Raw genomic sequence first — 111604 nt, 5'->3', positions numbered from 1 at the left:
ACAAATAAGTATATACGTACCAAAGATATTTAAATAATCTGATTTTAATATAAATATTATATTCATTGGCTTTGTATTGAAAGTTACGGATCAATACGAAAATTTGGATAAGACCAATAAATAAAAAAACTCTTTGTAATAAAGAAAAAAAATTTCTCCTATCAACGACTACTAAAATACCTACTTATAATCGTTTTGTCAGTTTTATCATGGTGTAAAGATATTTATTTATACAATGGCCTCAACCTTACCGATAAGTGTACCAACTAACCCAGGGCCGGTCTTGGTTTCACATTGGAGAGCCAAAAGTTATAATAATCGAAAATATATTTGAGCACAAAATAATATAGAAATGTTAAAACTGAGCTCATTGTGGAGTTAAATATATTTATATTACTACTGGTACTAATTTAACAAAATGATTTTATTCACAAGTCTGTTATAGGTAAATCAAGCATGAGTCATATATTTTTGAAATTATAACCAATTAAAGTGCAATACAAAAAATATACACCATTAAAAAATATATCCAAGGAGTCATATTTAATATAGTTATAACGTTACAAAAAAGACACCAACTACTACAGTTGAAAATATAAATTGCTCTTGTCCAGGATTTTTTATACGTATTTTTGAAACTAAAATTCATTTTTATTGAAAGCATTCATTAATCGTAAGATAGTATATGGCATTACTATATTCTTACCGTTAATAGATACGAGGACAAAAACGAACAATTGACAAAAATGGTGATTATATTATGGAGGGACATTACATTGGTTTAAAAAGTTCTTTTTTATATCGAAAACACCAGGTAATGTTTAAAGTAAAGTCTCAGTACATTTTTTGACAAAATCAAAACAAGTATATACGACAGAAAGGTATTTAAGAATAATCATTAGTGATGTTAGTTATTCGAGATAAAAGTGTGCTATATCGCTTAAATTGACTAATAACTATAATAAATAAGCATATCCTCATTAAAAACCCATATATTTGCCTCATGAAGGCACGAAACGTCGTATTAAAGATTTTGTTGGAACATGTCTATAGTAAATTTGTATTCAAATAAAACTAGTATTACACAGCTTAAGGGTTGAATATAATATTTTAAATAATTTTGGCGCCATCTGTTATTGGGGTAATTCAGCAACCAAAGCTAAGAAAACAGGTAATTCAAGCTACGACGCACATTAGGAAAGACGTGCTGTGGACGCCAACTCTCCACTGCCATCTATCGGTGGCGTCCACCTCGTCAAATGATATCCTCATAAGGTTAACCTACTATCCTATTCTTTATACAATGCTTTTACTCAGTGTAGGCAAGCGGTAAAGATAATTTAAATCAAAAGAATAATGGAAACTTGTGGAAAATGACGGGGATTCTGGCTAAAGCTCTTTTCATCTAATGAAATGGACTTAACTCTACCCAGGGTATGTTCTGTGGCTCCAACTTTCTCATGTTTGCTAAGCTTGAACGCAAATGTAGAAATTAATATCTAGAAAACTCCCGGAATTTGAGCACAAAATAAATATAATATAAATCTTTTTTAAATTAATTTTACCCTATGGCCGCCAGTTTCAAGTAGATCGGCTTTTTTCTTATGGCCACTTGCCCTGTTTCGCTTAAGCTACTGTTAAAAATGAACAGCAGTTTAAAATTAACTAACCGATTAATTTCCTTATCCTTGCACCATACGATTTCAATCCATAGTTAAAATTCAACTTTGGTTAAAAATAGACATCTTGGTACTAGAATCTAACTTCAGGGAACAAGTTACCGGCGTTGCTTTTGTTTCGTTTTTTAGCGTATTGCCAAAACGAATAGTGATAGTCTGTTGCGTATTTACTTTTTTCTATTCAATGCTTCATAGCTTGGATCAAGGACCAAGGTTGTTAGTTCCTTGAATGTGGAAGGACGCTTTCTCGACTGCCCCTAAAGTAAAGTGAACAGTTTTTAAACAAGAATTTCTATATGAGATAAATTAACCTCACCTCACAGTCAGTTAATACATGTTCAGAACTGAAATGTGCATAGGGATAGGTGACTCCAAAATGCTTTATGTTACCTAGTAACAATAATGGTAGTTTGACGTGCAGCAGGCACTACAAGTCATTAGGAAACTCTAAATTCTGTTTAATATGCAGAACCCAAGGTTCTAAAAGGCGAAATCACTTTAAATTGTCAAGTTGTCCATGGTCTGGAAGTAATTTGCTCTATTGTATACTCTTATTGGAAATCTCATATCAATAACAATCCAAGATGTCGAGGTCATCCTCTAGCAATATTTCATCAAATATGTCAATTGTAAAACCTTGAAAAAAAACTAACTCTCCACAAAAACACAAAGATAATTAGAAGAAAATCAAATTCCTATTTTTTGAGGTTAGGATTTATGCGGAAACTATTAAAATATAAATCCTTCGATTTCGGTGGTTTAAATAGACTTGAACTGGGTCCAAATAAATAAAAAATATATAACTATGGTTCATGATATAAATCACTGTTAAACCTATGACTAGCACACTCACAACTATTGAGAGAATTAACGCAATTTTCTAAACTCAAAGAAACAAATATGGCAATCGTAAAAATTTCATTATTTAATACGTTAAGGGATATTCTATTAGATAAACAATAATTATTATAATTCACTGATATAAACTTAACCTATCCTCTTCAAGGTTTCACTTCATTTGTTCTGCCTCAGCATTGGTTAATATTCATCTCAATGCTTAGAAGGCAACATAATCCATTCTACTTCCAGTTTACAATTGTCTCGCTCGAAATTAAGTGGAACGAGAAATATCTTGGTCGTGAGTGCCTAGTGAAATATACTAACTGTCGAAAAGATCGAACCAAAAATTAAATGAATACAACTAACTCTCAGTGTGCAGTCACATGGGAGGCATAAAGGCTTCGGAATAGACCATGTGAAATGAAAACAGCCAATCAGTTCTCTAAAACTTTCATGTATGATACTGGAGATTAAAAGTGGAATTCGTAACAAGACTATTATAAATACCCATTATATTACTATTGTAGGTGTCCATGTTCAGTACCATGAATTAAGCTTAAAAATTTTGAACTATATCCATGGTACAATATATGTTAAACAATTATTTATATCATAGATGCGATTTGTTCATACAGTTTCAATATTCCGGTAGCATAGAGTTTTAGAGAATGGCGTTCTAAAGATAAATTTGATTGCCTGTTTCTACTATGCTTGGTCTATTCCATATCCTATATCCTACCCACTATTCATATGACTGCACCATTATTTCTTTTCAAAATGGATCGACTTACATGTTGAAAATATTTTGTTTTTCTTTAATAACGCGTCACCTTGAACGGTAGAAAAATATTGCTGTTATAGTCTTTCCAAATTCAATATAAATATATAATTTTAACAGTAGATAATAATTCGCGCCCAACTCCTACTGATATGAATATATACATTGGTCTTATTATTTCTAATAGTTAGAGTAGCTTAGATAATTTTTGAATAAAATGTTACTAAGAGCCATATCTTATGATCGCCTTCGTGAAACCTTCTAAGAGGAAATGGTCCACCATTTTTGTTTCCTATTAACATAATAAGAGCCTTGTATAAAGAAGACTAATATTACCTAATTTAATAGAAACTCAGCCAAAATTTACATTCAGCAACTTCGCTTCCATACGCCAAATTTAAAGTTTTAAACGTTTGAGAAGAATTGAATTTGTCATGGATCGACGATATAAAACATCAATGGTAAATGGTTAAACACTGGGTTCCAATGAAGCGTTACATAAAAATACATATAGGTGGTATTTAGTCCTTATCCTTACCAACAATGATCCAGAGAGAAATCCTTGTTTTTATTCACTATTTATGTCGAGAAATATTCTATTTATAAATTACCTTGAAAGACTTGATTTTTTTTAAAGTATATCGCAGGTTCATACATGTTTTTAGCTTCAATCACCTAGTTAATAGACAATTGAGGTGAATTTCAACGTAGAAATGCAATTCGAGTAAATTCAAATTATTGCAGGGTGGAAGGACCTTTTGTTGTATATACTATAATTTTCTGACACCCAATTTAAGATACAAATTGCATCTTTTTCTTCACAGCTGAACACAAGTAATGAAATTATTAGAGTACATTCGCTATATTTACAATCACTTTACCCAATAAACAGACATTTTAAGTACATTTTGGATCAAGAAAAAATCAACACACAGATGAATAAATACATAATTACATCATATCTTTATGTTTTATTGGGGATCCACATCTTTTCTTATATAACATGCATATAAACATTTATTTAAAATAGTTTCATATATTAAACAAACTTACATTCTACATTATTGTCAAAATTACCCTTAATGATATTATTGTCACAATTACCCTCAATGATTATTATATATTATTGTCATAAATTCATTAAAAATTGAAGTTAAGGGTTAGTCATAAGAATTTAGTGTATTAGTGCAAAATAATACTGTGAATTTAACTTCATATTGAGATTATTATATAACATATTAATAAAATATAATTAAAAATCACAGGTATCTCATTAAAGCGGATATCTAACAGTATCCAATTGTCTCATTAAATTACTAAATTAATTTTGTCATGTTAATAAAACTTAAATTTTACAATGTAAATAAATTTTCACAAACTTCATTTCTTAGTATCTTAACAAGAGACTAAAATATATAAAATGGGCGGACATCAAAAACACACACATTTCTATATTCTGTCAAAAAGAACATATGAGATCACCTATTTTCTATTAAATAGCTTAAAACGAGAATAAAATCAATGAAACAAAAAATCACATCATGCAACAGCCACTGTCCTTAAAGTTTCAAAATCAATATAGAAATTCCGGCCAATGCTATAACCAAGAAACAAATACTACCCCTAACCAACAAACACCAGGAGATTAAAGATTCCACTTTAGAATGAACCATAGAACAAAGCTCAAGAAACTAGAATCACATAGAAATCTTTTTAGAAGTCTGAAAATCTGGAAAACGGCCGATATAACTGAAAATGACTACACCATACAGTAATTGGTTTGTTGATATTTTGTTTTGACTACTTATAAATATGATAAAAGAAAGGAGATTGAGACATTACATTTAGAATTATCCTTTATGGAGATAAACCTGAACTTTCATTTTAATACCAACATTTTCTAGTTTTGCATTATGCAAATTGCTTTATTTTTATAAAACAAAATATTACTTTTCTCTAATCTCGATTAAAGTGTTATCAAGGATTGGCTTATACTTTAACAATTTGGTGTACTTTTTGATTAATTTTTTCCAATAGCATCGTACATCTGATAATTTAAGGTGATTCCAAATAAAGTTGTAACCATTCTCAGCTATTTCTTTAGCAACTTCATCATTGTTAACAGCAAAGGCTAGTAGTTCCTGAATTTCTTCTTTGTTTGCATTTGCTCTTATAGGGATGTAATGAAACCACGGTTTGAGAGACTGATAGAAGAATTCTTGCCATTCTTCTCCTACATGGAACACTAGAGATTTACATAAAAACATGTGCTTGAAACGAAAACTAGCTGCAACTCCTCGAAAGTTGAAGAGATACTTGTACTGGCAATGCTCTTCAAATGATACCTCCTTAGCAGGTGGGGCGTGAAGAGTATCCTTCAAAAAAATGTTACAATATTAATATGTACTTTATAAAAAATAAGATAGTCTATTATACAACTATTTAAAAAAAGATGAATATTATTTTTTTGATTAATTTAAATTTTAAATTTAACATTTACAGTCATTCGTCTAGAGCCTTTGTGTTTGACCAGAAAAAGGAATATTGTTAGTTAATAAGTAGGTCAATACACCTATCCACTATAATTACATTCGATTTTTTTAAAGCACTTCATTTTGTCAGTTCATCTAGTATGTTTTATTATTTTTACAATGCATATACATATAATGAATTTTGCATTATGAACTGAATTGGGACTGTAGTTTCAGCATGTGTTTTTGCACATCTAATATATAGAATTTGAGCTAACTTCTGAAGTGTGCTAGGAAATCTAAATCATAAGTATAAAAATTTTTATTAAGTAGATTTTGTTTTGATGTTGGATTGCCTAAATTTCATGCAAATGTTTTCATATGGATACTCAATTTGTATTCCTATGGTACTTTGAATTATTATCATTTAATTTATTTGCAAAAGAATGTTTGTAATAGAATCCACTAATGAATATCTACATTCTATGTTTAAGATCATAATTATTATAATAGCTTACTTCAATATAAACTAATATAACAACTTATACATTAAATTGAAGATTACTGGATAAGTAGGATTATGATATATACACAATTACATGCTCATACACTCACTGCATCTGATTTCCACGCTTGATTTTTAGTGTAAGAAGCATCAACAATATCTGGTTTTTCTCTAGATAAAAGTACTAGCGGATCTCTTTCTGAGCTCGTCCTTGAACCCCTGAAAAATGCTTTTGGTATCTTATCTGACCATTTAGTGCTATTACCAATTTTCCCCAATTTTTTTCTGTGCAGATCCCATCTTCCTAAAAATACAGACATAATGTTAATTTCTTTCACTATACAGAGTTTTATCAAGAACATCAAATTTGTATACTAATTCATTCCAATATACCTCACAAAATTTAAATTATATTATTAAATTTGGAAATAATTTTTCAAATTAAAGTTTAACTAATAGACCTATTTTTTCTAATAACTTATATAAAAAAAGAAAAGAAGAATAATCTGTTTCAATCATACTTTATTCAAATAATTTTATATATAACATTATTACCTATTCCTCTTGGATATAAACTAATCGCTGGTCCTCCTTCCCAGAATGACCATGCTGGATACATTATATCATAATAATCAGATGTCTTGCTGAATGACAATATAGGAGCTATTAATCCCAAACGTTTGTGTAACTGAGGCCAATCTCTCGTATTCACTATAAACTCAACATCTTCTAGTTTAGGAAGAAGTTCAAGTAAAAAATGTTCAATGCCATGGCATCTTGCAGGAAACATACATGATTCATCACGGTATAGTTGATGGTTAATTATTTGATACTTGGTACCTCTGAAAATATATAGTGAAGCTTTAAATTGATTTTAGTTTCTCTAACTGTTAGAGTAATAAATAAAGATATTAAAGAGGGAGCAAATGTAACTTAAAATAAGGACACAATGATATCCACACATGGCTACAGGAATTGAGAATAAAAATAAACAAAGCAAAATTTCCTAAATGTCAGAAAACTCCTATAAGTAGTAAATATAAAAAAAATTTATATGGACTAGAAACTTAGTAAAATGAACACATGTTTTCACACACAAATGGACTTAGGACTGAGAACTTACAGTGCTAGGCTACAAGGAGAAAAATCAAAACCACCACTAAAATCAAACTCCTACTTAATCAAACAATTTGTATGGAAAGAGCTTTAGAACTGTGCCAACATATACACTAAAATATGTGAAATCAAATACTACAAAGTGATTTGAAAGTTTCATACATATAAAAGAATCCTACATCCCATCCCATATTTATGATTTACTTCATCCACCTGTAGATACAAAGATACAATAAAAGTTCTTACTACACCAGAAAAAAATGAAGCTGCTCTTAAGTCATCAAGAAATTTGAATCTTTGAACAGAAATAAATGTCAACTCCAATTCAGATACACCACACACTGTAGGTAAAACTATAAAATCATAAATTAATCCTTATTCTGTTCAAAGTAGCGAACCAACTTTCTTCTTAATAAAAGAATTGGATTAATTGAATATATTAGATAATAAAGTTTGAAAAATATTTATGAAAATGAAATATGGATTTTATAGATCAATATCTTCTTTAATAATTCAACTTAAACATCAGTAAAATCTAAACAGTACTTTGAAAACTATCTTAAACAAAAAAGCCTCTTTACAAATATATACAAAAAGTTTTCCTCTATATTATGGATATTCAAAGATCTTAGATAAAAAGACTTATCAAACAAATCAAAAATTGACATAATTGAAAACATACTTTGTTTTTATTTCCTGTAGCATTGATTTTGTTATTCCATTCTTAAATGGTTCTAGGTCTTCAGAAATTACAGAAGTAAAACAGGAGCATTTAGTAGGTTCACATGATTTATATTTTCCTTTAGCTTCATCAACTAATGTTAAATATTTATGGTATTTTAAGTATGCATCTGAAACAAATTTCATTTTTATGCAAAATCTAATAATTTCTGAAACTTGATGAAGTACAAAATAATTATAAACTATACACTTATAACTGACCCCTTCATTTTTCAATGGAATAGAAACATAACACCTACTCAATAATTACAGTTTTATTGTCATAAACAAATTATAGTGCAAAAATTTTTCAATTAAATAAAAATAACTATGGAATCAATTTTATGTACTTATACATACTCTGAGAATATTTATTGATTTTAACAAAATTACAGTCATTTTCTCTGTTGCTGGCACAAGTATTATTGGAATTGCTGCAACTAATTACTTCAAAAATCATCAATAATATACTGCATATTCTGGCTAATCCTCTCATTCCTTACTTATTATCCGTACATATAATATTTGCTTATTATATGCTAATATTTTATATAGGTTATGGTTCAAATTTCCTGTCAACCATAGAATTGTTCTGCAACGTATGCTGAAAATTTTTTGCCAAGTATAAAGTGAAAACGTCCTTGATATAAACGTCATTTTTCGTGACAGATCCCTGAGATATCATGTCATGTTGGGTCAAATTTGTTAGGGACGTATTATTAACAGTTTTGTTTGGTTCAAAATTTTTTGTGTCGATATTCAAATTGTAACTACTTGTGAGAAAGATTTTGATGATAGATTTTCAGCATACATTTAGTTTCAAAGATGAAACTCTATAGGCAAAAACTGTTATCAGAAGTACAGTTGAAAAAACTGGGAGAACATGAGTATTCTTGCCAAAGTCATAGTTTGTTAGATAAAATTTTACAACCGTATTGGAGTTGGCTAGTATTAAAAGTACCCATTTGGTTGGCTCCAAATCTGATTACTATCGTAGGCCTTTGTATTAATATTTTTACATCTTTACTTTTAACATGGTAAGTAGAAATTAGTAGGACATAAATTCATACTTTCTCTATTAAATATAATTCTTTTTTTAAAATACTATTGATTAGCTATATGTATACTATACTATACCTAAGTTACATAATTATTTCTTTACCGATTATTATTAACACAATTTTTAAATTAGGTATTCACCAGATGCCAAAATTGAAGCTCCCAGATGGGCTTGTGCATTGTGTGCTTTGGGGTTATTTATTTACCAAAGCTTGGATGCGATTGATGGCAAACAAGCTAGGAGAACAAATTCTTCAAATCCACTTGGGGAACTTTTTGACCATGGATGTGACTCAATATCCACTGTTTTTGTAGCTCTTTCTGCATGTACAGCTGTACAATTAGGTTATTATCCAGGATGGATGTTCTTTCAGGTAAACATTTTAGTAATCTGATTTTTATCCAATTCATTCAAATTGAAATTTTAGAATTAGCAAAAATTGTACTAAATGCAAAATGTTTTCAAATATATGTGCAAATTAATTACTTAAAAATGTTGATTCATTGGTATAGACCCATTATTGCATATTTTTTAATACAATTTGTTGATTTATTTTATACAGTGAGGGTTACTAATTTCATCATGGCATAATGTGACAGGAATATAAAAAAGCCCATTTTTAGTCCTTTGCGAGTGCATGAAAATTACAAAATTACAATTTTCTAGCTTAACTGAAATTACAGAAAAAAATAAGAACTCAATTTTAGTCACCACCTTTTAAGGGTTAATGGGAAATTTTGTTTTAGAACTATATAGTGAATTGATATTGGACATTTTTATGTTTTAAATTTTTCTACTTTGCTGTTTTTTTGGTCGACCTTTTTGATAAAGTTTAAAACAAGATCATTCTATTTGATATTTAAATTATACATGTATAGAATATATGATTCTATACATGTAATAAGGAATTTGTAATTCTTAATCAATTGTAAATGACCTAATTTATAAAATTATTTTGAACTGCTCGACCTTCACAGTTTGTGATAATTGAAATTTTATTTACTAAACTTTTAATACACAGTGTGGTCTGATGTTTTTTACCAGTTATATTATCATAAGCTATCTGAAAAATTTGCACAGTTTACTTTTATGTGATAAGTAAATTATTTGTTGAAGGAATTTAAATTGTTATTGTAATGTACTAAATAGCCAACAGCTTTAATTTTGATTTACTACCATACATACAAATCACAATAAAAAATAAAATAAAACAACACTGAATATTTAAAAAAAGCGAAAAAGTTCAAACGTAGTTTTTTTATTAAAAATGTGAATGTTCATTGTTTTCTTAAAAGCTAAATTCTTCAGTTTTTTCATATTCTCACTTTATGGGGTATAAATAATATACAATACTTTTTTTTTATAATAATCCGAAAAGTAAAAAATTTCTGTTGTTTTATCAGAATTTATGTTCATCTTCATGCTAACTTTTAGTAAGTAAATAACTATAATGAAAGTTAGATAAGCAACTCCATACCGTGTGGATGGTGTAAAGTGGAAAATTTCAAAAACATAGTAATATAAAAGCTAAGCGAATGAAATGACACGCCTTGTCAACTTCCCAGGTAAACATGTAAAAGAAATAAGTAGAATAAACGAAATTACTTATATTGCATTTTATAATATAAAATCTTTACTTAAATGTTGAATAACCGTAAAGTATGTATTTTATTTTTTTAAAATTGGTTATTTATTTTAAAGTCTGTTTATATAATTACTAAGAAAATGTAATTGAATGAAAATACAGAAGTGTAATTAAAAGTTTATTCAAGCCTGTTTTGAATTGTGTTAACTTTTAAATAGGATAAAATATGTTTTTCATATTTAATTTCATTTAGACATATTACCATTTTTTACCTTAATTATTTTTTTATTAATTTTTTCATTTGGCATTATGTCTGCTATAATGTCCTGTTTTTTTCTAAATTTGCTGATTTCTGGTATGATTAACTATTGATGATTGAATACAGTGGTTTTCATAATAAAGTTTGTCAAGTGACTAATACCAGCCAATTTTTTCTTGGCATTTGCATTAATATGTACCTTGCTTAACTTAGATCGATTAGGCGCCTTGAAAGAGACTTACTCAAGAATATTCTAGCTGAAAAAAGTTTATTTCGCATATAAGAAAGAAAATCTATGTATGAAACAAAATGAAAAATGGATTAACAAAACTAGTATGAAAAGCAAACTCCAAAAAACAATTTCCTAGCAAAATAAGATTCGTAGCTTGGTTTGCTTATTATATTTTTAGATTTAAATTTGAACAACAAATAAATTGCTTGTATTTTTTGTTAAACCTTAAATCCCTACTCAATAGTTTTCACCAAAATTTACGTATTTTCTAATACTAACTGAAAAATAGTATAATTCTTTTTAGCCAAAAATGAACTTCAAGAATTATAAAAATTCAACTCAAAAGTTTTCAGGGTGTGAACTATGAGAATAGAGTTGTTGAATAATATTTCTTAATTTATTTTGCAAAATATATTTTTGTTTCAGTGCTTTTGTGCAATGACTCTATTTTATTGCGCTCATTGGCAGACTTACGTCTCAGGCACATTGCGGTTTGGAAAGATAGATGTCACTGAAGCACAATGTACCATAATTGTTATACTGATGATTTCTGCAGTATTTGGCCCTAATGTGTGGTCAACAAAAGTAAGTAGATTTTAGTTATATTCATTCAATTTCAACTTCAATTAAAACACTGAATGATTCAAGAACCGATGTCAATTTTCCATTTATTATGTTTCTTGTTTTTTTTGTCATAATTTGAAAAAGTTGAATGTTATCTTTACGGGATTAAAGGTGTCACCAAAATATTATGTTAATAGTAGTTTGAAATCTATATACATGGAAAATTGTAATGGTATATAAAACAAAAATTAACAAAAACAGGTTTCTTCAATATTTTTTAATACCTTATATAAACACAAACACCACGAATTTCACAGCTAATCAAAAAAATATTTTTATTGTAAATTGTTTCTGATTATACTTATTAATAAAACAAATATTCAAATTATACATAAAAATAGTTTATTCCTTAATGGCATTTCCTAATAGGAAGAAAAATTAGTTGAAGATTTTATTGATATTTTAAATTATTAAAAATTAGAGGTATGACTTTCATATCTATACCACATTGTTGAAACATCAACTTGAAAAGATCAGGAAAATAGGGCTTGAGTTGATTAAAATTAAAAAAGCTTGATTAAAACAAATATTTTGTTTCCACATTGCATCTCAGCTCTTCTGAAGTACATATAGAATAAATAGTGATGCAATATAGTATTTTTGATAACATTAAAAATATGTTGGTAAAGATAATGTTTGTTAATTTTGTTTCATCGAATTTGATGCATGTTTTGACAATATACATGTTTCATTAGTAAAAATCGCAATTTTAATATTATCTTGCCATAAGTAGTGAATAATGTACTGGTCTTTATATTTTATATTAAATTTCTTCAAAAAAGACATTTCTGTATGTTCTTTCTCAACAAATTCTTTTTTCTTCTAGTACCTTCTCAGTCTTTTCACAAATTTCAGATATGCACTTGTTAGATTATGGCATGTTTATTTTCAAATCCAAATTATAGATTTCTGCTTTTTAATTATATTTTTCATATAATTTTGGTATAACTGGGAATAGAAATATGAATCTGTAAGATAAAAGGTGTGCAAGGATCTTGAGATGATTATTATATTGCCTATATTATGACACATCAAGTGCAATTGAAAAACTACTTGATCTCAATTAAAATCTTTATCGGTAATTTTTTAAGATTTCTGTACGTCTTTATTCTGGCCTTTCATTTTGGATTGATGTTTAATTGCATTTCAGTTTTTGGTTTAATTGGTCATTATTTATAAGGTTTATGATTGGAAGGTAAGATGATCAGCAAACAGGCCTGCTATTTCTCAGATATACGACCCACATGTTTTTAGCTTAATCTGTGGAGCATTTTAGAACCCTGTTTTTCTCATTTTTAAACATTCAGGTAATGGGTAATTATAATCTTTCTTATACATCAGCTTTTTTTTAAATGTATTTATAGTTCAATTTTTCATTGGTTTTGATATTGAGGTGTTATAAGTTTTGACAACCATAAATATCTTTAACTGAACTTGAAATTGTTGAATCAATTCACCAATAAAATAAAAAAAAATGTTTTTCTAAGTGAATATACACCTATTAAAGATAACATTCAACTATGGAGAATGTAACGCCACACAAATATTTTATTACAGTTTCTAATTTTCATTATGCCTAGATTTTTAGTGATTCTTTTGAAATGTGGTATGCAATTCCTATAAGTACAATATCAGTTGGTACAGTGACAATGTACCACCATGTTATAACTGTTTTTACTGGTGGAATTGGCAAGAATGGATCCACAGTTGCTGTAAGTCAGAGTATCTCAAAGACATGGCATGTCTTAAGTTTTACTACTTATATCTTTTAAACTAATATTGGGTTTGATGCGTATGTTGCGTACTTTTAATATTGCCATGGGCTTTTTGGGATACCTGATATAAGAATTTAGACTGTTTGAAAATCAACAAGGTATAGAATAATATCATTCAGCATCTATGTTTTTAATCCATTTTCCATGCCTTATTCAAAATAACTTTCACGGATAGATTTGATATTGCAATATATATATATATATATATATATATATATATATATATATATATATATATATATATATATATATATATATATATATATATATATAAGTTTGAAACTTAAGTGCTTTGTTTAGTTTCAGTAGTTTCCATTATTCTAATATTTTTCTATATTAATTTTATAATGCTTAAGCAAAACAAATTCAGTTTTTCAACTATTAAGTAACTATATTTGAAAATTACAACACTTAAACTTCATTGATTCAAGTTTATTTTGCAATAATGAATAATTTTAAAGGTTAATATATAAACTACTCTGGAACGTTGCAAAGAAAAAAATGATTTTAATGCAGAGAATTTTGCTATTTCTCAAATCCATTAGTTTCACAATTAGAAAAACTTGCATAAACATTGAAAAAGATTTTTTTTAATGTGTCCGCATCTAATATGTTTTATCCACCTTCTAATGGGTTCTGGGACACACTGGAGTAGACCTTAGGTTTAGCTGAGAATGCAACATGAACTTTCTGAAAGGGGGTGGGAGTAATATTTCAGCTTTAAGACTGAGCATCTTTTGGGTCGCCGTGTATATGACATCCTGAATCACAACATACATATATATGTTTTTTCACTAGTTTTTTTGGTAAGCTGGTATGTCTAAATATTTACTGTATTCATTGATGTAGTATTTAGTATTGGTTTTGATATTTAACTACAAAGTGATGGTTTTTTATGTATGATTTTAAAAGGAAGGAAAAAAATTTCTGATTATCTAGAGTATATACGCATAAAAACTATCAAAAGCTTGACTTTTCCAACTTACATCATTTTGTTGGAAATTTTTAAAATATTTTTAGAATTCCTCTATTCCTACGTTAAAAATAGAAACTAGAATAAAACGAAAATTAAAAGATTGCAGACACGCTGTTATAAGGTATTTAATATTGTGAAGTTTGAAATTATGTTTGTACACATCTTAATAGTGTCATTTCTATTGCTTTAGCTATTGGCTTTTTATTGTAAAAAGTTGTAAATACTAATTTTTGCCAAATACTGATACTGTTTATATTGAAAATGCAATGGAAATCTATTCGTGAAAATTAAATTCATCCTGTCAATAAGACTTATGTAAGCGACACATAAAAATGTACAGATCACTGTGTAATTAACTACCCGCATTCATTTTCACATTATTTGGTGATGTTTATAAAACTATTGATATTGTTTTGTTATGCATACATAAAATATCTTTCTCAAAAATCAATGTTTTATCTGAAGTTCTAATATTTTCTATCTCTTGTATGGTTATATTATGGATAATTTACCCTGAAAACTAAAAAGTTTTCCAATTAATTGAAATTGTACCATTGTTATATTGTGTTACAAAGAACACAGATGCAAATTATGAGAAACGTTTTAAGTTTTCAAAATTACATTATATTCTATTTTTTAACGCTAATAATGAAAAAAATAGATGTTGATATTAAAGTAGATATGTATCGAAACATTTAAATTTTTGGTTTGCTATTATATTATAATTGTTCTACTCTTAATTATTCTCTGAAATGCTCAATTACTTTTCAACTATAAGTTATATTTCTGGCGAGTAGGCTGTCCTCTACGGACTTTCTTTGAGAAAGTGTAATTTTCGCCTTATTGCAAGTTTGCTTGACTTATTGACATAAATATGCATCTCTTGTTACCATAGATATATATTTGAATGATTACTGCATTGTACTCTAGATCTTTTATATATTCATTTGTTTCTGTTTTGCTCATCTTTTCTCTGTTAACTCTTACTTCTGTTTGAATTTTTTAACACTTAGATGTAATACTCCAATTAATTAAAACCCTATTGAATATGTTATATTATGACAAGTTTAGATCACCAACATAGCTAACGAAAATCACAAAGGTAAAGATGATTAAGTAAAACTGTTGAAAAGATTTTCGTCGCAAAAAAATTTATATGATTCGATGCATAATTCAATCAGAAAACATCTATTTTCTATTGAGGATATTATAAAATGGAATAATGGAATCGATTTGGATGGTTGAAGAATCTTCGGTTTATTTTTGTTGCTTAAATGTTTTTAGTTGACGTTGTTTTCTAGGTATCACTTTTTGGATTTGAAATATATATGGCCCACGTGATGTGTAGTGCATTCTATTTAGGCTATTTCCAAGTATTTTTATCTTTTATCGAAAGTTTAAAAATCGGAGGGATTGGAAAAAATGGATCCACGATCGCTGTAAGCACCGTAGTGTGGATTTTTAAGAGTACCTTTAAATATAGAAAACTTCAGTTATTCGCTTTTTATATCTTTTGAATAATTGCTGGTATTGTCTATTTAAAAAGTTCTCCATGAATTAATATTATGTCAATTGTTTTAATTTGTGCACATGCTACACAATCAATGCAGTAAATGTCAAATGATAGGTTGATTGAAATCAAAATTTCTAGCCATGTCTGTATATTTCAATCAATAATTATTGGGTTTACTTGAAAAATTTCCATATTCATGTGTCCATTTACCATGTTTTCACCATTCTTTAAAATAAAAACAACTACTTTCCTGATGTATTGAAATTCAAAAATTCTTTTAAAAACGGGGTGTGAATCGACGGTTATACCATTTTCTATTCATCACAGAAAATAGTTGTTTTTTTTTCTTTCGCCAAACAGTGAAAATGTCCACTTTCAAACAGATTAGGGGGTTTATAGTGTATATAAATTGCATATACAAAGGTTGAATATCCTTTACTAACGTTCCATATCATTTTATTGATTATAAAAAGTATTGAAAAATCTATGAATTATTTTTTTAATTATGCATTAACACAATTAAACATTAAATAATATTTTTATTCAGAAACAACAATATATTACATTAAATATCTTACACTTGTAAAATAAAAACGGTATCATTGTAGACATATCATAGTAAATATATGCGTGTGCACAAAAAGTGAAGTTATTTAAAATTTCATTATCTACTTTATTACATTTTTTCGGTAGTTTGGCTCTCTCTTTGCATCATTAATTTGTTTTTAACATATAAAATAACTGAACGTGCTTTGTTGTGCTTGGCGATGAATCTGTATTAAATTGTTTAAAATTAAACCTGATGATGATATACAGGGTGTCTCGCATGAGAACCGACATATAGCAAAGGTGTATAGGGGAGCTCAAAATATGACGATTGAATGCAATATACCTCTATATCAAGTTGCATCCCTGAGGATTTATAGGGCACAAAATATCGAGAATAATTTTCTTTACAACACTTTGAAAATATTTAAAATCAAATTAAGTACACAGTATGAGACTGTTTGTTAATCAAACTATGACAATTTGATTACTAGAAGAACCGAATTGCAAATTATCAAATTTGATGTAAATTCATAGCCAAGGACCATGGTTGATGGTCCTTGGAAATGACAGTTTTATGGAAAATTATCCACGGTATGAAAATAAAACTTTTTAAATCAACTGACAAATAAATTTTTGTGAAAATTTAGTCACCCCAGAATGGTTCGATAGCCTTCTACTTACCATTACTAATTGCTTCAAGAGTCTTATACAATGTTGGTATTTTTAAATTGAAGAGTTCCAAAAAATATTTTTTCCTAAGTTTTAGATTCTACTTTAAGGCCGTATAACTTCTCAGCGATGCAATTTGGTAAGTGATAAATCGTCACCAATTGTCATATTTTGGGCTCCCTATACATACTTTGTCAGTTCTTATGCGAGATCCCCTGTAAATATAGGTACATACACTTTAACCTGCCTATAGTCACAGTATTTACCGGTTATGATTTTTTCTATTGCCAGAACTAAGAAGCCCCATGTAAGAACAATGTTTTGCCACAATTGAGGATATACATATCACATGTCGCATTTAAAAAGAGCCCAATCTATTTTTTGAGAAGTATCAAAAAGCCTCTTAGTTTATCGAATGCACTTCTTATTCTTCCAAGTAAATATTTACTAGTGTAGATATTTATTCTACAGAGAATTAATGAATATTGAAAAAAATGTTGAGCTAATCATTTGTTCATTTATTAAAGATATTTACTGCATTGAATTTGTCATTATCACTTTATTAATGTCGCTGAAAGCTGAAATTTTACCTATTTTGATATCTGTCATATTTGCCAACGACTATGGTATGCGGTAATGAAACTCGAGCATGTGTTATTTTTTAGTGTTTAACACAGGTATTCCAAAGCCTAAATAGAGTAAAAGATACTAGGCTTGCTATTTATGTTTCTAGTCTATTAATGAAAACATTGAATTGGTTTCATTGTTTTTCAAAGCAATAGATTGATGTAATCCCAAAATGTGTCAAATCTGGTTGTGCATGAGGTAGAACGATCAGTTCGATATATGGCTGATTTGAAAACCGTTTTCTGAACTAATTTCAAATATTCACTTTGTCATGATATTGATAAGCTTTTTCTTCTGCTTTTTTTGAATTTTCCAATGATTTCTGACAATCCAATGATAGATCTGCGTTGGTTCAACACCACTAATAGTCCAACACCTGGCGACGATTTTTGGAGAGGTCCTTTCAGCAAAATGAAAATGCGAAACGATATTATTCCGTGGTCACTTGGCGAATCCACGCTCGCAAGTCTGGAAGAAAGTTCGCGTATTTTTTCTCTACTGAGTAGCATTTAAAATTTTAATTTTAAAATTAAAGAATATACAGAAATACCTCAAAACGAATTTATAAAAGCTATAGATCTTACACTTACAACAACATATTTCAAATATGAAAATGAAATATACAAACAAATTGATGGTTATGCTATGGGGGCTTCTATTTCAAGTGTTGTAGCACAATTGGTAATGGAAGATCTACATTAAAGTTGTGAAACATACGAGGGCTGCCGCCTCTGACCCATTTAAAATTCGATACAGTTCATCAGATTCTACCCTATTATGTACAGACTAGACCTCCTAGCGCTGTAATTGGTTATTGAGAAACCACGTGTTTCTTGAGTAGTCCCAGTTCTGTGTTTACATTAGACTATTTTGGAATATTTTTTTTTTTCTAAAAAAAGGAAAATAAACTCAAATTGAAAAAAATAACGATGATTATTCTTAATACACATTTTATAAAATTCACTAAATAACTTTTTTGTTTTAAATTTCACGTTAAATTAATAAATTATATTAACAGTTATTATGAAAATAATATATTGAAATAATTATTATATCATTGACAAGTTATGAATGTTATCAATAAAATCTCATTAATAATATAATTTTCAATCTTCTATTTTAGGGGGGCAGTTTCTGATCTTAACTGTAGTACAGTTTGACCCGGCAATGCAAAAGAAACTTTATATGTATTTTAACGTTATTTCTAATGAAATTTATGCTTCCTTGAATTGAAAATTCAACTAAAATTGTTAACATTCACATGAGAAAATAAAAGGGGTCAACACTTGCAACAAGTCTAAAAGCGAATTTTTATTTTAGTATTCAATTAATTATACAGAGAATATGGTAATTAATGTTGTTGATTAATTTCATATTGCCAAATATATATTTTTGTTGGAAATATTAATAACACATGTTTTAGGTTTTGGAGGGGTCTTTATAACCGACAAAAAAATCTGGAATGTTTTTTTATTCTATTAGAATTATATTTAAAGATAAAAAATGTTGTCATGAATATATTGTTGGAGTTTCTTTGCAAAAGTTATATCCTGGGAAATAACGAAATAACCACAAACGCTGTCCTAGACTTGCGAGCCTGGATTACCAGTTACGATATTATATGTTTTTCAATCTCAGTTTTCCCAAGGGGACATCTTTAGCCTTCCGACTATAAACTATTGTTGCCACGTGTCCAGCTCCATTTCTTCCACGAACTTTTTTGGTTTGAATTGAATAATCTTGTTAGATCTAGTTCTTTGCACCAGTCGACATGAGCTTTCTTTGGACGTTTGTATAATTCTTCGGGATCCAACGTTCATTGAATGTCTTATTGATGTAATGTTTTCGATTGAAACGAGAGACGAAACCTGCTTACGTCAGAAACATAATTAGCAATCTTCGTATTACTGTTAAAATGTAAAAATTCAAACTATTTGTACAGTGTAAGAATGTTTATTAGGGTCCTAAGTATATATAATTAATCTTTGGTTGGTATATTCCTCGCTTGGTCTAATTGATGGTTATTTCATTTACCTTGATCGGATTGTACATTTTGTCTAATTTATTGCGCGTATAAAACTAACAGATCAATAATTAAAAAAATATGAACCAAACAAAATCATTTTCACCATGTGATTTTATCGATTACCTATTCTTGGTTCTATGTATCTTGCTTTTTCATTTAGTTTTTTACCTCTCCATTTTAATTTTATTAACGTCGAGTACATAGCACAAAATTTCAAAATATTGCTTACACCGGAAAATAAATTATTATTTGAAGCTACTGTTTACTGGCTTTTTGAATTCATTTCTAGATCATTATCTAAAAAACTGGTCAAAAATACTTGAAAATATTTCTTTCTTTATAGAGTTGATACATTTTTCTACGAGATGTTACTTAAGGAAGATTAGAAAAATGTATCAATATTATTAAGTCGAGATATGTACCTAAAACTCAAAATCATTTTTTTTATATCATCTTTGAGTGATAGGAGAAAGCATCTCATACCTAAACTTACTGAAAGACTAAAAGGTATATTTTTGAAATATACTAATAACAACATAATCAATTAGCGACTAGAAGGTTATATATATATATATATATATATATATATATATATATATATATATATATATATATATATATATATATATATATATATTGTAATAAATTGACCTTTATAAGCTTCATACATAAGAACTGTTAATGATTAAGATTCTATTGATTCTTAATTAAAGTTACCGGCTCTGGATTTGGAAATGAGGTCAATACCTTTGTGGTTGGCATGCGTGGTTGCTCTTCGCCTAGTCCGAGCTGATCTTTCAATAATTTTTACGGGAGGAATAGGCAAAAATGGATCAACAATAGCCGTAAGCTTTACATTACCATTGTTTTGGCCCTTAGGGTTCTAGGTAAAAAATAAATTGATAGATTCAGTATTCAGTTGCCACAGCCATATATCTAAACTTTAAATGGAATATTTCCATTTATACACATCAATATATGATACACTTAAACTTATATAAACTTCCGTATTTCGAGTACAATTTAACAATGGAAATCTGAACTGTTATAAACTATTAAAGGAATACACCTCGCTGTTCTCCTACAGTTGGTGTTTGCAATGAACTTGGGTCCAAACAGCCAGAACTAAATGCTAAATCTTTTTCTTTTCTCAAGCTCCCATCACAAACTGTTAACAGTATCTGGAATACGCATTTCCAACTTTTGACGAATTTTCTTACAATAGCCATTGAACTTCTTGAAAATATTATGAATGAATCGTTTTAGGTTTTTCCCTGCTGCCCAAAAACAGCCTTTGCAATACACCTAAACGCTTATTGAAAAAAATATTCTGTCATGCAAATCACGAGTAGAAACCCTCAGTGATTAGTAGTAAGTTGGATATTATTGAAAAAATTATTTTGTTTGCTGACTATATTTCTATAAACGTCTTCCAATGAAATTAGAGGAACTACCACTGTACTACTGTTTTCTTCGTAATGGTTTATAATTTTGTAATCTCTGCAATCTACATTTTTTTACTCCAAATTAAAAAAAAACTAATTCTGTGGTTATGTCATCTATTAAAGTAATTGTGCGTATTTCGATACTCACTACTTCAAAATTCTGCTTTCTTTATAAGTCTCTTTCTAAAGTATTCATTTTTGTATGTTTTTTCTTGAATGGATATATACACGAATTAAAATTGGTGGGGGTATTTATATGTTTATAAACTGAAGATAGTTATACAATGGTATTCAATAGTCAAAACTCCTCTTTCCATCTTTTATCTTTGGAACTATTATAAATAAACTAGTGAAATTTGCAAACTAAATATATACAATGATAAATAGTTTTGTCAACTAGATTAAAAAAAAACAAAGTTGTGATAAATCATTTAATACTGAAATTTAAAATTCTAGCTCCACCTCTAAAGTTTTTGTTTTCTATGACGTTTTTGTAAATGTCAAAATTTTGCATATTCAATAATAATAGTTAATCGAATGTATTTTAGACACTTTTAGTAATTTAAAAATTTTTTAGATTTAATATAATTTGTTGAACAGCTGTGTGCTAAAAGTTTGTCAACTAGTTTATAAACGTTTTTAGTGTGGCAACCAAATCCAAAGTGTACACTTTTTTTATATGTATTCCAAGCTTTTGAATAATCACGTATTCATCAGGTATACATTTGGTGGTATACTTTCCTTTAAAGGGTGTGATGTTCATCGACCTTTTTGATAGTACCATCAAAATGGAATCTGCATTATCGGCGATTACCCACCATTTTTACCTGACTTGTAGTTCGCAGTTGAAAGTAAGGGTGACTCCATATATCGTCTACAGCAGTGCTGGCTGATGTGGTCTTCAGTTCGGATTAAACACTCCGAACGAGAGGTTGTTACGCTACTCTGATTGTATACAACATCGTCGTAACTAGTCAGCAGTTACAACCCCCTTATTGCAATTGCGAATCATTAGGAATGTTGCTATCGACAAAATATGAATATCACGCTCGGAGGAGATGTAATTCAATATTCGTCGAGACATTAGCCAGGAAAGTATTTATACTGTCAAGGAATATAGACGCTTGTAGAAGAACAGTTCTTATAGAGGACTCTTTAAGCTACTGGGAACCCGTGGCTATTTACCGGTGACCCAGCCGCCAGTTGTCGCTGCTGGTTGCTTGATATTCACGCAGCCAAGACGTTAGTGCGAACTGGGAATCTCGAGTGCCTTAAGAGCGCGTATACGTACAGAAATCAGATAGCCTGTTATCGATTCCAGTTATCCTGCTCGCGCCAGATATTCTATAAGCGTCTATATTTGGTGGTAGGCATTGTATTTATAACAAAACATATTTCGCCCATATATATTAAAAATATTTCATCAACTCTAGGACGAACACTCAAATTTTAAGAAAATATGCCAACAGCGATTATTAATGTATTGTTCCATAATGTAGAGCTATTTTTACAGCTACATAAAATAGGATATTCCACTATAAGTAAATGAAGCTCACTTCGAGCAAAGATTACAGTGGATTCTACAATTTTACAATCCTTAATATCCAGTTTCGACATTGCATTGGTTTATGTATGATTCCAAAAAAAGAGGAGCTTTGACACTTTTGAATAGCTCGGTATTTTTGGTTTTGGTTTCATTAGCTGTTGTCAGTTAGGTCCATGAAATTATATAACGAAACAATAACTTGTCCTCATACAATTTTGCTTATCTCACTGCAATTTGATATTTACATAATTTATTAATTCTTTATGGTCATTATTTGCTTTGCTTGTTCTAAATTAACCTTATGAAATTATATCGACCAATATAATTCAGTATATTAATAAAGAATCCACATCTTTACCTAGAACCTTACTATATTTCTGTCATATAATTTTTTTCATCATTTTTGTTATTAGAATAGCCGGGAAAAATGCTTTATTATCAGAAACTGTGTCAACATTTGATCATAAACAGTGGTTTTGTGATTATACTGTTTCCTTTGTTCGATTCTCAAATCCATGTTATGATTCTTCACAGGTTATTTACGGAAAAGTAAGATATTATTTTAAACACCGAAAGTGTTTGGTTGGTTCAATACTTTTTTATAATATCATTAAGTAAAGTATTATATATTCTGAACCTAACCGATTCCATCTATTTTTTACGACAGCAAACGTCCCGTGGTCCGCGAGTTTGACAACCTTGGTATAGTAGATAGAGCATTAAGCGTAAAGACTTCGATTATGGGCCAGAACAATAAGAAATTTTGCATGATTGGTTTGTGACAGATTTAAAGATGTATTTGGGTCTGCTTTGAAATTTTTTTGCTTTTAAAAAAATATGCGTGAGCGGCATTTAGTGAATACACTTTGAGTAAACAAATGTTTGTGAATGGCTCAAATTTTCATAAAACTATACTATTTCAAGTTATAATACATTTATTTTTCTTTCAAATTATACCAAAGATATCAAAATGAGGTTTTTGCGGTATTGTTACGAGATTAATTATAGTTAATTTCAGAAAGGTATAGAGCAATAAAAGCTCATTAGGTATGCAAAAGTACCATAGAGTGACCCAACGAATATTTAAGCCACTTTAATAGTTTGGCATTGATTTCATTTTTTTCTTTTTATCAAGTGCAGGTGGTACCGCCCCGGTTTGGGGCAATATATGGGTTTAGCCTATTGTTATCCATTCACAAACATTGAAAATACTGTGCCAAAGGCGTGCCGGTAGGATACTTGTAAAAAGGAAAAAAATTTTAATTTAACAGAATAAAAATTAGGCATTATGTACATAGTATTAGATACACTTATTTTTTATAGAATATTATACAAAAAATACATTATAGTTCAATTTTCAACAAAATTTTTATCCCTCTAGCTACGATAATTAAAACAACAGAAGTAACTTGCAAGTACGCACTCTTCAAATATATTGGTATTTATTCAAAGTTCTCGCTCTCACTATTTTTTTATTAAAGAAAAACTAAAAAAAAAAACGAATTTGACCAAAATTTTGTTTATTATTTATCTAGTATGGGGAACGCTTTGACGGAAAAAAGTTACTTTACTATAAAAAATTAGCTCCTTTCAACTCGACAGGCTTAACCCAATTTTCGCAACCAATCCAAAAAGTAATCTTTAATTTTGGAAATAGAAAGTGATCGCTGAGAAATAGAAAGGGGAATTAGGTTTATGAGGCAATTAATCATAACTAATTTTTCTGTCACAATAGCGGGCAAGCGCATTATCGTGTTGGAACAAAACTTTTTGTACAAATACTGTTGTTAGATAGGTAGATAAAGAGACAATAACATATAGTAAAATATATTATTATTATCGTTTTCCCTTTTTATAAACGGTAATAAAGATTACACCTGTAAAATCCTGGAACATTGTGAGTATTATTTTATTGGCCGAAAACACGGACCATTTACAATTCATTTCTTTGTTTTTCCACAAAAAAAATTTGTTCAATTAACACTCATATTTACTTTACAACGAAAATAGTTTTTATAACAGTATTAAAAGTAATCTATCTTTCAGATTTATGTAAAATTTTGGGAAGTACCATCAGAAACATGACAAAAACTAAAAATATAATCACCTTAACGAAGATTTACTTTTCCGTTAAATCGCCCTCGTGTGATTGATTAATCATATTTTTAATTTTTCTTCACAGAGCATTCTCTCTAACAGTCAAGCTAGGAAATGGAAGATTACATTTGACCCATTCTACTGAGGATGCTTTTATCCTTAGTATGACTAATTTATGACAGAAAGCCTCACCCAATAAATAACATTCAGTTCACTTAAACAAATGTAAAAACACCAATCCATAAAATGTCTAATATCATTTTCGTCATGCATTAGAATCACGTAAAAGTCGTTTACACAAGAAAAATTGGAAGAAGGTATTTAGAACCACATCACACAGCAGTGTCATATTTTGAAGGAATTCTATCGTTGCATGGGTTTTAAATTGTGGATAAAGAGTGAATGTTGACGAAGTTCTAATAATAGCTTTATTTAGTGTTCTTCCGGCATTCCTTAAATGTATTTATTTTACAAATAGACTACTCAAACAACTTGTGCTAACATAAACAAAAGAATTGAAGAAGGATGCTTTTGTACTTATGTCATATTAAATACTATGATAATGATATCGAGTTAGCAAATATTTTAGCTTAAAAAAAATTGGAAACTCATTTGAAAATGTCGTCCAGAATGCTTCAAAAAGTAAATATCATATAAATGTGCTATGATCTTTTTCAATGCGACGATTTTCGTCGCTGAACAGTACCTCAATAATTTTATACAGTTTTCATGTTTCGGTATTGCTTGAATTTTGATATGTTGAATGCATTTTCCAATTCTTCAATGTAAATCGTTACAACGGTTATTTAGCTAAAGAGCTTCAACTTTTGCCAATATTAGAAAGGCTGGAGAACAACCTCCATATTTCCTACTCTGAACAATTTCTTTATTTTCATATTTTTTATATTTGATCTTGAATTCTGTGTTGTTTTGACAATAGGTCCAAATTCTACTTTTAATATATTTTTCTCATTTAGTATTTATGTTTCTCAATCAAATTTAAACATATATTAGTTACAAGGATTTACGTCATTATTTATTCATAGTAAAATATATTATCTAATGTAATAACTACATTATTCTAAATAAGGTAATAAGGAGTAGAACACAGTGATTCTCCCTTCATTTCCGGGTGATAATATCCTATTTTCTTGAATTTGAAGTACGATATTTCATCATCAATTCATCATTTTCATTTCATTGTAACAAATGATCAATAGTTTGGCTTTACCTACTTCACTCGAAAGAACGATTGTTCAACCTCTGCAAACCGCACATGTGATATCATTAGAAGAAAATTGTTTACCACACAGCCTGTAATCGCCGAAAAACATGATGTTTAACTAATTCAAAGACTGCGTGAGCCATTAAGGACTTCTGACTAACCATTTTGCAAATAATATACTAATAAAACTAAAAATATGGTTCGTTTTTACACAACACCACCTTTGTTAATACATGTGTGTAGTAACTCCATCATGTCGACACGGTCCATGTTGATACTGGAATGCGGCTCCTAGGAATTCAGCCTTCTACTGTTGGCACCCTTCAACAGGTTCAGTTTGTAGTGTGAGTCTACACATAATATGTTACAATGTAACGTAATGGTAAACGATTGTTTTGTCAGATAAATGGGTCAGAGATGGGGTAAAGGGAAATTCAGGATGATTTAAATTTATATCTTCCTCAAGAACCCGTTACGTAGGTTTGTTTAACTTTCCAAGTAGGCTTTTCTGTAAGCATAATGATTGGTTGAATAACTCTCAATGTTGTCGTCTATTTAACTGAGATATTTGCTATTACGCATGAAATTGTGGATAGGTTCCTTAAAGTAATAATCGAGGTAAATCATGCGAATACTTATACTCTCATTTGACATTTATGTTTGAAAAAAAAATTAATGAAAAATGAGCACCGTACAAAATTTTATTATCAATTTTCACAATAATCTTGGTAATCGTCTGAAGTTAGAACCACGGTTACAGATTCATAGGAAATGAAAAAAAAATCGTACGGGACTATAGTGAGCTTGACATCTTTGAAATGCTTTTTTGCCAAATCTATGGCATGGAATTGATGGGTATGCTATCTAGCATGCCAAGCCGTTCCAGGACGCAAGTATAGAATTGTTCAATTATCGTGGATATTCACTAAATATCAACATTTCCTTCATTGGTGACTTGGACCTTTGTTGCACGTTCTCCTCACCCACCTAATGATACCCACTGTTCACTTTCATATGGTCTCTGTGCCATATTCAAATACCTCACAGTGTTACCAGTCTCCGAGCTATGTCTAAATTGCCGGATTTTAATAAGCACACCTTGTATTATAAGCGTGCAAAGTAATTCCCCTAGAGGTCATGTATTTTAACTAAAACTTTCAGTTGTAAACATTGCTCTGGTCCCTTTCTAACCTTGCACCTCTAGGTTCGTGCTTTACTGATAATCAACGTACAATATTTAAAGAATTACATTTAAATTTAATATCAGTTACTCAGTTATTGAATTCAATACTTTCGTGCACCCTTTTTCCAATGGCTTATATATCCGAATATTGAAATAATTTCGTAGGTTGGTATTTTTTTAGTCAGATAATGAATTTTTTATACTCCACTTTGTTTATCTCGATACTAAAATATATCTTTTTCTACCATCAACTAACAGGACTTGAATTTGCAGCTATTGTGTCTGTATCCGATGTTTATAATATAACTATACTTTTGCTCAATAATAATCTAGAAATTGATAAAATCAGTCACATATACAAAAGCAATCTACGGACTGAATTCGTCAACCGACAACATATAGTGCAGGGCAAAGTGGCGCATTCGTTTGCAAAATTGTTTTGAGTCGAAATTTGTTTTTAAAATGTCCGGGAGGTGTTCATGATTATAAAAGTGTAAGATGACACTTGATATTTTTTGATGTTATTGTTTAAACAACGAAAAACTGAAAAAATGTATATTTGCAAGGCATTAATTTTTTATATACAATACTTCGAATGAAAAAAGTCCGTACACTTATTATAGTATCTCCAACCCATTAATTGTTATGAATTTTTTAAAATTTAAAATCGCAGAAAATCCTAATTTTCTTGAATTAAATAATATACCTAAAAAATTGAAATGTTATAATTTTTAAATTTTTATCAAATATTTCAACTATCTTAAACAAATTAACCCAAATAGATTTGAAAAATTTTTTATATGTTTTATTTATGTTGTAACAATATGCTCCCTACGCGCAGACACTTTCGAGAGAGCAGTATTTCTGTCTCACTCCCATCTCAATGTATAAGATGAGTGAGAGAAAGGCCGACGACGCGCTTAAAAAAGTTTGCTATTTTTCAGCAGTAGTACGTTAAAAAAATATTTTTACTGCTTCTAATATTAATCTATTAAATTTCCCAACTTATTGTTATGTGTAATGAGATTATAATTTATTATTAAACTATTCTATATAACTTTTTTTGGTGTGAAACATTTTGCCTTATGTAAAATAATGAAAGTAGACAGGTATTTTGGAAATCATATAATTTTATGACCCCAGTAAACCAACAATGTTCATTGAAACAGGTAGAAATTTTTCACGGATCATATTTGCCCTATTTTATCTTACTGGAAAATAGGGTTCAAAAAAGGTTACTTCTTAGACGGGATCTGACAATGATTTTTTCATAAATAAAAAGAAGTGATGAAAATAAATGTTTCTGTTAACTTCAATCACCAAAAAAAGTTAGGTATATGAAATATATTAATAATAAAAATCTCATTACAAATAACAATAAGTTGGAAAATTTAATAGATTAATATTAGAAGCAGTAAGAATATTTTTTTAAGTATTACTGCTGAAAAATAGCAAACAATTTTTTAAGCGCGTCGTCGGCCTTTCTCTCATCTTATATATTGAGATGGGAGTGTCTGCGCGTAGGGAGCATATTGTTATAACATAAAAAAACAAAATTCTTCAAATCTATTTATGTTAATTTGTTTAAGATAGTCGAAATGTTTGATAAAAAATTAAAAATTGATAACTTTTCAATTTTTTAGATATATTATTTAATTCAGGAAAATTAGGATTTTCGGCGATTTTGAATTGTAAAAAATTCATAACAATTAATGGGTTGGAGATACGATAATAGGTGTAAGGACTTTTTTCATTCGAAATATTGTATATAAAAAGATTAATTCATTGCAAAAAATGCATTTTTTCTGGCTTATTCAGTTTTTCATTGTTAAAACAATAACATCAAAAGATATCAAGGGTCATCTTACACTTTTATAATCAGGAATACCTCCCGGACATTTTAAAAAAAATTACGAATTTTGCTAACATATGCGACACTATGCTCTGGTCTAATAAGCTTCCTTCTTCTTTGCACTATACATTGAATACTTACTAATAGATGTTTAAGTCTATCTATAAAATAAATACACTATATTTTTCCATCTGCTTGTAGGCTTTGGAGTATAGCATGCTTATTCACTAACAAGCTTTTACTTATTTTTTATTAGTTTCTAATAAAAGGTAAAGTGAAATATTTTACATCAATGAGATATCGAAAGACAGAAACGCCTGTATATAAATATATTTATTTTTACGTTTTTTTACATTACAACTTGTGTATCTATATAAGCATTTTATTAAGACGCTACGCTAGTCATCCTAAGATGTCTTTCATTATAATGCCTTAATAATTATTTTGGGTTCACGTCTGAAGACAATGTCATGATTTTCAACGTTACTTTTATTCTTCTTCTCCCGTTCATATACTAATCTGGCCATATGAGTTAAAAATGTTTGGCTAAATTCTCAAATTAAAAGGTATCTTAATTGCTCGATTTCCTTATAGTATTTCTGTTAGCTTTTAATCGAACAAACTGGTTTCTCTTGTGACGAGATTAGATTAAAAACAATTCTTTACAATAATTTGAAAGATGTAAAATGTTTCATCTTATTAAGAATTTAATTTTTATAATTTCATAGTGCTTTGTTGGCTGTAACAATTTCTGCTAATTTTGTCACTGTTTAATTAATTTTAATAACATATATAGTTGAATAAAGTGATACTTTTCTTTCCTATTTACATTAAAAATATAAGATTATCGCTACATAAATGTTGTCATGGGTCTGAATAATCATTCATAATAAATTCAAAATAAATTACTAGTCCTTTTTTTAAATGTCTACAGACCATTTTATGTAGAAAAAGCACAAGAAGGAACACTAACTAAATGGTTTTATTCATAATAATTCTTTATTTACCCATCAATTTTCTCTTAATGCAACCCAAGGATAACATACAAGATATTAAAACATAGTTAAGTGATATGTGTTCAATAGTTATCAATATATGTAATGAAAGGAGCCAACAAGACACTATCTGTTTTTTAATTTATAAATGTTAATTAAAATTTTTTATTAGGGAACCAGTGTATTATCACCAATAATACCATTTTCCATGGTGCTAGTTCCGGCTTTTATAATTTATAAGAAATCTACTCAAGAAATTTATCAAAATCATCCAGCTCTGTACATCTTGGCATTCGGATTTGTTGCAGCCAAAGTCACTAATCGACTTGTGGTAAGTACATTGGAATAAACTCCTAACCCTAACTTTTTGATAAAATTATTTCTACCCTAGTATATCAGTGAGTGAATGACATCAGTTGATAGGTTGTTTCATTTATTTTTTTCAAGTTGTATGGTTATCTATGATTAATTTTTAATAGCAGCGTACATGATCTTCTTCGCTCAAACGTTGCAATAAGTTCACATAATTTCGCCGTTGATAGTTTTTCCCTTTTTCAAGATAGTCAATTTAAATTATACCACGCACATCCCAAAAAAAACGCCATGGCTCTGCCCGCAGATGGAACGATCTTTGCCTTTTTTGGAGCCGGTCCTCCCTTTTCAATCCATTGTTTTGATTGTTTCGGGTGTGAAGTGATGGACCCACGTTTCATCCATGAAACCGTTATGAAACGATGCAAAAATTTGACTTTATTTCTGTGAAACACTGCTAAACACTCGATAGAAACATCTTCACGACGCTGTTTTTGTTCCACTGTGAGCAAACGCGGCACCCATCTTTCTCGCAGCTTTATCATGCCCAAATTTTTAGTTACTTTGCTATGTACCCTACTTTTTGAAATGCCTATTATGTCTGCTAGCTCGCGCTTTTTCAGTCGACGATCATCCAGTACCGCTTTGAGGGTTTCTTTCTGGAGTCGTCACCTCATTTGGTCGGCCACTGCGATGCTGGTCTTGGCAGGTCGTACGGCCTCATTTAAACTCAGCTACCCAATATTTTACTGTTGATATCGAAGAAGCAGTCTCACCCAGAGTAGAGTTTAGTTCAGATTTTATATTGGTTGGGCTAATGCCTTTCAAAAAAGAGTATTGATGACTGCCAAAAAATACTAAACAACATGGCGTTATCAAACTTGAATCATGTGCTGTATAGATTGCGAACTTTCTAATACAATGGTATTTTTCAAGCAACTACCGCCATCCCTAGGTCAGACCAAGTACTTCTGGGACCATCCTTGTAGCTTATTGATATTAAAATTTGTCAATAATAATTATGAAAACATAAAATCTATTACATATCTGAATAAAGGACTATAAATGCACTAAAAGCATCAAATTATAAATTAACGATCGAAAGTTAAGTAAAAAATAAAATATTTTTGTAAATTGACTTTTAAATATAAACGGAAATTCTGATAAAAATATCGTTTTGGGTTAGGCTATCATCTGATGGTAATCTACAGTCAATTTTATCAGTTTATCAGGTATTTCCATTTTTAGTAGATATTTTTTATTTGTTGAATTATAAACTTGTGGCTCAATCCTTATCTGTAACACTGCTGTTGTGTGGTCTACTGTTTGTGATTTTGTATCTACTTTTTTTCGAAACATATTTTGTATATTAGTTACCAGTATTCTACATACAACACCCAATAACACTTTACCTTCACAGCTTTTGCACAATCTCTGCACATTTTTTTATATTGGACATAACACTGCCTATTTGAATACTTATTTAGCTTTTTCTATAACTCTTATTCTTTTCATTCTCAAGACAATTTATTTTATTTTGGGTTATTATTCAGTAGTACCATATCCTTTTTGGTTTGTTGATGATAAACATGACAGATTCATATCTTATTAAAATTAATAAACATTTGGACGCCAAAGTACCTAAATTTGAAACTAATTTATTGTATGTTTATTTAAGGTGGCTCATATGACAAAAAGCGAGATGGATTATACAGATTGGGCTCTTATGGGACCTGCAATGCTGTTTCTGAATCAGTACTTCAATACTTTCATAAACGAATATTATGTACTATGGTTATGTCTAGTAAGTATTTTCTGTAAAAGATTTACGTTCTTACAAATGTTTAAAAGTTATATTTAGACAACAGGACAATATGCTGTAATGAGGGTTGTAATAGTGATTTTTCACATGAAACGTCTGATATTTCTATTAGATCATGTAATGATGATATTTTTTCAGTATTTGGAGTTTCTACTAAATATCGAATTGAAAACACATTATGTAACAAAATATTTTATTATTAACTCATAAACTAAAAATCAGAACTGACATTTCATATTTTATTATAGATTATCTTATAGACTATCTAGGATCATTTATTAATTAGCTATACAGAAAAAGCAATGTTACTTGAATTTTATAAGAAACAGTATGAATTAAATGAACTATCTTTTTTTGTATTTTCAAAATTTTGGCAATCTAACTGATCTCTATAAGCTGAAGAATAATCGCAACTGTAATTATATATGAGGAGGTCTATTCAAGCAAGTGCAGAATATGAAATTTGACATATTCCTTTTTTATTGGTTATTGGAAACGTTTTATATTATTAGATGTAGTTAATGACAAAAAATATTGTGAATTTTTTATAGGTATGGGTTTTGATTGATCTACTCAGATATTGCACTCAAATTTGCCTTGAAATATGTGACTACCTTCACCTACAGTTATTCAGGATACCATATCCCGGTGGCCCTACGAGGACTTTTGTTTCTAGTAAGACAACTGCAATAGAAAAAAATGGTACGAATTACAAAGTAATTAGTAAAATACAAAAATCACGCGCTAAAATGAAACAATAAGTAGTGTCGCTTGTTTAGTTTGAGCACTTTTTGTAATGTCCACTTTAATTTTCTGTGTCACTTGGCTCAGTAGAAAATAATAACGGTTCTTGTCGTTATTTTTAAGCGACTTTTGGACTGTTTATTTTTGGGATCGTTTAATTGTAATAGTTTTAATAATCTCACAATGACTATAGGGCTGGTAAAAATTCATGACATTTGTCTCTCTTAGTTACTTATATTGTAAATAACCAGTTAACGACGATTAATCATTTACTTAAATTGGGTAAAAGAATTAATTTGTATGTATAGGATGTACGAGCCCAGCCCCAATGATATTGACAAAAACTAGATTAGTTTTTTTAGGAGAACTATCCAAAGAATAAATTAAAGCCAAAATTATTTCTTGTATGAATCTTATTATGAAATGAATATCAAAGTACTAGTATCTCTTCAAACTAACTTGATATGTGTCATATTCATGCTAACAAATCCAGAATAGTTCTGACAAGGATTCTTTCATAGTATTCCTCAATTCGAAGGTTTAGTATTACTGTAAATCTATTCTAAACATATCCAGCAACACTTTTAATTCCCCACTCCACATCATTTATATTGGTAAAGCATGGCCAACTTTCTATTTTTTATCTACGGAAGCAGGTGTCCTGTAAAGTTTAATTACCTTTTTCATCTTAAATCATGAAAAATTAAACTTGCGTACACAATCCTTACTATTTGAATATGAAAAAAGGTTCGTATTAGTCACTATTCTGAGGGTTATGAAGTTTGAGTTACTATTAAAAGGTCTTTTGGTCTTATATCCTTTAAATAAATAACTTGATACTGAAAATACGGATTTCTGCATTGCCCATTTCTGGGGGGTTTGTATGAAAAAGTATACCTATCTATTGAAAGTCATGAATGATTTGTTATGAAGTTTAAAAAATCATAATAGTAGTTAGCTTTTTTTGGTTTGGGCACGAATCGGAAATGAATTGATATAAAATACTAAGGCAAGCCTATACAGAAACTAATTAAACTAACAAAGAATAGAAAATGTTTGATTTAAGAGTGAAACAACAATGCTAAATCTCATTCCCGTCAACAACTTCTACTATCCATGTGAGCCTTCTCATATTGACTTTGGTAGTTTCTTTCGTAGTTTAATGAAATTAACTGCTAACCTTTTTTTATAAAAATGGTTATTTTTTGATTTTTCATATTGCTGATGTGACTTTTGTGCTCGTTATCACCAGTAAAAATTCCTTAAAGAGAATATGTCATTTTTTCTATTTTATCTTCCATTAAAACTGCTAATTTAGCTTGGAACATTTAACTATTTAAAATCGAAAATATGTAAAACCAGATAGGGGTATCAAACATACAAACTAGTCTTATACTCAATGGTGTAATAACTGACTTTGGTTATTGCCCGTGGACTGTTACTTATAAAAACAGAAAAATGTTTTGCGGTTAAAGTCATATCTTTTTATGTTTTATCTATTTTTAAATCGTATTTTAAAAAGTACGAACGCGTAAGTAATAATCTACTTAACTAAATTGATGCACATAAATTGTAATACTGCATTTTGGCATATTTGTGTTTATGGAATGTATTTTTGTGAAATATTTCCAATTTATTTATTAAGATACTAAATAATTACATATCTAACAATGTAGTATGAATTGGAAAGCCGTTACGATTGGAAATTGTAATCTTGTTATGCCTTATAGTATATAATTTTTTATTTGCACATTTTTGTTTATACAGTTTCGTTTTCACTTTTCTGGTTCCATGGTAATATTGTGAAATCATTCTTACATAATAATTATAATTCAGGAAAACTAAATATTCTTTATTATTATCTACAAGATTGTAATCTTATAATCTATTTCTATATATAGAATATAACACATCAACTATATTAGACCAAGAAACAAAGTACAAAATAGTTGTTTTCACTTTCTACATCAAAATTAATATAGGCAACACAAGACAAAAACTAAAAAATACGAATATAGATCAACGTAACATCTAAATAAATATCAACATTTTACATGAGGATTTTCTATACATTTCCAACTAGCCTGGTCTAATAAAGTCGTAATCACCAAATTGAAAGGAATCTTCATCAATTATTCTATAATTTATAGTATTTTTTTATTATATTTTCAAATAAGTATATTGAATTTGGAAGGTTAACCAATAAATACTAATAGTAATAATAATAATAATGGTAGTTAAATTAACTGAATATTTTAGTTAGTTAGAAAGGGTCGAGATTTAATTAATTGCCAGTTTTATTTTCTTTGAATATAAAGTTTTTACTGCGTGACTTTAAAGAGCTTCGAAAATGTGTTGTATATTTAGATGAGTCCTCATCTTGTTTAGTGATATATACTAAAAAAAGTAATTTCCATTTTTATCTTTCTGATCTATTTTGGTAGAATGTAAATTTCAACTGTTATTCAATAATGAAGTTAATAAGCAGTTCTAAACTGATTTCATCTGAAAATATAAATTGTACTGTTCAATTATCTTTCAAATTCCTAAATATGAGACCATTAACTGATAATAATGAGTCATAATTAAGGCAAATGTTAAAGTTAATAATTTCAACAATACATTGTGTGCTCGTACACTGGTTATAATAGAAGTATGAGAGGCAAGACCGATTTTAATTGGCTATTGTGCATTTATAAATCAACATTGAACTGTTTACATCAATGGCAATATAAAACAAATTAGCTTATAAGATGTTATAAGAAAATATAAGGACTAAAACGATAGGAAGAGAATCGTAAGATTGTAAGTACTCTTAGCCCATTTTTAAAAACAAAGTTAATGAGGTAATAGGATACTAATTTAGTTTATCAAATTGTGTCAAAAGTATGTTTGGAGTTTTGTTCTTGGTAACTTTATTATTATTATATTTATTCTACTTGAAGCAAATTAAATGTGTTCAATTACTTTATGTTTATTTTTAGTCTTTTTCATGGGGTATCCCAATTAGCTGTAACTCAGCAAATCAAACATAATTTGATGTCAACTCTCCATGATCTCATTACTTTAATTTTTCTTTAATATTTTCTGGAATATATTCTGTTCTACCTGTCGTCGTAATCTTCACAAAATCTGGCATATTTATATATTAATAAAACATTATACTTGTAATCAGTATAAGAATGCTTTTCATATGAGGTAAGATTCTAGTAAAGAATAATTTTTCCAGAAGTTCTCTCAAGAGGCGTAAGAGGCATATATGACTACTCTGTTGGTAAGGTCTTTAGGTTTGGAAATAAAAATTATTTTTGCTATTTTCTATTATGGTAGGAAGTAACAAAAACATAAAACTTATATTGTGAAAATTCTTCTACCCTAGATGTTTTGAAAGATATTAATGAGAAACTTCTTCCAGATATCCGCTAATGTATAATACTTTTTCATTATTCGATTTAGCCTACATTATGTTTAATGATCTTAGGTTTATGATATGTATCATTCTATTTTGGTGTTGTTATTATCTTCTGCCGTGAATTTTATTCGTAGTATAAAGCATGGTCATAGATCTTTTTTTATCCAGGCCCCTCATGGTGTTTTACGTAGTGCCGAGATAAAATATGTAGTAACTGCAATTTTGTGTATTAATATTTTTTTATCGTAACTTTTAAAAGTCTGGAATTTGTTTATAGTGTTCTGTAAATGTTTCAAAAAGTATTCATTTTTTGTTCCATTGTTTCCATTATATTCTTATACATAAAACATTCTATTGTTGCAAAACTGAAAAAACGTCACAAAATGAAACAGTCAGTAGCATAAATTTATATAAAAAATATGTTATTTATTAAAATAGACCAAAAATCAAGAACATCAAGAAACTGCATATAAAACGTTTAAGAATTGAAAAATTTAATAAATTTATATACATAACAATATTATCTTATACTCTTGTACCAGCCTTATAATCATTACCAAAATGAGCATTTGATAGGTGAGTTTGCTTTATTAATGGGTCAGTTTTGAAGGCTCAGGTTTCCTGAAAGTTTTTCTTTTTTTTGAGAACTTTTGCATATCGTGAAGTTAATGATTTAAGTTCACTTCAAATATTCTTTTAACTTAAAATACAAGGAAAAGTAATTGAATTATTGAATGTGAAAAAGTTTAGTTATTTATTAAAATAAATTGATATCTCTTAAATTAGTTTGGTATTTACCCTGAAACCCTCCTAGGAATGCTTTTATCAAATGTAGTTACGATGTGTGATCTAAACATAATATAACTTCTAAGTGCATGCTAATTGATTAGCAGGTTAAAACATTACATATTTTTGATATCAATTTTGTATTTCTGTTGTTAAAACGGAATCTAAAAAAGAGCAAATATTAAACTTTCATACACTCATTTGCAACATTGCAAAAACTAATAGAATGAGTTTTTATATATCAGGAACTAATTTGACTTAACTTCCATCTTATATCATCTAAGATTTAAAAAAATGAACTTCAGATAGTGACGTTCAAGACATACAAGAAGCTGTTACTCAGGTGCTAAAGAATCTTCTAAAATAGTATAAGAATAAATTGGTTTATCATTCCAAGTATCTAATTGAATTGTATATTGTATGAATAAATATTAACATTGTATGATTGTAATACATTGGTAGTATAATTCTAGAACTAAAAAGTTCAGTTATTTTTAGATCCCACTTTGTATTTGATAATTTCTAATACGTTTGTGTATTTCTATTATTACGTATGGTTTGATTGGTATTTCAATCATCAATAGAAATTCTCACACGACAATAACGAAAAACCTTATTTGAATAATTATTAAAAGATATAATTTGCTATTCCAATGGAAAAATTGTGTGGCATAGAGACTTTTTAAACATAGCTTCTAATACTTATTAACTATATATTATTCAATTCGTTACAATCACAATTTTTATATGGTAATACCCATTCAAAAATTCTTCAAGACGTCTTGGTACTCTAATATTCGTGAATTAGATTCAACAATTAAGGTTGGAGACACTAAACTTCCTACTGTGGAGAGCATATGTTGCGTACTGAGCACACTGTTCTTACTATCACTACATCAAGACTCACATTCAGAGGCTGAAGGTATTTACCTTGAGTCTCTGAAGACGATAACTTGGTTATCGAAACGCTTGTCAGACACTGTAAATGTGAGTGTTGATGTAGTGGTAGTATAAACCGTATTTTCATTAATAATATCATCAACAGTTCAAAAAATTCCAACTTAACATATGATGTGGATGATTTGATACTGGGGAGGATTTTAAATCCTATTTGTTCAGTTCTACTATGAAACCCAAGTATGATGGAAGTTCAAATCTAAAATGTGATTAAAACGTACTTTACGAAATTTAATCCAAATATTTTCCTTTTAACAATGAACTGAAAAGGCGTTCTTAATCGCGTCATGAAATATATGCAAATTAGATATTTCATGCTTCTATGCCTAACCTAGTATTATTTGTTATATAGATATTTTGATAGGTCCCAGGATAACAAGTGAGTAACCAATATCTTACTTCTTTTAAATACATTTATCTTCAGGTTGTTTAAAGGAAGGTAGAAATCATAGTATGCATAAATTATTCTCTTAACTGTAATTGAGCAGCCGAATGAATAATACCAAAGGAAAAAAAATGAAGAGTAGATTTTATTTTGACATATATTGATCGTTATTGTTCCTTTTAAATATAATTCAATGACATGATCTGAAACTACATCCAGACCATCATTATTTTCAAATAAATATTGAAAATTACAGATATCCACATTATACAATTCTTTGATCTCTTATTTCAGTTATTGAAGTTATAATAACACTAACACCACTTTTCTACTATATTCATTGTGGTAATTATAGGATTATTTAGCCACCCATCCACCCATAATTTATGATTATTTTTACATTAATGCGTGAAGAAAAAACTAACTGAAATACAAATTTTTAAAAAAACTATCAATATAAGTATGCAGTACAGCATTCAGGTTGTGCACTCTGTTTAATGCTAGGTATGAGAGGGGTCATGGACAATTCCAAGAATATAGCAATTTATTTACAGAATGAAGTTGAGGAGGGTCCGTTGACTTTGATGATGTTGATATTAAGTTGATGCAGGTATAAATTAGATTCTAATTTTAAGTAGAAAATTTATATTTTATTCATTGAATTAACATTAATTCACCCGTATTTTGAAACTTAGAGCTGATGGGGAAAATATAGTCGCAAATTTGGAACCAGTATGTTAGAAACGTTTGTTTGAATTTCCAGCACCAAGTTTTTTTGTCATTTTAGTAGGTTGTATATTTATCTAAAATACTATATATACAAGAGTATACAGTTACATAAATAACAACTGTTCCACTAGTTCCACCTTTAACATTGAAATATATCAGAAAAAGTGATCAGTACATATTTCAATACTGTCATCGATTCTTACTCCAGAGATGAATACAAAGATTTTTATATGAAATGTTAGCTTATGGAGGGCAGAGGTAAGGAGGAGTATCTGGTATGGGAGATGAAAATGTGTCCAGCTGTATGCGATAAATAATTCTGAAACATTCCATAATGGCGCTGGTGTAGACGAAGGGTAATATAGTTCATTATTGCTAATTTCAATCACTTGCATTAAAAAGTGTAAAAAGTTATGAGTTGAGACATAATATAGAAAATGTAACTACCAGAGGTAAGTTACTGAAAGATTGAAGACCAATGCAATATTGAATTTATTTCTGATCGTAAATATTGATGAGTTCTTTCATGCATTTGTGTAGTTTTTCAATATTATTTATATTAAAACAGATGGTGGGTATAAAATCATCTATTGGAAACATTCATAGACTTTTGTGAACAAGGTGAAAGGATAAGACACTTTTATGAAGCATACTGCATTTTAGATTATAACTTTTATGTTTCAGTAAGATAAGAGGTTTACGGATCAACATGTTATTTTGCCACTGAGGGACGGGATTAAACCAACTTATTGTTGAACGAAAATGTATAATAGTAAAAATATTTTAAATTTAGCTCTTGGAAATATCTTTACTAGAGCTTAATAGCGACTAAATCTTCATGATAAAGAACTAATCAAGAAGTATGAACTTCTAAAATCTCTCATCTAATTATCAATGCTCTGTAATTGTATTTATATTTTTACATTTATTGTTGTCATATATTTATAAGATGACTCAATGTTTGCAATTCATTGGGCATTAAACAGTTTGATTAATTATTTCTCTTTTTAAAATTTGTCCCGCATTTTCAGCTTTTAGTGTTGCACAATTTTATATATTTATATTATTTATAAGGCTGTTTTATTTTACAATTATAGTAATTAAGCTAGGATTGTTCATTTCATTAAAATTATTTATACTACACTAATAACATATAATAATAGCTTAACAAAGTTTTCTAGCACCTTAATGATCCTTAATTGTCACGTAAGAATTCGAGAATGTTACTATTTTTTTAGGGAGACCAGGAAAGCAATACCCATCTGATGAAGAAGATGTCTTGCTTCTGTTACCGGATGGAGAAGTTTAAATTTCTAATTTTACTTATTTAAAAGATACAACAACCCTATTTATTATGTTTGAACTATAGTTATAAATTATTTATAATAGTAATATGATGTGCTGGTATTTCTGATGCAATTATGACTAGATATCTGCCAGTGAAGTTTTTCTTACTGTACATAAATAGTATCTAACGCATTTATTAAAAAAAAGAATTTACTGAAAATAATTAATTAGTATGGTAGAAATTTGAGGAAGATTTATAGGTTATTGAATTGCCCATATATTTTTCTATAAATTGAATTAGAGAGAAATGAACTGAATAATAAAGTATTTTTACATCGCAATAATATATTTCGGAAAATTTTATACTAAATAATGAGTACTATCATATTAACATTTTGACTTTTGGCTCGTTGTGTAAAATAAGCGAACCAATATTATGCTGTATCTTTTAAAATAGTAATTAATATTATGTTAATGTTCGAATGTTAGATCTTTTTGTAATATTTGAGTATTAAAACTCAAATTTTAATATTTTGGTTATGCCACTAATATGGATGATAATGCATTTTTTATAAATTATTGTAAACAGGAAACACTATTTATTGAATAAATATAAATACTGTATTGAAATTTCATTTCACTTACCTCGTTTTGAATACCTAGCTGAAAGTCTCTACAAGAAAAATGTAAAGAATTTAGAATGAGATGTTAGGAAGAAATTCACTTTTCATATAAAGAAGTGCTTATTGCAAATCTTTCAACAAGTATGGTCTAACAGTATTCAGTTATGGAGCTTAATAAATGAAGACCAATACAGATAATCTAATGTTACCGGAATATTTTCCAGAACATATTCCTTTAATTACACAAATGGCATAAATCAACCAATAAGCTTGTCGAATAATTAAAAAGATCATTTACCACATTAAAAGCTGAATATTTTGGGAAACATTTTAATTGACAGGCAAACATCAATTCTGAAAACAAAAATAAATCTGTTGAAATTAGGATGTGAATAAAAAAATAGGAATACTTTAACCAGATACTTTATTGAAATTGTAATACAAGCCAGTAGTTTAAGCAAGTATTGATCACCTTTTAAAAAGTTAATTCTAAAATATTATTAAATTAAGCAATGAAACTTCATTAAGCACAAAATAAAAAAATATAAGAATGACGGATCCTATAAATTGTTTTTCAGATATTTGTTCGTTATACTTAATGCATGTTGTTAAAAATATTTGTTATTGCACTAAAGCTTTTGAATTCGCTAATTTCTGAATGATTTAAATTCAGTTTAGGAAAAAACTTATATATTTTGTAACGAGTTTATACTTGAAATCACTCAAGTTGAAAATAAAGTCCAAAAGTAAAATATGAAGGGTACGGACCTCGTAAGGGGCAGATAATTTTTTTCTTTCCAGTTATTCGCCTTATGAAAAATACATTTCTGGAAATGTAGATAATAAGACAGGTAATATAATTATCTTCCAAATCTACTTGGTTCAGTGTTACTATATTTCGACTCAGTCAAAATATAGATGTTAAATGAACTTACTGGAAAGGTTTCAATTGAACATTATTGTAACAATACTAGAAAGTATCGTTAACAAACATAAAATCATTCCCACGGCATAAATGTCAAATCTCTTTGCAGACTTGTCAAAAATTTAATTATCTGAAGAATAAATATGTCCAAAATGTATCTGTACCAAATCACCAATGCCAATTTGGAAAAAAGTTTAATAAGCAAATATATTATAATGCACATTAAGAGACTGCTGCTTGCTTAAGTAACCACTATTGAAATGGGTTACTAATCTATAATTAACTTGAATCTATTTCTTCTATTTGCAGAAATGTGCACATAAAAAGATATTCTTCAATAGAGTCTATTTATTACCTCATTAAACTGTAAAATGTAATAAACTTTTGTGTCAAATTCTGTGGCATTTTGCAATATTTACGAAATCGGAGACACTTCATCTTCCAATTCCATCTCAAACAGACGCAGAAGCTTTTCATGTTCCCTTTCTAGTCAGAACCCTCCATGTATTTAGAATTTTTTCCTAAACAACTTTCAATTAGATGGAATGTTATTTTTAGTAAATATTACTATATATAAACATTCTCAAACTTAAAGCTCAACATATACAATTTATTATATTCTCGGTAAAAAAGAACAGAACTAAGAGCTGGGTTTGCTCACTGGTGAATGAATTCCAAGTGCGCTGAACAATTTAGTTTTTAGGCCACTTTTTTCCGTGTCTGGAGTCTTTGCAGTTGTGGTCTGTGGACAAATAATATGTATCTAAAAAATGTATACTAAACGATGGCTGAAAAATGCAACAATACTTTGTAACACTACTGAATAAAGACCTCCAAAATTCATACATAATATTCATGGCATAGATTTTAAAATATTCCTAGCCACTAGTTACTCAAGTTCTTTTAATTGTACATCAAATGAAACAAAAGAGATCAAGATCTGGTTTTTGTCATTTTGTTAAGTATTATATATTATAAATCAAGAAAAAAAAACCTAATCACAAGTAATCCACGTACACATACAAACTCGCACTATTTGCTTTTTATGGCATTCACACCTCTCAGTGGAGATGACACAAAGCATATATACATAATATAGCTGGCAAAGACTTCTTTATAACAACAACATATATATATATATATATATATATATATATATATATATATATATATATATATATATATATATATATATATATATATATATTATGAGCGGTTTTTTATTGATTGGGAACATAGCAAGGAAACACCAAAGACTGAAATTATGGTCAAATACAATATAAGAAATATGTATAAATGTATAATAATAATAAATCTTAATTATTGTAAATAAAATTTTATTATTGTTATACATCAATAAATAAAAGCAATTAAATTAAGCGGATTATTACTTACCGTGAAAATTAACTGAATGGCAATTATATATTTTTGAGTTTTTGATTATAATTGTTGTTTAGCACATGTATTACATTAAAATTGATGTATCAAATACCTAAACTTTATAACATGTGCTATTTACTGATATTTCATGGAAGAGGTATGATTTGTTGGAAAAAATTCTCTTATTTTAGGAAAAAATGCATCTTAAATAGATAACACATCGACTAAAAACCCTATTAAAAATGAATGAACATTTCTTATTTAAATTTTTTTATAAAATTTAACTTCATTTTGATCGTTGATATTATATACTTCATTTGCAAGAAAAATTAATTTATTCTTCTTTATAAAAACATGATGAAAATGTTAGATGATACAAAATGTGATAAGAAATGAGTAACATGAACGGAAAAGGCTCTTAAAACTAAAAAATATCATTGAAATGAAGAGGCATACCAATAACGATGTAGATAACAATTGAACATAAATACTAAACAAAAAGAAAATAGTTGAAAATAATGACAAATTCAATTAAAAACGAAAAAGATATTTGTCAAAAATGACTAAAATAATTCGAACCAAATAGAAATCTAGTTAACCAAATTGAGCGTCGAAGCAACTAACAATTGTTAAAGTTAATTGGCGAAGGGTATTAGTCTAACCACTAGAAGAAACTGAAGAAAAGGAAAAAATTTGCATGGCCTAGAAACTACATTTAACCAATAGATGTAAATTGATTTTAGCCAATGCGAAGGACAAGTCGATAATAAATAAAAGGTGCATTCAGATATGTAATACCATAATCCATTTAGCACCAATAATTATTCAAGTAATACTTTGAAATAAAATTTAATTTTCCTTCCAAACTACTGTAATATATTCCTTATCATTATAAGACCTCTGATAAATCTTTAGTTTCAAGTAACTTCACAAAAAAATAAGTAAGGACGGCGGAGTCAGGAAATCTAAATAAACAAATTAGATTTTCCATGAAACAGTTTCCCACAATATATATTCTCAAGACATTCTTCAACGTAACATAATAAATCGCTTTATTGGAAGCAAAAGTGACAAACTTATTATATTCCTTTTGGTTGGGAGAGCCAGATTGAAATGCATTGTATTGATGATTTTATCTATTTGAGTAAATTTACCGCTTTATCTCTGCTTTCTATAATACACTACCTTGTACACAATGACATTTTAAATTTCAATTATGATAAACAGTATTAATTTTCAATCTCTTCTTATTTTGTATTCTGGGGTATACATCATGCAGAACTATTTCGGAAGAATGACTTTATCCCCAAAATTAATAATAAAATGAGCTTTTAATATTATTCCAGCTTAACTAGACATACTGTATATACATATAATTCGTAAATCACAATTTATTTTTGAGCCTCTCAAGCTAGATTCCTTAAAAAATGTTTATACACTTAAAAGTTGCAAATACATATTATCTAATCGTTTCTCCATGATATATCAATTTATATTATAGTTAACAGTTTTATTGGGAAACAAATTTCACTGTTATTTTGTTCTCAAAACTTTAGCAATATTAAAACATATAACAATCAATATATTTTTTAAAATGCATGTGACTCAAATTATAATCTGAATATATTTTTTGACTAATTCATGGTTCTTGATGCTATTTTTGAAGGTGTAACTACCCAATCTTTAAAGATAATTTAAATTGGTAAGTATGAGTCACTAATCATATAAAAATTATTTCTTTATAGATTTGTGTTGTGTGCTGGTTATAGTGGAAAAAATAACGTACGAACATTGCTTTACCTGTATTTATTGATTCAGAAGCCACAAAATTACAATTCCATTATTGTTTCTTACTTTATAATAAACCAAAGTCATGGAAAAATCAGGCAACTACAGAGAAGTGCTACATAAGCTGATACATAAAGCATAGAGTGAAGAATAACTTTTGTCTTAACATTATCATTGTGCTAAATACATTCTCACCTTAAAATATTATTGTGTACCTAGCCACATGGAATAAAAAACGTCAAAATTAAAAAATATAACAGATATTAATATACAAAATGTAAATAGACAAAATGCAAAGTAATACTTGAGTAAAGGGAACAATGTTCAATTTATAAAGAATAAAAAAAAAGAGAACTATTCATTTTCATTATTTGTAAAAATAATACTTATTGTTTTTGTACCACCAGCTGCATAGTACTTTTCTATACACTTCAAAAAATAACATCAAGAATCAAAAACGTTTAAATTTCGCGTATTAAGTCGGTCTTTCAATAAGGAATACTATAAATTATAGTCAATAAATTGGTTGATCAAATTTATAAGTTTAATTTATATATATATTTGAGGATCTGGATAAAAAACTAATAAACAAATAATTTAGAAATAAAAAATGAATTAACATGGAGTTAAAGGAATCATTTGAAATATTTTTAATCTGGAAACTTCAATTTAATGATAGATTGTATTGTTATAAATGACTTCTTTTCATTCAACAATCATCATGGAAAGTATTATACTTCACTTCTTTTATCTCAATTTCATTAAGCGTTAACAGAGGTAATCAGTGATAGTAAGTGGTTTTTGTAAATGTATCTATGAAAACACCTAGTAAGGAAAAACAAATTAAGATTCTTTCTATTTATCAAAGATCAAAAGAAATAAAACAATCAAATGAATGAATACTAAATAGAATATTTGTTTTGGCAATGGATACGTTGGTATTTCATTCATTATATATATTTCAGATTTTTTTTATTTGATAGGTTAGCTTTAAAGGTGTAATTGTTATATTATCTACAAATCAATTTTTTATCATTGTCCATAATACACCCATTAGCATTAAAATCGTTTTTGTTCGTATTTCAGTGTTCCATCTTTGGAGTTTCTCAAATATTTGTAATCATTGCTATACTTGACTGTCCCATTGAAATAGCAAATTCTGTTGTTCTCCAATTCCTATATTCTTTTTTGTCAACGTTAACTTCTAAACCACATTTGCTACATTACTCTATCAATTCACAAGTTCTGTATTCGATGACATCTATATATTGTATCTCAATGACCAATTCATTGGTAGTATGTTTCAAGCAATGTCGACTATAAGCAACAACCTTGTTTAATACTTTTAGTAATCATAAATTTTATTTCTAAGCCAATGTTTCTTTTAAAGCTATAAATATTTAAATTAGTGGAAAGATGTGACCACTCATATAAGTTCTTATTATAAAGCCAATTGTTCATTTGCTCCCACATCTGCAATTTTTATTCCTATTCTATTTTCATTATTTCTCATATATACTAAATTCCGATTTGTCGCAGTTATTGTTTTTTAGTTAGTAGAAATGTATGAACTTTTTAATTCCTCTGATATACAGGGAATCTTTTGTTGTTCATAAGACTTGACGACTATCAACTTTTTTGCCGAATTATTCAAAGTTCAAGGTTTGTTAATGAAATAGAAGTATGTTTCCGTCCTGGGCTTCGTCATTCCTTTATTTTTCACAACCTTTTACTGTAAATCTTATCCTTGAACAGTATTCGAATTACTATTTACATAAACTATTAGCCACTTTTTATTAGTATTGATTCCATTATTAGGGATAGTATTGGTGAGAATACTTTCTTTATCTGTTCTGATCTCATATTTTGAGTCTTATATTTAATTTGCTTTGATGTTTATTTCTAATTATGTTATATGAACGCATTAAATAAAATTACAAGTTGAATCAACATGCAATAATTTTTTGAAAATATCCTTTTGACTTGAATTTGAAAACTATGTCTTTAGTTTAAACTACTAAATGAAATTATCACAGAGTAAAATTAGAAATAAATATTTAAAAATATCAACAGTATTGTTATTTTAAATAACATAATTTTGGTGAGGAACAGATTAAGTATACAAAGTAATTCATAAAAATGACATATTTTATAATTGTGTAGTATGGAGATAACTTATTTCTCTTTTGAACTTATACACCGTGTTTTAGAAAAAATAATTCCAACGATTTATCAAAAAATATCAAATTATCAGTATACGTTGATTAAATATCTTTGTGAGTATTATTACTATTTTAAATAACCTTTCATTTACCAAATCATAATATGCACAAAAAATATTACACCATTAATTTTTGTTTATATATTATTTTTACTCTTTGTATAGAAATAAGTATCAAATCCATAAACTTTAATCGAAAGTATCTAACATCAGTTTTAGTTTAATTCAAAAACTAAGAAAATAATGACATTTCCACACAAAAATACTACTCTTTGGAGTACATTTTTCTCAATTGAAGTTCTACAAGATGCTTCTTACAGATAAAACCAGTGGTTTCAAAAATCGATAAAAAAATTCAAATCCTAAAAAATTGTTTCTAATTTGTCATGACTATATACTTTTACAAACCTACACCATTCCACTACATCTGATATGAAATCTTATCTATCATTACCACTCAGTAAACAACTTTTAATGAAAAAACATGAAAATAGCAAAACTGTTAACATACATCACAAGATTCGACCTTGGACATACCAGCAGGAACTTCTGTCCATATTTTATTAGTATTCATTGTATAAATTTAGCTGAAAAACCACTAGAATGGAAAAAACCAACAAGATATTGTTGGACAAATCTACCCATAAAATATGATTTTATTTTTTAAACATTATATTGGATAAATATTATAAACGAAATGGGTATAAAAATCAGTATCCAATTTATTTTTAAAACATTATAGATATCACAACCTAGAGGTAGAAGAGGATACGTCAAATAAAGAAAAAAGTTTGGTTCCTTAGTACCTTAGTGCCAATAAGTATTGTTATGATCAGTAGACCATGTTCACTAGAATTATAAAACTTGTTCTCTTTCATAAAGATGAAGATGAAAAGTACTGATATAGGTAAATATTTGTTCTGTAATACCCATAACATATTGAAAAAATTAATCACCTCAAGTATTATGTAGTAAGGTGAACTTTAATTAAAAAGGAATATAAAACTAGTTTGAAGATGTTTCTTCAATCTGTTATTTAGTAAATAATTATTGAATGAAAAGCTGTCACGTCAAAGCTAACCTTTCTTTGAGTTGAAGAGAATTATGTTATTGAATATTTTTCATTATGTGGTGGAATTTACATAAAAATTCTGTATATTCAAGTATGAATGAAATGTTTGTTACCAAATGGATCACATGACATCTACATCTATTGAAAAACATCCACGATCAAGTTACCACATGTTTGAACCTTTCACAATTTGTTTATAAAAATCAACAATTTCCAAATTTTTCAGAAAAATTTAGTCCTTAAAAACGTAGTAGATTCTATAATTTATATGTACACATTATGTTTCATGAAGCAAATATTAATAATGAACAAATTGGTATTTGAGCTGAATATAATTGTGAGAAACGGAAGCCACTGGTTTAAGCTAAATATTGATTATTGAATACTATTAACCAATCTGGTTTATTTAGTTCATTACAACAACTTTTATCAACTTTTTTGAGCACTACCTACTAATGGTATCAGAAATACATACCTACTTACTGTAGTAATGAGTAAATTGCGTAAATATTTTAAAAGCAGAAGCTTAGGAGCTGATTAGTTGCAATTGCAATATATGCCTTAGTCATTGAAAGAATGTTAGAAACACCTTGTATACATATTTATGAGTTACTGTTAATTTGTTAGTAAAAATAAGCGAAAAAATCTTGTCTGCTAAGTTTGTAAACAAACCGAAAGATTAAAAGAATATCTGGAACAATATTTTCTAATGCATGTTACTGAATATCAAAAATAGTGTTTGTATTTGACATTCCTCATATCATATTGATAGAACAGTTTTCAATATAATCCAATTATGAATACTGAATTTGTTTATAACATGTATTGGCATATGAATTTAATCAGTTATCTGCAAATATTCAGTCTGCAACGTATCTACAAGAAATATTTTAAGCGTTTTTCAAATATCAAACTGTTTATCCAGATTATGTAAAATGTTGAAGAGACTACTTTATTCTTGACTTAGTTTCTTCAATACAATAATAATTTTAGAAGTATGGAGTATTTCTTGATACTCATTTGAATATAATTTTGTTGAATTATGAAGCTTTTACATCTTTGATTGAAATATATATTAAACCTTTCAGATAATTGCATATCAGCTCATAATTTATTCTTAATTTAAGATTCTATTCACATTCATATTGTGAACTGAGCATATTAGACCTAAACTTATGTAATGCAACTTGAGTAATTAATTATTTGTTAATTATTGCAATTTTTAAATGTCAAATACATTCTGAATGTGGAAGAAGCTAAGTCAAAATTATTTAAAAATTTTTTTATAAAAGTTTCAAAAATGAAAAATGACAGTGGTACCTTGTCAAAAAATTCAAAAATAAATGCAGTTTTACTAAACTACTACTAATAATGAAAATGAACAGTATCTATTATAATAATTTAAACTTAACCCTAAGTCAAAAAATAGATGGGCTTATTAGACACACTTATTGGAACTCACCTCATCTCCATCATAAGCCATATCTAAAGATTCTCTAGAACCTCGGCGAGAAGTCTTTTCTTTTACACTTCCGGGTTTGCGTCTATCATCTGTCAGAAGATTTCTAGAATGTTTCACAATGTCCAATGCCTAAAAACAATAAAAAATCTTGTATACGATAACAGAAGATTATATTCTTGAAGTTGAATAAATTTCCAAATAAATACAACACATGCTACATACTTTAAACGGAAGTCTGTCAGTAAAATTCAGTATAGAATACATCCAAAAAGTTGAAAATCGCCAATAAATTACCAATATTTAAGCAGCAGCAAATATCGTATCATAGAAAAAATTCATATATAGTATGTAGTGTTGATGTCAAGGGAAACTAATATATTGATTATCTTTTTCTCGATCGTTACTAACAGTCTGATATGGTTTCAACAGTATATTTCAATGCATAAGCAGTTCTATAGTGTTGGTATCTTCTATTTGCATTTTATTTATATCAATTTGTGGAAACTTCCTAGATTCTGTGGAATATTCAGATAATGAATAATCCATTGAATTGAAGTACTAATATTTCAATATATATATATATATATATATATATATATATATATATATATATATATATATATATATATATATATATATATATATTATATTAAAAGCTTAAAAACCTTGTTTCCTACAAATTCTGAATACTTTGTAAAAGTTTGTCTATTTATTACAAACTGATTATGGGAATTCGTTCACTATAAATGTGAACAGTTATGAGCAATATATGAACCGTCAATGATTACATAGTATATCAAATTATACCTGAATTTTTGAACAGCTTCTAAAAAAATTACTACTCTAAAATACCTTATCCCTTACCAAAATTAAAACTTATGAGGAAGCTAATAAAATTCATTTTAACTTTGGACCATTATTTTAATTAATACTTTGAAATCATTGAAATATATTTATTTAGCTGTACTCTGCCTCTAAGTAAAAGGAGAGAGCGAGTTAAATGATTATTAAACTGTCAAATGCAGTGGATCTTTCCTGTATTTCTTAGGCGTGTTGAATCTTAAGTTGAGATCATTAGAGAGCTTATGAAAAGCTGAGATAGCAATATGTAAATGGATGAAAGACATCATAAATGAAACGTGTTTGCTCAAGAACTAAAAAATAGCTAATATATTGGTTGAATTTGTTTCCCAAATGAATTGGGATTTCTAAGTAAATGAATGTGACCTTAAGTAGATGAAATAGTTGTGCTTTGGGGTGTGAAATAGTTGGTGTGTTTGTCTATATGCTTATATTACGTATTGTTGTGATTGTTATTCTAATGAACTCTCTGTTATATAATTCACGTTTACAATGCAACTTTTAAGTTGTCCTTGTCACTCTTCCACATCAGAAAAAATAACAAAGTACAGTTTAATAAAAACCCATTTAAAAAATTTTCTTTGATTTAAATTTACAAGTTTTTTTATCTTGTTTTATATCAGGCAATTTGTATGAATAATCATTCCTTTACTACTGTTTCTATAAAATGAAGTAAACAAAATTATTTACGAGATATTATTTCAATCAAAAAATGATAAAACTTCTCAACAAATGTATTCTTTTTACGATGAACTGTTCTAAACTGAGAAACTTGAGATATCTATTATTGAATGATTTATTAATATCATTTTTTGATAGCAATTAACCATGCTTCACAATTGATATTTGCTAATTGTAATTTGGATATCATCTACCAATCGTACGAAAGAAATTTACTAGTCACTAAAACCCAGTATACTTACATGACCTGTCAGTTCCTACAAACATTGCCAGTGGTTATTAGTACTCGTATATTCCGACACATAGCAATAAATAATATCCAATAAATTCAGTTTTATGAAAAATTACTTATGTTGTACATAAAATATGATGGTCAAGAGACAAAGGGACATTCAAGAGGAAAAAGTTACATATTTCAAAGGGCATTGAAGTAGCTTTACACTGTGTACAGTTTATACAAATAAATCAAAAATACCAATTTTCATTTGTGTCATAAAAAAAAAATTTTCTATCGCCAATAAATTTAGTTATCACAAAATGTTGAATGAAATGTTTCGTTTTTTGATAATAGAGAATTTAAATGTTTTATATCAAGTATTATCATTATTACCATCATACGTGTAGTATGGTGCTGGCTGCATCTGATATAAAGTATGTACTAAGCTTGAAAAAGTACAAAAGATACAATAGTTGAAGAATTAATCATTTCATTAGCAGTTCTTTACCTATATATTTCCCAATAATTTAAAACATTTCAATAAATTAATGATATTTTAAAGACATAATCTTAATACTAAAATATATTAGGTAGTTAATCATACTCACTTCCTTTCTGCTGCGTAGGGCACAATCTTCTAGAGTTTCAGCAGCTTCATACTTGCCCTGACGCCTATATAAAGCGCCCAAATTCTTAAGAGTTGTAGTAACAGTCGGAGAATCCACTTTAGCTGCTTTATGCCAGCCCCCATATTCTCCATATGGTACATTTTCTTTATTTTTGGCTTTATTCTCCTCACGTTCCTCTGCTACTTGCCAAATAGGCTTATTTTCACCTACAATGAAATATAAAAACATACACATATGAAACTTTCTAAATTGTTGTGTGTCCTGAATGAAATATAAATGCTAATCTACAAATTTTTGGTAATTTAGAAAACTATACAATATGAACATTGTCAGATATTATTTGGCAGGTATTGTGTTGAATAATAATGACATATATATCTAAATATTTACCTAATTAATTTTGTTTAATATAGAGAGTTTTATATTGTGGCATATCTTTATCATGAATCAAATTAAATATTGTATTACATTCAACACTGCATTATTGTTTTATAGATCATTTTATAGAAGAAATTACTTGTACTAAATATACACTTTATCCTACTGAATAGCACTAAAAGCTGTATACAAAACTGTCAAAACAACACAATGCTTCTTTTAAATGCCAATAAAGGAAATAAAAAGTTTGCTCAAGAACGAAAATTCTATTTTCACTTTCGAGGTGAAAAATATTAAGGCTGATACAGGTAAAACAATCATTATTTGTAGCGTTCGCTTGAATTCAGATAACCAAAAAATATTTGATCACATATCTAAAACCACTAGAGAAACATAAGGAATTTAACATAATGTACATAGAACTTAGGAAAAACCAAATGAAAGAAAAATATTGAAAATATGGCGGCAGTATTTAGAAAAATCAATATAAACATACTCGACGTAACTGATATAAAAGAAGAATTAATCTCTAAAATGAGTTTATTGTTTGATAATGAATAATGCTGGGGGAACTAGATTAACGAGATAAATCAGAAAAAAGTTCACCAACTATAAAAATTCTTCCATGGTTTTTCTATCAAAATATAATATAGAAAAGCAATAAATTGCTATAAATTGGAGTAATTAACTCAAACTACAAATTATGTGATAACAACTAGTTTAATGTTCATACTTTGTTGTAATATATAAATTAAAAACTATCACAGTACTCCCACAAAAAATCTACATTGCATTTATTCTACCCATTATTTGTAACAAGGGATTCAAGATAAATATATTAACTTTCTGAAGTAATATGTTAGAAGCCGTTGTAGCCATTGAAAATTTTATTTCGACTTAGTAAAATGTATTTTAAATCTTAAAACATAATAACTATATAGTAAGAATGGAACATAGACGAATTGGAATTTTTATAGTTTTTTTTGAATTTTCAATTCATTGATATAATTTTGAGTTATAAACTCATCACTTACTACATCTCCCACTCATAATTTTTATGCCCGTATTAAGTCATTCAGATATTTGTGATGACCAGTTAAGGTCCAAATAGTATGTGAATGGGTTGACACCATCAGTACTTAAGAACTAAGCAATGTTATTTACATACATTCAACTATAATATAAAAATATTTAGTGCTGTGATAAACCAGTTTTTGTCTCGAGTGTCAAATTGTTTTATAATATAGCTAATAAGAAATAAAAACGAAGCTAATGTGCAAAATAATAAATTTAGATAAATTAGCATGTTATTGAGCTCTACAATGAAGAACGAAGGACCCAAATTAATGTTAATGTTTTATTTATTACTGTTGAAACTGTGAAAGTAAGGGGTGCCAATGTACATCTAAAATCAACTGAATATAATACAAATGAGGCATTTATTTGGTTTAAAGCAAGCTATGAATAAAGAAATATAAGCTGGATTTCATTGATTAGTAGTTTAACTGAACATATACACACAAATGTCTTACCTGGTATGAAAATAGTCCTTCAAGAAATGTTTCATAAGTATTAATTGAGGATGGAAAGTGTATTTTTTAGTAGTAAGTTAGAGATCAAATTTTGTTAATTAAAACCTTTCAAGCTTAAGTTTTTATATTAACAATCTTCAGTTGGATAAAAATAGTTACCCAAAAAGTGTTTAGAAGTTAAATTGAAATATTATACAAAATAACCAAGCTTAAAATAAGTTACAGTATTAAAAATATTGGGTATAAACTTTAGAGCTCTAACAATAGAATAGTTGACAATCCTATATTCTGATTTTCTTCATAATGTGCAATGTCAGAGCTTGCTCCCCAACAGAGTATCAAAATGACTTTAATAAAATAAATTTTAATATGAAAATACAACTCAGTGCCTTTCACTTCATAATATCATTGTCATATAGTTTATAAATCAAGACTTTTTTTAGAAATGATGAAAACTACCATAAGCAGAATTCTGAATGTAATGCATAAAATCACATTGTCTGATTTTTATTAAATATATCTTTATTGATAAATGATTTTAATTCTCCAAAATACAAATCCCGTTTACCAAAATAAATTACTATTCATTATCTTTACATATCCGTCTACCATAAAAATGTAGCATTTTGTTTAAACTGTCAACTACTATACTATTTCACAGCCACCTTTGAATTTTAACAATGTAATTGAATTTAAAATAATCAATTGTAAAGTTGACCTTTGTCCTTAGATAATAAACATTCCATACAAACTATTTAAATATGTTTCAGGTTTAAGCACGCATATTGCAGCTCTTAAAGATGGAGTTTTATGGTAAGTGGTGGAAGCTGTTCATTGTTATTGCCATAAAATGTGAAGATATGATTATATGAATATTTTTAAAATTTAAAAATTGTACAAAGTAAAGATTGATTGTTAAATACTTACAATATTATCAATATATTTAGAGGAAACTATATTCCTGGTAATTGATAAAGTATAGAACAATAAGCTATATACCAGTAAAATAAATGAACATTAGATTATATAAATATGACAGGGTGAAGCAAATTGAAAAAAATTTAAATTTGGAGTTATTTGGTGATAAGTATGAGCAGAAAGCACTGTACATTGTTACAGTTAAAAAATGTAAAAAAAACGACAGATGAAAAAAGTATAAAGTAATTGACTGTTACTTTGTGACCCGAATATTTTTAGTATATTCCTGTTTGGCGATTAATAAGGCATATCATGATAAGCTGGAAACAAGTAAAATTCAGGTGTTTTTTGTCTTTATATCTCGTACATTATCAACTCAATATTTCTATGATAAAGGTGAATTTTCACCTTTATAAAATCAATTTGTCAAAAAATCAAGCTTGAAATACAAATTTTTGAAAATACAAACTGACAGGTTTCTGTTAAATAAATAACACAAAAATAGTTAAAAAATATTTAATATTGTGATACCTTTGTATAAAATAAATAAAATAAAAACATCCAACTTTTTTAGTGCCAATGAATTTATTACCGGTAAAAAAGCAATTGAAAATATCCAAATATTACTTTCTACCCCATTCTTGCATGCATTACTCTATGCTACACAATAAACAGTCTTAACAAAGCTACCAAAAATACTTTTTTCACTCATATATATTTTAATAGACCTGCTTAGTTATGAATTAAAAAAAAAATATTTAATACAAATACTTTATCGTTATGATTACCAGTTCTAAATACTCCTATATCATAAATTTGAATATGATTTGTGAGGAGCTACCATGTATATAGGAATGGAAACAGCTATAATTACGGTAGGAAACAATGGTAATTAAGCTGGTAAAAAGATTCAAAACTATCTATCGTAACTCTATTATTATTTTTATATAATCTATTTAGTATCTACTTACTTATTTCTAATATTATGAAAATAGCGATTTTTTTAAAATCCAAACAGGTCTATCATAGAAAATAACTAATTTCAAATGTGTAGGAAAAGGTGAAAGTAGTTGTGGTAGCAAAACACATTATCTCCTCTCACCGTCAATAGTTCCGAATTCCCGTTCATGTGCTCTGTTAAGGATCTGTTTGTAGAGAACTTCAGCTTCCTTGTATTTGCCTTGCTTCAAATAACAAGAAGCCAAATTATTCATGGTTTTGCTGACGTTCGGATCATCTGCGCCTAGCCTTTTTTCATAGATTTCTAGCGCCCTTTGATAATACTTTTCTACCTCTTCATATTTGCCCTGAAAAATGGTTACCCTCATAAAAGTTCCCCTTAAGTAATTAGGCTGGTTATTGTAATTTCAGTAAATAAATAATTTAAACAATTGAAAGCATATGTCATATACAACAATTTGAATAGTAATTAGTGATTATGTCAAACTGTACTTTTAGATGGTATTGTCACAACTGAATATTTCAAAAGAATAGAAAGTTAAAGAGTCTCAAAATGTTGATTGTGGCATGATATATCTCTAATTTTTACTTTTGTCCTGTCTGTCAACTCCTCTATTAATGATAGAACACCTAATTAGAGTTAAGTTCCTTTTTAACAAATTTAAAATGGTTTATTGCTTATACAATACTTTTTTGGTTGCATCCTTATAATTAGTAAATATATTATTAGAACGCCATTTCAATAGATATTATTTATTTACATTTCATCACAAATAATGTACTTACTTGATTTTGACATAGCAAAGCCAGGTTATTCAATTGTTTAGCTACGTCAGGATGTTCCTTTCCAAGCACCTTTTCTCTTATATCTAGTGCTCTTTTACACAATGGTTCAGCTTCTTTGTACTTTCCACGTTTACCATATAACACAGCCAAATTGTTCAAAGTAGCAGCTACAGCTGGATGATTTTCTCCGAGAGTTTTTTCTCTTATTGCTAGAGCATCATTTAAAAGATTTGCAGCATCTTTATATTTGTTTTGATCCCTGAAAATATAATAATATTTCAACAGCAATAACTTGACAAATAATTAAATAAACTCTTGGACGCAATTATTTACAAGACAAAATTAAACCAAGTTACATTGAAATAATAATGAACACCTATTAATTAGTCGAATATGATCTTAATTTGCCTTATTTTTTCATAAGTTTGTTATTGCTGGAAATGCCTAAATAAGCCATCATAATGGAGCAAAAGGCATTACATGTTCGACAATAATGTTGACTAAGTAATAGTGGCATGCATAGACCTCATATGTATAGGGACCAATTCCATACAAGCATAGAAGCAAGTTCATCTAACAAAACATTTTAGAGCCACCACCAAAAGGCACTTTAGGAGAGATATTACAGCTGGCAAACCGTTATCGTAGCCTTTGCCAGACACACTCACGTCCATCTAGAGTTTTAAGGCTAACTTTAGTTTCAGAGAACAGAACCCATTTCCAATCACTGATGTAGCCTTGCAAAATTTTATCTCTGAACTTGGTGTTCTCTGGTAAGCAAGGGTTTTTTAGCTTGTCTTTTGTTGCTTAACTTTGCTTTATGTAAACGTCTTTTACCGTTCGAGACGATACATCGACATTTGGAACATCTGGTGATTCATTTTTTAGCAAATTGTAGTGACTTTCTTGTTTCTGAGAGCAGGTTGTCTCAAAAAACAATGATCAATTTGATTAGTGCAACGTTTTCGCCCTTCCTGGTCCTCGATGGTACGAACCCATTTCATTATGTCGCCTCACTTTATGACTGATGTTGGAATGATGTCTTCTTAAAAAACCAGTATTTATATGCCCTGGGAACTTTGAGTATATCAAATCTAATACTGATCTCATATATATGCATACTTCACCATAAACCGTAAATTCAGACCATTTCATTTTCATTATACTAATTTTAAAGACAAATAAACGTATATGTGATTTTAAAAACGCATCATGTATGTTACCTGTAAACAAGAGCTAAAATGTTCAGCATGGTAGCTACATCAGGGTGATCGTGTCCACTGGTTTTTTCCAAGTCTTCCAAAGCTTGTTTACACAAAGGTACTGCTACTTCGTATCGACCTTGAGAAGCATACTGTATAACTAAATTATGGAGGGTTCTGAGTCGAGCGGGAATTTCGTAGCCAGCATTTACTTGTTGAGATAGTTGTAATTGATTTGGTGGTGTAGGAGACATATCTAGAATAAGGTATATTCCAGAATTAACTAGATATACATACTTGGTCAATCACATAGTCAAGTAAAAATGAAACAGTAAATAATGGAGTAATAAAAATAATAAAATGAATATAAAAAATTCAAATACTACATTTAAGTGGAACAAAGAGTGTAATTGGATACATACAAATACTCAGGTAAATACACACACCATACCGTCATTACATGATTAGAGAGCAGAAAAGGAAGTAGATAAGTTGATTAATTAGATAAAGAAAGTAAAATTCCAGCGAATAATACTATATATGTGATTAAAATATATACCAACAGGAAAAGAAAAAGTACTAGCAAGGCAAAAAACACATGATAGAATATGAATAAGAAATAGTAAATAGACAGTTAATGAGATACGGAATCAAAATATAAGAGAAATATAGAATTGTAGCAAAATAAAGAAAACTAAAATGCATTATGAGCACACATTAAAAATACAGAAAGCTAAAAAGAATTGAAGCAAAAATAAGATCAAATTATAGAATAGTATAGCTCAATGGGATGTAAAAATGAATACGAAGAAAGAGAGAAGCCAATATATAATTTAGAGAAATTCAACAGGGAAGAAAACAGTATAGATACAAAGATTGTGACTAATTGAAAAATGATATCAGAAAGGAGATTCATGGATGAACGATTTTCAAAATAACAGCAAACGAGTGGCAATGAAACTTAAAAGAAAATCATTAAGAGAAGAAATTGGTGGAAAATATAGCCGAATGAAAATTACAAAGGGACAAAGGGGGAGGAAGGACACTAATAAAAGACATAGTACAAGAGAAAAAAGAGTTATATTCAACCGACTAATATACCATCGTTTTAATAATAATCAGACCATCACCCACCTAGTCTATAGAAGGGAACATCTTTTGACATTTGTGTAGATAATTATTAAAATTATAAAAAATATAATAATTGATCATAACAATGATTGTTCCTCTATGTATCTTAAATATTTATAGGGGAGCTTGAAACTCAATAATTTTAGCATTTGCTAATTAGAACCATCCTCATAAATCAAATTCTTTCATGAACTCTGTATGACTATACAACAACACAAGTGCATTATGATGGTTATTTCATCAGATTTTTTAATAAAATGTATTATTTGTAGAAATTTATTAATGGAAAACTTAAATAAACAGTACGATTATGGACAAAGATTATGTGATGGTAAAAATAATACACAGTAGCATAGGTTTACTATCATGAATGAAGTGGTACCAGCAAAATAGTTAAAATGAATAAATTACTTACTATGCCTGTCATCTGCTTCATCATCTGGAAACAGATCTACTACTGGATCGGGTTTTTCACTCTTTGACTGTTCAGATGCATTGTCATCAGTTACATCTTGGTCAAATTTGCTCACTGAACTCATAAATTCAAGATGACGTTTATCCTCTTCTAATTGAGCGACCATTTGTTCGCTGGACTGCAATCTCTGTTGTGTAGACGCTAATTCATCACGAAGCCATGCATTTTCTTGACATAATCTTCTAACTTGCGTACGCAATTTTTGTTTTTCAGCTTCAACTAGTTGTAAGTGTGCGGCTAATGCCATAATCACCTTTTAAAAAGACATGCTTTAACTGTGATACACACATTTTTGGTGGTAAGTCAAGACCAATATATATTCAAAATATTTAGCATAAAATTATCACATGCTCCATACTAAAAGGTGTTTATTAGATAATAATAATTTTTATGCGAGATAGATAAATGATAAAGGCTTTTAGCTTAGTAGTACATAAGTCTTTCATGTAATAATAATAATAAATACGTTGTTCAGTACAGCATTAATCTAAAAGAATATTTTGTTCTAATGAAACAAAAACAACTTATTCCTGCTATTGAAAAAATAAAAGTAATCCTAGAATGTTCAAAAGAAATAGATAAAAAGTTATGATATATAAAAGCATATTTTCAACACCTTGATTTATTACTAAAAGGAAAATAATAAAAGATAAATATCTGTTTATCCATGAAAAATAATGATTTTGTGCATCCAAGAAAAAAATATGCAGAATAGTGGTAATAATAATATTCGCATAAAAATTTGATTGTGAATTATCTGCTTTAGGAAAAATATATTCACTAAAAAAATTCTAAAAACTTTCTCCAAAGAACTTTACAGACAAAAAAAGAAACAAATAAAACAAAGCATAAAGATTTACAGTTGCCCAAGTCATTTTGAAAATATAAGTTGGGTATGAGAAGTAGCATCATATAATCACACAATAGTTAAATTTATAAATAAGAATAATTTAATAATAATTAATTTATGGAATTTAACAAAAGGCATATATATATATATATATATATATATATATATATATATATATATATATATATATATATCAATTTATGACAGGTTTTCAATAACCAACAGATACATATAGTCTTTTGTTTTAAAATAACAAAAGCATTACCTGTGCTTCCCCAAGACCAAGCTCTATCATATCAGCGCTCTGCTGCACTAAGCCAGCTCTTTCACTAACTACAGGATCGGGGGCTTCATGAAGGCTGTGTAAAATTCCTGTATGTTCTGATCTCAAGGCTTCCAACCCTTGGGCGACTGTTTTTACAGCAGCAACAATTTCTTCTTGTGTCATTTGTGTCATTTTGCCGTAGTTTTCTATCTTCTTGCTAAAAACAAAAATTTTAAATACTATATGGAACTGGTTTCTGGAAAATAGGACATGTTTTTTACTGTCATTGAACTAACAAATGCAATAATTATTTAATACAAAAAAACGATATTAAAAAGCAAATAGCGACAGCTGGTGTCATGTCCTCGACAACAAAAGGTTCTCATCAACACTGTTAAATTGAACAATTTCTGCTTGGAAAGTCATCCAGAGTCTGACCTTGCTTATGGTCTCTTTAGAGATGCATAATAAAATATCTTTTATATTCAACCACATAAACTGAAGCCTAATTATAAGTTGTAATTTTTTTGAACTCTAGACGATTTAAGTATTATTGCATAGAGTTAAATATATGAATGTACTATGACTATGATTATTTATAATAGCGCAATATCAAATTAATTCTGTTAGAAAACACTGATTGTTGAAAATTATAAAAAAAATTGGTTGGAAAAATAGATTATGCAGAAATTTGAAGCACCATCGTCCTTAAAAGAGATGAAAAGCGTATTCATATTATTCAATTTTTATAAACGAAGCACAAATCTATAAGAATAATAAAGTGATAGTTTTTAAATAAGATAATCGATTTTAACATTTGTATATGAGTCATGGGTGCTCTCAGATAGGAAAAAAGTAAATTATAGGGAGCCATTCATGAGCATTTTTTATTAGTGGGTTTTTGAAATATTTGTTTAGAGACACTTTTCACCATCTTCTCGGAAGATGATTGTATACTCCCCATTTGATTGAACACTTAAATTGAATTATTGAAGAATAATAATTGTTGAACAGATGTAGAAGAAGAGATCAAAAATATTTTAATTATTTTAGGACCGTACTGGACGTTTCATAATATATACTTGAATAAGTGTATTTTTAAATAAATAATGTAATAGAATAATTAGTCGAACAAGTAGAACAACTAATATTCAAACACCAAATAAGTATATATATATATATATATATATATATGCTTTCGTTCATTATGTGAACACATAAAATATAAAGTTCACCATAACTAGTCCTTCTTTACAAAGAAGGGCAAATTTCACTTTCCAACCAATCTCTCTTTTCCCATTTCCACATATTTGGAATTGGAAACCTCAGACTTTAACACAGCCAAAAACAATGAAATTTGACTTACTCAGAATTAGAGCAATGTTTCATATTTCTACTTCGAGACCCTTTAAATGTCATTGATGTGGTAGATAACATATATCTTATGATAATAAGATAATTCTATTTATTTATATACAAATATATTATAAAATATACTAACGTTTTTGTGAAACCTACTTCCATATTTACTGCTGAAAATTTAACAAATATGATTACTTTGGCAATTGCTAAGCACACACGAGATTTGTCCCAAGAGTATCGAGCCTACGAAAAAAACGAAAAGCCACAGGAAGCTGCATCAGCACTGTACGAAGGCTGACGAAGCTGTACGACTTAGTCCTTTGTTAAATATCGGCTGCAGAAGGTTCCATTGATACGATGAGGGATTGTCGTGGTGTAGCAGCGAACTACTACTTGTGACAGTTTTCTTTTCACTGTATAGTATTCTTTAGTCATCGTGTGACCTCTTAAAGCATATTCGTGCTGCACAATAAATTCATAATAAAAGAAAGAATTCAAAATTAACTCCATTTTTCTTCAAGGTGCTTTTATGTTGACGATTTATCACCAGTAATAATCAAGCTAGTTTTTCAGGATTATAGCATTTGTTGCAAATTTATTGATCTAAGTTTTTTTCCATTTTTAACAATAACAAAATAGGACGAACAAAAAAAAACAGTCAACAGTCGTTAACATAACAACGACTTGAAAACTTACTGATAGCGCCCATGTCCCTCAGAGGGCGCCCGGAAGTTTTGACACGGAGATATAAGGGTAGGTTCGATACTTTTGAAATAAACCTCGTATCTTAAATATTTACTGTAACTACTCCAGAAATGTTAATAAAATTATTGCCGTTCTACTCAGCGATCATTTAATAATGGTACATGTAATAGCTAATGGAGTAAATATTTCAATTGAAAGGGTATGTATTTTTTGCATGAAAGATTACACATGAAAAAGCTATCTGTAAGGTGGGTGTTGCGATGGTTTATTGCTAACAAAAGCTCGCCCGCATTAAAAATGTAAACGAATATTACTCCAAGGAAGTAAAAATCGTTTTTTTGACTGTTAAGGTCATGGCCACAGCATATTGGGATTGTAAATATGAAATCTTTATTGTCGAAGGAAAGAGAAAAATGATAAATGGCCAGTATTACCGACTATATTGGAGAAAAAAATTCAAACTTGAAAAATTGGCTTTGTGGAAAGTAATTCCAGGCTAATAGAGAAATGAATTAGAGACATCTATTAGGTAACTAAATATTCAACATACTCAGTTATTGAAAATTTATTTCATTTGATAGAAACTCCTTGGAATGTATATCAAAATGGATATTTTTTATAATATTCCATGTAAAATTATCCTGAAAGTACTAATAGTTTACCCTATTAAAAATAAAATGAATCATCTTAAGTCAGGCACATAAGGTTGTGAAAGTGTCAAGTTAGTTAAATATCTACTATGCTAAACTAATGTAGTAAAATATAACTGAATGTGCTGGTGTGCGCACATTTTGTTATCTTGTTAGTTTCAGTCTCAGCCATCGCGCTTGCTTCTGGTTTACACGAGGCTTAATTGTCTGTGTCTTCAAGTTCAGAGGAGGAGAAGAAACAAGAGTAAACTAAAATGAATATAGTTACTAGAAAAAAATAGCATGTCTATTCGAGTAATTATAAGGAAAACTTCTTATTTTTTTTGTTTTATAAAAAGTTATGTATGAACTAACGGAGAATTCTAACATCGAAAACTTGTTGACAATATCGTCATCGCTTATGAAGTCTATTGCAGAAAATCCAAAAATGCAAGTGTGCAAAAGAGTGGCAAATGTTTCAAAACAAAATAAATGTTTTCCATATAAACAGGACATATGGCTACCCTGGAATTTCAATAGACTATTAAAATTTTGTTCTTTCTTTTAAGGGGAGTTGGAAGTTTTCTGATGAGCAATACTTTTTCCTACTGCAACTGTTCCATTACAAATGGAAATTTTATGGTAAAAGGTTCTGTGGAACTATTAAAACATGAAGTATGGAAAAGTTACTGTTACAAAAGCCTCTACAAACTGATTCTAACAAGACAGTATCACACCATACATACACTAGAGAGTATGTATGGTGGTAAAGTAATATGTTTGATCTGCTAAATCCCGTGATTCAACCCTCCTTGGATATTTTTGAAAGAATTTCTAAAGTGGAAGATTATTATTTCTGCAAAATATTAAATTATAGAAATCTGATAAAAGAGTGATTGAATTTTTAGAGAAAGAGGGCTGGGTATTAAAGGCATTAATAAACAATTCAATTATGTTTATTTTTATATACATATAATGTTTGTATACAAGCTATAAGGTTATTATTTATGTTCATTAAGTTGAAATTTCAGTTTTAAAATTTATATATTGTAATATGTAGGGAAATTTGTATAATAAAACCAAACCTTGTTTCATGCAAAAGGAATGTGACAGCATATCTAAATGTGCCTTTCAAATAAGTTTTTTTTTAAAACAATTTTTGATATTATTTGGAATAAAAGTACTTTTTCTTGTGCAAAGTTCATTTTATTTGATTCACTTCTAATATCGCAACAAAAAATGTTCTATACTGGATTTTAGATTTAATAGTGAGTAGAATTTCTAATTTAAAATATCCTCAAATGAATCACAACAGTTGAAAAGCATAGTGGAATAGGTCAAACATGATTGGATTTTCATTATACACACCCATATCATTCCATGAAAATCTTATAATTTTCTGTCATTAGAGTTATTTGCCACCCCAGAGAAGGAGATTCACATATTTATAACTTCTAATGTTGGGTAGTTATTAATTGATATCAAAATAATTCAGAAGTAATACTTCGCGTAACATAATTAAGACAAATTTTATTTTAGCAAAATATTAACTTTGGCTGTTTCCACTAGAAGTGGTTCATACCCATCAAGTAATGATTGCAATTGAGGAATTGAAGCTCTTTAGACCACAGGCTCTTTTGATTTATTAACTAATTAGTTTGAGACAAGTCTTGCATCAAGAAGTACACACAAAACAAAAGTAAAGCGTAAAAAGAAAATACAACTTACATCCTATACGCATTGATGGTTTTAGACATGTTTCAAAAACCTCTCTTGATTAAACATCCACGATTGGCTTGTTGTACCATTACCAAAAATGCAAAGTACAGATCCAAGCTAAATAAACTGGATTGAATATAAAATATTTGATTATTATTTTATTGAAGCACTATTGTCGCTTTTACAGAATACTATACTTTTAATACTTAGTTATCTGTAACAAAAATGTCCAAGTCAGTTACTGGAGTCATACAAACATTTTGATTATGAGTACTATCATATACTTTTCAAGATCTTATTTATTTCTAGTGGAAGTTTTAGCTTGTCCTAGAGAGGAATTGGGAATATGAAATACCTCGCAAAAGAAAGTTAGAAAATGTAATCCATAAACTTTTGGTTCTGAGCTACTATGAGGTTAACATTTAACCATTGCGTTTTTAACTAATGTTCCATAAATCTAATTCACATAATGAACTAGTAATTTTGACATCACACCAACTTATTTTTAAACTTTGAACATGATTTATGTGTAACAAGAATACATGAATTTTATTTTCAGCTCTTCTAGTTGATAATTACTACTATTTAAATTTTTATGTAAAGTAGATAAGACACAATAAAATTGTACTTAACTTAACTTATTGCATGCAACAGACTACCACTCAGAATTTGAACAAAAATAATATACAAAATGTGATTTCAAAAAACTGTATTTTCAATGCAATCTTTGGAATATAAGCAAATTGAATAATTCATTAGATTTATTACAAGTAATTCCATATAGAGCTGTGACTTAGACCTTAAACTATTTTAATCTTCTGTTTCCAAATTTTTCTTGGAACAAAATGAAAAATTGTTATCATCCATAGTTAGCTAGACAAACGCATAAAGTGAATTAGATTCACATTCATATTTTATAGCCTTTACATATCCATTTTTTTAGAAAAACCATAACAGAATAACAGAAGTATCTTAGACATCCTCTATTAGTGTTTTAGAGTTCTAATATTACAAATGCTACTTCTTAATATCAACTCTATTGAACGACTTAAGTCAAATTGTGTGGGATAGTATATAGAGTTATATTGCTGAATTAGTTGTGGATTGATAATTCTATTCAAATTTCTAGATTAAGTTGGGAAAAATGCAAGTTGAAATAATGTGCGAACATTTGAATTCATAACTATATACACAAAAAAGGGAATTATTAAAGAAACTTTAAATGACTCCATTAATTGACTTGTACTACCGATTGTTTCAACAATATCTTATGATTAAATTATAAATGCTTGAAATGGTGACCAAAACTAGATATGAAACAAGGGAGATTGTTAAAAATGACTGTTGTTTTAAATTTACATGATCATAAACACTTTTCTTCTTAAAAATTTAATCTGAATGTTTTATAGCAAATATCTTTTCAGATATCCATATGATAGCATTAATCCTAATATCTTTTAGGTTTAAAATTAATTTCCAAGTTTCATCAACTCCAAATGATAAGTAAATCAAGAGCTCATTGAATTTCCTAAAAATGTAAATAGCAAATAATAGGAAAACATAGAATTTTGAAAAGAAATTAATGAATTGATTGATCAACTGCTTATGACTAGAATTAAGTGTAAAAAATACAATTAAAAAATATGTATATTAAGAAATTATACACCTATTGAATTTTATGAAGGATTTCAATAAGTTTTTATTTCTTGTGTCAATATTGTAATAGAAAAATATGGTCTGTGTTTAAGGAAAATGAGTAGACAAATTTCACAAAACATTGCAGATTATCCAAATATGTATGGTCTTTTTTGGTGTTCAACTAAATTGATTTGTTCCCATTGTTAATGATCTCACTTTTCACTAGCACTACCGAACAGTTTACCTTGGTAATGAGGAAGATAGCATGATTAAAGAAACCCAGTCTACAAATTCTGATTCTAATTCTAATATTTCAATGGCAATCATGCAAACTTTTCATTTTATTCAGTAATAGTGTTATAATTACATATACATTTCACCCTGGAGTACTAAACCTCAATTTAGGTACCTTATTACTAAACCTTCGTCATTGTGACTAACAGTATCTAAAAATCAATTAAAAGAGTTGTAAAGGAAACAATAAGAACAAATAATTATCCATTTAGCATTTTTATTGATGGGACATTAAAAACATGCACATTTTGTGCCAAATATTATAAAAGTAAATACGTAAATAAATGCTTACACAGACTGTTACATAAAAAATTCAAATAAAAATGGCTTAAAGAACACAAAAATTATATAAAAGTCAATATCTTTTTCAATTCACATTTACTACCTTAGAAACAATTTTTACACAATATCACTTGATGTTCACCGCACATTGCTAAGGAACAACTCCTACAAGACGTTTTTGTCATTCTCCAGAGTTTGTAGTCGCATTTAGAGCATATGCGTCGTTTTTCTCTTGTGTTTCTGCTGCAGGTGCTACCCGAGGAACTGAAGTTTTAGGTCCAATTGCTGCGTCAGTACTATCCTTGACACATTTTTGGGTAGATAGATTATTGCTTTTCAGAGCACCACTTGAAATGAGTAAGCTAAATAGAGCATTTAGCTATTCAAGGCACGTTTCTTTTATCGTCAACGTAATTTGCTTATAGTTTTTCTGCTTAATTAATATCTCTATATTGGTGAAACGAAGAACTACTTCCATAAATGAGTCGATAAAAAATAGTTTCAGACACTCCAGGATATCTGAGGGGTAGGGCCTTGTCTTATGTGGACAACATCAATACTCCGCGTTTTTCCAGATCTCACCAAGCTAGATGTCTTCCATTTCTTTCCTTTTTTACCCTCTAATTCTTCAAGACCTGGTTGAAGCATATATTTACTTGAACCTCTCTTTTGTATTTCCAAACAGCTCTTATCTTCATCAAGTGATGTTATTGGAGACTTTTGCTTTATCTTCTTTCTTGTTTTTTTCCCTCTCCGATTTCAATTTCCTCGATTAGTTCAGCGACTTCCTGAGTTTCAAGCCAATCTGTTCGTCATAATGACGAACACATTTTACTTGTAGTACTAAAGCTTCGTCGAACAGACAATGTAAGTTTTATTTAGACTTCCCTAGTTAAAATCCTTAAGAGTTCAACGGTCCTTGATCCTACTTGGTTCAAAGGGCACTGAGCTGGGGAAAGCACTGCTATATCCTGAATTTCCTAACCTTACCCACAAAGGTTATACCATAAATTATTCAGCACAGGTAGTCAAACCAACGAAGATTTAGTATTCCAGGGTTAAATATCAATTAGTTGAGGTACAAAGATGTCAAATGGTACATTTGTAACATTTCAATTGTACCATTAAGCTTATTAATGAAATGTTAACAATACCTGCAGTAGAGAGATGATGATAAATTTTATTAGTGACATATGACAGTAAAATGTGCATGAATCTCAAATATTAAAAGTGAACTTGAATATTAAATTTTATTTAAATGGTTTCAATTTTCTGGTATACAACTCTGCAACACCTAAAGTCTAAAACTGGTTTTATTTTGAACTAAGCATACTTTCTTATTTTCTAGACATTAAGCTTTATGGTCTAGTGGTTCCACCAAAATAAATTAACTGATAAATGTTTATATATCAATTATTATAAAGCATATCTTATAATTCGAAATTACATTCTTGATTTTTTCAAATTTGAAGGTTTGGAAGTTTCATAGCAAATTAATTTCAAACATTGATTTTTTTATTCACAATTTATGGAAGTAGGAATTTTATTTCAAATTAATTAATGAAAGTGGTAGGATTAAAAACACTTTCTCTATTGTACTTACTAATAAATGATACATTGGTAATTATATACATACTTTCAAAGATAGTTGTTATTGACTTTTTATTCATTAAAATAAATCAAAATAATTATAACAAACTTTGAATTTTGTTCAATATATTATAACCATAGTAAAAATGGAACAAGTTTATATTTCTATACCATACCAATAAAATCATTTGATAAGGAAAATTTGATAATAGTTCATGTACACTTGTAGTTCAGATTCATTTCAAATAAAAAAAATTGATTGATTTCCAAAATTTTGGATAAGGTACATTTGATTTCTACTTTTTCAGTTGCTTTTAATTACATGTTATATTAAATCAATATATTTTTGAATGTAATATTGAGAATGATTGAAATCTACAAAAAGTAACCTTGTTGTTCACTATGAATAAACGGGTAATTTTAACACTGAAGGTATATTTATGGGGCGATAGATAACTATCGAAAGAATGTAAAAAAAAGCATTTGAAGTTCCAAATACCGCAAAAAGTCAATAAAAACATCCTTGAACGGGAGGAAACTATCTTGCGAGTTGACGTATACCTTGATCACAATAGCACATGATATAAAGGAATATCTAACTCCTTATATATGATATACATTTGTATAACTCTTAAATTTAGCTGTATTTAATTTATTTTCCAAGTATGAAATGTTTCTAGGAGTTGTCAAATATATTGTACACTGATTCATAGATGCATGACGTTTAGCAATCGATTAAATTGTGTGAAGATTAATAAATATGTACAAAGCTCTGTAGGTACTTACATTACTACTAGGAAAATCTTTATATCAGTACGCACCCATTAAATATTTTTAGAACACAATAAATAGTGGTTGTTCCTGTTCTTGCTTTTTGATTAGTTTTTGACTTACTGCTCCCTCTTTGGTGTTGCGAAACCTCACACGTTCCATGTATATTAGAATGATATCGATTTTTAGACGCAGTGACTAATGCTCCGCTCTATGCCGTTTCAAAATACTAACTAAATAACTATTAAATTGAATTTTTATATTTTAATAAAATATTAGATCAAATTATAGCAATCGTAACGCTAGAAATATCAATTTAAGTGTTCTGACTAAATTGGAAAGTTGGCTAGTGCCTTTATTCTGTCACACTTCAAACTACCAATTTTATGTTCGAAAGGGGCTTGAGATTTGCAGATTTCTGTTATATTCTGTCAAAATCGTTTTACTGCTAGTCGGTAGATGTCAATAATAATTTTGAAATTAATAACTTTGGATTTGTTTAGTTCAGATCTAGTTTCTTTATAAAACCGAATGTTGATTTATAACTAGAGTTAACTATTTTTTTCATTGTAAATGCCAGAAATCGGCTTCTGGAACGTCCCATACTATTTTCTATTTGCATTTGCATTTCTATGGTAGTGTTAAGATATGTTTAATTATTTGTCTCTATTTCTGTTAATTATATCAACTTTCATTGATTGACAAGACGATTAATGTTATTATGTATTGAAGCATTTTAACCAGATTGTACTTAGCGAAGTCTAAATTTCGTTTACGAGATCACTGGTAATGATTACTAGCGAGTAAAGTGTTAATGTACAGCTGTTAACATATGTTACTACGCGCGTGTAAACGCAATTTAAATAATACCCCATTCGCAATGTTCGCATGTTTGTAAAAGATTTGATGATTTTGTGTTAATCAAAAGAAATCTGGCATCATTAAATGAATATTGCACAATTTTTACTTGACATTTCTGCCTACACGAGTGCAAAGTTAGAATTAGAATCACGTGGTTCATTCCATTATTTAGTTCCTAATAATTCTGTGTTACTCTTCTAAACAGCATCGTGCGTGGAGACAAGGCTGGTGATGCTTACTCCGTGCTTACGATTTTTTTCTTTGGTTTTGGGTCGATTGAAATTTTTGTTTTTCCACTCATTATTTTATCTTAATAAGGATTAAGACACTGTGCTAACTTAAAACTTTCTAGGCATGGTAAGAAACGGTATCGTTTTAGACATATCTATGTACTTTTGGTAAGTTTAAAGATTAAAAAATCAAGCGTGTGCTTTCTGTTAAGAGCTGAAAAGGATCGTGTGATTTCTAAGACGGTTAAAAATTCAAAGGGGACTCACATAGCGAATATCGTCGGATTTGTTTTAGTAGGACAATTGATGGAAATTAGTTTTATTTGGTAGGGTCCTGATATATGAATATTTTCATTGCAAGGGTTGGGTTGTGATGTTTGTTTGGGGCTGTTTTCGCATGCAAGTGCTGAAACAAAGCGTAATAATGAGGATTAGAGCTGGAGGAATAAAGTTTATGATATAGAATTATGAAAATAACATGTGCGAGGATTGTGTGAAATAATAAAGGGATTGGTATAATTGGCCAACAGAAAGGTATTTCGAAAGGTTAACTTGTCTGCTAGGATGACGTTTGCTGATGGAATGGATGATTGCCTACTTAATAGGTTTGGTTGCCAGTATGGAAGGTGGTAGCTTATTTTTTAGCAAAACGTTCCTAGGACCCATATCTATTGATAACCTTCATGGGATCTTCTAAAGAGAAATGGTCTGCCTTTTGTGTTGCTTATCGACATACTATGGAGGGTAGGAAGGATTTTCTCATGGAAGAAAAGCTGAGAGTGTATACGATAAAAGTTTAACTTTTTCACTTAATCAATAAAGATTTCTTTACTCAGTCCACCACCCCGTTACCTTCCATATTTCTTTCACTCATTAGTAATTTTGAAATAAAATGGAAAAACTAGTGTGAGAAACTGATAACATGCCAAAAAATCATCTGAAATTCAAAAATAAAGTTGAAGGTATTGTGAAGAGTAAATTCTGATTTTTTCCTATTTATTTTTTCTCGCATAAAATTTTGATTCATGTTTACATACATATATTATTTCAATAATTTTCCAATTGTCCGCAAATTTCTATAATTATAATCATTATTCCGGTAAGAACTCGCATTCATTTCATTTACCAAACTCGCCTTGCTTCGAATGCAAATTAGTGTGTCCCCAATTTAGGGCCAAGGGGTGTGAAAATGTCTGGAATAAGCGAAAATTAACAGAATTATTGAAAACCTTCATTGTCAATTTAGCATACAATCTTCAACTTTGTCAATGAGCCCTGCTAATACAAATTTTAGTTTTAGCATTATGTCATACAATAGAATATAATTTTGATTCTCAATAGTCAAACTCTATCAGGTAATATAACCGTTTTTCCATTCAATAGACTTTGTATTCATTACTGTATATGTATACGGATATGAGCCAAATTTCTCATTAATAGTTTGTTACTCATTTTTTCTATATCTGAATATACACATATTAATTTCAGTCCAGTATAATCTCCTTTATTCTTAGTTTATAAATTGTTGTTTTAATCCAACGAACTTCACAGTCAATTAAATATGATAATTGTACCTGACCATGATGATGCGTGTCACTACTCCAGTGACTTTATAATGAATGAGTTAATACTTTTGTTCATTGTTAACATAAATATTTAGAAGAAATTTGATACAGGGATTATTTAATATTGATTTATTATCTTCAAATCAAATAAAATAGTAGTCACATTTTAAATGTTAAGCTAATTTGAATACTACTAACAGTGTATTTTCCTTGTTAAAAGCACTGTCATGAACAACAAAGACATGTTACAAGAATTGTAAGACAGATATATAAGGAATTTATTTAATGGAGTTCAAAATAAAGCGTTTCATGAATACTTGATTTCACAATAGAGTGATAATTTCCAGAACATCTCGGACCTCAAAATTTTAGAGCTACGATGAGAAGACATTCCATTATCATTCCCAATAATATTTGGTTTTCTTTGACCTATATATCAGAAGTTAAGACTTTACTAGCAAGGCGTCACACTTTATGATTGTGCGATTTATCTTGGTTGAGGATGGGTTTTTCATTATTTTTTTATATATTAGACACTAAAATCTTACCAGCAAGGTGATTTGATACAATGCTTTTTTGACTATTAAGGGTGGATTATGAAATAAAAATTCACCTCATTTATTTTATCGTTAATTTCACTATTCATTGGGACTTCTTATAGAAAGAGTTACCCCTCTACCGTTCTAATATAGACCAATTACTTGCATGATTTAGTATTATTGGTTCAGGATTGCTATGACAAATTAACAAATATTATGGAAATAAATCAGTTCAGTAACATTGTGATAATTGATTATAGAATATTTTTCTGAATTATATATGTAATTTTTAAAGAATAAGGATAACATTTCTTAATTAAAAAACTGATTTTCAGATTCATAAGAAGCTTGGTGAATGTTAATAGATGTTATAGTATAATATTTGTTACAGCAAATTTTCTTTGTAGTGCAACTGCTATATCTTGAACAACCCTGATCTTCATCGCTATTCTAAGTATTTTCTATTTTGGCATTTTTAAAAATAAAAATTGATTTCTTTCTACTGATTTTGAAATTCATTACATTCATTACAAGTAAATCAATACGATGATTCTTGCAAATGTCTTTTTTTTTTCTGAGCCCAGTTTTGTAGATTTAATAGTACCGTATTTAACTTCGTATATAAGATGTTAGCATAATGGAGAAATTTGTCGTATTTTTCTCTCTTACATCGAATGCTGAGTTATTTTAACGAACAGTTCTGAATATTGACAATAATGGTTTTCTCATTTTTGGTAGCCGCAATTTGCCTATACCGTTTTCCAATAACAACTTCGGGTTATTTAAAAAAGCAGAAACTGTTCCGAAGTTATTAAAGGTAGTTTTATGTAATCTTATTTTTCAAACTCAATTCCCGTATAACTTGTTCGAAAAATAATTTTTACACATTGGTAATTTCTAAATTGAGGATATTGAGTTGAATAGAATAATTTTTGGGAAAAAGTATTTGCCTATTGTATACTGTAGAATAATCTCCTTTATACAATGAATCCAATATCAGACATATCCTTGTAATAAATGGAAAGTTTGTAGGGTTAACTAAAATCAACAATAATTGTAAATTACGCGCAACCTTCTGTTAACGCTCTACCTGGCTACCCTGTATAAAATATATATAAATATACGGATGGATTTTACGCAAACATTATAATAAACGAATTCTCAGGTGAGAAGTTAAGAAAATTGCTCACAAAGTGATGGTTCTTATAAACTTATTTACGTTACTTCTTTGTTTTATCTTTACTGATTCAGTGTCTTCGGCGGAACAACCAAATGTGATAGTTATTGTAGCTGATGACCTCGTAAGTTTGATATCTAATTCTTCTTATTAAACATTAATAATTGAAATGAATACTGCGGTTTTTTATTTTCCTTGACCGTGTATAACATGTATATATATATATATATATATATATATATATATATATATATATATATATATTTCGATATAGGATCGAGTAATCAAAATTCAATTTTAATTTTTGTTTTTTATTGTTTGCCTTAAATTTCTTGGCTACTTTTCCTTTTTATCCTAAAGTTACTATTAAGTTATTAAGTCTCTCAATATAGAATTAAGTTTTTCTCTAACATTAAAAGAAGTATGATCATTTTTTTTATTCGTCTCTTTATAATTGTGTGAATTACAGTGCTGCTCCTTATTGGGGTCAATAAAACAGTAACACGGAAAATTAATGTCTTGATAACTTTAGCAGTTGATGCTGATGACATAAACATTATTATTCCTCCCAATATCCCCTTATATTCCGATTGAATCACCTTTTCCCAATCTATTGCAATATTTTATATCTTTAAATGTTTTATATCAACGTATCAAATATTGTATGATTATAATCCATAGTTATAAAACATGTTTTTTTCTGTATGAAAAATAAATATTATACGTATTTTTTTTTGTTTTATGTTTTACTACGCGATCGTTATACAAAGCATTTTTGAGCTTTGTTACAAATGGCATGTTGGGTTTCTGCCTAACTACACACTATCCCTTTATAACAAAAATTGAGCCAGTTACAGTAGTAAAATAATATTTACAAAAACTTTTATGTTTTATGATATATAGTAATAGTAAGTCTAGTGGTGTTTTGCGTTTTAAACGATTTTAGTTTGTTCATTATCATTAAATAAGTTTATTTAGTGTAAATGTATTTGGAATATTTTCCAATATCTGAATATATATTTCATTGTATTCAACGATTCCCTCACTTACCGTAGGCACTCTCAGATTTGTAACAAAACCACCGGGCAACGCATAACACACGTACTACCTTTCGATGATTGTGAGGTTTGATTTGTATACTCGTAATTTATTTGTTTATTGATAGTTTTGACTTACGGCCCATAAGCCAATGATGTTTTTGGAATATCAAACCTAGTTGTTTCCGTTTGGACCATATATGAGTTCTCTATAGGAATTCGCTTGAGGTGATTGTCCACGAATGTTTGTAAATGTTATGTGCTTTGATTTTGTTACATTGATTGTGAAATGCCACTTTTTAGTCCATTATATCTATATTCTATATACAATTCATTTTGTTCGTTTCCGTATCTTATATAGAAATTTTTTTCGGTCAAGTAGATTATAGAGTGCAAAGCTCCTGGTAACTTTTTCTTCAGCTTATATTGTAATCTTCTAGGCTAGACCTTGTCAAAAGCCTAACTAACATCAAGAAAAACTACATTACAGTTACTTCTTTCTTCAAAGGCTTTATTAATGAAACTTGTTCAATGTCAGAGTGATGAGTCGGGAAATGCTTTATACGTGAATGTAAAATATAAATTCAAACTAGATATTTATACTTTAATTTGGCAATCATCACAAATCTCTAAAATGATTTGCAATGTATATTAATTCGTATTACGGATAATACATCTCAGTTCGTGTTAATTAATTTTGGAAACTGAGATTAACAGAGATTAACCAATTACCTGATTTTGAAATACAGAAGAGGGAAATACTATGTATATACATCAGAATCCTGCTCACATTTTAGTGCTTTTCAAAAATTTTTTCATTCATCTGGGGTCGTACATTTTCTATCCCTTTTTTCCTTTATCTGATCTATCTACAGTCTACGTCTTTTCTGCTTTCGTAAATCTATATGTTTCCATTCTGTAAATTGGTCCATAACAATTTAACTGTTATTTTGTATTTCCATTTATTATGACTCTTGTTTTATTATCTTTCTTATATTTTTGTTTCTAAAATTCGTTCAACTTGGTTATCCCCGCTATTGTTATCAAGTATTTAATCTCAATTGTGTAAATCTTGAAACCTCAATATCCCATTTTCAACATATGTTATTTATTGGTATGAAAGGATGAATATCGTGTGTAAGGTATAATGGAACATTTTTGAGATGTCCACTGTCCACTGTTATTTTCTCATCATTGTTATTATAGTTAAACTCAAATTTACACATATACACTGATACTACAAGCACAATTAGCCATATTAAATTAGAATACTAGTTAGTGATTCTCATGCTAAAATGCTAACATGAAACTACCTTTTTCAAGTAGAAACTACAGAATTAAAAAAGGCTAGAATGTAATGTTTATAGATTGGACGTCCTCGATGTGGAATCACAATTGAAATTGTTTCAGCTGGTTTTAATTTTGATAACAATGCAGATTGTTTTCAAGACGTAAATAAACTAATAAATAACCCTTTCGGAGAAGTAGTTCATGTTGATCTTGATTTCAAGTATTATATTTATTGCTTCTTTAATGAAAAATAATTGAACGTACATAATGTACTAATTACGGTTTATTTATTATCTTATGTACCGTAATTAAATGCCTTCTCATTACAATAAAAAAAAATAGCTCCGGTAACAGAATATATTAGATATGCAGACGGGTCATGGCCTTCCAATAGCAAAATATTTTTATTTAAGCTTATAAATAAAAATATTGGGGATTTCCCGTATACGTTAGAAAAACTATATAATTATGTGTGGAGATGAATAACTTTTCATCTCAGATAAATTAAAAATAATAAAATATTTTGTTTAATGTCATCAAAAATCCCATTTTTTTTGTATTCGTATATTAATTATTAAAATCATGTTAAATAATGTATGCATAAATTTATCTACTATATTGTACACTTCAGAAAAACAAATTTGAACGTTTTTTGGTTGTCAACTTTTACTGTATATATTATTAAAAATGAGCTATAAGAGAATATAAGAAATAAAAATTATCCAGTGGTAACAGGATCCAGGAAAAAGATTAGTCTTGAATTATATACCGAATCAAATGTCACTCAATGTTCCAATCATTGAAAATTGAACAACGTTACGTTTAGAATTTCAGGAATCCTTGCGTTGCTGATATTCATGATTGAAACAGTGTTAGTCATTATTTGTGGAGTTACATTACCTATTTAGAAAGTTTCATCTGGTCTAATGAAAACATACAATTACTCACCAATAAATATGATTTTACTAAATTTTCCGACTTATTATAGTCCGGTCAATTTAGACATTCGAAGTTACATAAATTCCCACCTAGATGAAAATTAGTGAGTTGTTTGAAATTTAATTAAAATCAAAATAAATTTTAAAGTTCCCCGTCATTCCCATGTATGGAAAAAAATTTAATCAAGGTCAAAGGTCTAAAAAAATATACCGATACTTTTTATATATATATATATATATATATATATATATATATATATATATATATATATACATGATTTGGAACTGTTGCTTAATAATGGAAATTAGCAGAGATTGAAAAGATAAAAGCGATTTAAACTAAAAAAAGTGAAATTTAATCGTCCCAGCCGTAACTTTCAAATTATTTTTCTTGTTCTTTTTCTTCTTCATCTTAATCTTCATTCTGAGTGCATGTAAATTGCGTCAATAGCGATGTATCGCATGTCGCCTCGTCGGAATCAAACGGATCCTCCACTGTTGTTGATTAAATATTAGAGCACGACCGGCCTTGACAAGGTGTACATGCCAGAGAATTTAGCACTACATCTCTATTTGTAGTAGCAAAAAATTGTGCTAAGCAGTTTTTCCGGCGCAGGTGAGAGTAAATTTTGAACGGGTTCTAATGTATTGTTAACCAGCTTCCAGCCCCAGTCTGATAATCAAGCCATAATTGAACTTTCTAATATACCCGAAAAAGATGTTGATGGGCAGCAGCTGAGGGTCGAGCAAGACAAGCCAATTGAACAGATGTTGTTTCAAGGTGACAATGGCGTATAAATTAATGGACTAAGTTACATTTTACCTGTTATTCTTATCGTTATGTATATTTTATATTTTAAGTGTTAGTTATAATGACCGATAGAAAAATATATTACTCTAGAGACGTATATATGTGGCGTACTCATGCATATTATGACAATTGCAACTTTAACAAGTTTTTGAATCGTTATATCTCAGAAACAGTGGCTCGCAAGAAAAAAATCATCAAACGCTTTTTGTAGATAATATTATGATCTACAATTTTTGTCTGAAATATTTTTGTGATCAAACTTACCGTTTTGCTAAAAACGTCTTATTTTTTGGTCTAATTTGATCGGAAAACAGAACGAAATTCGATGGTAGATTTGGAACAGAAAATTTGACTTATGTGGTTATATAAAAACTAGTGAACTTATTTTGTCTACTTGAAGTGGTCATTGGAGGCTCATCATGCTCATTCTAAAATTTGGTGGTACTTTGTTGAAGTAGTACTCGGTTAAGGAGAAAAAATTTTCGGGACTGCATTTTCAACAACTCCTTTGGATTCAAATTATTTTCGACGAAGAATATCGCTATGAATCTGAATAATTAGTAGTTTGAGGGTGTAAGGTCCGAACTAAAGGCTGGATATGGCAGGAGTTCAATACTACCTAGTTTTACGATGTTTTTCTGCGCAAAGTTCGCAGTATGTCCTTTGTCTAACCACTGATTCTCCAATTTCGGAATGTTTAGGAAAATCCTATCTCAAGTAGCAGTGCGTCTAATAAAACAATCATCTTTCGGCAGAACAAGGAGCTGTTTACAGACCTATACTCGACATATTGCTTGATTCCAGGTTAATAGGTGTGGCACTATTCTCGATAACTCGATAGATATTTCCTAATGATTTTCAATGGCCGTGTATGGTATATTCGAAAACTCGATAATCGGCAAGTGCTTCTACTAGGTTGGTTTTCTAATGCTTCTTTTGTAACCTTAATATCCCACGCAGGTAGACGATCTGAGAGCACACGTTGTTCAAACGTCAAATCTCCACTATTAATAATTAAACCAACCCTGTGCCATTCGCTTATTAACCGTGTCTTCCCCTTCAATCTCACATATTTTTCTTGCTGCCAGGGCTACTTACTTTATTACAACATACTATTTATTATAAAAACGTACTGCCTCTTTAATAGAGAGAGTGATTAAAAGTTGCGACATGTTTAAATTGAGGCGTAGGAATTTTCATATATGAAAATCGACACCCTCTGTATTCCAATCAAACGGATATGCCATATTTCACAAGAAAGTTTACATCAAACGAATGTCTGATATCTTCAAAGCTAATCAAAGTTTCCGTTTATATGTCACAATAGTACACCATTATACCTCAAAAATAAAAAAACAGTTGAAACAATAGAGATCTTTCGTTCTCAAGAAGGGAGTATAATATAATTTTATATTTCAGAAAATTATATTGTACCAAAATTCGAGTACACTCAACCGATTTATTGAAGGTTAAAAGATGAGTTGGTTGGAAAAGATTTTTTTACTTATGGTAACATGAAGTCTACTAAGATGATATAACGCTCGGTTTTTAATCGTCTATTTCCAGATCAGTCGGTACAATACTTGAACTTTGCGCTAATGGAATACAAAATTTCTTTTTCTGTTTATATTCTCAACACGTAATTGCCATTTGTGTTGCAATTAGAATTCTGCGAACTAAAAAGATAATACTCCTTTTGCCTAGCCCTCGATATACAGATACGTTTACCCACAATAAATTTTTAGGCAAAAATTGTAATCAAGTAAACGAATCTGTATGGTGTTCAATAAAAAGGTTTAAACTACAGAATAACTTACACACATTCACGAGTTTTTGTAATGTTTTAAGAGTATAAAGTTTTTGATTCCTAGGTCGTTGCTTTTTAGTTTGCAGTTCTCATTCAGATTCGCTCAGATTTTATTTAATTTCACCTGAAGATTAAAATATTTGATTTTATCGATTCGAGATTGGGAGGTGACACTTGAAATGGTCAAGAAAAAAAATATCTAATAAAAAATATAAGAAAAATTTAAACAGGAAACTCATTTATGGAATGAAAGCCTAGAATTTACAATTGAAGTTTGCACTATTTTCATAGAAGTACTTAATGACTAATGTCTTTGGGTGTTGAATTTAAGTTTCAATTTAAGAAGAAACAATTCATTATTCAAATAATTCAAAACATAAATATGTATAAATATTGCTTAAATAGCTCAATTTTTGCTTAATCATAATATATATTCATTATTATGTATGTTAATATGCTGGGCTCATATCTTTATTTACACATTAATTGTAATGATCACTTGTCTCTTGTTTTTAGTCCTCAAAGTTTAAAGTAATTACATAAAACATGCTTTTGCATGATCCTGCGTCGAAAAGAAAACAACAGAATCTCTGAACTGCATAATTTTTATGTATGATTTTAGTTTATTTCAGAAAGATATAGAGCAATAAAAGCTCATTAGGTATGCAAAGGGACCACAGAGTGACCCAACGAATATTTAAGCCACTTTAATAGTTTGGCATTGATTTCATTGTAAAATTTTTTCTTTTTATCAAGTGCAGGTGGTACCGCCCCGGTTTGGGGCAATATATGGGTTTAGCCTATTGTTATCCATTCACAAACACTGAAAATAGTGTGCCAAAGGCGTGCCGGTGAGATACTCGTAAAAAAGGAAAGAATTTTATATTAACATAATGAAAATTAGGTTTTCTGTACATAGTATTAGGTACACTTATTTTTTATTGAACATTATACAAATAATACATTATACAGAAATTAAATTATATAAAATCATAATATTCTTCGTCCTCTGAGGAACTGTTATCTCCTTTTGACGTTATAATTAACGGGTCGACGGACCGATCCATCACGTAGTCAAGATCCCACATTTTCTCCTCTTCTTTAATGACATGCTGGACTGCTTTTCGCCAGTTCTCTGGTGTTACCTCCTTAATGGCTTGATCAAACAGAAGCTTAACGTCTTTCTTATGAATGTCGTGTTGTGTCTTGCTACAAATCCTTTCACTTGCGCCCATATAAGTTCTATAGGATTTAGTTCGCAATGATATGGCGGTGTGCGCAGCACAGTTACACTATGTTTTTCTGCTATATCTTCCACGACGTATTTCATAAAACGATGTTCTTGTAAATTTGCTATAGCCAATAGATTTTATCAAATTATCTTCAAATCCAATACTTATGGTGATTAACCAGTTAATAATTTTTTGTTTTCTCCAAGATGAAGTTGGAGTCTTCTCTATGCGTCGAGAATGATAACTTGCGTTATCCATCATTACTACTGAATCAGACGGAAGATATTTTATTATTTTACCAAAATAGTTTACAAAAACATCCGAATCCATGTCCTCGTGGTAATCTTCCGTATGGCACGACTGAAAGGTTAGCAAACCTTCTTTTAAAAATCCCTCTTCCCTTCCAATATGGACGATTATTAGTCTTTTCCCTTTACCTTAAGGCACCTTAATATGCGTTGACAAGCCTTCCATGAAAGCTTGGCGAGCACTGGTTATATTTTTGTCTTGCCCCATTTTTGGTACTGTATAACCTTCATTAATCCATTTCTTATCAAGATAAAAGATTTTCTTCTGCTCTGTTCTGTACTGCTTTATACTTTTTAATTATTTTTGTCGCCAGCAAACAATTTCATCGCTTTTCAGTAAAAGTGCTTTACGGTTATGCTTTTCCCATGCAAAATCCATAGTTTTAAAAGTGGTCCATAAAAGTTTTTTAGTTATCAACTGAATACTGTCATACTGGCCCAGTTCCATTAAAATCTTATCTCGGGTGGGTATTTCTTCAATCAAAAAAATAGTGAACTTTTCTTCGAATTACACTTTTGGTGTCTTCATCAAGGACTTTTACTGGTCTGCCTGGACTTTTCATGGGAGGTTCCACTTGGCCTGCTATCTTTCTCTCCCGTAATAATTTAAAAACGATGGACTTTCCAACTCCAGTCATTCGGGAACATCGGTCGACAGTTTCTTGTACAGTAAATTATCTTATTTTATGTAATCGTGTACATTTAAAATAATAAGTTTTTCATTCACTGATAGTGGAGAATTATTGGAACATCTTTTTGTTGGTATAAATGTCGCTATTTTATTACTAATCTTATAATACTGTGAACACTATTTACGGCTTAACAGGAAATACTGATTCGTTAAACTAAACATATATTCTTATAAAGGTCTAAAAATTTTGGGTAAGGCACCATTGCTCTTACGGCGCATGATTAAGCCGAATCTGAAATAAGGCTGGAATTAGGCAGATGCACTAATAGAAGGTTAAACGGTACCTGTTAAACGCAAAACGTAACTGTATAATCTACTACCTAGTAACAATATTTCAAGACCTACACCTATGGCCGATACCAAAATTGAGCCGAACTGGATGGAATTCTCCTTTTTATTGCTATATACCTTTCTGAAATAGACTAGTTGTCACCCCAAATGAAATATTTCTCCAATAATTCTGCACTTTCTTTTTGAATGTCTTTTTACTTCATACGTTTCTAAAAACTCAAAGTACTTAAATGTTTATTTGAAAACTCCATATAATATTATATTTAATTTTCATAGGGATGGAATGACGTTGGTTTTCATGGAAGTGATCAGATCCCTACACCAAACATTGATGCATTAGCTTATAATGGAATCATTTTGAATAGTCATTATGTTCATTCTACTAGTACGCCAACAAGAACAGCACTTCTAACAGGAAAATATCCTATGCGTTTAGGTAAGTATTCTCTATGTCTTAATTTTCCCGTTTGATGTCTTTTTATTGAGCACAATTCGTTGTTTCAACTTTTCAATGACATTTGACTTAGTTTAACACAGCTTGCTGTATATAAAGTGTTCATTGGATATGTACTTTATTATTACGCACATTAATATGTTTCCACTTCTCCATGACTTTTGACTTCGTTGAAAACAGCATACTGTATATAGAGTTCTTCAATTGATTCGAACACTAAAGATGCCACTAGGCTATTGAATGCTTGAGCCTCTCTCATCAGTGAAAGCCTCAAAGTGGAGCGGTGGTTAGTAGATGTCGTGCATTCCACCGAGTGACTGACGCAATACAATATTTGATGAACATTGCCATAGACTACTAAGCAGCTTGATCATCCGCTTACGTCATTAAAAGTTCCTATTGTCTATCAATATTTGCTTCAAGCATCAATCACGCATGATACAAACGATTTATTAAAGTTGAAAGATGGAAAGTCTAGGGACACCTCAATATATTATGCCTGATCTTATCCTTATATTTAGGTTGTTATTTCAATTGGAGCATTTTTATTTTTCAAACCAAAAATTATGTATCATTTAGTGTTTCCTCCACTCATGTCTATCATTTCAAAAATATAATAAAAAATAAATTTCAACAATAAATTTTTCATTCCAGTAGATCCATTATTCTCCAGTAGATTATTGTTAAAGATTATTGGAAGTGAAAATTGATCTCTTATCTGAAAACCAACAAATTTTTATGTTTTGATTGGATGAAAATATGGTGACATGTCAAAAAGTCAAAATAGGATTTTTAAAGACTTCAATAATTTGATTAAAACAAAATAAGTATTATAGAAATTGTGATAAATAAGTGAATAAATGAAAAAAAAGTGATGTAGTAGTATGTAATTTTTAGACTCACAAGAGTGCAATGAACTTCACTGAATTTTGAAATAACGCTAATTCAAACAAAGGTTGAAATTATGGAAAGCGATTAAGTTATTATTTACCTTCCACCTCTGTCCTTTATTTTGATGTCAAAATATTTTATTACTCAACATATTCTCCAGACCACCACAGCTTTTATTACCTCCTCTTTGGAAGAAAATTTACGACCTTTTAAACTTTTTTTCAGTTGAGGAAAAGATGATAGTCGGAATGACGAATTTTTTGCATGGCAACATGAGATTTGTGTGCAGGGACGTTGTCCTGCAAAAACAAAACACCTTTGGATAGCTTTCCGCGTCTTTTCTCTTTAATTTTTTCCCGTAGAGTGGTCAGTAATGTCGAATAGTAAACTCCAGTTATTGTTCTACCCGTATCCAAAAAATAAATCATGATTACTTCATGGCAATCCCCAAAAAATCAAGCAGGAACTTTTCCAGCAGATTTTTGGACACGAAACTTCTTAGGTCTTGGAGAACCAGAGTGTCACCATTCCATCGATTGTTGCTTTGTTTCTGGAACGTAGAAATGTACTCAAGTCTCATCTGTAGTAACATTTCGGTTACGCTTTTGGTCAACATTCAAATATTGGGATCCATTTTGCAGCAATTTTTCTCATGTCCATTGACGTGAACTATATGATGAACGCGTTCGTATGAAATATTCAGTGCTTCAGATCAGATCCGTTTTAGTCCAATTCGATGGTCTGATAAAATCATGAACTGCATCGATATTTTTGGGGACTGACACAGAAACTGGTCTTCTCGAGCGGTCATCCTCTTCAATGGAAAATTTACCTCTTTTGAAGCTTGCAGTCCAATTTTTCACGGTCGCATACGAAGGACATTGATCACCAAGGGTATTAAGCATATCTTCGTAAATCTGCTTACCTCTTAACCCTTTTAAATACAGGTACTTGATGATGACTCGATACTTCAATTTTTCGATTTCCACAATTTCGGTGGACATCTTTTTTCTTTTAATTTATTGCGTAACTCTCGTATTATATGAATTTAGATGATAAGCTTATTATTATTCTTATCTTTATTTCTTATCCTTATTCATTATAATCTATTCCATATATATTTGATTCTTTGTATAATTTACTTCTGAAATTATCCTTTTTAATACGGTTTGACTTCATTCAAAATAGAACACATTTCGCATTATCCTCAATAATGAATTCTATATAAATCTTTGGCCAAAAATTTTTATTTTGTCACTGTGAAGATCTGAGAATACTAAGTTTTCCAATAATAAGAGGGAAAAACCACAAACCCACCATCCTTTGGAGAGCCCAAGTTATTCCAGATCAGCAAAGGTAATGGACGTAATAGTGGATAGTGATAATAATCCAAACCTGTCGAACATCCTTTTTATCGATCAATCCTCTATTGTTAGAGGTTCTTACTTTTTGTCTCACTTAGTTCTTTTCTGTTATCCATTTATCAAAATATAATTACCACTTTTCACCTTTGATATTGTTCCGAATTCTAATAAGTCAAAAACATCTGCCGTTCCTCGAAGGTAAAACAACTATATACTTTCTTGACCAATATCGTAACGAAAATGGCATTACACCTTCTCTGAAGAAAGTGATGTCCATCCTTTTGTTGATATCGATATCTTTATTTCGAAGTATGGCGCCAGAGATCATCTACTGGAGAGTGCTTAACTACGAAAATCAAATAGCAGTGCTAGTTTGTGGTGTCATCAGTTCGGCTTAGACACAAAACGATGATACACGGCTCTGATGAGTTGCAATAACATCGATACCGCTCAGTAGATTAATCCTCTTTCCTTAGAATTGCGAGCCATAGAGGATATGTCGATATTGACATAAAGGTCGATGGACATTACGTTATTCTGATATATTAGACGCACCTCTTCTGTTTTAACATTGGTTTTTTTAATAATTTTTGAAAGATTGTTAAAAAATTTACCCTTCGACTTAACTAGTTTTTATCAAAATATATTTTGATCAATCAATCTTTCAAAAATTATGAAAAAAACTAATTTTAAAACAGGAGAGACCTAAAATCAAGAACATTTAGAAGCATTAATGTATCAAAGGTCTAAGAAATAAGAAATTTATATTGGTGCTTTAACCTCAACTGTTATTTATTCTAGGTTTACAAGGAACTTCTTTTTTGCCTGCTGATAAAAGATCTTTACCTGACGGAAAGTTGTTACCTGAATATTTCAAGGCAAGAAAAAAACATTGAATGTTCATTTTAATATACTGAGCATAATAGAATATGAAATATTTTAATAACGTAACGGTTTTAGGAATTAGGGTACTCGACTTATCTGGTCGGAAAATGGCACTTGGGGTATTCGAAATGGAATGATACCCCACAATTCAGAGGATTTGATCATCATTTTGGATTCTATAATAGCTATACCAGTTACTACGACTATTTAACAACTTGGAAAGTATGTTCTTCTATCAAATAAAAAATAATTTAGTGTCGTGAGTTCTATTTTCAGTTCATTCAAGCTTCTTCTTGTTAGGCCAAACCTTATTATTATTCTGTTAATTAGGATACTTGATAAAAAAAGTATTCTAAGTGTCTAATGAAGAATATAAATTACAATTATTGATATTACCTACTTGAGTCATGAGGAACTTTTCATACCATACCATATGTAGATTCCTTTAGGGAGGATATCATGTAGCTACTAAAAAGTTTCAACTCCTCTTCTTCATTAATTTATAGGATGATTTGTGAAATTGACCATGAATTGGTTTGATTTTATTGTCAGAATTTTTGCATGCTGCAGTACACTATTATCAAGCATTCGACCGGTATTAGCTAAATTAGAAATTCCTGGACCGGCTTTGGAAAAATGAACTGAGGGATTCGTATTGAATATTGTACCCTGTATAATATTTTTTTAATGCAATAAGTAAGTTTGGAAACGACATATGTGACAAAGCTGACACATTTTTTTTTCAAATTTTAGTGAATTATCAAATCTTATCAAACATACAACAACCATAATGACGTATTACATAGTAAGGTATTAATTCAAACAAATATGATAAATTTCGAGTATTTTAACTAAAATGATAAACTGTATCGAATTACAATAACACCAAACAACAACTAATAACAATAACGGGCAACAATTTTAAGACAATAACTAAAATTATGTAGTAAGACGTATAAATAAAAACTGAAAAAAATACAATAATTGCAATAATGTAGAGTAGATTTTCGAAATAGAGCTCAGCTGCCTCTACACATTTTTGTTGCTGAATTGTTTAGTATTGTTTTGAATTATTAATATTCTCTGTGTAAAATAGTTGCTAAAATTGTCGCCAAATATGTTATTCAACGGGACTGGAATCAGAGAATCTTGAAGACCTTCAGGTCCTATCCACCTGTTACCATATACATTATTTAGATGTAGTCTCACTGTCAGTAAAAAGGGGGGGTGTCCTATAATACTAAAAATACATCCCTCGGATAACAACGTTCGCTTTGCCAAACAAGTTAAGCAAAATATTTTGTAGAAGGTCCAAATAGACCTGTCCTCTTAAAGGACCATCAAAATAGCGAGGACTATAACACCAACCACACGTTAATCGACAACCTTAACTAGGAACGACATTCTCGAATAGCATGGTTTTTCTTCTGCCAACACGTGTAAATTACGGGAATTATTTATCCCGGCTCTTATAAATTGCGCTTCATCTGTAAATAGTATCCAGTACAGCGTTGGTTGATGATTGTTAATCCATCTACGAAATTCCAACTTTAAAATTTTATTTTCAGGATGTCGTCGCTGAACAATTTGAATATGATATGGATACAGATGATATTTTGTAAGACTTACTTTTGATTTAGTAACATTCAGTTATCGACTTACTTATCTAGTGCTTAATGTAGGGTTCATAGTAACTGCGCTACATCGACATGTCGTTCTGTTCTTCCTTTAGAAAAAGTTGTCATATTCTGTGGTCGAAAACTGTAGCTGTAGCATTTTGAACGAAGAATTCAAAAGCTCTACCAAAGCTAACACAATAGTACATAATGTAAAATGTGTCAAAAAATTTACACATAAATAACGGGTGATAATGACAACAATGACAATGTGTATAAAATATCAAAATAGTTGAACGGTTAACGCCAATCTTGATTTTAAAACTTTTCAGAGCTGCACCTTATTTTTATTTAGTACAGTTGATACAATGTATCCATTATTTGATGCAAAATTATTTACAATCAACACGCATTAACATATACATGAGGTTTGACTTTCAACATTGAAAATCAATTGATTCTGCCCTTAGTGACAGTGAAGATGTAGTTGAATTTATACATATACATTAGATTATGTTGTAGGTACTAATTTTAGTTAAAATATTGGAAATTTATAAAATTTGTTTGAATAATTACCTTATTATGTGATATGTAATTATGGTTGTTTTATTGTTCTGAAAATGGAATAAAAGTGCGACAGCTTTGTAGTTTGAAAATCACTTAGCTAATAATTAAATAACAAGTTTAGCTAGTAACAGACGAATGCTTGATAGTAGTGTACTGCATCATGAAAAAATTCAAAAAATCAAAAAGAGTTGTGTAAATACTATGCAAATTTATGCTGAATTTCACAAATCACCCTGTAAATTAATAAAGAAGAGGAGTTGACCCTTTTTAGTAGCCTCATGATATCCTCCCTGAGGGGCTCTATATATGGTAAAAGTAGGTAAAGATTCTTATAACTAACACTGTATAAATATACTGTTTCAACTAATTTTAGTTTGGCGATAAAGAATACACTGGATTTGATTTGCGGAACGATGGAAAATCAGCATACGAAGAAAGTGGCAAATATGCTACGGACCTCTTTACGGATTTTACAGTCAAAACTATCACGGAACAAGACAGTACTAAGCCGTTTTTTATTATGTTGTCACATTTAGCAGTTCATGCTGGTAACGACGGAAAACTTTTAGAAGCTCCTCAAGAAACTATTAATAAGTTCACTTATATTGTTGATTCAAATAGGAGAACTTACGCAGGTTTGTTCTAGGAATAGATCATTTCCCAGTTGACTATATCAGTCATTTAGTTGAATTGTTGATTCGGCAATAATATCGCGTACTTTACAAGCAAAAAAGAATTATAGAATTAGTTATATCTACACCAATTATATGAAGTTCAATTCAAAGATAGAGTGAGTAATATTATATTTATTCAACTTTACCGTTTTAAGTGTATTCTTTCCAACGTATCTTTGTGACAATGTTCAGATTTTTCTCATCATATCATTCTGTTTCATTGGACTATATTTCCAAGTATTTTATGTTTTCTTTTCATCATAAGATTATAGAAGAAACATGGTCTGGAATTTGTTGCTCCCTAGAATGTGGTTTGAGCTGAGGATAGAAAAAAAAGAACAAAGAAAGAAGAGGGACCACTTATTAGAGAGCTTGCCAATTTATGAAGATCAGCCGCATCTTAAGTAGGGACAGCTTCAGCAAGAGGATTACTCTTCAAGGACCGATACTTCTACTGAATTCGTAGTAGTAAGATAGATAGCTAGTAGCAAAGGAGAGTGATGACCTTATCGAATGAGATGAAGTGATGGATGCATCGTTCTTTGAGAGATTTATTCATAAAAGGGCCGGTTAGAACTAAGTGTGTGTGAGAGAATGTCGGTTGGACGATTTTTTCTATGAAGTTCCATTAAAAATTGCATTGCATTGCATAGGTATAAGTATGGTTGTTTTTGTACCCAGCGATGACCATTTTGCCAATAAGACCAAGGTTCAGCTAGGTTTCAGAGGAATCGCAGAAAACCAATCCTGATTATAGGCCTATATTTTAAATCAAATAATTCTTTTGTGCAAAGTAGGTATTACTACAGGTCTAGATAGATTGTTCAATTATAGATTATTCTAAGAAAATTATAGACCTCCATTTCTATCAATAAGTAATGAAAAAAATTGATGCCCGAATATCAGATTTCGGATCATGTAGAATTTTTATGAAAAACTCTTTTCTGAAATAAATAATGGTACAGTTTTTTCAACTCAAGTAGTATTTTTGTTAATTTTAACAAATGTTTTCAATTTTAGCGATGGTATCAAAACTGGACGACAGTATTGGAACAATAGTTGAAGCTTTAGATAACAAAAAGATGTTAACAAATACTGTCATAGTATTCATTAGTGACAATGGGGCTCCTACAGTTGCACCACAATTTAGAAATTGGGGAAGTAACGCTCCTCTAAGAGGCGTGAAAAATACTTTATTCGAAGGTGGGATCCGGAGTGTTGGATTTATTTATAGTCCCCTATTGGTACAATCGGCAAGGGTATCTACTGATTTAATACATGTTACCGATTGGCTTCCCACTTTGTTTTCGGCGGCTGGAGGAGACATTGGTATTTTGGATCCAGAACTTGATGGAATTGATCAATGGTCTAGTTTGGTAAATAAAAATAAACAACTTTTTGTGTGTTGTTCAGCTTTCGATAATAATATTCGTATCATTAATTATTTGCATTGATTTATCGTCCATATTTTAATAATAATTGCCCCTTAAATTAAGAAGTACCAAACTATTATTTTACATGCTGGTAGGTCCACAATATATAATTTTGACTTCGCCTTCATTATATTATAAATAAAGAGACGAATGAGCTATACTTGATGTTCAGATACACCAAGAATGGAATTTAAGATGAAAGTGTGATTAACTATCATTTATAAGAAGTATTAACAAAATATTGACTCGTGAGATAATAATATGAGGGGGGCTCAAATGAAAAGATACGAAACGTTATAACAACCAAACTGGCTGAAATATGAATATGCCGCTCTGAAATAATATTGTGATACATCTGGAGAAGGTAATGTAGTATCCAGCTACTTGTTCATATGCGCGAGTACCCGGAGTGACGCATGTAGTTGTGTATTCCGTCCAATCTATACAGCAGAATATGTGTGGGGTTATTATGGCATTTTAATTGTAAAATTCGATTATTGAAATACAGCGGTGTTACCAGATTCCTGCGAAAGGTGTTAAGTAAGGCGATATTAATAATCGAATGATTGCAGGAAAGACTTGTGTATCAGTGGAGTGCCTATAGTGGATTTCCGTATCATAATGACTCTGAAGTGGAATTATTATCCGCAACGAGAGTTAGATATGAAGTAGATGTAATGTAAGGAAGCTTCAGAACCTGCCTCTAAAAAATTCGAAGCTGTGCCTTCAACAGTCCAGGTGGAAAAACTATAAATGTGAGAGCAAATTACTACCACACGTCGAGGTGTGTAAGCAGCTCCATGCTCTGCCGAAAGATTATTGTTTTGTTAGACGCATTCTTTCTTCAGATGAAAAATGTATTTATCTAAACAACCCGAACATGGAAAAGTCTTGTTTTATGTTTGTTGGAATTATGAAGGGTTAGTGTTCGGAATCATTCCAGTTGATTTACCTATAAATGTCGAGGTATCGAACTTCTATCACAACATTTAGTTCGGAACCTGCACCATCAGATTAGTATTTATTCAGAACCATGATGGAAGTATTGCATGGAAAAAATTTGAATCCAAAAGAGGTGTTGAAAATACATGCGACAATTTTTTGCATCTAAGCTCAGATAATGGTTTTACCATGGTCTCAAAGAGCTTGTTGAACGTTGCGTTACAACCATAGTATAGGATACGTCGGATATTAAGGGTTTCTTTTTGTATGATCATTTAATAAACAAACTGGACATTGGAAACCCTTATTCAAAAATTTGTTAAATACCGTCCATAATTACTTGAATGTATTTTTCCAGTTATATATAATATAATCCACTTTTCATAGATGTTCTCAGCAATGTTTTGTAGGTAGTTTTTGAATTCTGCTATTTTCACTTATATTTATCTTTATATTTAATAAATACTGTAGATACGATGCAAGACTGTACTATGAAAACCGCTTATGATGATTTTGAAAACAAAATGTCACCTAGGAAATAGAACTATGATTCATCTCTATTCAGTTCACATTTTTTATGTTGATGGTGGCAATAAGGAAATTAATGATATTTTTTTTAAAGATATATACGTGCACAACAAATGGTATTTTTGGATTTAATGTGTTTAAAAACTCCTTCACTATATATATCTTGTAGTAATGGCGAATAAATATAATTTCTTCTAATTTCCGGCTTTGATTTAAAAGTACATATTAGTCAGCTTACAATTTTGAAATCGATCTGTTTATCATGTACAATTATTCAGTTTAACTACCAATTACATGTATTATTAGATAATTTCCTAAATATGTAGATTAATACCAATTAAATGTAAGGGAAATAAATGTTAGGAATAATACCGAATCTGTGATGATCTCAAAAAGATTACTTATAATTATACGTTTTTCAAGGTTTATGATCTGCCATCTCCACGAAACGATATTCTGTTGAATATTGATGAAAAGACGAGAAATGCTGCGCTTAGATTTTATAATTGGAAACTAGTAGTAGGTAAGGATTCTGAAATTTTATTACAGACAATTATGTCTAACTTGATACTTCCGAGCTGTATCAAGATATTTCATTTAAAATCTGCATGAAAAGACGCGATGACGATTTTAATACGCATTATTACTGGATCTATAGGAGATAACTGGGAGATTTAATTCAAGGTCCATAACGATTGTCTCACTTGTCTGATAGATCAACCGTTTTCTATTTGTTACCACTGTTACGTGAGACTTAACCTCAGTTAGTGTGATTTGTACATCTGGTTGGGGGCTGATCGATCTCGACTTTCAATCTGTTCTGACTCCATTCCAGCTACGTCTTCTGCCTAGGTTTGCTTCAGATACATCTACGCCTCGTATCTGTAATAGACCATGTTATTCAAACGTTTCGTAATTGCGTCGGGGTCACATTTCTCTTTGCTAATAGGAGTAAGTTCGCTCTTCACAGTAGTTCGTAAGTTTGGTTATTTTGTATGTATGTATGATTTTATGCCAAAGCTCTGATTTAATTATTCTGTTTATAATAAAAAAATATTGATTCATCGAGTATTAGATTTGTTATGATTTTGTTTTATTTTTACCTAATTCAGTTTAGCTCTTTTGTGAAGCAATATTCAATAGTCCATATGAAGTGGTGAGCTTAAAGGAATGTAGTTTTGTGATTATTTCTTCTCAATCTTTATATTAAGTCCTCCATTTAGATTCAGATCTTAGCAATTCTCAACAGTTCCTCTTTGTCCGTAGTTATTTGAGTCTCTTTAAAAAAATAAAATATTCCATTAAATTTATGGTTTAGGTGGCATTCAAAATGAAACATTGGGTGCGTACTATGGAGTAGATGTACTGGTTAATACCGAAGAGCAAATCTATAACTTAGAAGCAGTAATAAACAGTCCTGCAGGAATAATTGCTAATAAAATAAACTATAGTCCATTGAGCCCTGAAGAATACGAAAATCTCAGATCGGCAGCTACAATAACTTGCAAGTCGAAAAAGAATCCATGTGATCCTGTAGGTTAGTATATATATAATAAATTACAATTACATTTATATTTATTTTTCCCCTTATTAATATCTAGTATTCGGCTGTTCAAATTTTCCTCACCTTCTTACTTTCTTTTTTTTCTGGGGACTCGTATTCTTCATTTCCATAATACTAATACTAGACAAACAATTATTGCTAACCTTTAGTTGGGATATGAAAACAACTTCGTCACCGCATGACAGATCGATACTAAATCACAACAAAAATGCAATTCTATCACTTTTTAGGTGGATCATATTGCTTATATGACATTCCAAGTGACCCTTGCGAGGAAAATGATTTGGCTAAATTTTTCCCAAGTGTAGTAAGACAGATGAAACGAGCACTAGTTAATTATAGAACTAGCCTGATAAGTCAACTTGAAGAAGAAACAGATATAGATAATGCAGATCCAAAATTGTTCAAATATACTTGGAATCCATGGTCAGAATGTACAAAACCTGACTGTCAGTCACCACTTGATAATTCTAAATAATAATTATGCCATATAAGGTTACTACTAGTATCTTTTTGTAAGAAAAAAATGTTCAGTTATTTAGTATTAGAATAATAAAAAAATGCATATGTTAAAAATTACAAGTTTTTTTAAGTACACATACCTTTGACGCCAGTGGTGTTGTGCTAATTTTTTTTACCGGAACGCGTATATATAATTATATATACAGGGCCGATCCTGGGTAGGATATTTCCCCCAATTTTCGCCCGGCGCCAGGATCGGCCCTTTATATAGCATAAAAAAGAAAGGAAACGCTTATTACAATAATAGGGACATTTAATAAAAATTAGTTAACAAATTATAAAATACGCATAGTAGATACTCAAACAATATTGCATAAATATTTTTAACAATATGAAAATACCAATGGTTTTTATAAAATATTCCAAATAGGATCATGTTCAGTATCTCGTGGTTGAATTTTCCTTGTTTTGTTGTCATCCGCTGAACGATGAGACCTTAACCAACTCAAGTTTAGACATGATATATTTTTTTAGACCAATGTATACACTCTGAGCAGTTTTTGAACCAGTTTCATCAGTTGCGGCTTGATGAAAATGTTCAGCAAGAGATTGCTGACCTCTTTCCTAACATTACACTTGCTCCGTCAAATTTTATTTCAAATAATTCTCGTCGAAGCCATATTTTTCCAAATTATTTAAAAGATATTCTGTAATGGTGGATGCTGTTTGATCGGACAATTCTATTAAATAAAAAAAAAAGGAATCGTGGTTCACTGATTTTATTTATTTCGAATTTTCAAAATATAATTAGAGTAGATTTTTTACTCGATGTTATAGATTCAACATTGAGAATCGAAATCTTTCCATTTGTTTTAATAATTTCTGAACAAATTCTTAATTTCATATTATATGTGATTAATTATATTTGTGCAGGTATATCTGGACCGTAAAACATGTGCCTAAATTGTTCCAGTCAATTTTTGCAATTGCAATAAATTATAATAATCCAAATATGGTCGGTCGTGTTTGGCTAAATAATAAGCAGTTCTAAATACTAAAGACGTGTTCTTAATAGACGCCTTATTTAAATTGTCTATTACATTTTCTATTGGCTGATGCTGTTCGCTGTTCAAAATTTTTTTTTCTTAATGACATTAACTGCGATTTTTTATCTTTGCCGTAGTAAGAAACGGATGTGGAACTCCATTCTATTGAAATAGTTACACCACGGGCTCTAGATACCCCTAAGTGCTGTATTTTGTTACAAAAAGAGCAACCTAATTTTCCGGATTCGCAAAGTAACCAAGGAAACTGTCTTTTCTTTTCTAACCACATTTCCGCACTCCAAATATTAGGCCACGAGACTTTGTCAGAATTGTTATCATTATAAGTACTTGTTGACGTTGACGTTGATGCTATGGCTGCAAGTTCAACAGATTCCAGTTGATCAGCGTTGAAGTTGATGTTGGATACTTGGCTCAATGTTGCATTTTCTTGGGTCATTGACTCATCTTCGCTGCTAGTTTTTAGTTTCTTTTTAAAAAAATCGGTGATGCTACTGTTTTTTCTTTTTTCACTCATGTTGAAATTACTAATTAAATAAATACTATTATTTAATAGGAAAAAAAACGGACATTTTTTTTTAATAATAATGAAAATGGAATATACTTACACTTTAAGTTTATTAGATTAAAGATTATAGAAAAATGCAACTACTACATACATATATGTAGCGCGCACATAATCTTGTAGTTCTTAGGTTCTTAGAAATATGTGAAATTGACACTAACACTTTTTAATAGACACTTTGACTTAGGTAGCGTGCATAGAATATTTTGCTAACAGTAGTACTTATTAATCTTATTATTACATTGAATGTAATAAAAGTTTTAATGCATACAATAGTTTTGTGTGGCACTTATTCACTAACTAAAACTTCCACTTTCTACAAATGTGCTGTCGCAAAGATGGTTTAACACTGATTAAAAAAAATAGTTTTAAACACTCAAATTATTACACTAATGGTGGGAAATGTAAAAACTACAAAGATGGGAATTTCCCAGCAATGCACATTTCAGATGAAAATCGGTACGTTTGTCGGCATTTTTCTTAGCATCACTGTAATAAACTAATAAAGTTTAAAACAATCTACCAATAATGGAAAGCAACATGTGGAAATTCTATTTCACAACAAATATATAATAAAAATTCTTAGCATTAGCCGCAGGCCCATTTGGGTATGGCAATAAACTATACCAGGGATGAGTAACGTACTTGCATTAAAATTTATGTATGAAATCATTATTTTTTTAAAATTTTATATTTTTTTCTTCTAATGTTTATTATAAATAAAGTTTAATTCTCGTTGAACCGGTTCAAAAACCGCTTCTCGTATTTGTTTCGGTTCGGTTCGAGTTCCGGTTCGGTTCAGCAGAAAAAAAAACCTTCCTGACTCCAGTTCACGGTTCGGAAAAACAAACCGGTTCGTTCCGGTTCGGGTTCGGTTCAAACCCTTGTTTATAATAATACATATAAAAATTCGTCAAAAAATCAGCAATTCTTTTTAATTTTTTTTTCAATACGGAAATATCAGAAATCATCTTTAGTTCCGGAACGCGTTCCTGTCCAAAAAGGAAGTGCCGGAACTACGTTCCGGTGCGTTCCGGCTCGCCAACACCACTGTTTGACGCAATATTTAAGAAGCTATATTAGATATATAGTTGTACCCAAAGCTGCAGTTTAGCTTCAAAAATCAATCTTGGATATAATTCAAATTACATTTTTCCATGAAATAGATTTTCAATTCATTATTTGAGGCAATAATTAATTTTAGTATAGTGCTGTAATTACGTAAAAAATCCAAGTAACATATCGTAAAAATTCCTTTGTCTTTTGATATAATTTGTCTCAGTCCCATTCTGCATCCCCTATTGATATCTAAAACGATTTCTAAAACTCTAGTTCTTTGTATAATTATATCTTTTGTGTGACCATGGCGCATCCTCGATGTTCGTGCGACAGTATAGTTGTACCACTGGAACCACTATAACTTTCGAAATAAAGTTCAGATCGTCAAACTTTTTCTTAGATTCTTAGTAATACTAGGAAAAATATTCATATTAGTGTGTCATTGGCATCCTTTTGGATAATAACAATAAATTCGATGTTATCCTTCTATGATATTCGCTAACATAAAAAGTCTGGAAACTTTCAAATGTATTTTTTGAATGTACTTCAAATAAATATTTTTCCTACAAACTTATTCTCTGAATAGATAAGTGGTGTCCAAATAATGTCGTTTTAGTTTGAAATAACCCAAATCCATGCAAAAGAACCTACGGCGGATTACTCTACATATAATTTAGTTGTCTACTGGAACATATTATTCTTATCGATTATTTACTGAAATTAGTGAAACAATTTTGTTAATAGTTGGTAATTTCTCATACTGTTAAATAATTAATCTTATTTAATCCATTAGCAAAGAAACGATAGTGCTACATTAAATTTGCGCGCGACTCAACCTCTTCGGAATTAAATTCGGAGTTTTAGTTTTCAGCACTTTTCGTGTGATTTGCATTTGAAGTGTATCGTATCTAAATAAAGATTCGACGTGGTCTAGTTAGTAGCTGTAATTCCGATACTGAAGCGTAAAAGTTAAATTGTATTTTGTTAAAAGGGGGTAAGTTCATAATTTATTATTTCAAATTATAAGTACGGCAATAGTTTTCATTCTACGTAAAATTTGGTCATTATTTGAGAAAATCTTTATCACATAATTTTGGTTTTTTCTAGTACTATATTAAACTTTTGTTGTTTTCTTTACGTATGAAGAACTTTTATCTTTAGCTCAAATTATATTTAATAACTTGGATTCGATAAAATATACAGTGCGACACATTTTATATTATAAGCCTAATTTTTTGGTTTTTACTGCTATTTAATTTGGAACAGTATCGCTTTATTATTGAAACAGTGGTTCTAGTTAAATTTTTCGTGGAATGTTGCTCTAGTTTCTATTACTGCATCGCAATAACTACATATTTGATTATTCACATAGTAGTATTAGTGTTTCTATTATCCCGTGAGACTAACTGTGACAATCTACTAAATCTAAATAAAACTCAGCATGCCAGATAAGAATACGTATAATTTGCTGGAAAGCCACCTTACGTAACTACAACTCATGATTATCCAAAACAATTTTTGATTTCTTCATGTTTCTGGTGTATCTATCTCTTCTGGATGATCATGTATATAAGTTTAGCAAACCAGTCAATTCAGGTCAAATAACCATTATCAAGGCAAATTTTTATTACAATAGTATCTTATTAAGAAGGGGTACTTGATATAAAATTTTTTTAATATTATTCAATCACAATATTGAGCTTAAGAACTTCAAAATCAGTTTTTGTCGATACTTATTTAAGTGAATTTCAGAATTTAATATTTATTAATGATGACATGGTTATGAGTTTAGTTTACATAAATGATTAGATATTGATAAGAAATTTGATAACTATTTTGCTTTTATAAACTCTACCAAAACCTGATTCATGTGATTATTATTGCAATCACAATTTTTCAAATTTTTTTCTGCTACACGATTGAAAATTTTAAAATATACTTTCTGTGCTAACCGAAGTTTTTGTAATGACTATTTTTTTATAAAAATTTGGGAGAAAACTGCATTTGCAATAAAAATAAAAAACATTCTAATTTTTTAAGTATACAAAGGCATGAGTATGCTGATTACTCAATGCCTCACTAATGAGAATTGCGTTTCAAAGAACTAACAGTAAGCCATTAAAATGGATGAACCAAGAAGTAAATAGACTAATATAAGCGATAGACAATTTGGTGTTCTAAAAGGGAAATTGTGTGGCAATGACTTCCTCTTTGAAGTCGTTTAATGGAAATTCGAATGGATTTTTTTGTACTGTTGGGAAACATCGCCATTTCACGTGATTCAAACGATATATTATATTTAACAAATCAGATATGAGAGTGCAAGATTCCAATTGTTCTTGAAACATTAAAAATAATTGATTTCTACTTCAAGAAATGAGATTTTTCGCAATTTAGGCGACATTTTTAAATCATAAATGTTGATTAATGAAGATATGTAAAACGCATTTAACTACCGCAAAAACAAAATATATCGACTCAGTACATAACTTCATTGAATTTATCTGAACTTCTGTCTAAAATGAAATTGATACATGTTTTGAAAATGGTGTCACTGTGACCGTACTCGTTATTTTTCTTTTCGGCATCGTCTCTGTATTGAGCTCGCAAATACTAAATAATATCTAAAATTTGAGAAAACACCTATAATTTCTTTCTTAATGCTAGGATTAGTTACAATCATCTTGAACATTTCCAGCGGTTAGAAAACTTTTCTAGTTTTCAGTGCATTTGAGAGGTTGGCAATACGTTTGCTACCGTGATGGTATTATTCGTTTTCCCCATGTTTCTGTCAAAAGTTTCACACAAATTATACAGATAGATTCGTTTTAAGACTCATATAAAGAAGACTGTTGTCTATTTTTAACGTGGAGAATCTTATCGAGGAAAAATTACATAAATATTATCCCAAGATGGGTTCATGAAAGCTCACTGGCCTTAAAAATTCAAACAAATGTTTGTATATCTCTAAACGTAATTCAAGTAATACAGTCAAAACAATGGATTTTATCCAAGGAAAACAAAACCCGTTGTTTCGGTCATTAACGTCATGAGCACAATTTTTTGGTATTGTAAAGGTCTAATCTTTATTGATTATCTACAAAGACGAGAATCCTAATCGACCAATATTATATTGATTTTCTGAAACATTTTGCTGCTGATGAAAAAACGACCGCATTTATTCAAGGAAAGAGCTTTGTTCTGTAACGAAAATGCGCCGCCCAGTCGTCCCCTACTATTGCAGAAAAATTAGCCGAGCTGCGTTATTATTTAATGCCCCATCCCCCATATTTACCTGATCTGGGTCTTTCCGATTACCTTCTGGTCCCAAAATTGAAAAAATGGCTTGATGGAAAGCAATTTCAAACAAATTAGTGATTGCATAGACAGACTTGTATTTTTCTTATGTTTTATGAGGTGAAAAGAAAGAAGTAACTTTGAAAACTGTGTTAAAAATTTGTCCAGCATAATTATAGAAATAGATGTAAACATAGAATGAATAATGTCAAAAGATTGCCGACAACCTCTAGAAACATCATTCCTGTAACAATATTTCCCTAAGGAATTTCATTTTCCGTCAAATGTTTTGCTTTGGGAGTACAAAAAATGAGTATATATTATAGTTTAAAATATTGTGCAGGGTTAGTTTACAAGGTTATTTTCTAAAACTAGTAATATGCACAAAGATATTGAAAACGTGCATTGTTAGTTAAAAGTATTTTCAGTATACTTAACCAAATATTCAGAGCATTGGGCGAGAAAATCCATTCAATGTTACAATAATAAAATTCAAAATTTCAGGTATGGTATTCGGACTAATTATTCTCACAGTTTTTACCTCAGAAATACAAACAAGTAGTCTAGTTTCATTGAGTAAGGCAACAATTGCACCACAAAAGAATAATCATCAAAACATTTCGTTGTTATTAGATAAGTTATTGAGAGGATATGACAATAGTGTCCGTCCAGATTTTGGAGGTAAATAAAAAGCATTATCTAAAATAGTCAATATAAAATTGGCCCATTTCAAGGTCCACCTACAGTTGTTGAAGTAGATATAATGGTTAGAAGTATGGGACCAATATCAGAAATTGACATGGTAAGTTTCGTTTGAATCAGTTTGAATCAATGCTGTTTATTTTGAATATAATTGGTAACGATGCATATATGTCTATTCTGGCAACTCTTGAATATACAGGAGAATTTCAAGTAGTTTTGGATCTTAGTAATTTCTACTTGCGCTACAGACTAGCAAGTATTAACGAACATCATTTGTGGCAGTTTGATCTTGATCTGAATTTACTTTGAGAATGGGAACCATGGGAGATGGTCTAGGCTTATTTTTTATGCGAATAAATAAAAAGCTAACTTTTGCCATGTCACCATACTTTGTAGTGAGCTGTTTTCGAAAAGGTAAGTATGTACAGCTTCTTAAAGTGTGTTTTATTCAAAATCCAAAGTGATGAGACCATCTACCACCGGCAACCCTTACACTCATGACACAAAAAGGAAGCATGACGGTTGAAACCTTTAATAAATGGTTACAACATCTAAGAGAGTATGAACTGCCAGGAAATTGTCTCCTAATTTTCGATGGTGCTTCATGCTTAGATACATTTATTGTAGAGTCAGCTGGCACATATGACATTACACTGTTTTGCCTCCCGAGTAACACAACCCATGAACTCTAGCCTATGAACAAAGTTGTTTTGGAAGCTTTTGCATGTTACTGGGATGAGCAAGTGATTTTATACTGGACACGTCACAAAGAAAGAAGCATAACCAAACAGAGATTTGGTGAGATATTTTCGCCGTAACACCAAATAATATTGGTTTTTCTGCTACGGGGATATATCCATTTAATCCCGAAGCGATTTCCAGTCTCGCTTTTGCCCAAAGTACTTTAACAGAATAACTAATTGAAAAAAATTTTCTGCACGAGCATAGGAAGCACGAGCACGAGAATAGGAACTACCAACAAAGAAAATATACCTCCAAAGCTACCAAAACAACAAAAACGAAAACCTAAGAAAATGTGGACTTAATTATATTACTTAGCGTAGTGGTAGTGCAAGCGATAACATATCTTAGTGACACGTCATCTGAACCTGAAGCTCAACAAGAAATCCTAGAACAAGTGGTAAAGTTGGAAAACGGAATAAGGAAGATTTTAGAAAACAATGAGATGAGAATGAGAAATCACATGAAGAAAGTAACAAAGAAAAGGTAGAAAAAGAAGTACATGATAAGTTTTAGATGTTGGAAACGCCTCATAAGGAGCAACAGAAGAAAATAATTAATGAAACGAAATAATGAAAAAGCAACAAAATACAGAAGCTGAAAAGAGCCATCATAGATATTTTACTTTTTTACCAAGAACATTATTATATAAACCAATAGGAGTATTTCTTGCATAAAGGAGAAACAAAAAGTCGTTTTTTTCTGTGTTTCATGGAGGGATGTTCTTAACGTAGGCATATTCCCTATACATACTTTATAACATTAATTATTTTAAAAATTAAAACTCGAAATTAAACTAGTCCAACAAAACACTGATTCAAATAACAATCTGATAGTCAATTACGTTGAATTCCATTTGGGAATTTCTTTTCAACCAAAATAAAATAAAAATGAATTTAATTATTGTAAATATGTCACAAGTGATACAAGACGATTTTGTTAATGTATGCTAGAACCAACTTATATTGGAAAATGCAGAATGCAGGACTGGTAATTGGATTTTCATTTCATTGGACATAGGACATATTATATAGGCCCAATGTAGTAGAATGTAGTAGAATAGAATAGAAAAGTTATATCGATTCTAGCACCTCGCCATGTTTTGCTAATATTTTTAAGATGTTATGAGCATTATTGAAGTTAGCTTTATAACTGGTATGAGACTTGAATATTTTGCTGATTGAAAATAGTTGGTTTGTGAGAGATTCTGTACTCTTTGTATTGAAGCTATATTTACCGTGTTACTACAGCTTGCTCACGACTTTCAGTAAGATTTTATCCAGTATTTATCGCTGTATTTCCGTCATTTGAGAAAACCTATATTTTGTTCTTCAGACATATTCTATGGACTGCTATTTTCGTCAGTCATGGACAGACAAGCGATTATCATTTCTAAGTACTAATAACTATACTCTCGCTTTAAGTATTTCAATGTTAGCCAAAATATGGAAACCTGATACTTACTTTTACAATGGGAAACAATCATATTTGCATACTATTTCAACACCAAATAAGTTCGTTAGACTCCATCATGATGGAAGCGTGTTATATTCTTCTAGGTAAGATATTTTTCTCCTTCACCACTTTTTCTAATTTTTATATAATTATTTTGAAAATAGAGCTATACACATTTTGTGGAATATGCTATAAGTTTACAAAAAAAAACAATGCATATCTGTTTAAATTTAACAAAAATGCAGAGAGCTCCTTCAAGGTATGTTGTGTGAGTACTGTAAATTGTAGCGGGATTAAAAATACGGTTTGTTTGCAAAATTCTAAATTTGGTGATATATTACTCTATTTTTGTATCTAATGTTTTTTGACTGTAGTGATTTTAGTTTAGGCTAGGTTAAAAGTACGCGCTTACAATTATTTTAGTATGATCGCTTTATACATAATCAAAAGTATACATTTCTTCTTCAATTTCACCTGATGAGACTTCACTGTTAAGTAAATTACGCAAATATATTTTTTAAAAACATACCTTTGTACTTTCCTTCTAAAATCTTGTTACCTCACAGTAGCAAACAAAATTTACCTCCGTATTTTGCCGAAGGTGTGGTAGTAATTCTCCTATTTCCTAAATTGTGATAAAAATAGACTTGCTGCGATTTACACAAGCGAAGACGCTGTTACCTGCACCGCTAAAGATTATGAGAATTATTCCGCTTAAATTTACATTTGTGCGACTTGATACTGTGTGAATTTAAATCAATTATGTATTGTTTTGAATTTTAAAAGTTTCTTTTTCATGTCATATGAATTTTTGATTAATCTACATCTACGAAAGACTGAAAAGAAAAATTATAGAACGGGGTCTTAATATAATAAAATAAGTTGCAACTATATACGATTATCGAATTTTGACAATCATAATGGTAATTATTTATTCATAACTTGTTTGAACGACTGCAATTAATTTATTTTCATGCTGTTTATTATTTTTATGCTTGTCATTCTCATTCATACTTCTACAATATATATATATATATATATATATATATATATATATATATATATATATATATATATATATATAATTTCATGGAATTTGGCGGAGGTCCTAGGGCAGGTCCTGTGAATAGGGCAAAATCTCGTACGTGTGTTCTAACATTGACGTATTGCAGAATACTGTGAAAGGTGAATGTTTTTCTCTAAATTAAGGATGAGCAGAAATATGACATATATAAACAGAATGGGATACGTTGCTGAATAGTTAAAATATTTAAAAATATAATGATAATACTAAAAATATATTATCGAGAAATTAAGCCTTAAAAATGTTTTGGTGTAATTTGTAATTTTTTAACTATATCATTATAAAATATGGGACGGATCCGTCGTTGCTTTTTGTTGCCAAAAATATTCTGGACACGACGTAAGTTATTATATTAATTAGAGTACTTTCTGGAATTCCAATATGTCCAATAGAAAACACATGAAACAGTAATGTAAAAATGGCTCACAGCATATCTAGTTCTTGAAGTGATACATTATTTACAGTATCAAAAGTTATGTAGACATGTCTTCTCAGAAATTAATGAGTTAATCATCTCGACGAATCTCATAGAAATCGATGAATTGTAACGAGACCTGTATTGTGCTTCTATGTCAAGAATACGTAAAATCAACATTAATATACTATGAATTCTCACGAAACTTTTCATTTATCCATTTCTTTACTCATATAACATAACTTGTATCAGTAACTGGATTAAACATTAAATTTGTGAGAAGAAGCAACTGAAAATAGGTAGGTGTTCATTTCTATTACATTTACAATCAACATATTTAGAAAAGTGTACAAAAAGTTCGTTTTAACATAAAACATATTTTAATGAATTGAAAGGAAATATATGGAAATTGTTAAGAGAACTAAGATCCCGATAAGACATACCTTTCGCACAATTGACTGCTATTTTTCTTTGGAAGATATTGATGGTGTAGGAGCTAATTATAAAACTGATTAACTTAAACTATAAGTGTCCATGGTTTTTATTTTTCTCTGATTGGATTAACCAGAATCTAGGAACTATAACCTCAGTTGTGCCTTGGTGACTAAATTCTTATAAAACAGCTGGACAGGATACTTTGTTTATTTGGTACATGAGAGAACACTTTATAACGTCATTTCATGTTTTTTATCTGTTTAACAATATAGTTAAATGAAACTGACATGGAATCAGAGGGATCAGAGACGTACCACAAGTAAACAGTGAATATTTGAACAAATTTATCATAATTGTAAATTTTTTTAATCAAAATTATTTGTAGTTTTGTAATTATAATTTATATTTTTTATTTATTATTGAACTGTAGGTTAACCATTAAAGCCGGTTGTCCAATGAATTTGGAAGATTTTCCAATGGACGTTCAAAAGTGTCCCTTACGATTTGGTTCCTGTAAGTTGAAATCTAATCAATTGATTTCTTGTTTTCATCTGTTAATGATAATTTCAGTTGGTTATACAAACAATGATTTGATATATAAATGGAATAATGCTAGACAAGTGGCTATTGCTGATGATATGAAATTATCACAATTTGATCTTATAGCTACACCCGCAGGAAACAACACTATTAATATTTTCAACAGTAATGCTAAGTCAGGTTCGTATATTCCAAATCTCAAATTTTCATTCATTACACAGATTAAACATGCATACAAATTCTAAAATCATTTTATTTTATATATTTCTTAACACTTTGAATGACGGCGATGGAGAGTTAATTAAAATAAAAATATACACCACAAAAGTTAGGGATAGTCCTAAATCTAATCAGAACTAAATTGATCTAGTTGATACTATTTATTGCAATTTGCTATCATTAGAGAAAAATGGAGTTTTATTTTGATCTTGCTTTATAAGAATTTTTTTATTCGTTTTTTTGTGATCTGTGATCTTCAAAGATTGAGCCTAGTTAAGGAAGACTAACATACTCGTACTATTATAATTCATACCGTCTTAGGGCCCGAGTTCATTTTTATTGATGATAATGCGGTTCTATGATCTGAACTCAAAGAGCATACTTAGGTTCAGTGCTAAAAGCCATTGATGACCACAATCTGCGATCAAAAAACATACAGGAGCTTAGAAATCTTCCACAACTTTGGGCATAAATCATATAAATCAAAATTTATCAGACAACTTGGTTGAAGGTATGCTGCTGTGATCTGTGTAAAATCGAATTTGATTGATTTGAACATCTGGTTATACTAACAGCTTGTTTGACATTATTTACAATCATTTTTTATTAAATTTATGCGCATATTAATAAATAAAAATTACTACTAAAATTGGAAATTCAAAATTTTTATATTGACATCAAATTATGTGCCGAAATCTATATTTCCAAGACAATTGAATCAAAAGTACATGATAACTTTTCCCTTCGCATATATCTACGACTCTTAAAAAACTTTGACTAGCCTATTCTGAAAAGCAGCTAAACAACAGGGTGTTAAACCGAGCCATAGGTTTGAAGAATGTAAATGGCAGATGCGAGATAAATGTAAATTTCCGATAAAAGTAATAGATGTTGATACCCGTTTTGCCTAAGGAGTCTCATCGATCTGATTTTATGTAACATTGAATAGTTCCTAGCCCTTTTATACAAATATATTGAGCAACTTTAGAGCTTTTATTCACAATTTATTCAATCCCCGAAAAGTCGTGCGGGATGGCGGTAGAATTTATAAAAGAGGGTATTCCATGTCCAGATATCTTATTTGATTTAAATCATCATATCTAACAGAAAAATTAGAAGTGAATAGTCCCTTGTGAAAACCCTACCTCCATAATATCCTATTCACTTATTTGTTCTCTTTTTTATTATGTTGGAGTTATAGGAGAACCTAACTCTGAACTTTTGGAGACCTTTTGTCGTCTGAGTACTTTCTTATTCCATATTCGCACTCTTTTACTTTCGAAAAACGTAAAAAAAAACAAAACAACTACTTAGTTACATAATATAAAGGTAGCAACTGACTTTTTGAAATCAGACTAGTTAATGAACTTGAATCGTCATATTTGGGAACAATAAAACTCTTTTCTAATTTTATTAATAAAAATAATCATCAATGAATCTTTTGTGAGTACCCATTCGATCACTCATACTTCTTAGTTATAATATACTTAGCGGTGTGCCCACTTTTGTTCTAGAGTATTCTATGCTACTAGTTAGTTTCCATCTTCAACGCCACATGGGTAACTTTTTGATTCAAGTGTACGGACCTTGTGTTCTACTTGTTGTTTTATCATGGGTTTCATTTTGGTTAAATAGAGAAGCCACTGCAGACCGAGTTTCACTTGGTAAGTTTTTGTTTTCTACAAATTTGTATGCATATTGAGGTTACCTACTAAACCTTGAATGATAATAAATTAAAAAGAAAAATTTCTGAAAACTACGTTTGTATGACATCTAAAAAGAAGAAGAATTTACAGAAATCCTCAATGCTTTGTAGTTGTACCAAAATTCGATTGCAAATATGAAATTTTATATGACAGCTGCAACTATACCAAAAAGTGGGCGACCAAGCTTGATTCAAGTTTTTCGAAACTGATGAAAGTTCCGGTGTCAAAAGATATATAAAGTAGACAATTTGAGTGGCCGCACGCTTTTGACATAGTTGCAGCTATCATTTAAAATTTCATATTTGGGATCGGATTGTGGCTGTACAAAGTATTGAAGGTTTCTGTAATTATTTTTTTTTCTATTTTAAGACGTCATTTTTATTTTCTGAATTTATTTATAATCACCAGCTACACATTAATTTCAGTCCCCACTTTCTTAAAAATTCACATAATCCTTTTTATTTCTTCCTTATTTATGTTAAAAATTGAGGTTGGTAAGAATGGAGGAAATCTCTTCATTTTTTTTAATTTTAATATTAAATTACTTAGTGATAGAATCTCAACTCAATCCGACCATCAGAAGTGCTTCAAATTACAATGTTAAATTTTGAACTAAATAAACAGACATACATGAAAAAGACCCAAACGTGATAAAACTACAATTGAATTATGAATTTATCACTTGACTCCGGAAATCGGAGTCAACGGATAAATTATTTGATTATCTAAGAGTTTCTACTTCTGAATTGGTTAAAGTTCTAGAATGTAAAGATTTGATGTTGTTGTGCTTGTTGAAAAACAGTAATATAAATGTTGAATTGTCATAATTCAAATAAATTTCAGGTTATCTGTCATGGTCTCTAAACAACGCAACTATGTTAACTGATTCATTTTCTATGTTCTACATTCATCAAAAAGCGATTCTTTTCTAATATTTTTTTTATATCTATATAATTTTGAGTAGAACTTCGTTATGTTGTAGGCATTACCACTGTACTGACAATGACTTTTTTGGGATTGGAAGCTAGGACTAATTTACCAAAAGTTCCTTATCCTACTGCGCTAGATTTTTTTGTATTCCTTTCTTTTTCATTTATATTTGCAACTATCATCCAGGTGAGTATAATAATATATTAAAGGATATCGTATATTGCAAATTTTCTCGTAAAATTTATTCAACATTAAGGGGTGAACGTTAACGAGACAATACCAAAACTTTCATTAAAATGACTGAAACTATTGGTCCCATTTTCATTCTTTTGCACCCTGGAGAATGTTAACTTCATTCAACCATAGTTCTCACATGAAATGAATATTGTGAGTTTAGGGATGAAAGAAATAACGCATATATTAAAACTCTTTGACTGTGTTTGATGATGATGATTCACTATTATTCGCGAAAAGCATTAAAAAGCTGAAAATAATTCAGCTAAAAAAATACGAAATTCTAGAAGTGTGGAGCATTAATATGAATACGGAGAACATGAAAGTAATGGTGGTGGATTAAGAAGACTCAAATATTGAAATTAAAATGGATAAGATACTGGCAGGATAGACATAGAGAATAATGAAATATAGGTAGTACTTGTGCTGCGAAAGGTTATTCGTTAGTAATAATATAATATTTCAACAACCTTTTTTTCAAAACTGTGAATAATTACATAGTTCGAACATATTGGCGAAATAGACAGCTTTAAGGTAGATACAAGATAATGGTAGAAAATAAGAACAGAGGATGGGCAAGAACGCTTGAAAATAACACAATTAGAAAAGTTTTAACAGAGTAGCATGAACAATGATGGTATAAAAAAGTGATCTTGATACTCATACACAGGGCATACAAGCATATAATTACAAAAGTTTTCCAAATAATTTGTAGCCGGTTAAATGGCTTGGTTAAATTGGGAGAAACATAGTATAACTTTTTTGATAAGTTGAATTTGAGTCTACTGGCGTAATAAATAATACATTTAGAAAAATTATTAATTATGAGACTGCTCCATAAATAATCCTATAATTAGTTTGCAGTTGTTCATTACTTTACAAAATATGGTTCTGGAGAATGTTATTTCAGTTTCAACTCTGATTCAAGCAGTGACGAAGAAGACTGGTCACAATTACAGCCAAAGGTGAGTTTGATAAATAGTATTTAAATAGATTCTGGAGTACTAAAAACGAACTTCCAATATTCTCATATTTTCAAAAAATTGTATTTAGCTTTGTATCCAAAAAAAGAGCTCGTAATTTACTTTTCTTGCATTTGCAAAATCCATATTTTTTAAAATACCATCAATGGTTAGTGGTTAAAACTATATCTGCATCGTTTGCATATCGGCATTCAATGGTGTTCATGTAAATAGAAAAAAATAAATAATTAATATGAATGTAGATGTTGTGAACCATTATATTTGAAAGTGAATATTTTTCAGGTATCTAACTCTGTTGCAAAAACCGTCGACAAATGTTCCAAGCCAAACCCCCGTTTTGAAGAAATCATTCAGCTTTCAGATGTCATCGTATCCCCAACTTCAAAATCCTTCACAAAATCATCATCTCAGAAAATATCATTTTCCTGCAATAAATCTGGAACAGTTCAAGAAGCAACAACTTCTAAACGAAGAAGTAGCATCGCATGCCGAAAAGCATCTATACAAAATAATTCTATCTTTGAAAGAAAGAAAAATTCTCCAAGATTTAATTCCGTATCAAAAATAGATCGTGTTTCAAGAATTTTGTTTCCCTTGTTATTTGTAACTATCAACGTATTCTACTGGTACTCTTATCTTTCAAAATCGAATAAATCTGTATAAATACCTCAATAAACACGTATTTAATTGTCATTATTGTTATTTGGAATGAATTACATAGTAGAGATACCATAGTTAAAATATGATTCTAGAAGAATATAATTTTATTACACGAGAAACCTAAAATGATAGATTGACACAAATATCTCATAATGCGTTTAATGTGTATATCTGAACCGATGCTATTACGTTCCACCAATAATACACTCACTGCTACCTTTGCAGACGTTAATTCATTCCAGAGACCATTAAAACAAGGCACTTTAACACTTTAACTTTCAGTTGTGACCTCCATCTTTTATTAAGTGGATTGATATTAATATAAAACATCACAGATACTCTCGAATTATTTGCTTAGAATCCTTATTTTTCTCAATCAACATTTGATCAGCTTGTTTTGACAACTTATCTTTATAGCAATAAAACTGCACTTGTTTCATTTTTGTAAAATCTTGAAATTGGGAGGGTATACTTTTAATATACCATTGTTACAACAATAAAGGCAGATTTTGAAGTATTTTATTTAGGATATTAACAGTTGTGTCAAAAACTGCTGTTCTGGCATCGAATAATAGCGACATTCATCGATAATCGTTGAGATAAGTCTGTCCTATTGTGTCTAGATTACTCATAATAACATAGCCTTTATATTGGATCTAAGTAGGTTATCCACACGCGTTGTTTATTCTTGTCGTTAATGATGAATAGACTGAATTTCCCAAACAGGTTTATATTCCATCCTCTTTGTCAAGTTTTGGTCCTCTCGGAGGTTGACTGGCTTTAAGCTTGGCCAGGTTCTCTGCAATTTCATTTATGCCTAAGTCTTCTATGTCTATCAACTTTGATTCGAGCATTTTTTGGACTTATCAGTGCAGCGAATTCCCCATCTGAAGACTAGCTGTAAAATTTTTAAAGTAAGCAAAATGCTTTCATCAAAATATTTCCAAGTTTAGTATATACATTTATTAATAGATATGTGTTTTCATCGCAAAAAGAAGAAAGTTGAAAATATATTCTATTATTTGACACTAGTTGTTTGTGCCGATCAACGTAAACATTCTGATCCATTAGTTTGTTTAATATATTTTACATTGTAAATTGTATTTTCAAATGCTTTCGTTTCCAATTCAATGAATCAGTTTAATGACATTAAATGATATTGTTTCCTATTTATTTCCTTCTGTAATATGTAGATAAACTTCCGTATTTAATTTATGGTCGTTTCCCTATT

At 29.5% G+C, this 111604-nt stretch overlaps 5 protein-coding genes across 13 annotated transcripts; 3 read left to right on the top strand and 2 right to left on the bottom strand.

The window, feature by feature from the left end:
• Window positions 1-4248: 4248 nt before the first annotated feature.
• LOC130451358 (O-glucosyltransferase rumi homolog) lies at window positions 4249-8758 on the bottom strand. The gene is made up of 5 exons (XM_056790331.1): window positions 8470-8758; window positions 8072-8240; window positions 6829-7115; window positions 6384-6577; window positions 4249-5672 (listed from the first exon to the last, which is right to left on the bottom strand). Exons 1-5 carry the CDS (start codon window positions 8603-8605, stop codon window positions 5244-5246), a joined length of 1215 nt encoding a protein of 404 aa, XP_056646309.1. The 5' UTR covers window positions 8606-8758; the 3' UTR covers window positions 4249-5243.
• On the top strand, window positions 8684-41411 carry LOC130451357 (choline/ethanolaminephosphotransferase 1). Of its 4 annotated transcripts, XM_056790330.1 has the most exons (10): window positions 8691-9146; window positions 9302-9542; window positions 11672-11830; window positions 13450-13581; window positions 15922-16059; window positions 20718-20849; window positions 30520-30678; window positions 32338-32463; window positions 33033-33183; window positions 40733-41397. In XM_056790330.1, exons 1-10 carry the CDS (start codon window positions 8935-8937, stop codon window positions 40801-40803), a joined length of 1521 nt encoding a protein of 506 aa, XP_056646308.1. In that variant the 5' UTR covers window positions 8691-8934; the 3' UTR covers window positions 40804-41397. The 4 variants fall into 4 exon arrangements, with proteins under 4 accessions (XP_056646305.1, XP_056646308.1, XP_056646307.1 ...); XM_056790327.1 differs by lacking the exons at window positions 15922-16059; window positions 20718-20849 and having other exon boundaries at window positions 8684-9146; window positions 40733-41411; XM_056790329.1 differs by lacking the exons at window positions 13450-13581; window positions 15922-16059 and having other exon boundaries at window positions 40733-41411.
• Window positions 41412-41811: 400 nt separating this feature from the next.
• On the bottom strand, window positions 41812-70499 carry LOC130451355 (kinesin light chain). Of its 5 annotated transcripts, none has more exons than XM_056790323.1 (10): window positions 70143-70499; window positions 65562-65678; window positions 61138-61354; window positions 59963-60275; window positions 58438-58672; window positions 57215-57473; window positions 56571-56775; window positions 52620-52846; window positions 50253-50381; window positions 41812-43071 (listed from the first exon to the last, which is right to left on the bottom strand). In XM_056790323.1, the coding sequence occupies exons 2-10, from the start codon at window positions 65588-65590 to the stop codon at window positions 42970-42972; spliced, it is 1716 nt and encodes a 571-aa protein (XP_056646301.1). In that variant the 5' UTR covers window positions 65591-65678; window positions 70143-70499; the 3' UTR covers window positions 41812-42969. The 5 variants fall into 5 exon arrangements, with proteins under 5 accessions (XP_056646301.1, XP_056646299.1, XP_056646300.1 ...); XM_056790321.1 differs by having other exon boundaries at window positions 65562-65766; window positions 70143-70496; XM_056790322.1 differs by having other exon boundaries at window positions 65562-65766; window positions 70178-70300.
• A 3962-nt stretch (window positions 70500-74461) lies between these two features.
• Window positions 74462-94401, top strand: LOC130450895 (arylsulfatase J-like). The gene is made up of 9 exons (XM_056789603.1): window positions 74462-74623; window positions 83181-83340; window positions 86415-86491; window positions 86574-86720; window positions 89055-89316; window positions 90376-90731; window positions 92682-92781; window positions 93577-93795; window positions 94053-94401. Exons 1-9 carry the CDS (start codon window positions 74519-74521, stop codon window positions 94298-94300), a joined length of 1674 nt encoding a protein of 557 aa, XP_056645581.1. The 5' UTR covers window positions 74462-74518; the 3' UTR covers window positions 94301-94401.
• A 3443-nt stretch (window positions 94402-97844) lies between these two features.
• LOC130450867 (gamma-aminobutyric acid receptor alpha-like) lies at window positions 97845-110406 on the top strand. Of its 2 annotated transcripts, XM_056789545.1 has the most exons (10): window positions 97845-97966; window positions 100774-100950; window positions 101004-101071; window positions 103048-103271; window positions 105532-105614; window positions 105672-105821; window positions 107375-107524; window positions 108549-108682; window positions 109588-109695; window positions 109996-110406. In XM_056789545.1, exons 2-10 carry the CDS (start codon window positions 100776-100778, stop codon window positions 110374-110376), a joined length of 1473 nt encoding a protein of 490 aa, XP_056645523.1. In that variant the 5' UTR covers window positions 97845-97966; window positions 100774-100775; the 3' UTR covers window positions 110377-110406. The 2 variants fall into 2 exon arrangements, with proteins under 2 accessions (XP_056645523.1, XP_056645522.1); XM_056789544.1 differs by having other exon boundaries at window positions 97863-97966; window positions 105532-105821; window positions 109996-110385.
• The last annotated feature ends 1198 nt before the right edge of the window (window positions 110407-111604 follow it).

The sequence above is a fragment of the Diorhabda sublineata genome, chromosome X (genome assembly GCF_026230105.1).
Source record: "Diorhabda sublineata isolate icDioSubl1.1 chromosome X, icDioSubl1.1, whole genome shotgun sequence".
NCBI lineage: Eukaryota > Metazoa > Arthropoda > Insecta > Coleoptera > Chrysomelidae > Diorhabda > Diorhabda sublineata.
This window is presented reverse-complemented; position numbering and strand designations above follow the sequence as displayed.

What these genes read in the sequence shown, in the direction of transcription:
- LOC130451358 (XM_056790331.1), bottom strand. Translation starts at nt 8,605, where the DNA reads ATGAGAGGATTAGCCAGAATATGCAGTATATTATTGATGATTTTTGAA. An exon ending in TTTATATCCAAGAGGAATAG is followed by an intron (nt 6,578 to 6,828) that starts GTAATAATGTTA and finishes CTGTATTTTTAG; the next exon opens with GAAGATGGGATCTGCACAGA. An exon ending in AAGCGTGGAAATCAGATGCA is followed by an intron (nt 5,673 to 6,383) that starts GTGAGTGTATGA and finishes ATTTTTTTGAAG; the next exon opens with GATACTCTTCACGCCCCACC.
- LOC130451357 (XM_056790330.1), top strand. Translation starts at nt 8,935, where the DNA reads ATGAAACTCTATAGGCAAAAACTGTTATCAGAAGTACAGTTGAAAAAA. An exon ending in ACATCTTTACTTTTAACATG is followed by an intron (nt 9,147 to 9,301) that starts GTAAGTAGAAAT and finishes TTTTTAAATTAG; the next exon opens with GTATTCACCAGATGCCAAAA. An exon ending in AGAATGGATCCACAGTTGCT is followed by an intron (nt 13,582 to 15,921) that starts GTAAGTCAGAGT and finishes GTTGTTTTCTAG; the next exon opens with GTATCACTTTTTGGATTTGA.
- LOC130451355 (XM_056790323.1), bottom strand. Translation starts at nt 65,590, where the DNA reads ATGTCTAAAACCATCAATGCGTATAGGAT. An exon ending in TTGGTCTTGGGGAAGCACAG is followed by an intron (nt 60,276 to 61,137) that starts GTAATGCTTTTG and finishes TCTTTTTAAAAG; the next exon opens with GTGATTATGGCATTAGCCGC. An exon ending in CTTTGCTATGTCAAAATCAA is followed by an intron (nt 56,776 to 57,214) that starts GTAAGTACATTA and finishes ACCATTTTTCAG; the next exon opens with GGCAAATATGAAGAGGTAGA.
- LOC130450895 (XM_056789603.1), top strand. Translation starts at nt 74,519, where the DNA reads ATGGTTCTTATAAACTTATTTACGTTACTTCTTTGTTTTATCTTTACT. An exon ending in TGTTACCTGAATATTTCAAG is followed by an intron (nt 86,492 to 86,573) that starts GCAAGAAAAAAA and finishes TAACGGTTTTAG; the next exon opens with GAATTAGGGTACTCGACTTA. An exon ending in GAATCCATGTGATCCTGTAG is followed by an intron (nt 93,796 to 94,052) that starts GTTAGTATATAT and finishes ATCACTTTTTAG; the next exon opens with GTGGATCATATTGCTTATAT.
- LOC130450867 (XM_056789544.1), top strand. Translation starts at nt 100,776, where the DNA reads ATGGTATTCGGACTAATTATTCTCACAGTTTTTACCTCAGAAATACAA. An exon ending in AGCGTGTTATATTCTTCTAG is followed by an intron (nt 103,272 to 105,531) that starts GTAAGATATTTT and finishes ATTGAACTGTAG; the next exon opens with GTTAACCATTAAAGCCGGTT. An exon ending in TGCAGACCGAGTTTCACTTG is followed by an intron (nt 107,525 to 108,548) that starts GTAAGTTTTTGT and finishes GTTATGTTGTAG; the next exon opens with GCATTACCACTGTACTGACA.